This window comes from Notechis scutatus, chromosome Z, assembly GCF_049901735.1.
Source record: "Notechis scutatus isolate UNSWTSFEM ecotype Mainland chromosome Z, rNotScu1.2, whole genome shotgun sequence".
NCBI classification, from domain to species: Eukaryota; Metazoa; Chordata; class Lepidosauria; order Squamata; family Elapidae; genus Notechis; species Notechis scutatus.
Window position 1 is genome coordinate 138,194,154 of NC_142025.1, and position 121,896 is coordinate 138,316,049.

The 121,896-nt window shown below is 40.3% G+C and overlaps 2 protein-coding genes and 1 long non-coding RNA gene across 7 annotated transcripts; 1 reads left to right on the plus strand and 2 right to left on the minus strand.

Annotated features, from left to right (window-relative positions):
• Positions 1-17,051: 17,051 nt before the first annotated feature.
• Positions 17,052-66,798, minus strand: LOC113418616 (voltage-gated potassium channel KCNC1-like). Of its 5 annotated transcripts, XR_015745767.1 has the most exons (8): positions 66,190-66,798; positions 50,095-51,028; positions 38,984-39,178; positions 25,608-25,696; positions 25,389-25,479; positions 23,302-23,344; positions 22,051-22,107; positions 17,170-17,256 (listed from the first exon to the last, which is right to left on the minus strand). XR_015745767.1 is itself a non-coding variant. In XM_087946230.1 (7 exons), the coding sequence occupies exons 1-6, from the start codon at positions 66,703-66,705 to the stop codon at positions 23,307-23,309; spliced, it is 1,863 nt and encodes a 620-aa protein (XP_087802356.1). In that variant the 5' UTR covers positions 66,706-66,798; the 3' UTR covers positions 17,168-17,256; positions 23,302-23,306. The 5 variants fall into 5 exon arrangements, 4 of the variants coding, with proteins under 4 accessions (XP_026533387.2, XP_087802356.1, XP_087802355.1 ...); XM_087946230.1 differs by lacking the exon at positions 22,051-22,107 and having other exon boundaries at positions 17,168-17,256; XM_087946229.1 differs by lacking the exons at positions 17,170-17,256; positions 22,051-22,107; positions 23,302-23,344 and having other exon boundaries at positions 23,987-25,479.
• A 71-nt stretch (positions 66,799-66,869) lies between these two features.
• On the plus strand, positions 66,870-72,426 carry LOC148129329 (uncharacterized). Its single transcript, XR_015745768.1, has 2 exons — positions 66,870-67,005; positions 72,229-72,426. It is a non-coding gene; the product is annotated as an uncharacterized LOC148129329 (long non-coding RNA).
• Positions 72,427-80,250: 7,824 nt separating this feature from the next.
• LOC113418499 (cathepsin D-like) lies at positions 80,251-121,179 on the minus strand. Its single transcript, XM_087947534.1, has 9 exons — positions 121,006-121,179; positions 113,284-113,434; positions 106,860-106,983; positions 105,799-105,917; positions 104,699-104,898; positions 97,970-98,101; positions 95,282-95,480; positions 86,703-86,801; positions 80,251-83,041 (listed from the first exon to the last, which is right to left on the minus strand). The coding sequence occupies exons 1-9, from the start codon at positions 121,062-121,064 to the stop codon at positions 82,850-82,852; spliced, it is 1,275 nt and encodes a 424-aa protein (XP_087803660.1). The 5' UTR covers positions 121,065-121,179; the 3' UTR covers positions 80,251-82,849.
• Between the last annotated feature and the right edge of the window lie 717 nt (positions 121,180-121,896).

The following is a 121,896-nucleotide window of genomic DNA, read 5'->3' on the forward strand; positions in this document are numbered from 1 at the left end:
TGGAGAAGGCTCAAGAGCCTTCCTTCCAATAGCATTTGTTTCAAATGTACTCTTAATATCCAGCCTTTTCTTGGAAGTAGCCTGAACATCATCACTAAAGCAAGAAGATTTAATGATGACATTTGTTTTTTGCTCCTTTTTCTTAACCTCCTAGAGAATGCTCTCCAAGATAATGCCAGTGTTCCAGAGAAATGGCTGGATACAGTGATGCTAGAAGTGGGAGAAACAGATAGTTGGCGATTCCAGCTGCTTAAGATTCGTTCGTGAGTTGGAGAGTAGCTTCATTGTTCCATCAGGTGAGCCCAATGTCCCTCCCTCCCACCTTCAGCCAATGAATAACACTCTGAATGCATCTGGTGGTTGGTTTGTTTTTTTTTTTTTTTTTTGAAAGTTTTAAATGAAAAGGAAATAATTTAATTACATGCGGTAACCTCGGCATGTCAGCTCATGCACACACTACTATGTCCCAGAGATTGAAGACCAGAGGACATGGGAGACATGGGAGGAGAGGATGGTGTGCTAAGAGAGGAGAAAGCAGAGTGAGTGGAACAGAACAATGAGGAACATAACAAAGATCTTCGCAAATTTAACAAGAATCTGAACGGCACCTCCTTTTCAATGACCCTCAAGGGGAGATGCAAAGGAATGAGAGTAGGGCCAGATCTTCAGGAGTTTTCAGAAGAACCTAGCCCCAACCCTCATCCAGGAGTCCCTTGTAGCACCAGAGTTGAGTGGCAATGAAAAGATGGAAGGATCAGTGGCGGCGGTGAGCAGCTAAAACCAAGTGGCCCAATGGTTTCTTGTTTCAAGAGGTCTGGATTTTGCTGGTTAGTCTCTCCTTCCTCTCTGGGTAAACTGAAGTTCAAAACCAATTAGGCATCCAGGTGGGAAGGGACAGATGGTGATGAAAAATTAGAAAGGCTGTAAAAGAAGAATGGATCTTTTACACATTACACAGTGGATGGGTTATTGCTTCATGCTGGCGTCACAGGCTGATGAAGCAGGATGGAAAAGAACACAGCAGAAACATAAATAAATGTTGATCTGCCCTGCATGTCCACTGATATCTGGATTTGGAGAGCATAAACTGATAAGTCTTGGAGAATATTAGCATAGACGGATAGAAATCATGATCTGCATTTCTGAAATAATGTGGTAAATTATCAAACATTAGCTTTATGGCCTTCCTACTTAAATTAGTGATATCTGCATCTCTTGCTATTGCTTATCAGGTACATTTCATCTTAATATGCTGATGTTGGTTAACTAGAAGAGTTATGAAAAATAGAAGGTACTGATGGAGAATGAAATTTTAGACTGATTAGTCACCTAGATAGAGGGAAATGTGTTCGTTGGAATGAGAGGAAAGAAAAAAATAAGCAGATTTTAGAATGACTAGCTTTTCTGGCTTTGAATTACAATGGAGGGAGAGAAGTAGGAAAAGAGTTGGCTAAGGTAAAAGAGGATTATCTGGCTTTTGAAAGATTGGTGCCCCATGTGCCCTGTCACCACAAGGCAAAACATGTGAATTCACATTTGCGTTCCAGAAGCTTCTCTGTTATCTGGAGGGGCTGGTGATGGGGACTGATTTTATTGCTTTCTGTATGAGATTGACCTGGAGGTATTTCTCCTATTAAGAGAGCAAGTGCAGAGTTTGGTGAAGAAGAGGCTGTATAAATGTCTTTGAAAGAGGGCCAAAAGCAACTTCTTGAAGTGCAGCCCAAAATGGTTGCCTTCCTGTTCTTATAGCCCAGCTGCCAGAACATTAAATGGTTGATGACAATTGCAAAATAGGGAACTGATGGCCTGAATTGGATGAATATGCATCCCCTTATATAATTTACATTTTGAATTTGTGTGCTGTTAAGAAGCTCAGAGCACAATGATTGAGCACAACATTGTGATGCAGGAGAATCCATATTCACTTCCTACAGCTATAGGTTGGGTGAGAAAAGAACCGTTGCTGCAAATTCTGGGTTATCATTCAAGGTCAACACACTGATTGAGAATGATTAATGAATAAAGTCAATATAAGATAGCTTCCTATTCTCTTTGATTTTTACTCTGTGTACACATGCAGATACATATACATGTCTCTACCTCCATTTGGTTGTGTATGTGCAGAAACAAGGGCACTCTCAACATCAGAGAACTGAAGCCTGGTTCAACAGTCATTACTTTTCTTTAGAGAAATTGGAGAATAGTAGTCTATGAATTGAACATGTGAGACTTTAAACAAAGCTGTCTTAGCGTCCTTATAAAGCCGTAACTCCCAGAATTCTTCGAAAGATGCCATGACAGCAAGCTCTGTATAACACAGGTTAAGTTTAGAGTGTGAATAGGTCCTGATGATGTAATTCAATATTATGTGGGCAAATGTATGAGTCATCAGCCCAAGCTTTGCATAGATGTGTTGAACTGTACATAAATGCAAGGGCCATACATCTCTAGGTATTGCCCCAAGTTTCAGTAGTGATTATGGAACAATGACTGGGATAATTAATGTTACCTACATATGAATGCACCATAAACCAAGCCAGTAATATGTTAAGAGCCATGGCTTCTCCTAAAGAGCTCCAAGAAATTGAATTTGGCTGTTTTAGACTCTTTTTTTTCTATGCTTGATCTATAATTCTCAGCACTATTTTATACTGTTGGAAGCCATGAAGGCTGTTGATCTTATCTAGTTGGGTAATGAAATGTCTGCAAGTGAACAGCTAAGCTCAGAGAGCACCAAGAAGTTGTTATTAAGAGGTCTTTTGTAGGCAATGGTACTAAACGCATGGGGCAGATTCTTAGAAGGAGCTAAATTGACTCAGTTTGAATGTGACAGAAGATAGATATGTTCTTAGTCTGATGTCTTGCTTCTCTGATATATCTTCTGGAAAGTATATTCTCTGAAATGAATTGGAACTGAAATGGCTGCATAGTATCCCATCAACTCCTTTCTTTCTTTCTTTTTAAAGATATTCTGGCCATTCTTTTTTATCTTCAAGGCAGGCTGGAATATGCAGGAGAGAAAATATGTTGTACCTCTCTTTGGAACCTGGAATGATTTGAGAGTGTGTGAAATGAATATGGATAACATTTCAGTCCTTAGAAAGTCTCCTCAAGAAGCTGATAGAAGCTGAGAATAGATAGTAAGGACTTGTGTACAACAATGATGGAAATTGTTCACCTGACACCCTGAAGGTTAAATGGTTTTATTGAAGTGATAATCTACTATCCTTGAAAGCCACTGCTACAATAACATTATTTCCAAATCAGATATTTAAACAAGTTAAATATTTAGCGGGGAATTTGTAATCCTCTAAAAGGGAAACATACAATCTTCACCAAGCCATAATACATTTGGGGAAGGCGTCCTTCTAAATCACCATAAATATAACCAATATGAATTTGCAATTATCTTCATTTTAAATTATGGTATGATTTTAAAGGCATAAAAATGAGATTCTGTTAGGCGAAAAAATGAATATGGCTACTTCTCTAGGATGAAGAAGAATGGATACTGGGGTATGTTTAGGGATGGTGTTTCATGTGCGGGGTGAACGGATAATAGGAGGAGGGGAACAAAACAGAGGAGCCAATACATTAATACAAACTTGAATTTTGTTCTTTTGACTCGCCAAACCCCTCCCCAACATTTAATAATTTAACATTTAAGAATTCTAAACATTTTTGGCACATCAATTCTACGTGAAGGAAGAAAATACCATGGGATATCAAGCAGACATTTGCATCTCTAGAAGAAAAACATTAATTGTCCCAATTAACTATCCCTTTAACATATTTAATTTCCTCCCGCCCAATTTCTTTTTAAAATAATCAAATAAATTCTTTCTTTTTAAAAAGGTTGACATTTCTGGAAATTGAATGATTGGAACATGATTTATTTTAGAGATTCTGTATCACCTACATTGAATAAGGAAATAAAATGTACATTCAAGTTTCAAGGCATTAAAATAGAGCTTTCTGTATTAAAGCTTCTGATAAGGGAATGAAACATAGATAAGTGTTATTTAAGTTGTATATTTTCAGGGAGTAAAAGTTAATAGTTTCGTTTTTTTCTTGAATTAGAAAAACTATAAAACATTTTTGTCCTCTTGACCTGGTTTAATATTTTTGCTCATTGTGAGCAGAAGATATAATTTCATTTGGGAGAAAAACATCGCAAAAATCACAAATAAAACTTTCTTATATATATATATATTCTTCATGGTTCTCCTCCCCTTGACTGCCCCCATGGGAAATCCTTTTGCCTCCATTACAGGATAGGTTTTTAAAAACATTTCTCTAACAACTAGATGGGGGTGGGGGGAAGGGATTTATGAAAAATAGCATCAATTTCCATTTTTAAAAATTATAATCACTATAATACATCTGTTTTGAAAAAATAGTTCTGTGTCCCTCCCCCATCGTCCCTGAGCCCATCCATCATTAACAACTTTGGCACCAACATTTGCCAAACCTAAGCCTCCCCGCCCTACCAGCAGTGGGGCAAAAATCACATTTCCACTCCCCACCCACCCAAACCCAACCTTTCCTGAGTCAAAAATCACCCGTCTTTCCTCCACCTTTTTCCCACACTTGCTCCTAATTTCATACAACACTGGGGAGAAGCATTGCTGGAAAGACAGTGCTAGAATATAATAAATTTCTTCTAAACATATTCTCTATTCTTCCTTCTCCTTTTAAGACTTCACATTGCCCCTAAACATTGCAAGAGCAGGACATTCATCACTTAACATTTACCTCCCACTATTCGCTCTGTGGGAATGCATCTAAAGGCAGGTATCTAGCAAAGGTGAGAAGGAGATTGTCTTGTAGCAGACATAGCCAGTCAGTCATCTCCATAGACACACAATTACAGGGTTTTCCCTCCGTGTAGCAGGGGATTGACAGAGGTAAAGAAAACATTTGCTAAAAAAACAGCCCGACTTTTACACATACAGATTCTGATTGTGACTTTAATTTACTACAGTACTAAGCAAAATCAGGTAGAATGAAAGCTAGGGCTAATCTGGCAACAAAGAGATGGAATTTAGCAAAACCCTTCCATTCTCAGATGGCATATACATCTAAGACATTCATGGACAGATTTGTATGGAAAATTTAATCATTCATGGCTATTGCGCCCTAGAAGGCTTGATTTTACCTTACATGTTATGTTATCAGATAGCTGAAGCCCCCTTTTCTCTGGCTGCACATTCAAGCACACAATAAAGATCAGTACAATAGATTTCTTTTCTGCCTCAACACCAACAGATTTTGGGCTGGGTGGGAAATGGCTAGAAATGCATGGATTCAGAGGTATTGAGCCATAAAGTGCTAGCTGGAAAATGCAGACCTATGAAATATTCAAATATGCACAGACAGATCCATTACTACCCACCTTACACTATAACCCCATTTAACAGTTGCAATGCCATCCAAACGCTACATGTGAATGAAAGATTGTGCAAGAGGACCATGGGTTATATCAGTGACTCTAAGGGACATCTCTTGGTTTGAATATTATCCCTGGTGAAAATAAAAAGTGCAAGTGGAAAAAAATAAGTTTTGGATTGGACTGGTTCCTCTAGAAGTTTTCGATTGGAGGAAATATTGTTCAAAGATCAAAGTTCAACCGTTAGGCTGTTTGTAGACTGAGTATCTGATGATTTTGAGGACAAAAATGGAGAAAAGAATGTATACAACTCACATGGAGGCTTTCCTAGAGCTGACTGCTATTTTGCCTAAGTAGGTGATTTTCTATTTTTAAATCTGATTCTTTTTCTCTTGCAAGATCACTAGAATAAAGAATATTTCTGAATGTGTGTAGAATGAATTTCCCTTGCAAATTTCTGTTCTTGCAATCATAATTTGCAATAAGATAAATTTCTAGAAAATGATAGCTGCTTTCACTCTTGCTCAAACTTTAGCTACTTCCTCATTTATTTATCTGTCTATGTATAAAGAGGAAAATCTGCCGCTATCATTGTCTGTGTGTTCAGTATGACATACACTTTCTGTGTATTTATCTTAAATTGGAGTCTGGGAAGAAAAGTGACATTCTTCCAGACTTAAAGCATCTGCATATATCCAAACATAATTACTTTAGCCCAGATTGTCCAACCTTACAACTTACAGGTTCATCCTATCGGGCAGGGATGGGTAACTATAGCCCCTTCACAACCTGTGGATTTGTGAATTGAAATCCATGGCTTGTAAAGGGCCCATGGTTGCTTACCCGATATAGGATATACTTCCCTTTTTTATAAGAAAGGGGAGAATCAGGAAATTGGCAATTCTTATTAGTACAGGAAAGGCACTCTGTACTTACACCGAGGAATTATTTATGAGATTCTGAGGCAACAGCAATGAACTCTGATCAAAAAGAAGACTTATGCATAACCATTCATAAGTGAAAGGCAGTTCATAAACCTATTGCAGATATGTCAGTACTTACAAACACTTATGCAGATATCCAATTAGAAATTAAATTGCACAGGTTGAATGTTCACTCTTTTTCAAGGCACAATTAAAGCCATGATTTGGATATTGTGAACGTATAGCAGTATATTTCTCTGAAGATCCACTATAACTAGAACCCCTCCTGATTCAACCCCCTCCTGATTTATTCAAGTTTTCCTCATTTCCCCCCTTTACATCCTTTTTCCAAACCAAAGAGATAGAGAAAACGTTAGAAAGGCTTTCTTCAAATGAATGATTATATCTTTTATATTCTTAAATATCCAACCTTCCATTTGTAACTGCAAATTTTTATAACAGCAATGGGTCTCTTGCATATGGAAAATGGAAAAATTAGCATAATTTGGCAAGTTTAAAAATGGTTTATTAAAAATGCTGCCATAATTTAATTAACTGATTTTGTAAACACCTCAGAAAAAGCACTAACATAGTTCATTTTTTTTTACTTTGTGCTTATATTTGAATTCAAATATCCGTTTCTATTATAGTAGAGGATCAGCAGTGATAAACAGTATTTTATGTGTGGAAAATATTAATGATATTTAACATTACCAGATTATTTCCTTTGGAAAAGTTTCTATTTTCCCTCCCATGGTTTGGAATAGTTAAAAATTTTTCTCAAACCTGGCTTCATTTCTTGCAAATAGACATGATATAATTAGTTTTTTAAAATGAAAATTCTTTCTTCACTTGCATCAGTGATAGTGAATTAAGCAACCACAAGTGTCCTCATTTAAAATACATCTAAACAATATGAGAAGCTTAAAATGTTTCTATTGACATATAAATGACCAATAACTTCTCAAGAACAACAATAACAACAACAAAACACAAGTAAGAAAATTATTCCAATGACAATATCTGAAATGGAAAAGCAAGGCAATGTCTATTGCTAACATAATTTTTCATACAAAATGGGTATTTTTTCATCTTGTCAAGGAAGAAAATACTGCAAAGGAAGAGTGAAAAGAAATGACATAAGAGAAAGTGATATTGATCTTTAAATGGTACTATGATTCACCCATATCAATTCTACAAATATGTTATCTCAAGCTACTTATTCAGAGCCAATTATTTACTTGTAAAAGACAGATATTATGACTCTCCTGGGCCAGTCCCAGTTCTGAATGCAAAAAGGACTACAGGATTCTTGGCTGCAGTAAGAACTTTGTCTTTCCTTACCAATGTCAAGCTTATAGATTAGTTTATTTACCTGACTTGCTAGTTTTCTACAAACAATAGTTTATAATGTGGGCTTGAATTCAAATACACAGATCAAGTCCAGACAAGTTACTAAGCCCTAACAAATATTATTTAGCTAAGATTCTCATGCATATTACTAATATAATCAGGAAAAAAAATCACAGACCTATTTTAATCTATTTCCAAAATTCTCCTGTCCTGACTATGTTATTTAAGCCGGAGAGATTAGCAATTTACAAGCCTGGGGAACATTCTTTCCACCAGTTCATCTATTGAAATGGTACAATCCAGGAGAACTGGGTCACACAAACTGTCCTATGCAAACTCAATCAACGTCAATCAACTCTGACAAACCAGCCAAATCAAATTATACAAATGAAAGCAATTAAAATAAATGAAACTCTTGCTAAAGGAAGTTGCACTTTGACCCTGCTAAATGGGGTAGGAAGGGGACAGACAATATTTAAGATGCAACATAGCAGAAATGCTAAATGAGCCTGCCTCATTATCTTCTGCACCTACCTTTTAAAGGCAGAAGAACTCTTGGTAGAAAATCTACAATTAATACAAACATTATCTGTACATAAGCCTTTTGCTATTGGAATCTCTGATCTAGAAAGCCTACTGCCATGCCTTTTATTCTTAGTCGTTCAGAGCATCCAGATAATGAGAAGACAAAATGGTCATATTAATGGAAAAGGAAAAATAGACAATATACAATCCTATGAATGTTCACTTAGAAACAATTAATGTATTAATTTTACTGTACTTACTAGATAGTACTGTATCCCCCTAATCACAGCTTTTGTCAAGACCACACCTTTCTTAAATTTAAAGCCATCTCCAGTCTAACTACAATATACATACAAAATGACATATCCTTCAAAGAGATATATAGGTCAATATGACCAACTGAACAACTGTTCCCATTTTGGAAGCAGATTGTGGAATATGCACCACAAAAGGGAACTTTTTTTAAAAAAAATAGTCATCTGCATTAATTCATCCTTCCTATGTTTTTCCTATGCTCCCAACTGCCCTCCTCTAGCCATTTTTTAAATATTTTTATTTGTTTATTTTGCATAGAAATCATTGCATAAAGAGCTTCCATCCTTTGAACTGTGCAAGTCTGGGGAGGGGGTGAGCTCAAACAGGCACCCACAAAAATATTTGCATAGTATGTAAGATGGGTATGTTTGATTAGGTGTGGTGGGCTGCTGAAAGGTTTTTTCCCCCTTCTCTTTTTGTATGGGCACAGAAATCTTCAATGAAAAAGAAAAGTTTCAGAGAAAATTGTCTTATCATCTCTTATCATCAAATGCAACTTTGGGTGCTTTCACCAGCTATGATTCAATGCTACAGAATTACACTTTACAGGAGTAAACTTTTCAAATATTTCCCACTGCAAATAAAAAAGCTTAAGATGTGCAAAATGATAGTTGGCTAGGAATCCTGCTTTAGTTTTTTTTGGGCGCTAAACCTTCTTTGTTTTTTTCCTGTAGTCCTAAAGGGTCGAAAGTAGAATGCTACAGACATAGTTTATAGCCTCAATATAACCTAGGTTTTATATGTCACTGCTGGTATTTAATATTGTGAGAAAGCCTCCATTGATTTTAAGAGCAATTTTCATTGCCAGGACAATTTTTAGCCATACTGGAAGACACAAACCCTCTTTTTCTTCTAGAAGAAGAAACAACCCAGCTCCTTCAAACTCAAATTTTCCAGGTAAATAGAGGTGCAGACATAATTATCTGAACCTAGTTGCATTCTTTTGCGAACCAAATTCTAAATTCTCTGGAGCAGTGTTTCTCAACTTTGGCTGCTTGAAGATGTGTAGACTTCAGCTCTCAGAATTCTGGCTGGTTGGGAACTTCTGGGAGTTGAAATCCAAACATCTTTTCTGATATATATATATATATACATGTATGTATGTATGTATATATATATATATATATATATATATATATATATATATATATATATATATATATATATATATATATATATGTATATATGTATATATGTATGTATGTATGTATGTATGTATGTATGTATGTTTGTATGTTTGTATGTTTGTATGTATATATATATATATATATATATATATATATATATATATATATATATATATATATATATATATATATATATTTGTTTTCTTAAGTTTTCGCAGGTACTTACATGTATGGCATTCAGCTTTGTTCGGGTATTTTCCCACGTCATTGTAGTTGTGCTTTTAAAGTTGTAGCAACGTTTCGGCAGAATCTCATCTGCCATCATCAGGCTTCTGTATTGTGTTCGTCTGTGAGTCAGACTTTTACAGTTGTTTCAGTTTTAAATTTGGGGCTAGCCTACTGCTGTGCCAGAATGGTTTTTTCTTCATCCTGATTGGTTGGGAGTCTTGGTCTGTGTTTATTGGTCTTGGAGTTTGCTGTGTTCTGCTTGATTGGTGTTTCTGAGTCCCGAATTGATCCTACCTCTCCTTCTGTGGCTCAAATTCTAGAGTTCTTGCAAGAGGGACTTGACAAGGGGTTATCACCTTTGAAAAGACAGGTGGCGGCCTTGGCATCAGTTCTCACTTGTGAAGGCCTAATTTCTCTTTCCCATCATCCACACATACGGTCTTTTCTTCGAGGAGCCACAAATTTACGCCCTCCAGCGGTACACCGTTATCCCACCTGGGACCTCAACAAGGTCCTTGTCGCACTCACTACGGGTCCTTTCGAACCATTGAAATCGTCAAGTCTACAATTTCTGACATATAAAGTAGTCTTCCTCATAGTGATCACTTCTGTTCGTCGTATTTTGGAGATTGCAGCCTTGTCTATCAGACAAGATCTTTGTGTTTTCCATGCTGACTGGGTGGTCCTTCGCCCTGATCCTACATTTATACCCAAAATTAACTCTGCTTTTCATAGGGCATAGGAGCTGATACTTCCTAATTTTTGCCGCAGACCACCCCAAGGGATGGAACAGCAATGGCATAGGCTTGATGTGAGGTGAGCATTGCAAATATATATCAAATGCACAGTGCCTTTCAGAAAAATGGAGGCCTTATTCGTATCCTTTCAGCCCAACAAGGTCTCACCTTCTACGATAGGCCGTTGGCTACGGGCTGCAATAGCGAAAGTGTATCAGACTCAATCCCTGCAGGTGCCCAGGGGCATTACAGCTCGTTCAACAAGGAGTTCAACAAGGAGTGCTGCAACATCGGCAGCGTGGGCCACACAGGCACCAATAACTGAAATTTGTTGAGCCGCAACTTGGGCTTCCCTATCGCCATTCATTACACATTATAAAATTGATGTGTTTGCATCCGCTGAGGCTTCCTTTGGCAGAAGAGTTCTGCAACGGGTCCACAGGGACCAGGAGGAGATTCCAGGCCAGACGGAGTCCCTCCCGTAGGACAGGCCAAGCTTTGGTATGTCCCACTACTGGATGCTCTGAACAGCTCATGGGAGAAAGTTACCTGATACGCCCGTTCTCTTTGAGCTGTGAAGAGCACCCAGCCCCACCCCTTTTTCCGTCTAGTGGGATCCTGTTCCGGCCAATGAATTGTTAGGGTATTGAGGACGAGGGCGTTTATTTCTCTCGTCTTCGCCAAAACTAGGGAACACTGGGGAGGAGTCCTGTGGAGGAGGAGGAGCGTTCCACAAATTAAGCCCAGCCTACACATGCAGAGACTGAAGCACCTCCCCAAGACCAATAAACACAGACCAAGACTCCCAACCAATCAGAATGAAGAAAAATCCATTCTGGCACAGCAGTAGGCTAGCCCCAAATTTAAAACTGAAACAACTGTAAAAGTCTGACTCACAGACGAACACAATATAGAAGCCTGATGATGGCAGATGAGATTCTGCCGAAACGTTGCTACAACTTTAAAAGCACAACTATAATGACGTGGAAAAATACCCGAACAAAGCTGAATACCATACATGTAAGTACCCACGAAAACTTAGGAAAACACATATATATATATAGACTAGTTTACACCACAGACAATTTGCTTTATATATAAATTATGATAATCACAAGTTCCAAATGACATTGTCATGGAATTGTTGATCATCTCTAAAGTTCTTAACAAGCATCCTCGACTGCAAAAACAAGGAAATTGATTCTTTCATTGGTTATATCAGAATCAAAACTTTTAATTAAAATGTGCTTACTATTAGCATGACACTTTGGTGACATATATCATTTGCAGCCTTCAAATATAGAGGATTTGGAACTGACTTTTGATTGATTAAATCAAATTATGATTACATTATTAATTACTTTGGATTAATTCCGTGATATATTTTCCTATGAAATCATGTAATTTAGGGGGGGTGTAGCAGACAAATGAATACATGTGGCAAATTTTTTTGTTTTTTCATCAACATACTAACATGCTTTTCATCTTTATTGTTTTTCAGGAAAGTTTGTTTCATTTGGCCATATAGCTTTTTCTTAATTGAGAGATTTCAATATAGTATGATGGGCAATTGATTTGATTTGATTGTTTTATTATTTAATGATTTGATTATGCTGAGAAATAAATTATGTTGGGAGTTTAAAAATACAATAATAACTATTTCTACCAAAAATCTTAACTAATTTAATTATTATGCTATATTAATTGACATATACCAAGTCTAGGAATAATAACGTTATGGATGAGGAACAAATTGTAGAAACTCGATGGTTGTATTTAGTGTTTTCTTACGTAGAAACTACAGCCTTATCTATCTAAGCTATCAAAATACACTAAAAAGATTTATTTCAATAAAATCCTGTCTAGTTAAGTTGTAATGACAAAATATTTTGTGTACAATGAGATTTGTATCATTTCTCTTTCTCATTCTGTCTTGTATATTCTGGGAGCTCTGATCCTTTGTTTTTGAACAAACCACAATTTCCTATCACTTCTAAATTGATCTGATAGCTTTTAACAAAGTCTATCTAGAGCAACTGTGATTTCCAAGTTGAGATATAATGGGGAACCATAGTTAGTTTCTAAAAGTAGGTTACAGAGGTCCCCATGTGCAGGAAGAGGAAAGGAAATCAATGAACAAGCCTGAAGATTTTGCAACTATAAATTTGCAAAGCAAGGTGAAACAATTTTTATTCCATTTGAGTCTAATGGATGTTCATTCAATTGCCACTGCATCTCATGTATATAAAATTCTTTCATTACAAAATCAATACCAGATATTCTTCAGATCTATTAGGGACCAGTTTTATTGTTATAAAAACAACGTATACACACACACACACACACACACACACACACACAAATCTAGGAACCTTGACTTCATTATAAACCCTTCCATAATTTTGACCAGTCAAAAAATATTGTCAATGGGAACAATTTAAAAAATAGAATAAGAAAAGATGCTAGCTATTCTTTTCACTGATACAAACATAACTTAATAAGCCAAAATATACTTTTAGCCATTTCCATCTCTTTATTCTAATTTAAGAACTTTGCCCCATAGACACTAGAAAGTCTTAATTCAGAGAAAAAAAGGAAGGAAGGGAAGGAGGGAGGGAGGGAGGGAGGGAGGAAGGAAGATTAAAGACTTCCAAATTTGTATTATGGAATAATAAAAAAGGAGAGAGAAAAAAATCTACATGTTTGTTGTCTCACTTAGCAGAAATAGTATTATTCAAATACCCCTTTTGTCTCAATTTGTTTTCTATCCATAATATTTCAATCTCACCTCCTTTCCACTTTTAGTTTTTTTAGTAATCTTTGTTTTATTCAAAGATTTGCCACTCTGATAGTGAAAACTAGCACTTTTTTTTACAAGTGCAGATGTAGATTGGGCATTAGGTCAAGTATTTCAAGAAAACAAGGCCCTTTCAAGTGTCAGTTGAAATAATGACATATTAACGTAGACCTAGATCTATGAATTCTTTTGATCTGATGTCAGAAAAGTCTGTATCGTTTTATCTCAACTGTTCACAATGTTATTTCCTTTGATCTATCAATATGTGGTAGCCATTAGCTAGAGAGAAAAAATAGTTTAGATATCCACGGTCTTCTAAGCCAGTGTTTTCAAACTAGACATTTTACTATATATGGACTTCAACTCCCAGATTTGTTGATTAGGGAATTCTGGGAGTTGGAGTCCAAATATCTTAAAATGGCCAAATTTTAAAAAAATGCTGGTCTAAGCTAAACAATTTTTGTTTAATATGACTAACAAAAAAGGAAAGCAATTTAAGTTTTAATTTTTTTTACTACTGAATATTACAACTTGTACCATCACATTTTTGTAGGGTGTTTTGTAGGGTGAAATGCTATGGAAGAGAAGGAAAGGCAGAACATTAATATGACCAAACAAACAAACAAACAAATCTATATTAGAAGTGCTTCTAGAGGGTCCTTCAGATAATTTATTAGCTCTCTGAGAGTTGAACACACACTTACCATAATGATATATACTACTGGTGCTGGTTATTTTAACCATAAGATCATAAAAAAGGTTATTTAATGGAGATACCTATCCCTTTGCTAAGAAGCCATTCAGATGCTGAAGATGGTGTGATGCATTTAGTCATGTTCACAGACTTTACATGGACCAATAACAAATAATAGTCAGATCACTGTTGACTAACTGTGTTTTACAGAATAGCTTGGTTTGTGCCATTCGTTGCCTATATAGCCTGTCAATGAAAAGCCTGCCAACAAGAAGTATCAGAATAATGCATGATAGTGGGACAACTATTGCTTCAGCTACTTGTGATATTTGGCCTTAGAAAGCTACATTTTTAGACTGCCTATGGAATGAGCCATGTTGCTCCAGTTACAAATCTCTCCATATAATTCACACCCTGATAACATGCCAGATCTATTTTGCTGCCAAAGTAATCAACCTTCCTGTGACCTATGTTGTTGGTATAGTCAACTCCAGAACTATGCCCATAGGATGGGTAGACTTAAGAAATTCTTTTAAAAACTTCAAGAAACTAACATGCTGCTAACTATTCCCTCTTCGGTCCTGAGCATCTTGCAAAACATGATATTTTGCATTCCTCAAAAGTACATTCATTGGAAAACTTGAGCTGTGCAAATCTGCAAATCTTATCACTCATTTAAAAAAAAGAAAGGTAACCAGACTGGTTGTGTATATTTTTGAACCACGTTGAGGTGCTTAATTTTCTTCCTACAATTAATTGCTAGGAAAACAGGTTTTGAATGGAAGCTGAGGCACTGAAGATTGGTAGCCTCCAATAAGATAACATCTAGAAAAGGAACACACTGTTTGGAGTTTTACACCACTCTGATGAAACAGAATTCCTGTGCTAAAATATATGTCAGCTAAAGGTAACGCCTATATATACAAGGGATTGTAGTACAGCATTTCTCAATGTCGTATTCCCAGTTTGACCAAATTCTGCCTTTTATATTCCCGCCAAGCTACTTCCTCAATGTCCACATAATAAAATGCCAGCCTTGCTCCCCCACCCCCCTGCGCTGTCTTCTCCTCTGGAATTTACTATGTGAATTAGCAATGAGTATAAGCTATTCTTCCCCCTTGCATCATTTCAGATCATATGAACATTTTCTTAACAAACAAGAAGCTCTTGGATTTTGCTCAAGGACAAAGGGCTTGCTCTGCCAGCATCTTATCGCCATCCGTGATACGTGCCCAGGGAAGGAAAAAGCCCTTTAGGATACATCCATCTCCTACAATGTACAGTGCTTCTTACCCCCTTGCAGGATGGAAACAGATCAGGGGGAGGGGGTACTTGCTAAATTTGGTGATGTTTTTTGTTGCAGGGGATTTCAAGTCCTGAAGGAAAATATACCTCTTTTTGCTTTTTTGTACTTCTTTTTTGTCATTTTTTTTTCATTTGCTTTTGCATATAACATTAAATATTGTCGCTTACAGTATTACATGCAAATACATGCTGGCTTGAAAAATGCAGATTCTAAATAGTTTAGCTCGGTGGTGCTATTCCTTATGTGTTTTTTTTTGTCTGTATCAGCAGCATTGCTTTGAAAAAACCAGGTGTCCCATACTCAAGTGCTCAGTGACATGTCCTATATTTTCTTGTTCCAGAAGAAACATAGGGAAGATATCTTTCCCTGTGCAGTTGCCAATAAATTTTCTGATCCTGTGGTTATTCTTTTTCGGTTGAAAAATAGATTTCTTTTTCCTGCGTTCTCTTGGTTGTTGTTCTCATATCTCTTTGTTTTCCACACTCTTGTGGGTTTGTTTGTTTGGGTTTTTTTTTTTGCAATCAGATCAAACAAGCATCCCATCTCAACTTTGGATGGAAAGAGGAAAAAAAATCACAGTGAAAGCACCCACCTCAACAAGTAGTGCTCCGTTGTCCTTTTCTGTGTGTGGAAAAAGAAACAAACAAAAGAGAAGAAAGGAGAGAGAGGCAAAAGGAAGAGGCGGGTTCTCTAGCTTCTCCTTCAAACCTAGTCAGATGCTGGAGTTGCCTTCTCCCAGACCCCATCCTGGTCTCTGCGCTTACCTTCAGCTCTTTCATCTGTGGGAACTTGGTTATTCTTGGATTATCTACATCATAGGAAAGTCGTTATCATGCATCCAGGCAGAAGGGAGAGTCTGACCTTATTGCTTGTGATTGATGGAAGATCCATGCACAGAACAGAAGAACAATTCCAAGGAACGACAGAAGACCCAAGGCAGATGAGTGGATGGCCTTCTTCAGAGAAACGGTGGAGGGTTCATGTGTTTAAAGAATGAGAACCGCTCATTAAGGAAATAAGGAAAGTTAAGAGAGAGACAGGTAGAAAGACTGGAAACATGTTATTTGTGAGGGAAGATTTAACATAGAGATAGATTTTACTATGGGAAAAGTTCAGAGATAGATAGGAAGGACAGAGAAACAAACGTAGATAACAAGGTGCAGACCGAGAGACACAAAACAGAAGGAAAGGAAGGAAGGAAGGCTCTATGGCTCATTACAGTCCTGAGTAAGATGATGAAAAGGGAAAGAGCATTAAACAGAGAGAGAAAAACTGCAAAGCCAGGGTCAGAGAAATACTGTGCAGTCTGATAAGGTGGATGAAGGGAAGGATGCAGAGAATCCAGAAAGGAGGGCCTTGGGCTCTTTCCTGCAATGTTTGTCCTTGACACATCTCCTCTCCTGCTTTTGGAGTGTTTGGATTTTCAGAGCAAACCATCCCTCACCCTTCCTCCTGCAGTAGATGCTTAAGCTGTACTCCTGATTCAAAGCTACAGGGATCGAAGGCTTCAGGCCTCAGAATTCTCATGGATGCTCCAGAAAGTGCAAATTTAGTGCAACACCACCTGTATGGGTGTCTCCCGCATTTTGTGTGTTCCAATGCATTTGGCAGAGAGTGTTTTCTTTGCCTTTAACTCTGCCCCCCCTATCTTTTGGCATTACCTTTTCCTTCTTCTTGTCTTTAAAGAAACAAACATACAAGCTAACCCCAAGCATTCCTGGTGTGTCTCTAGAGTATGGAAGGGATGGGCGAGCGAGGACGTCGGACGGAACCAGGTGAGCCAAAGGAAAGGGGTGCTGGAGATGGAGGTAGACCAGCAATGCTGTTCAGGCTGTGGGACTTCTCATAGCCTGTGGGGAGTGCTGTCAGGAAGAAAAGAGAGAGATGAGAGAAGTGAGTGAATGCACAAAACACAAGTCTGGTTAAGACTTAATGGAACTCTGTCAGGCAATCTCAATAGTGTACAGAGGGGAAAAAGCTACTTTCTGCTATGTTTCACTGATAACTTTACACTGATTCAGATCTGCTCCATTTACCCCAATGTTGGCTGCATTTAAAAATCTGTGGTTTCATAATCATGATTTCTGAAACAGCAACTTTTTCTCCTCCATTCCCAATTCTTCATCAGCTGCAGAGATGCTCGCTGTACGGTCCAAACTGGGATACTTGGTTTTATTTTGTTTTAATTAAAGCAGCATTTCACTAATATTAAGTCACACTTTATGAAGGTTTAGAACAGTCTTCTCACAATTTGGTACTCTTTAGAAATTTGCATTCTCAACACAATTGGACAATTGGGACGTTCAAAAACCAAACTGTGTTATTTCAGTACTTCCATACTGCTATCTAGACAGCTATAGGGCAGTTCCTAGATCATCAGAGTTCGCTAAATACAACAGCTAACTAGCTGTATAAAACTGCTAAATCTGGTTGAAGGTATTGCCAGTGGAGTGACCTACTAAAGCCAGTCAAAAGCATTAGTGCAACAATTCCATCTTCTCTTTCATTCTTTTTTCAGTGTTTTTTTTAAAGTGGATAGAAAACAGGCTCATCTGGATTTCTGCTCCTTTAAAATGCTATGAATAAGGCAGAATAATTGTCCACTGAAAACATTGTCTGGAAATGCCCCGATTCCTTCACTTTAGACTTTAGCCTGCATCTTTACTAGCATCTCAAACCACCAACCATGACAAACCCATGTCATATTCTATATCAAAGCTCAACTTTGAACTGTATAATAATTGATTCCAAAAAAACTTAATAATTATTTAAATCAAAACAATATCTAATGATTAGGCTGGTATGTATTGTTCCATCCGGACTTCAAATGAATTCTTGCTTACTTCCCAGTAGTACCATAAATTCTTCCAACCTCACAGGCCTTTCAGAACACAGATTAGCAAAGCAGGTGATGTGTGGGTATGAGAATCCTACTAGGCCTAGATTATTTGGTTGCTATTATTACAATCAAGGGGACAATTCTGGGATAACAAATTTGGAAATGGGCTGCCCCTTTCCACCTGAATTGAAAACTATTGTCTATTTTTATTTCCTTTTTTCTTATGTGATTATTCCATCTTTTCTTGATGGAACCATATTTTGGTTGAAATAGGCCTTTCCCTCTTTTGTTTTAATGGTATCACTCTCTAAGCAGCAAACTGAGTTCTGATTTTCTATGGCTATGGTCCAGCACTTCAGAAATTACACCCTATAGTAGCATTTCTCAACTCTGGTTGTTTTCAAGATGTGTGGACTTCAATTTCAGAATTCCTTGTTGGCTGGGGAATTCTGGGAGTTGAAGTTCATGCATCTTAAAATGGCTAAGCTTGAAAAGACTGCCCTACAGGCTCTCACAGCACTGTTAAGAGCGATGAGCAGCAGAGATTGTCATTTCCTTTTAGCTTTTCCTATTTACAAAGGACAATCTGTTCTGAGAAGCAGAATTTAGGAGTACAAGGCCCTCTCTTTTCTTTTATCAATCTGTGGTGTCCTCAGAGGGGTTGTCAAAAAGTCAATATGGTGGCCACAAACACGTGAATTGAAACCCCGCCCCTTTTAAGTTTGTTTCAGCATATGTGAAAAAAGGATGAAGCTTCAATCATACAGTTCTGGCTACTATCTTAATTTTTTTTAACTTCCCTCCTCTGGATACCTCTGGAATGGAGTTGTTACTGTTCCAGATGGGAACTGTTCCCCCAAATAAGATTCATCTCCATTCAAAAGTAGAATGCCAGAAAAAAAGCTAATTAAAAATACTCCTAGACACCGATTTGCCCTAATTCAATTTATAGTGGCTAAACTTTATAATTCTGTTTGGCATCTATATAACACCCTCCCAACCCCAACCATTCCAAAATATATAAAATGCAGGCAGAAAAAAATAAAGGGCATATCCTGCATAAGAGAAGGAAAAAAAGTTTGCCGGTTTAAAAAAATGCACTTATCCTAAAGAAAGAAAGACTGATAATTATAGGGATCACAGATTGTATAGAGGAGGAGAAATTTAATCTGAAAAACCCTTTTGCTGCCAAAGCAATTCCCACCATGACCTTCCATTCTGTCCCCTCTCCTAAAAACCTGTTTTTCCCCTTATTTTACACTTATTTATGTAGATGATCCTCACTGTCACCATTTACATGTTTGCTACACAACTCACAGCCGATTGTGCAATACAGACAAAACCATGCAGGCCAAACTTGCTTCATACAACAATATACCTGTTGAGGAGATGCATGGGAATAGAACATGTTATGACTTAAATGTTTTGTGTATCTCATAGAGGAAAGTAACAACCAGCAAACTAAAGCCTACTTTGGTAGGCAGCTTGTCATTACACATTTGGTTTTTATTTATAAAATTTATTGGCCACCCAAAGGACCTGTGGGAAGGGCAGAGGCACAATGGGGGAGGTAGGATCGATTGTTACTCGATCAACCCCTTCCATTGTGCTATTCACAGATTGGGGCCACAGGCCAACTGGAAGAGCCATGTCCTTAGGCCCTTACAGGTAGCCCTTGACACACAACTTTAATGGAGTCTGGCCATTATGGTTGAAAGTTGTAATGGTCATTAAGCGAGGCAATTGCATGATCATTCTGCTTAACAACCTCCACCCCTTTTTCTGATGTGGTCATTAAATGGAGGCTGAGTGCAAGCCCAGGCCTGCAGTGTAGTACTTCCCTAGCTCACATGCGGCCTACTCTGGGCCTCTCCCATCTCCTGCTTTGCTTCCCGCCCCATAGGCCTTGGGGCCCGCATCCTACCCTACAGGGCCCCATACCTTTGTCTCCACACACCTCCTCCCAATGGAAGAAACATTTCTTGTGCTCATCACATTGGGAAAGAGCCATGATTCATTGTAGCTGCTCTGAAAATGGTGTTGGTTCTGGGACGGAGTGAGGCAGCCTAAGAATGTTGAAAGATGGAAAGGCCCCAATGCAAACTTTGAAGCTCTTCCAAAGGTAAATGCACAGTTGGTTGTAAGATTCAGTAGTATAACACTTGGTAAGACTCTTGGTAGCGTGATCTGTATTAAATGGGAGTTTATTCCAGATGGTGCATGTGAGGGTCAAACCATTATAAGTATATTCATAATATTAATGTAATGCATGTAATTAATATGCTGTTTGAAGAAGGGATATATGAAACATACTTTAAATATACCGGTATGTTCCAGGTTAAACATGGCTGACACATGAGTCATATAACTGAGGGTAGGAGGGTGGGTGTTCAATTTTTTTCAGGCTATAGAACCTGTTAAAAAATTGGAATTCCTGATCAAAAGGCAAAACTAGGGATAAATATTACTAATAAAACGAAGTTTGTGCATATAATTTAACTTTATATATTCAAGTTAGTTAAGGTTTTTTTGTCTCTTAGTTTCTCAGGGAACCCCATCAAATTCAAAGAGAATTCAGTTTGAAAAACCCTGTATAATGTATATGCTACTGTTAATATGCATGGAATTTGTTTTATTTTTTAATATTTGTTTTATTAAAAACACTTTTTTCCATTAAAAGAAAGTAGTTGAGAACATACACCACAGATGCTATTCTGAGATGTTTATGGTATATTATGAAAATATAGTGTATGTTTATTGGATATTGATATGTTAGTCTGGCTATCATTCTGTCCAGCCACCTATCCATCTCCAACCTGATATTCTCCAGCTAAATTATTCATGCTATCTGGGAATTATGGAAGTTTTAATCTTATACATCTGAAGACCACCAAATAGTAGAAGGCTGATCTAGACCAATACAAATGAATATCAGGAGATCCATTGTTGTGCTTGTGTACCCTATCTGCAGCACTTCAGTATACATACTGCCGACTGTTTTGAATTGGAACCTGATGATTCAAGGTATAGTACAATATACATGTAAAGTATACCACTCCATATATCAGTGTGCACTCTGCAGACGTATAATGGCATGGTATACAGTATGTAATGCTTTTGTATGTTTGCATGCAGGTAGTAAGTCATTACATGTCATCCCACGGACACTCTACAAAGCATGCTCCTATTATCAGATGATCATGCTTTTACATATTCACAGTGTGTAACAGAGAGGCATTAGCTTTCTGATCAGAATATTACACTAAATCTATTACAAATCTGGTGCAATTCCTTAGCTTATGGAAGCCAAACTCCCTCCCTCCCTCCCTCCCCCTCCCTCTCTCTCATAACTCAGTACAGATAGCAGGTGTAGTACAACGGTCATATCAGTACATCTTTTTGAGTCCATCATAACTATTAACGAAAGGTTGTAAATTGAGAACTACCTGTACTTTCATGCAAAAAGTGTTATTCTGTATCAGAGATGGCTGTTGTTCAGCCCTGCTACACATATGTGTTCACATGACACAATAAACAGAAACAAGATCACAATGATTTAGCCTAACAATGATGTGCTAACCTAGCTAATTTGATTAGTTTATGATTCCATAACTGACAATAAGTTAACCAGAGGAGTCATGCAAACATATCCAAATAGACCTGGTGTGATACCCCAACTCAGTCCTGAGCAGGAGAGAGAAACCTGACTAAAGACAGAGGACCATGTCCTAAGGCCTCCTTATTTATTTGCCAGCAGCCCCCAACACCACACAAAAAGCAACAAGTGAGATTGGAGTGAAAGCAGAGCAGGGCTGACCTCCTCCAGGGAGCGCTGGAGTTCACATGCCCAGCCAGTCTCAGGCGGTAATCAGAGCTGGGAACAAAGAAAGACACAAATACCTGATCACACGGGCTGGAAGTGCTAAGCAGGATAGCTTGTGCAAGCAAACATTCACTCCTTTATGTGCAAAAGAAGGAGAGTTTTGCAAATAATCAGCATGTGCTCGCCCTTTCTTTTGACACGCAGCATGGAGCAAAAGGAATAACAGCACGTGCAAAGTGCAGATTTCCTGTGCTCATCGGTTCATTTTTACCTACACAGGAACAACTTGCACATTCTAAGGTTCGCTCACACCAAGCAAACTTTTACTTTTTACTGTACAATTCTCTAAAATTGTCCAGAATTACTTGAATGAAGCAAAACTTAAGAAGCAAGGAGGCTATCCAGTTTATTTTCACGTGCAACTTTTTAATTAAATGCAACTAAGCAGCAGATTGCACGCTTATCCTTTAGGTTCACCTGCAGCTTGAACGAGGTATGCATGCAAATACATTGTATTGTTTCTGTCCCATTAGCACTAGTTTTGAATGTGCAAATGGGAAGCCAAGCTTCCTTGGCATGCAACGATATCCAAACATTTCACCAGCCACTCCGTTTGACACTTACCTGTTTTTGCACACACTGTTGTTGTCTACACCCAGAATTCAATTTTGCAACCAGGGCTAGCCACTCCTTTATTTCCTTGGCCATGATTTGGGGTTTTGCATATGTTCATAACACAGATGCTTAGGTAAACATATGCAAAACAATGGGCACATGGAAAAAAGAGAGGAGCACTGATTTGCACACACAGGAAAATTAAAAAGTGTGAATGGCAAGAATTGTACCAAGAATTTGGATGGACAAAATTGTTTGAATCTGTCCAATGGAAAGCATAAAGCGAGAACCATGGTACTGCCGGGCAATTAAACTGTGCAACCAACCCTAGATTCCCCTAAGAATTGCATCTAATGCACAGAATCGTCACGATTTAATTTTTTCAATCCTTTGGGGCTACAAATATTGGCATAAGCAATTAGTCCATGACAAGAAGTCTAAAGGCTGTTTGATGGAATTGTTTTGGATTTTTGTCCTTCTCCGCCCAATCCCTGAATCAAAGGCTGGCATGAAGCCTCAGCTTCATCCAGACATCTCTAACCAGTTGCCTGTGAAAAATGGAAAATTTTCCCCATTAACCCCCCAGGTGTGTAAATAAGCAGGCTGAGGTGTATGGCACAAGATACGTACCTGGCTCACGCAGTCGGGGCGTTACGAGAATACAGAGTAGACCCTACAAGACGTATGAAATGGGGCATTAATTGGAATCAAATATTGATGCAGCCCACCATTGGGAAGAACACGAGGGAAGCCCCATCTCTGCCAGGAAGAATAAGCTTTGCTCACGATGGATGGTATTGAGATGTTACCTATCTCTGTGACTCAGTGAAGCCATGGATTGTGTTGTCTGTTGTTTTTTTTTACCCTTTCAACAATTCAGCTCCTCCCAATTTCACCTCAACTCTGTACCCATAACCCCATACTCCATCAATTTGTTCCCCTAATGGTGTCCATCTTCAATGTCCCTTTAAAAAGGATGTCTTTCAAACTTGGCAATTTTAAGAGGTATGGACTTTAACTCCCAGAATTCCCAGCCAGCATGGCTGACTGAGGAATTCTGGCAATTGAAGTGCACACATCTTAAAGTTGGCAGGTTTGAAAAATGCTGCTTTTTAAAACACTCTCTTTTTTTCCCTCCACTCTATGCTTTAAGGACAGGTACTGTTGGACACCCCAACTCTCAGTTCTAGGGCTATGGGACTCCCCATCGTTCTCTTCCATGGACAGGCGCAATATTTGCCCTGAAAATGAAAACAGATAATAATGAAATAAAGCCAAAGCACATAGGACATGGGAGCGGGGGAGGAGGGGGAATTAGGAAGGTAAGTATGAATCTGTGTCTATATATATGATAGCTGCAAAGAATAGAAATGAAGATATTGGCACTCTACCCAAACCAGCAAAATTTTGAGCGACTTGCTGCTGTCTCTTTTGAATTTTAATCCTGATTGTAAAAAAAAGGGGGGGGACTGCAACTTGTCTGCATGCGTACTAAAGAAGCTTTTCCCGAACATGGTACCCTTTCCATGGCGCTAAACTTTGACTCCTGTAATTCCCAACCCAGCCTCTGGAGGGCCTCACAAATCCGGAGCACCACTGGTTGGAGAAATCTATGTATGGAATATACTACCTTGAGCTCTGAGACTGAAATTAACATCATGCCTAAAAATAACATCCTTACAATATGTTCACATCTGCTCATGCTTGGTCACTTTCCTTTCCTTGTTGATTCCCTTACTGTATGACTCCCTGGGTTTGAGGCTTTTTGTAGGTCTTCTATTAAACACTAATAAACTTTTATAATTAATTTTAAAGTAAAGAAGAAGGATCTGGCAAGGGACTAACATGATAAGTTATGGCTTGTGATTAACCTGAAGTAGTTAATTGTTATTTTATCTGTACCATAAAAGAGAAGAGAAGACAAGAATGAAGAGATAGCCTGATACATCCTTTTTGTACGATTTGCCTTTCAGAAATTGGAGAGGAAAAAAACTCCTTTGGTAACCTGTGCATATGTACATGTATGCCCGTGTCCCAGAGTTATATAAAATGGGGGTGCAGTTAAGTGAACTGCCTGATACTAATACATTGCCTGATTGTATGGATCTAAGTTCTTTGACAGAGATTTACAGTGACAGTATAAATACTTCACTGTAAGCATCACTTCAATAATAGAAAAGCATTGCTTAAAAATAGGATTTAAAAATCTGCTGGTTTGCATATTTGCATATACTGCTGTATATTAGTGTTTCTCAAGTTCAGCAACTTTAAGATGTACAGAGTTCAACTCCCAGAGTTCCCCAGCCTGTTCCACACATTTTAAATTTGCTGAGGTTAGAAACCCTGCTCTCTATATAAATACACACATGGAAATCACTGCAGGTAGTCCTTGACTTATGAGCACAGTTGATCCCCAAATTTCTGTTGTGAGATATTTGTTAAGTGATTCCTCCCCATTTTACAACCTTTCTTGCAACAGCTGTTAAGTGAATCACTACAGTTATTAAGTTAGTAACACAATTGTTAAGAGAATCTAGCTTCCCCATTGATTTTGATTGTCAGAAGGTTGCAAAAGATGATCACATAACCCCAGGACACAGCAACTGTGATAAATATGAACCAATTGCTAAGCATCTGGATTTTGATCACACAATCATGGGGATGGTTGCAATGGTTGTAAGTGTGAAAAACAGCCACAAAGTCACATTTTTCAGTACCATAGTAACTTCGAACGCTCACTAAAGGAACTGTTGTAAGTCGAGGACTACTTGTACTGTGAGGTTTCTCAAACTTTGTGGTATCTTGATCCTAGATAAAAAAGGAGACAGGATTTCAAACCCATTGTTGTGGCTGCCATTTTGGACTAAATTTTTACCACTTCCCTGTAGACACCCCAGCACAATCTCTTACAGTGATAAATGGATATGTGTAAATACCCTTTCTGCCTGAATAAAACCAATGAGCTTGTCTTCCATAGTAATGAACATGCCAGTTATCAATTCAGCACTGAACAGGTCCTGGTTTACTGTAAAAGAAAAAGAGTTGGTCAAGTATCCTGTGTATCCATCCTACATCCTAACTATTGATTGGCAAAGTTATTGTCTTGCCCTTCTTAGTTGGACACCATTTTTAGATCAGTAAGTTTTTCCAATGAAAGGTTTGGGAAGTTTCTGAGTTTTCTCTAGTCCTAACTATAGCAGACCCTGCTTGACTTCCAAGCTCAAACAAGGTTGTCCTGATGCAATATTCCCTGTTAATATTCCAACAGAAGGTAGCCTCTGCAACTAATTCATTGTTTCTGAGACTTGGCAACTTTGTTTTGGCTAGGGAATTCTGGGAACTGGAGTGCATCTATTTGAAAGTTGCCAACTCTGAGAAACACAGCTAATTAAAAGAAAATGTGGATTGTTCTTTCACAGCTCTCCAAATACAATTTAACCTTTATTTGTGATATATTTGGCATATTAAAAGTCTGTCATAAATTGTCAGCCCAACTTAGTCCAAAATATATTACAGCTCAGTACAGCATATACTTTCTTAAAAGAAATAATAAACTCATTAAGTGGATATTTACGCTACAAATTCTATGAAATGTACAAAAATGATTAGTCCAGGGAAAAAAAAAACCTGGATGGGGAGGGTGGGGGGGTTTCTTCATCTGAACAAGCAGGTTTTCTAATCTAAAATTAAAAGTGGTAAAATGAGAATGGCGTACAATTGATTACACAAAGGTTTTTCCTCTTTCCTATAATACTAGAAGGTCTCTTATTCAGGAGAACTATTTTTATAGTCATAAATAGGTTGACAGAGATAATATTAGGCTGTTAGCGGTACAAAAGATGATCACTGCCAATTTAAATGGCTTTAATGAGGATAAGGAATAACCTCATGGAAGTAACATTTTAATAGCTTTCGGCCATTGCAACGGAATATAAATTCTATGTCCAATACAGTAGCAGCATATATTTAATTAGCATTACTAAGGGGCAACAGGGTCAATGATCTAGAAAATGGCATTTGAGGGAAAAAGGCTACAGGATAAGAATAAGAATAATAATTACTCTTCTAATCAGGCAGCATACATGTAAAATAAAAAAATGATCTAATTTACAGGTAGTCCTCGACTTACAACAGTTCATTTAGTGACTGTTCAAAGTTACAAGGGCAATGAAAAAAAATGATTTCTGACTGTTTTTCACAATTGCAGCATCCCCACGATCATGTAATCAAAATTCAGATGGTTCACACTTATGACTGTGGCTGTGTCCCAACATCATGTGATTGCCCTTTGTAACCTTCTGACAAGCAAATTAAGTGGGGAAGCCAGATTCACTTAACAAGCCTCTGTGGCGCAGTGGTTAGAGTGCAGTACTGCAGGCTACTTCTGCAGCCAGCTGCCTACAATTTGGCAGTTCAAATCCCACCAAGGCTCAAGGTTGACTCAGCCTTCTATCCTTCCGAGGTGGATAAAAGGAGGACTCAAATTGTTGGGGGCAATGTGCTGACTCTGTAAACCCCTTAGAGAGGGGCTATAAAGCACTGTAAATCAGTATATAAGTCTAAGTGCTATTGCTATTATCAACTGCAGTGATTCAGTTAACAATTCTGGCAAGAAAGGACATAAAATGGGGCAAAACTCACTTAACAACTGCCTCACTTAACAACAAATTTGGCTTAATTGTGATAATAAATCGAGGACTACCTGTATTAGAAATCTTCTGTAAGGATAGCAGATATGGGTTTCAAATCAATCAGTCAATCAATCAATCAATCCCCTATTCAACCACCGGAGGGAAGCAAGAAACAGATTTTCTGTACTGTATCTCTTTGCTGCCATCCTCTGCAGAGCTTTGCAATCCAGATCATGCAGGCCCCCTACTTCAGTCATAGTTAGTCATATTTTTAAATTATTCCTAAAATTAACTCACTTTTCCATGAAATCATAACTTGCACTAAGTAGAAGGTTTTATTAATGACTTACGAGGCACCTTCATTAAAGTTCTGTGATCCCCTAAACATTACTCCAAGATTTAATGTTATATGTGGTCTGCTGTGCTAAAAAAAAAAAGGAATATGATTCGGTCCCATTTTAGTTCACACAGAGGAACATCCGAAGGCTGGCTGAAACATGAAACAAGAATGAGATGCCAATGAGTTGAAAAGCTGATAGCATTGTATTAGACTCCTGTTCAGATAGTCCTTGACTTACAACCATTTGTTTAGTAATCATTGAAAGTTACAGCAACTAAAAAATGTGATTTATGGCCAGTTTTCACCCTTATTACCATTGCAATATCTCTATCGTCATGTGATAAAAATTTGGAGGCATGGCAACCAGTATGCATTTATAACAATTGTAGTGTTCTGGGTTCATGGGATCACTATTTGTAACCTTCAGCCAGCTTTTAACAAGCGAAGTCAATGTGGGGAGGGCAGATTTTCTTAATGACTACACAATTCCCTTAACAACTGCAGTGATTCACTTAGCAACGGTGGCAAAAACAGTCGAAAAATGAAGCAGAATGCACTTTACAACTGCCTCATTTTGCAACAGAATTGTAGACTAAATTGTGGTCGTAAGTCGAAGACTACCTGTACAAAGAGGTGATTACATTTGTAATGCTTTCAAATGTCAAAAACTTTTTGCAAAAAGAAAACCAGCAAAAAAATTAAAAACAGTGTTTGTGCGGGACAATCTAGCCTAGCCTGTTGTTGCTTTTTGTTTCTCCTCAGATGGCTTCCCTGCCAACAATGCAGTTCTTATGGCCCCTTTTTGCTGTTGTTCTACCACCAGAGAAGCCTAAATGAAATCAAGAACCTGAGTTGGAGGAAGAGGAGGAACCTTCAAAGTTATGTCCAATGTTCTTTTGGAGGGGGTTGCAAGGTGCAAGTAGACCAAACTGAAAGTGTGAGTCAAGGGGATGGAGAGCAATGGGGAAAGCCTACTCACCAAGTCCCTGTTTTCCAGGCCTCTTACTCATGCTTCCAAGGAGCTGCGTTGGCATTGTAGTCATGCAGGTACCAGGAGGTGGCAGAGGAGTCAAATGCTGTCGGTGGCAGGCGGCGGGCGCCTGTGGGGCCCAGATTTGGTGGGCAGTGGAATAAAGGGAGGGGTAGGGATAGGAGCAATGGATGGAGATGAAAAGGGGGTCAGGGTGGGAAAAACAGACAGAGGTGGTGTGAGGAGGAGGAGGCACTGAAAATGAGCATGTGATGAAGTCAAGGGAGGCATGGCTGTCGAAAACCACCTACCCGCTTACCTGCTCTGCTCCCAGACTGTTGCTTGACTCACCTGTTCTATCATATTATACCAATCCTTCTTAACCTGACAGCCCTTCAGAATGGTAATTTCCAAGGTCTCTAGCAAAACTCTTGGCTAGAAAATTTGGGAGTTGCTGTTCCAGAAAATCTGGAAGGTGCCAAGTCAGAGAAAGCTGTTATTATTTTCCCAATTAATTTTAATTTTTAACCTTCTCTTTCCTCCTGTTTAAATGGAATGATGCTATGGTCAGGAATGCTAGCTTTGATTCAGAGGGATCTGAGTTCAGATCCATTCTTGGCCCTAAAAGCTACTGGGGCAATATCCATTAAGTGGATTATGATTTTCCTCTGCTGCTTATGGAAGAAATGAATATATATTCTATAATATATAATATTTAAAATAAAAATATTATTTTTCTGTCCAGAAAAATCCACTCTCTCTCTTCTGAACTCCCAGGGGTTCCAATATCAAATCATCATTAATATTTTCTTTCTTTCAGAGAATATCCAGCAGGCATGGTTTTGAGGAAGATTCATGAAAGTTTGAATTTAAATTATGCTAACCATTCCTTTTAAATATATTGTAATAGAGTATTGTGATCTTAACAGGAACACGACTGCTTGATAGTTCTTGAATTTCTTAATTTTGTCTAATAAATCTTTTCCTTTACATTTTTTAATGAAATCTAAAATGATCTCAGCATCGTTTATTTATTGCTGTTTGCAACTTATCAAATGCGTTATCATATCATGCCACACTAGTCTGAGGCAGCAGTTCACCCTCACTTGCTTGGGTCTAAATCTTCATTCATCTGAATGAACCAGCAAACTTTCTATTAATTGCTTGCTAGGGAATTCTGGGAATTGAAGGCCATACATTTTAACATCACCAAAATTGAGAAACGCTGTCCTAGAGTAATGGAGCCTATCTTGATACAGCTGCTACTGTTCAACCCAAAATATTCTTTATGATGCTGGTAAAAATAAAAACAATAAAAATAATGTGGGCAGTTTTTTCATTCTACCTTGGCCACCTTCGAAGATGGGCAGACTATAGTTTTGACAGGCCAAAACTGGGGATATCTCTGCCTTTTCTCCCAGCATTTTATAAAGCTATTAAAAGAAAACTATCCCATTATGCTTTTAATTATGCTTTTTAATGTTTAATGTAGCTATCTGGGGGAGAGGAGGAAGGAATCTCTCTTTTAATTTTTATTCTATGTTTTTTTCTTCTGTGGCACTCTGGAGAGAATCCGCAGCTTGGGACAAGTTACAAATACTGTGAAATAGATAATTTTTTTTTTTTAAAAAAGCAAGCAAACAAAGAAAGAAATATATAAATGCAAAATACAGACTAAGTCCTTGACTCTTGGTGGTTTCCTCTGAAAAGTCAATCTGGCTGGTGAAAAATTAAACCTTTAAACATTTTTAAAGAAATGAAAATACAGATAGCCTCTCACCCCCTAATATAAGATTTAACCTATCAGCCCTTGCCTTAAGCTATATCTAAATTTTGTCTGCATACTCTTAGCCTTGGTGCCAAGCAGTATGGAATTTTCTTTTGCGCATGTAGATTAATCACCATATGCAAATCAACAATGATCTACTTTTCATTTTATTTTGGATTAAGATCCATAAGTAATTTCTAAGTTGGGCTACAACTGAGGTCCATTTGAATTCCCCTATTTTTAAATCATGTTTGTTAATCATAAAAATGTAGTACAAGCAATTTCTTTGGTGCTATTTAAAACGTGTTCTCTTATGCTCATATACCTCTTCTTATTGTCTTGTCACCTTTTTCAGGAACAATTCCTTGAATTTTATAGCTATCTTTTGCCAAATGACAGTTGGCCTTATTTTCAATACGTTTTAAAATATGCACACGTACAAATAGGAAAATTAATAATGATTTTTCCCTCAGCTGTACATGCTTTCATTTGCTCTGAAGAGCATAGGCAAATGCCTGGGTCTGACTTAAAACACGTTTCCATGTAGATTAAAATTTAAGAGAAGAAACTGAAAACTTTAGCAGCAAGCCTATGAAAGATATTGTTGGTTTCCTGCACTTATCTAACTGCACGATTTATTTTATTTTGCTAAAAGATATTCAGCCTTCTTCATGTTACTCAAACTACGGTCTTAGTTTGGCTGGCTTCTTCAGAAGCCGATGAGAAGCTCTTCAGTGAAAATATCAGAATTATGGGATAAGCCTTCTTCCAAAAGCAATTTACAGGATATCTTTGACATGACCACTATTGGCACCAGAATTTCTGTTGCAAAGCAAGGCAATTGTTACATGTTGTGCCCAATTTTGCAACCATTTTTGCCATAGTTAACAGATAACAGATAATCAGAGTTGGAAGGGACCTTGTAGGTCATCTAGTCCAACCCCCTACCTAAGCGGGAGACCCTACACCATTTCTGACAAATGGCAGTCCAATCTCTTCTTGAAAGTCTCAAGTGATGGCGCTCCCACAACTTCCGAGGGCAAGCTGTTCCATTGGTTGATTGTTCTCACTGTCAGAAAGTTATTAAGCAAATTACTGCAAGGTCCTCAGCGCTCCCTGAGCTTGGTTTTTTTCTTGCAGACTGTAGGTATTAGAAACATTTTTCACTGAAAGCAACTCACCAATCTAGACTTCAATTTGAATTGTATGTGTGGCTACATATGTTAAGAGCTCCACTGGTGCTGCAGAAGTATGATGCTACTTCACTCATTTTGACGAAAATATTGGATTTTGCCAATGACTCTAAGGAGAAGCTATAATAGTTTTTATGTTTTACTTGGAGAAGATATAGGATCTCTGGTAAAAGTTACAATATTTTTGTTTCCTGATTCCTTCCTTGTAAGGCAGAAGAGAAATAGATTAAGAAAGAAAGTCTCCTCAAAGTCCCTCCCACCAATTTTGATTGTACTTTGCTTCTGCTCCACCTGATTTTAGCCTATAAAGAAGCTCCAGAACCGATGGTGTCTGCAGTGAAAAAAGGTTGCAAATCAAGGAGACAACACTGGATAGTAATAGGCTACCATATCTCACTGTTTACATTGGGTTCCCCATCTTGACAACTTTATGACTTATGGTCTTCAATTCCCAGAATTCTTCAGCCAGCCTGGGTGGCCTGGGAATTCTGTGAATTGAAATCCCCAGGTCTTAACGTTGCCAAGATCGGACACTCCTTATTTACATAGTGCCACATACAGCAAATTATTTATATTCATGTTCACTGGTGACAGTATAGATTTACCACCAGTGCAGTGCATAAATATCCCTTCAAGGAAAGAAGGCAGCCTCTGAAAAAAGTCAACATATGGAATGCATACCACAAGCAATAACTTACATACTTCCTCATAGCCACTAATATTGCATTAGTGTTCATCGAACACAACTATTTATTTGTTCATTTAGCAGTTGATCAAATTTATACGGCCATCCAACTCGCACCACGGTGACTAACCACAAATAGGGATGCTCCTTGGGAAAGAGGAACCCATGTGACATAAATACTCATGCATTCATTGCAGCTGAGTTTATGGCAAACATGGAAGCCATGTTGGTGGGGAGAAGGTTTCTTGATTGCAAGAAGGCTACCAGGAAGCTTCATTAAATTCATTTAATCAGCATAAGCCAGTGGTGCACTAGCTAATAGTCTGTCCGGTGTCAAATTAGATTTTGTACTTCAATTAATAAAAACCAGCATCTGAACAATACTTTATCCCCCTTTCAAGGTACAATCTGCATACATTTGGATTAATTAGCCATCGCATGTGAGCAGTTACCATGTTTTCTCCACTGCTAGTCAATTAACTAAAGTATGTAGGAAGCACATCACAATAGTAATGGAGGACTTTAACTATCCTGATATCAACTGAGAGACAAACTCTGTACCAAGTGGAAGATCAAACAGGTTCCTGACAAACCTAGCAGTTGTCTCCCCCTGCCCACCTCCTCCCAAAAAAGAAGGGAACTGGGGAATCAGCCATATTGGACAATTCTCATTAACAGAGATGAAATGATAGAAGATGTTGAGGCTAAAGGAACCCTGGGGGGGGGAGTGATCATGCAATATTGGAATTCAACATTATGCAAGCGCGAGTCATAGAACAAAGTCAAAGTAGAATCTTGAACTTTAAGAGAACTAATTTCAGTAAACTTAGATAGAGCTTGGGAAGGATTCCATGGATGAGTATCCTCAAAGTGAAAACAGCTCAAGAAGCTTGAGAAATTTTGAAAAGTGAGTCCAGTCTACCACAATACCAATGAAGAAGAAAATAACAGCTCTCAAATAAACCACCATGGCTGCATAAAGAACTCTCTGATAAATTGAAAGATCCTTTTGTTTCTTCTTCACTAGCAATATGTGTGCTTAAAAAGTATTCAAACAGGCAATCTGTCCATAGTGTATACTGAACAGACTTCAGTCTTAAAGCTGTTTTGTCATGAATTGAGGTCTATCCTTTGGTATTGAATGGTATTTCAATAACTGCATCACTTTTTTCATTCTTATCCAGACTTTTTTTTCAACAGGGTGGCAAATTTGCTATGGACAAACCGGTATTAAAGCACATATCCAACCAGTGCATTATATGTGTCCAACTTCCAACTAAAAAGGAGTATGGGTGATAGATAGTGATAAAGACAGGAAGATAGAGATAGATGTAGTAGATAGAGAGATAGAAAGAGAAATCAATACAGTAGATAGATGATAGATAGATAGGTAGAAAGTGATCAACACAGAAAGAGAGATAAATAAATACAGTTGATAGATAGGCAGAGATTATGCCAGACTAATCTTATTGCATTCTTTGGCAAAGTGACAAAATCAATGGACCAGAGGAATATTGTCAATATAATTTACTTGGACTACAGTAAGGCGTTTGATAAAGTAGACCATAACCTACTATTTGATAAAATAGAAAAATGTGGGTTAGACAGCATCTCCACCAGATGGATTCATAACTGGCTGATTAACCGCACTCAACATGTAGTCCTCAATGGAACTGCATCTACATAGAGGGAAGTATACAGTGAGGTACCTCAAGGCTCTGTTTTAGGCCCAGTTCTCTTCAACAACTTTATCAATGATTTGGACAAGGGGATAGAAGGGTAACTCATCAAATTCACAGATGACACCAAGCTAACAGGAATGACCAACACTCCAGAAGATAAGGTTAAGGTACAGAAGAATCTTGACAGACTTGAACATTGGGTGCTACCTAACAAAATGAAATTCAATGATGAAAAAAATAAGGTTCTACATTTAGGCAAGAAAAACAAAATGCACAGGAACAGTATATGTGGTACCTTGATCAATAGTAGTAACTGTGAGAAGGATCTTGGAGTCCTAGTGGACAATCACTTAAATAAGAGCCAGCAGTGTGCTGCAACTGCCAAAAAAGCCAACATAGTTCTAGGCTGCATAAACAGAGGGATAGAATCAAGATCACGTGAAGTGTTAATACCACTTCATAATGCCTTGGAAAGCTACACTTGGAATACTGCATCCAGTTTTGGTTGCCATGATGTAAAAAAGATGTTGAGACTCCTGAAAGAGTACAGAGAAGAGCAACAAAGATGATTAGGGGACTGGAGAAAACATATGAAGAAAGGTTACGGGAACTGGGTATGTCTAGTCTGATGAAAGAAAGTTCATGATAGCAGTGTTCCGATATCTCAGGGGCTGCCACAAAGAAGAGGGAGTTGTTATTCTCCAAAGCACCAGAATCTCGGACAAGAAGCAATGGATGGAAACTAATCAAGGAGAGAAGCAACTTAGAATTAAGGATAAATTTCTAGATAATTAGAACAATTAATCAGTGAACAACTTGCCTCCAGAAGCTGCCAATGCTCCAATGGATCATTTGTCTGAAGTGGTGTAAAAAAGTTCCCTGCCTAAGCAGCGGGTTGAATTAGGAAACCTCCAGGGTCCAACTCTGTTATTCTGTTAAATGTTAAAGCATTTCCAATACTCCTTTTTAGCTGGATATTGGGCTCATAGAATACAGTGGTTGGATTTACTCATCAATATTGGTTTGAGTATTAGACTACATTCCTTCAGGAAGAAGAGACTGTCTGCATCCTGTGCAGTTGTACTGGATATGCACATCCCACCTAAAATAAAAGGGAATCGGTTTTTTGCCTTCAGAACTTTTATCTCTGTTTTAACTGAGCTGATTGAAAACTGATTTGATTAACCCTGTCTTCTTCCTTTATATGGAGGACTGCCTTCATTCCACTCGATGAACTTAAAATCCTGCTTACCCTTAATAAGGTCAATGAAAATATTTTGTAATCTACTTAATCCGGCGTTGAATGACTATGTCTCTGGCACAGAAAGGCAATTGTCAGAATTTGGACTTTGTGATGATTGTTTCACTTCTGTGCTTGTTCCTTGCCCATGGCTTGCTGATCTTCTCTACTGTGCAATACCATGAAAGCTCTTGCTTCCTTGGTGGAATTAAAGTCATCATCAGTTTTCATTTGTTGTCACCTCCTGTTTGCCTGCTGTGACAGGGGCAACCTTGTCTCTGTTTGAAAGTTTGCCTGCTGCTAAGATCAGTTTCTGACAGATGCTAGATCAGAACTTACATAGCACACAAACATGCTGACAATGACTCCTGGATAGAGGGATCACAATCTCTTATTCTTTTTCACACAGAGAGATGAACACAATTAGGGTCAGGTCTCACCTAATGTAGAATGAAGGACTGCAAAGAATTGATGCAGTTCCATAAAAATGACCAATGTCATTTCTAGCAATATTAATTTCAGATATCATTGATAGTCTAAAGTTAATTATCACTATATCCAGAGTTCACAACAGCAACAACCTAATATCTTCTTAACCATTTATTTGGTCATGCAGTTAGCATGAGTGATTTAAAAAAAAGCAGTGTGGACTCTGAGAATGTTTGAATAGAATAATAGAATTAATAAAGATTATGAAAAAAATTGCTGATTTATCCATAAACACTGATTTGGAGGTCAATCTTGAATACATGTAGTCCTTGTCCATTGTCCCAAAGGTGCTTTTCAAGAGGCAACTAATTTTTCTTTCAAGATGTCTCGCTACTATTCCAAGAAGCTTCTTCAGCTCAGGATGAGCTTTTTGGATGAGAAGCAAAACATCTTCAAAGAAAAACCAGAAAGTCTAGTTGCCTCTTGAAAAAGCACTTCTGGGACAACCATGACCTGGATGACTGAGAAGCTCCATAGCCATTTTCCTTGTTCATTGGTTTAGCAACTATTCAAAGTTACAACAGCACTAAAAAAGTGACTTATAACTACATTTACAAGCATTGCAATATTCCCATAGTCTTGTGATCCAAATTTGGGTGATTGGCAACTGGCATGTATTTATGATAGTTACAGTGTCCCTGGCTCATATGATTGCCATTTGTGACCACCTCAGCCAGTTTCGACAAGCAAAGTTAATGGGGGAAGCCGGATTTAACAACTGCACCATTCATTTAACATCTATGGCAAGAAAGGTTGCAAACTCAGGCATGACTCACTTTACACCTTGCTTAGCAACATCAATTCAAGGACTTCCTGTACTGCAGAGACTGTATCTAAGCTTGTAAAACTTTGGATGATGCCTAGATGGCAGCCATAGAGTTAGAATTTCTTGCCATGTAATGTTTATCCAGCCAGAGTTTTGCAAGCAGGATATTGTAGCCCTAATCCTAAAAGATGCAAGATCTTGGTTTTTAGCCTTCTTGTTGTAAAGATCCAAGTTGCTTGTCCAGCATGATACACAGTTCCTGGATAAGCACTAATTATGCAGCTTCCTGATTGTAAATTAGCAGTCTGGACTCTCCTGACACATGTCTCCTGAGACTTACCTGTGTCTAAAATCCAATAGTGGATTTGACAGGAAAACTCTTTGAAGGAAACAGAGAGGGAGAAACTGCGAAAGGAGCATTGTATGGGTATTGGTAGCAATTTCCTATCCAATTATATCAGTGCTGAATTTGTGACCCATCCCTGTTGAACTCAAGAGAGTTGGAGTCTGCAGAGTTTTTGAACAGGAAAGGGGCAGGATACAGGTAGTCCTCAATGACTCACAATTGGACTCACAATTGAGCCCAAAATTTATATTGCTAAACAAGGCAGTTGTTAGGTATTGTATGCCACATTTTACAACCTTTTTTGCTATAGTTGTTAAGTGAATCATGCAGTCATTATCTAGCTTACCCATTGACTGCTTGTCAGAAGCTCCCTACAAAAGTTGCAAATGACAATCCCAGGAGCTCAGGACACTACAACCATTCTAAATACACATTGATTGCCAATGATTATGTGACTATGAGATACTGAAATGGTCATCAGTGTGAGAACCGGTCATAAGTCATTTTTGTTAGTGTGGTTTTAATTCTGAGCATCCATTAAACAATTAGTTATAAGTCGAGGATTACCTGCAAGCAAGCTGAGTAGAAAGAACATGGTTCTCTTTTATATGGAAATTTATTTGTTTTACACAACAGTCAGCTATGGTTGGCTAATACAGGAGTTGCCAAATTCCATCTTAACCTCAGATTCTTCATTTGAACCCCCCCCAATTTATTATATGGTAATGATTTAATATTTTTGTTGTTGTTCAGTCTTCAGTTGTATCCAACTTTTTGTGGCCCCATGGACCATAGCATGCCCGTTTCCCCTGTTCTCCACATTGCCTCCTGGAGTGTGCCCAGATTCATGTTCATTGCATGCGTGGATGACATTATCTAACCATCTTATCCTCTGCCTTCCCCTTCTCCTTTGGCCTTCAGTCTTTCCCAGCATCAACAACATCAAGCCCTTGGATGTTCCCCTCAATCCCTCAGGGTTGATAATGATTATTTTGGGAAACTTCAGGCTAGCAGTTCTTCAGTTAGGCCAGTAGTCTTCAATTAAGCTTACAGTCTAAAACAATGTTTCTCAAACTTGGCCACTTTAAGATGGGTGGACTTCAACTCCCAGAATTCCCCAACCAGCTAAGGCTGTCTGGGGAATTCTGAGAGTTGAAGTCCATTCATCTTAAAGTGGCCAAAGCTGAGAAATAATGGTCTAAAACTAGACCAAGGTTTACAATGGGGAAAATCTTTCTTTACAAGATCTCTGACTAGAGACTTATTATTTCTATGTTTCAGATGAAAATGTTGCAGGAATTTGATGCAAGTCAATTAATCCCAAGCTTTACTTTTTTTTCTATTTATACATATTTGGAGAATGGGAAATAACTTCAAACACTTGATGGCCACTTCCACGTCCTTCCAATAAAACCCTGTAAAATAACTAGTTGTCATTTTGTGCAACCTCCCTTAAAAGAACAACCTGAAACAACGAAAGAGCAACTGCAGCCAAATATCGTGAGACAGAATGATAGCTATGGGGAGAAAACATGGCGGGGTGGAGGATACTGATGAAAAAGCAAAAGGGAAACATAACTTTCTTGTGGGGGGGTGAGGTAATGAAGCTGGGGAAGCGTGCACATAATGTAACAGTTTTGAAAAGAATGGACTGGTGATGTTGGTGGAGAATCCAGCTTCTCTCCAAAATCTCAACTGCTCAAAATCAGCTGTGTTCATGGATTGTCTTCTGGAAGGAGGTATTGTGGCAGGTTTTCTCAATCTGGGAAAGGCTGATCTAGATAGACTGGACTACAGCTCTCAGAATTCCCAATCAGTTTGGCCAATGGGTATTCTGGGTTATGGTCCAACAGATCTGGAAGCATCAGGTTGGGAAAGGTAATACGAGATAATGCTGTCCCGCAAACAATGCATACTATTATTAAGGTACTAGAGTGGAACAAATGGATATCTTGGCAGTTGCTAGGACATTGTCTGTCCATTTTGATCTCAGGATTAGGCTGTTATTTAGGTCAGTTACATATTTGCAACTGTCTTATTTATCCCCCAAAAGTGGCAGCTCTACGTTTTACTAAGACAAAGGTTATGGTGGTATTAGTGATAAGGGTGAAAAATAATGTATTTGGATATAAGCTTAGAGGACAGAATGCAAGCTTTGCAGAAATAGACAGGGGAAAATGATGTTGATGTATGTATACATACCTTTTCGGATATTTCCATCAGGTGACTGCCCAAAATCACCTGTGGAGAGGAGGAAACAGGCTCGGTCACGATTATAGCGCTCTCGGCCACCAGGTGTGACAGGTGACTTCTCCTCAGGTGACAGGGCCTGATCAATTGTGGGGCAGTCTTCATTAGCCAGGGCTGCATTTGCTGCATCACCATTCTGCTTAGAATCTGTAAAGGAAAAGGGGAAGGGAAGGGAAAGATAAAATGTAGAGCAGATTTAAGAAGATCACTGAAATACCTTCCAAATCTAAATATCAACCAGTAGGGAATTCAAACCAAATTTGATGCTCACGTTTTACAAATGTCTCAGAAGCTTCTGATAGTCTTTGAAGAAATGAATGCTTTTGGTACCTAATTCAGGAGAACTCTGGCTCTTCTTATGTTTTTAAAAGTACATTATATGTTTTGAAAATCTAGGGGAAAATTTAAACTGTTTCTCAGATTGCTTTGTGAAAATTCCAGTGAATAGTCTCCTAGCCCAAATACCTTAAAACCTTTTTAAGGTAGTACATATTACTGGGAAGCGACACATTTAATTTTATTTCTTACAAAAACAAGATGTAAATGATTCCTTATAATTATAAGTGACAAGCAATTAACAGTCAAGTTTCAGAAGATTTTGGTCAAACATAACCTATGTTCAAAAATTAATGTTGCCTATATTTCACTCACAGAAAAAGGGGGAGTTTTATGTTTAATTGATTTGCTGTTATAGTTTGGTCTAGGCAGTACTCAGTTCAGTTGATGTACATTAAATACCAATTTAGCCATCATTTTGCAACCTAGTCTGTGGCTCAAGAACACTAAAATGAAGGTATTTATCATTTCTTTCAATAGGATTTGTGTTGAGAATGGGTTCCCATCCATATTCTACTAAAACTCTTGTGTCTGTGACTGGGAGAATTGGTGCAAAGCCTTTTCAACCAAAGTACCTCAAATGGATTAATTTACAGCATGCCATCCCCAAAACCAGTACCCATGTCACCCATGGAATAGAAATTTGACCAACTTTATAAAATGTTTATGACATAAGCATGATCACAATGCAGTTTCTGACATCATAGAAAATGTCATAAAACATTTCCTGTGCTGATGTTTGACTGTGCTAAATGGTTCAACATGGGCTACCTTTAAGGTAGATATATCCATGAATATTTCCCTGAATTTTAAAGAAATTTTTAAGTATATTTAGAAACTGCAATTGTTGAAAACATAGAGGAATCTCATAAGCAAATACTGCTGAAGCAATCATGTAATAGGTCACAGCTCTTCTAACAGTTATTTTAAAATAATGATTAGGTTTCTAAGGAATCTATCTCAGGAACTACAGTCTAATGTTACATTCTGTAGTGGAAATTATGACAGATAGACTTCTGTTCAGCTGTCTAATCAATTAAAATCTGTACTGGAGAAGGTTCCCTGAAAACAAGCAAGCCCCAAAGAGCATTTTTAGTATAATTCACTAATCAATTTCAAAAGAGACAAAACAATCTGCCTGAAATTGTTAGGGCTACCAAATTTTAAAAGTGTACAAATAAAAGTATCCAAGTAGGATGCAAATAAAACATGTATAATGATGTCATTATACAAATGCTGCAACTTATGTACTTGAACCAGACATTATGACTCAAGTGAGTCACATTTGTGTGATGACATCATCACATACACAGTGTCACTGCAGTTTGCTGCATAGCATATATATAAGAGATTTTGGGTTTCCTCAGGAATTATCAAAGTGTGAAATAGAAAATTTATTTTAAGATGCATTTTCGTATCTTGTCCTGATCTTTAATATAAGCTATGTATAATCAGGCCCTTAGGTATGATCATACAATCCTGTGGAGGAATTTATTGCTGGTTTTATTTTTAACCAGATAATATCACTTGACATTTGAATGGATGAGGCTATCAGAGGTTACTTGTCATATATCATTATGTTGTATCTTGTGAGGGAATTATTATAGAAAGCTCCAAGGTTGATAGGACAATTTTTCTTAGGGAAGGGGGTAAAGTTTGTTGAAATGTTGAGACACTGTTGAAGTAGAAGGGCACTGCTTGGTACAGAATTAGGAACTAGGTGACGTGCCCTTGTTCAACTGGTACAGTCTCTGATTTTGATGGACATAATGGGGTACGGCCTATGACCCTTACGCAATCACATTTTACACAACAATTGAAATAGCAACTGAAATGCTAGCTAAAGTTCCAATTTACCCAGTGACAAAATACATGCTTGAGCATTGGCGAGCTCTCCGTGCTGAAAGAGATACGCTTCTTTGAGCAAAGATCTCTGGAAGGCTTTCGGGCCCCAATAAACAATTGTATGTATTCTGCACTTTCATCCACACTGACATGAAACCTCTGTCATTCCTAAATTTAATCGTATTACCTCTTTCCTGGCTCTTTTAGCAGATAGGATGAATAACTTTTTCATTCTTCCTACATGAACAATTGTCTCATCTATGCTTCTCCTCCAGGCTTTCCCCCCAAACTAAAGTAATGGATTTCATAGTTCTTGCCCTCCAGAAATCTTTCTGCTGCCTGCATTGATTTGTCAGCTGACTAAATATTGCACATCTCCATGGAATTCCCTTATGCCAAAGAAAAGGCCCTGGAACAGTTTGAAAACTGCAAGGAGCCCTAAAGATATCTTGTTCTCAACTTTTTCTCATATATTTGTCTTTTTGACCCTTTTAGCATCTGTATAGCTATTCTTAGAATTTCTTGTCAACAACCTTCTTATGCACTTGTGCCCAAAGCTAAATAAGCTATCCCAACTGAACGGTAACTAAGCCAAAATGAAATACATTATCTTTCTCTGTAACAAGATGTACATTAATCTCTCTTTAACAAGATGTGGAAAGCGGCAAGATATCCAGGTCATATTCAACTCTTTGTATATCTTTGAAATCAATTCCATTCAATCTGAAATAGAAGAATGGTTTAATTATGGTACCACAATGGCATAATCATCAATTTTAATACATGGCAAACTAGAGTGGTTTGGTCTCTTTGCAACTTTAAACAATGGATTGGATTGTACTATAAAACACTGTATCTGTTTTTTTGTGGGGACGGGGAGAGAGGGCTGGAGTGAGGAGGATTTGCTAACCTTGTGAAATGTTTTGATGAAGATATTCTAGCCCTGAGGTAAAGTTTGAAAAGATGGCTGCCATTTGAGAATCATTTATAAGCCATCTGTACAATTGTTTTACTTATTTGTTTGTTCATTTATTTATTAAATTGATGTGTAGAGTCTGTAAAGACTCATAGATCAAATTATGCCCCCACTGTATAGGTATTATGTTTTAACTGCATTCAAAGAGCCACATGTGTATTCAGTTACTATCTCCATTGCTATTCAGATTATTGTGTTCCACAGAAGACTGTATTAAGGCTACCAGAACTGGGATGCCAAATCCGGTCTGTAGTGGAGAGATGCAGAAAGCTCTCTGGTAATTGTCTAGTAGCCATAGGCAATATGGACTCAAAGGAACTCATTAAATAAATCTTTGATATCTTCTGGAACCATTTTTACTATTGTTTTCCAAGTTCTTTTTACATTTTAATTCCCCCTTTCTTTTCAGATCCTTCCAAATAAGCACTCATTCGCTAAATGTTCATAGATTGTTTTTTTTTAAATGACCATTCCAAATAGTAATATTTCCAAAATAAGTCCTGGCAGTTCTGTATTTATTTAGAATAACTTTCCCTTACAGAATTGGAGTGAATATCTTTTTTTTGTTTGTTTCAAATATAATTAAATAGATTGCATTAATTCACAACCTCAAGATTGCCCAATTTTATGATTATTGCTGACCCTGTGAATAGCAGCCTGACATGCAGAGTTAGGGCTAGTCAAGGAAAATCTGTTGCCAAAGAAAATAAAAATTCCCATATATAAGCACTCTGCTACATTTAATGGCTGCCCCTCAGAATACCAAAGGAGGCAAGACCCTCAGATTACTACATCTTTGATCAATTTTGATCCACAAAATTAGCATGTATAATAATAATAAATAATGCTTGAAGGAAAGGCCTTCTGAGGTAATCCCACCACTGATATTAATCATTTCATATATTGAAGTGAGAGCATAAATTGAGTTGAAGGAGTTGCAGGCAACTTGTTGCCATGGGAACCGAAAAGCATTGGGTTATCAGGCAACTCAAGTGGAAAATGTAAGGCTGTTAGTGAAGTAAAAAAGAGACTAAGGTAAAATTAAGCTGGGCATAAAGACTGAGGTTGCAGTTGTCAGATGCTGTTTGTGCCGTGCCCTGACAGCAATAGCTCCAGCAACCACATCCCCTTTGGCCTCCCCTGCTATGCAGTGCATAGCCAAGAACCTGTTAAATTAAGTGAATCCTTGCTTCTCCGCTGTATTTGCTGCAAATGGGCTTCCTGGCCCAAAGGACTTGGAGCAGATGGAAAGCAAGCTAGGAACTGATTGCAGACACTGCAGGCCTCTTATCACATAGTCTTCTCTTCCTGCCACTTCTGCCTTGTGGTCTGTCTTGAGGATCCGTTTAATGAGTGAATCCCAAAGAGATGTGTGGGTAAGGATGCGTAGTGGTTGTAGCGATTGCTTTGGTTCAGGTTGCTCCTCCACTGCAAACCAAATTTCTTCTGGGTCCGGAATGTTCCAGAGCTATTAAGTTTCCTGTCTACCCAACGCTGTTCTGCTTGAAAGAATTATCCCTCTTTATTTATATATATTTTTTTCTATTAAGGCAGTCCTGTTTTAATCTTGAACTCAAAAGGCCTTGCTAATCAACCGTAACTAACCCTCTTTCCAAATAACAAACTATTGCTGAAAAACAGTGGTATAATGGTTAAGGGATTGACACTGAGGAAACCCATGTTCAAATCCATCTTCAACTACAGAAGCTCACTGGATAACTTCAGGTCAGTCACTGCCAACCCAAGTACAACAGAATTATTGTTGTTATTTGGGGAAAAGTAGGAGAGGAGTACTGTGCAGCTCCTATTTAAGGTAGGATATAAATCTAAGAAATAAAGTGAATTGGTTACCTCTTGATCTTTTCCTCTTCTGTTGTTATGGAACCCAAACCATCATATCAGTGTTTCTCAACCTTAGTGACTTGAAGATGTGTGGACTTCAATTCTCAGAATTGCTGTCCGTGGAATTCTGGGAGATGAAGTCTACACATCTTCAAGCAGCCAAGGTTGAGAAACACTGTTTCAACTGTCAGTGTTTACTAAGGATGTGCATTATACTTCCCTTCTGGGGTTTTATTAGTAAATTTTCTGTTCTTGCTAGCACATAACATACTGGTCCAACCTTGAACACGCTGGTTATTTGGGATATTCTTTCCCAAGACAAGATTGTAGGCAAGATGCATTCTCTTGACTTTCTCAGATCAGCAATCTTTTTTTATCTACTGAAAGGAAAGAAGAGGCATTAAGAAGCACTGCATGTTTTGGCAAATGCTTTCCCATTTAAACTCAATACCTTTCTCAACAAATCAGAACAACAGAGTTGGAAGAGACCTTGGAGGTCTTCTGGTCTCATCTTCTGCTCAGGCAAGAAATCCTGTACCACTTCAGACAAATAATTGTCCAATCTCTTCTTTAAAATCTCTAGTGTTGAAGCCTCTACAACTTCTGGAGGCAGGTTGTTCCACTGATTAATTGTTCTCCCTGTCAGAAAATTTCTCCTTAGTTCTAGATTGCTTCTCTCCTTGATTAGTTTCCACCCATTGCTTCTTGGCCTGCCCTCAGGTGCTTTGGAGAATATCTTGACTCCCTCTTTTGCAGCAGCCCCTTAGATATCAGAACAAGGCTATCATGTTACTCCCTTGTCCTTCTTTTCATTAAACGAGACATACCCAATTCCTGCAACCATTCTTGATATTTTAGCTCTATCACTAATGATTCCATTGTAGCTAAAATATTCCCATGAATCTAAGTCACCTATAATTGCCAATATCATCCCCTTTTCTCCACGGAAGAAAAAGAATAATCATTCTCAATCAAAAATGGCTTGAATTGCCAAAACGGGTTCTTTGATTTTTAAGTATGAGTCATTTTGGAAGGACAAATCCTTCCAAACCCATAGCCAAGATGGGATAACCTAAACTGTTTTCTAGAACAACACGTAGGTCTTTTTTTATGCAGCAGTAGTTTTTATGCCACCTCCAAGAGTCAGCAGTTCAAAATATAAAGAGAGAACATGGCTGGAGAGAAGGACACCCTACCAAGCAAATCCATAAATGTCTTAAGAAATACAACACCATTTTAAAGACCTGGGTTTGGTTATCATGCTACCAATGGACAGAGGCTATCAGTTAAGAAGGTTTTCATAATGCACCTTCTCTTACATAGTCTCTGCCAAAGTGAGAAGACCCAAATTCATCTATTACAAAGTGAACCCAGACTTAATAATGCCAAAGGTCTATGGAGATTCTGAGTCATCCAGGTCAGGGTTGTCCCAAAGGTGCTTTTTCAAAAGGCAACTGGACTTTCTTTGTTTTTCCTTGAAGATGTTTCACTTCTCCTCCAAGAAGCTTCTTCACTTCTGAATGAAAGAAGCTTCTTGGATGAGAAGCAAAATGTCTTCAAGCAAAACAAAGATAGTCTAGTTGCCTTTTGAAAAAGATACATTTTATTGTCATTTTTTCCTGCGAAAAAACCACCCTTGAGACAATAATGCCAAAGATGATTTTTTTTGCCTAACTTTTATCACCTTCCTATATTAGCATTAATTTTGGTCTACTGCAGCCCAAATATTTTTTTTTAATAGGAGAAAGGCTTTTTTAGCTGCCTTAGGGCTTTTGACAAGCTTGGCCCAAGACAGTTTGGAATCAGGGGTGGGATTCTACCAGTTCGCACCTATTCGCTAGAACCGGTTGTTAACATTCTAAGCAGTTCAGAGAACCGGTTGTTGGAAGAAATTATTGGCCTAATCCTGTAAGGAAGGCAGGAAGGAAACATTCTGGTGTTGCTTACAGAAACTGCCTCTCCATTAACCCTTATTACATTCTTGGCAGGACTAGACTTCCTGCCTCTGGAACTTCTCTGGAGTTTTTTTCCCCACTCCTTTGCTGGAACTTTGCTTGTGTGGAGTGACCATTCAAAGTTCCAATGGCTCTGAAAAAAGTGACTTATGACCATTTTTCATACTTACAACTGTTGCAGCATCCCCACAGTCATGAGAGGCCAGGTGAGGAGATGCGTGCCTCGATGTGAGTGATATTGAGTTGGCTACACCCAGCCAATAACATGACCACCAAGCCATGTCCACCCAGTCATATGACTACCAAGTCATGCCCACCATCTAAGCCACACCCACAGAACCGGTTGTTAAAATTTTTGAACCCCACCCGTTTGGAATCCATTCTGATATTTCACCTACAGGAATTGAGTGAATTGCTGGTTGAGCATTACTTCACTCCTATCACCTGGGATGCAGGCCAAGATCCTGAGCCAATGCATTTGTCTTGCAACAGAAGGGAACAGCTGTAGCCTTAAATGCCATTGCTGTTCCACAGTATGTGCTGTCTACCTGTTTGCCTTATTCTATCACATGGGTGTCAAACTCTCAGCATCACATTGCCATCACATGATGTATCACGTTTATCCCCTTTGTGGAACTGGGGTTGGCATGGCCTATGCATGATGCATCAAATAATAGGTCAGACCTGTCTTTGGTCAACCTTAATATAGCTATCCCTCCAATCCAAATTCTATTAAATAAATAAATCTAGGAAGCATTTCTAATTCAAATATCTTCATCATCCCTTCTTTTTCACTGGGATGATATGATAAAATCTGTGGAATGTATTAAAGTTATCAGCCTAGGAAAAGTTTCTAATCCAAATACAGTCTTAATCATTCCCCCCCCTTTTTTTTTCCTGAAGAGATAAAATGTAATTTGTGGACTTTATTATACAACCATGGGGTGTTAATAATAAAGATAAGAAAGGAGCCTCAAGACCACTGTTTCTTAACTATGGCAACTTTAAATTGGGTGGATTTCAACTGGAGAATTCTGGGAGTTGAAGTCCACCTATCTTAATGTTGCCAAGGTTGAGAAATGCTGCTCAAGATAATATATTTTAGTGCCATTAAGTATGTCAGTATGGAAAACAGCCAGCTCTTGTATAATCCATGAAGAGGGCTTTGGTACTCAATATGTTTTGGTTTCTAGAAGGTTTTTGCTTCAAAATGCTTCATATTTCCAGTATTTGCCTCATAGCTAATGAGTAAAGAAATCTATTGTCTTGCATTTGGGAGAACTCCAGTCTACCATGGGAAAGTAATGGGTGAGTTTTAAAGCTAAACATTTGGATTTTGAGGAAAGGATCAAATATTGGCCTTGGCACTCTCTTGTCTCTGCTGTCCTCCAAGTAAGGGTTATCCAAGCTTGTGAGTTGGTTTCCAAATGTTTTGCTACCAAGCTAGGTAACATCTTCAGCAGAATTTAAGGGATGTCCATGTTCTTCTGTTTATAAGAGCTTCAGGTGTGGCTGTGCCAAGTGAGGGTCTTGTGAAGGGTCAGCTGTGAGTCATCAGAACTGGCCCATCACAAGACCCTCGCTTGACACAGCCACACCTGAAGCCGTTATAAACAGAATAACACTGACAACCCCTAAACTCTGCTGAAGATGTTACCTAGTCTGGTAATGAACCATTCAGAAACCAACCCACAAGTTCAGAGAATGAGCCCCCACCCTTATCCTACATCTGAGCTACAGTTATTCGCCACTATTGCAATCCTCCAAGTAAGCCACAGTCAGGCTGGTACGCCTAAAACAGTGTCCTGCAAAACAGGAGTAAAAGAGTTCCATTTTATGAACCAGTTGTAAAATATTTGGTGTTACAACTAACTTCTATGTCAATGATTAATAACTGGGCTAGATTTAACACGGATTATGAGGTCTCATATTACTTATTGAATATTACTTATTGAATAAGAATCCATCTTTAATTTCCTGTAAAAACAATTATGATTAACAGAAAAACAGAAGCTACAAATGGTTCCTCTTTAATGCCTTGAAAAGGGCAAAGTTACTTCCATATGTAAGGGCTGCACCAATCCAATATTGCAGTCAATTTTCTTTGTCTGCATATTGTTGTGGCTCTTGGAGATCTTCTCACATGAGATGATCAGCAGATACTCCAAAAGATTACTGGGAGGAATAGTTTGGAAGTATTTTGAAGTGCTGCAGGTCAAGTAGCTTTCCATTGCCAGTAGATCCCAACTTGTCTGGCCCCTTATTTTTCATATTTCCCAACTTCCTCAAGGGTACATGACAATATAGAGGGTTTCCCTCCATCGTTCGCAGTCCAAAGGAACTGCTCAAGTGGCTGGTAGTTGGTTGCTTTCTTTGCTACAAATAAATAAATGTGCAAGAGTAGAATGAGAAATAGAATTCTGAGGGCATTTATGTCACTATTTGAAAATGCTGTCAAGAGTAGGAAGGATAAAGGAATTGTCCTTGGAAGCAAGGTGAACTAAAAAACTAAAAATTCATCCTTGGGTCATGGAAAATTTTATTCTGTGTCTCTTTTATTCGGCAAGATCTTTCCACCTATGCATACTTCATGATCTTAAATAGATATGGTCTCCAGATGTTTCTGAATTAAAACAACAGCTCTCAACATCAGTCACTATTGCCTAGGTTGGTGAATTTTAGCAAATCTGGAAGAGGCATGGATTCACTTAATGATGAGTAAAGGCTAATAATTACCTTTTAAAAAATTAAACAGTTTCTCTCAGAAGAAACTCTATGCAGACTGCATTTTCAACTTTTGCACTTGAGATACAAATAGGAGCTTATAATATATATGCTCATATACATAGGACATTATCTTTTTGCTCTTAATTATTGTTTCATTTTTATGATTAGCAACCTAATGCATTATATAACTCCATTCCGAAGCTGATTGAATAATACCATCTTTGTTTGGAAGAAAGCAGCATTATCTTTGATTGTTTCTTTTAAAAATCCAGTTATTTTAGAAATAGTGATACAAAGCTGTAAGTTCTTTTGGCACTCTCATACATGATTTTATGAGTGTAGTATTCTTAGGGAAATCATACTTAAATCTTGCCAAATTTTTATAATCTCACAAATTTTCAGCCATTAGAAAAAAAAAACCTAATGTAATTTGAGGGATTTCACAATAACTTTCTGAGGATGAAAATTGTGGTCCTTGCAAGCACATGGTAGTTGATTTTTGACTTTAAATTTTATCACACATTTACCAAGATGTTTTCAATAAGAAGGATCAGTGCTAATGGTAAACTCACCTGGCAAACTTTCCCTATTAATCTTTCTTGTGATACATAGCCCCAAACTAGCATATGCACCTGTGGGCAATCTTGGTATCTCAGACACTGTTGAACTGCAACTCTCTTCACCTCCAGCCAGCTTGAGAAAGGCTGGAAACAGGAATAATTCTTGGATGTGCTCCACTGTTTCCAAGAGGTACAAAAGTGAAATTCAACATTTTAAAAGCCCACATGAACCAAAAACACGTTTCTTTAAGATTCTCAGGAATCCGCAATCTACCTGGCTCTGTGCACAGGTAGTCCTCAACTTAACACCATTCATTTAACAACTATTTAAGCTTACGATTCAGAAAAAAAAATGACGACAGATCCTCACGCTTACAACCATTGCAGCTTCCCCATAGTCAAATGATCAAAATTCAAGAGTTTGGTAACTGACATATATTTTCAATGGTTGCAACTTCTTGGGATCATGTGATTGCCAATTGTGACTTTCCCAGCCAGCTTCTGACAAGCAAAGTCAAGGGGGTACAGGACTGAATTTGCTTAACAACTGCTGATTCACTTAACCACAGCGATTTGTAGGCAAAGAAGGTTGTAAAATTGGACACGACTCGTTTATAAACCACCTTGCTTAGCCACGGAAATCCTGGTCACAATTGTGGTTGTGAGCTGAGGACTACCTGTGCCTCCTTCCCTATAGTATTAATTTCTTAGCAGGAAGAGAATTGTTAGATACCAAAATATTTGAAAATCACAAAGAGTATATAGATCTGACTCACACAGATGTAATTTTTAACTATTTCTGCCATTCTGTCTGCCCCTTACCTGCCCGATTAATCTCGATTATCTCCTCTTGAGCCAAGGGGCATGAGTCACCCTGGTTGCTGCGATGTGGGGACTGCATGTCCGGTTTGCAGTAGTTGGGTGAGCCAGGTTGAGGGGCCCGTGGGATGTGCTTGTTCTTTTTCTTTGGTAGTTTCTGCTTGGCCATAGCCAGCGAATAATACATGCCGAAGTTGTTGACGATGACTGGTACAGGCATGGCAATGGTCAACACACCAGCCAAGGCACACAGTGCTCCCACCAACATGCCTGACCAAGTCTCAGGATACATGTCACCATAGCCCAAAGTCGTCATGGTCACTACAGCCCACCAAAACCCAATGGGGATGTTCTTGAAGACGGTGTGCTTGCTGCCCGTTATGTCATCTGGGTCAGCACCGATCCTTTCAGCATAATAGATCATGGTGGCAAAGATCAAGACCCCTAGGGCCAAGAAGATGATAAGGAGCAAGAACTCATTGGTGCTGGCCCTCAGTGTGTGACCTAGGACTCTCAGCCCTACGAAATGCCGGGTCAGCTTGAAGATCCTTAGGATCCGGACAAATCTTACCACCCTCAGGAAGCCCAACACATCCTTGGCTGCTTTGGATGAGAGGCCACTGAGACCCACTTCCAGGTAGAAGGGCAGGATGGCCACAAAGTCAATGATGTTGAGGGTGCTCTTGATGAATTCCATTTTGTCTGGGCAAAAGATGACCCGGATGAGGAACTCAAAGGTGAACCAGATGACGCACATCCCTTCCACGTAGGTGAGGAAGGGTTCTGTTTCCATTTCATAGTCCACCTTTATGCTGGTACTGTTCCCCGTCTTTATGATTTCTGTCTTGTTTTTGAAGTGGTTGAAAGCCTCATGGGTCTCTAAGCAGAAAGTGGTGATGGAGATGAGGATGAAGAAGAGGGAGGCAAAGGCCACATACTGGAGAGATGCAGAAGGACAAATGTACAGGGAAGAAGCAGACAAAGAGGAATAGCAGGGAGGCGAGGATGTTAAACAGGAAAGGATAGGGAAGGAAAACATTAGTGCTAACTCATAATTATAAAAGAAGAAACTTCCAGAAAAGGAACAATCTACCCTACAAAAATTAGTCCCTTCCCAATCACTGCCCTCTCCTCAATAAATAGCTGTTAAGTATATCCCAAGAGACAACAAATACCCCACTTATTCCAATGTTAGTGAGGGAAAACTGAGGTATGGGATAAGAGGAAAAGACATATTTCATTTTTTAAAATGTGGCCCACTTAAAAAAAAACAGCCAAACCTCATACTGCTAGACAATTAGATTAGATACTGATGTGTTAGCCTAGTTTTCTTCTTATGTAAAAAGGTTTTGGTTTTTTTAAGCAAATGGAGGGATCTGCATTTAAAAATGGTATCCTATCCCCTGCAGTCATTTCTGCCATCTTAATATACAGTATCTGTCAGGTCTAATAACCTTTGGGAGAAAAAAAAACACACCAAATGACATAGTGATGAGTAATTATTATTTTTTTCTATCGTTTCTCTATTATTGTATATCAACCCCTACGTTACAGAGGTCTATTCTATTTTAAGTAGTATCCTGAGATGGTGGCTTATCTGCTTATTGTACTCCATTCATTACACTCTACCATCTATTAAACGGATTGATCTGCATCTGATTTATTATGGATTGGAGTGCTAACCATGTTTGTGTATGTATGTTGCATACTTATGCTTTTTTGTTGCTGTCCTAAAAGTCAAAAACTCTTACTGATCTATTGCATGTCTATAAAGATCTACCAATAAATCCAGATTGTTTTCCAACACCAGTTCTAGCTTGTTAGTGTCTGTCCTTTATTTTGGATCATGGTTGCTTGGTGGGGCCTGTTTCCCAATGTTTTCTTTCCATTTGACTGGACCCGGAGTTTTTGTCAAATCTCTACTCAAAACAATGCCTCCTCCTTGAATTTGCAATAGCTGGTCATCATGTTTAATAGCCATCAATTGAATGTTTGGCCAGCTTCTAAAGGAGCCTTCTTCATTAGGGTACCCTTCAACTAATGTAGCATGGAATTCCCACAAGTCTGGCTAGCATGGCTGAAGCATTTAGGGGCCATAATTTGAGTTAAAGCCATCAGAGACCAGGGGAATCACAACATCTTGTAGGGGTAGCCAGGCTTGTCTCTGTATGCCTCATGAGAAAGGATGGACAATTTTGTCTTCCTTGAAGAAAGCTTTTCTTGGAACTATAGTATGACCATTGCCCAATATCCTCATTTTTTTTTTTTTACATTTTTGTCTTATCTTTACTCCACAGAAACTGAGATGAGTTGCTATTCTTCTATGCTTTATGTACAATAGTTTTTGAGAAACTCTGAAATTATAAATCCAAGATCACCCAGGGAATTTATAACAAACATAAGTATGTTTCTCCAGTCATAGCATGATGCTCTAGCTCAGAGGCATCCAACCTCCAGAACTTTAAGACTTATGGACTTCAACTCCCAGAATTCCCCAGCCATGGCTGAGTGGGGAATTCTGGGATTTGAAGTCTACAAGTCTTAAAGTTGCCAAATTTGGACGCCGCTGGGCTAGCCATTCATTCTGTATTAATTCTCAGCTGATGGTGGAGTAGAGAAAAAATGGATTCCATTAGCTGCTCAGTTATGAAATTCATTCCATGATTTTGGGCAATTACTCTTTTTTCAGTCCAACCTACCTTGTAAAACTGATGCAATAAATGACTGTATAGGGGAGAACCGAAAAGAACCTGCTTTATTCCTTAGAGGAACTGGAATCTATTATTACAATATAACACCTATTTAGCATTCACCCACTGACAGTTGTATTATGCAGGTACATAATTTGCTTAGGTGACACAAAAGTCAACATTTTGATTTAAGACTCTGAGCCTTGAATTAAAAAAAAAACAACCAAGGAAGTTTCTCACCCTTATGACTGTATTTGCTCTTTTATCTGCATAGTGAATGCAGGTCGCAGATATCTTCCCTTGGTGTGAATTTTGGTTTATTTTGGGGCACAATTGCAGTGATTCTGTCACGGCTTTTTTGAGGTCAACTTTGCTCCATTTTTGGTTTCATTTTTAACCAGGTATTCTAGATTGTAAAAGAACAGGAACTAAGCAACTTGCTCATAAACCATTGTGCCATTTTGGGAACAAGCTAGGATTTAAAACCCCATTACAAGAAAATTTTGAGATGGTAAAACTTTTCCTTCCTCCTTCTTGAATTTCTGCTCTTTTTCAGCAGAATTTTGAATGTTTTAACTATCCTAACATCACTAATTTAGATGAATGAATAAAGAGCCCAGAACAGAAAGGATTCTGCTGAAATTTCAGGCTCGGCATTCACGTGCCTTCTATTATACCGTTCTCCTATTTTAGTCCCTTGAGAAAACAGTGAAAGCGAGCAATGACGCAAAAGTCACGTGCTCCCTTGCACATATACTGAGCACTTCACATTCATTCACATTCCTCTATTGGTATACACACAATTCACACAAGCTCTATTGTCCAGGAGTTTTAGCTGCTAAATCATTACCAAACGTTTTGTTCATGGCATCTGACAGTGTCCGCTGAGGTATGTCCCATGTGCAATCATGTACAAGTAAATATTGGCGTATAATTTTCAACTTACTTTTCCACAGGCTTTGAAACAATGCTTATGTGCACAAGTGTACAGAAATCATTTTCTCATTTGAACTTCATCTGCATGCATACACCCCCCAATCCCCTCCCTCCACAAATTGGTTTCTCCTAGCCATAGCCAGCCTACCACTAACACATTCATCTCAGTATGCAATTTTATAGCCCCTATATGGGCTCTGTGGAGATTATACCTATTTATGCATTCCTTCCACAACTCACTTTGAAAATTACAGAATATGTTGCCTGTCCATATCTCTGTGGTTCTACACACGCACTACCATGCCAATCTACCTTATAGTACAAATAAGGTCATTGTTGAATGGAATTGTATTTACCAATTTCAATTAAATTTAAGTTGGTTTAACTGCAGACGGAGGTGCAAACAAAGTTTCCCATATATCTACACTTAAATACAACTGCACACTCCTTTCATAAATATTAGCACATTCTATATAAAATATTTGTTGATACACTCGAACTTTTTCTGGGGGTATGTTTATATTAATGTGTGTGTGTGCATGCACACACACATAGATATACATACTATATTTCATACAAAGATGAATTTATATGATATCCACGTATACTGTTTGCTCTAATGCACCCAAAAAAGCTCTAGGCTATGCACCAAATATGCCTTTATACATTCATAGAACAAAATCTTCTTTGGCAGCACAATTCTGCCCGAGGCTACGCATATACTTGAGCTTGCTACACACACACACACAGATGCATGCGTGTCATAACACAATGCAAGCATGATTGCCTTTGCTTATACAACTATGTGCATAGATTCCCTATTCGTGTTTACACTTGTGTGCAAAACTCTCACTCTCTACTCTCAGCTCCTTTCTTGCAGGGCAAAATCTTGCTGCTTGCTTTCTGCACTGCATAGAATTCCCGTCCCGTCAGCACTTTCTACAAACAAATCCTAGAATCCTTTTTGAAGCGCAGTGCGGTGCCCGGGAACTGGAGGGGGGTGAGAGCAGGAGGAGGAAAAGATGAAGGGGAAAGCCAAGGAATTCAAGGGAAGGGAGGGAGTTGAGGAGAATGAGAAAAGCGAGGATTAGATTGATGCTTTTACTGTAGAGAAACTATTTGGGTACAACCTTGTTTTTAAGAATGGCATTCTCCATGGAAGGGAAACAAGGACAGATATTTTGAAGTCCCAAAGGAACGTGCTTTTCCCAGAAACCATCTAGTGGTTCTGACCCATTTCCAGAACTGTGTATATCACACACAGCTTTTCCAGCTGCTTGAGGTTTGGGGAAGCAGGCTGAATGGTGCCATCATCCCTTAATGCTACACACTGTATTCTACATTCATTGCCCTTGCAAAAAGTAATGAGGAATAGTCTATATGGGACCTCCTCCAGGCAGCGCTGGGAGTCCCAAATCATTCAGATGGAAATAATTATTTCTGTCTCCTGAGAACCATGGCATGGTTGGGGACAGAGTACGTGGGAAAGACAATAGATACGACTGATGTAACTGTTCCTGGAAGGTGTTTGTGAGGCAGGAAGGAGACCAGCACAATGTCATACAGCAAAGGCATAAAATGCTCAAAAAGACATGGTCAACTCACCACCATCTTTTTAACTTCTCTTCTTCCAGAGAACTCCCCAATTTTTGGCCTTATGCATTCCCTCCATCCCATTAGGACCTTATTAGGGAACTCAGGATTCCTGTCACATGTGACTGTCACTGGCCCCGCTGCCTTGGCTAGCCAACCCCCGCCTTCTATCTTTTCCCAGGGCTACGACTGTCCTTCTGTCAGTGCAGGAATAGTCCTCTGTTTTTGAAATAAATGAAGGAACATATTGCAGTAGCAGATGGAAGATCCAGCAGGGGTGGAAACAAGAAAAGGAAAAAAATAAACGTACATGTATATGCATTTGGTATAGGGCACAAGGTCAAAAAAAAAAAAAAATAGAACTTTATTCTGACATCTCTGAAAAAAGCCTGACTTAGCCAGCATTATTCCCTGACATGACCTTATCTTTAATTTAGCTGTTCAAAGCTTCCGTTTTACAATTTGTGTGGAGAGGAAGGAAAAAAACCTAACCATAAATCCAATGAATGTGGTGAGATATTCTTTGTGAATTAGGCAAAGTGTAAGCTAATCAGTTATTTTTATATGAGAACCAAAATGGAAACTCTTTTAGACACCTCTTTTCCATCTTTCTGTTTCTTGCCAAGTGGATGCGGAGTGTGGAGCTTGAAATAGATACGTATTATTTTGTGTGCGCACGCACAATTATTTGGTTTCTAGGAAAGAGAAAATAATGAGAAAGAATAAGGCCAAATGGCCCCGTTGGCCTTTAAATGGGATGTGGAATAGATGTGTGTTCCAAAAAAACAATGGCCAGGACCAAAAGATATATTTGCCTTGATGTCACTTACATTTAAATTAACCATATTTGGAAGTCCATGAATGTACCTAAGGCTTTTTAGGCAACTTATGGTCTTAGATTGTTCTCCTTGGGATTAAAATATGAGTTAACTGGAGGAAAAGGGTTGAAATAGTCTAAGTAGGAAATGAATATTCCTAAATATTCAGCAAAAAGCTGGGGCCTGTCTCATTAAAAGACAGGTAGCAGGCCTCAGGCTTTGCAGGAATCATTTTGCTAGAATCCTCCAAATTAACCAAAGAAATCTCTGAGCCCAAGTTCAATTCAGAATTTGTTTTTATCCCCAAATCATCAGACTTTCAACTCAAGCACTCTCCAGTTTCAGAATTAAGATGGAGGAGCCTTCTTATTATCATTGGGAATCAGAAACTTTAAATTACCACTCATTTTAGCTTTCTCTCTGTTTACTGGAGATTAACCGAGGGTTGAGAAGTGTTGTAGACCAGTGATCCCCAACCTTTTTGATGCCGCGGCCCGGTACCGGCATCAGCTGGGCGCTGCAGCCCGGTATCGGCATCAACTGGGCGCCGCCATCTTTTTGACGAAAAAGATGGCGGCGTAGCGCCCGGTGAGCTTTTTCAGGTAGAAATGGCTTTCTACCCGGAAAAGCTCATCGGAGCGTAGCGCCGCCATCTTTTTGATGAAAGTGCTTCCCGTGAGCTTTCTACCCGAAAAGCTCACCGGAAGCACTTTTTACCAAAAAGATGGCGGCGCCCAGCAACCAGCGGCCCGGTAAGACTTGTTCGCTGGATCGTACGTCCGCTGGACCGGCGGTTGGAGACCCCTGTTGTAGACTGCTTGATAAGAATATACTTGGGTCATTAAACTTGGATGCCTGGATGTATGAGTACCTGAACTGATGTTGGTTGAACAAGACAGATTTGGAAAGACCAGCAACTTATACAGATGGATAGATCATATTGGAAGGCTTGTAGGTGTCTTCCCTTGAAACAGGGAAATAAGGCAGAGACCTGTCAGAGATGAGCAGGTAATATTGCTTGGAAAGACAGTCTCTCCCCCTAGCCAGTTTGAGGTAAATTTGGATAATAGCTTATGACCGGAAATAATATAACGAAATAGTGTTATGGCTTTAAATCTCTACTGTAGACAATGGTTGATCCTGAAAGTTGTACTTTCCATTCTTCAAGAAGATCTATTTTAATGGGGAGATAGGAAGCAAAGTAAGTAGATGAATAAAAAGAGGGGGAAGATAGTGAAATATGTAAACATCAAGTGCAGTGCAGATGAAGGATATTGATGGCAATTAAACTACAATCCTCTCCAATGATTTGTTTGCAATGCCTCTATTTCCCCCCCCCCCCAGAGGAATAGTCTTTGGCTGTAAAAACAAAACCCATCCAGAGCCTTGTGTCACCTAATCAATTTATTATGGCCTGATAAGAAGATCAATGTTGCAAAAGAAGAAGTGAAAGGTAGCAAACAAAGCTTTGGAAACATAGTTTCCATCTAGGTCAGAGGTGGGTAATGATGGCTCTTTTATGGACTTCAACTCCCAGAATTCCTGAACCAGCCATGCATGTCCACAAGTCATAAAAGGGCCAGTTCCCCCAATCTGGATCTAAGGGACCACTTTGTCCAAATGCTCTAGGACATTCCCACTCTTTCCACAAAGTTTGTTTTACAGGTATTCCTTGACTTACAACAGCTCGTTTAGTGATCATCCAAAGTTACAAACGCACTGTAAAAAGTGACTTATGACCATTTTTCACATTCATGACCATTGTAGCATCCCCATGGTCACGTGATCAGAATCCAAATGCTTGGCAACTGGTTCATACTAAATGACAATTGCAATGCCCTGGGGTCATGTGATCCTTTTTTGCACTCTTCTGACAAGCAAAGTCAATGGGGAAGCCAGATTAACTTAACAAATGTGGCAAGGAAAGCCATAAAATGGAGCAAAGCTTACTTAACAAATTTCTCACTGAGCAACGTAAGTGTTGGGCTCAGTTGTGGTCGTAAATTGAGGACTACCTGTACATCCTTCCTTTTGTCACATCAAAAGAAAGAGCTCAGGAGTTTGAAAACTGGGATAAGAATGAGGTCAGTTTCTTCTTCTTCTTCTTCTTCTTCTTCTTCTTCTTCTTCTTCTTCTTCTTCTCCTTCTCCTTCTCCTTCTTCTCCTCCTCCTCCTCCTCCTCCTCCTCCTCTTCTTCTTCTTCTTCGTCTTCTTCTTCTTCTTTTCCTTTTTTGGTGTGCCATCATCCAGTTTGATTTCACTCTATTGTCCTATCTTTGTTCTTCTTTAACCAATGTTTTTATTTGTAGACTCGTATCAAAAAAAGTAATTATACTGAAGTTACGATGTCCCCTGATTCCTACACACATTTTTCAACAGTAGTTTAAATACACGCACGCACACACACACAACATATGCACAAAACACACACACAAACAAATATTACTTTCCAGAACCTCACTGGCCTTATTTCTTTTTTGCTCTTCTTCTCTGTAATAGCTGATTGGGATATTGCATTTATCATCCTCATATGGCACATTATACTAAATCATTAATATTATCTTATTTTTAATGCAAAGCACGATAGAGTAACCTCAGTCAGCAAGGTCTGAAAGTAGGAGAACGTTTCTGCTTCTGTTCGTGTTCCCGTGTATTCTTTCTATCAGCTGCTACTGCTGGATGCAATACTGCAGTTCAGTATCATGGAGAGCCACACAGAAAAGCCTGGATTAAAACCGCAATAGCCCAATTTTAGCTCCACAAAAAGGGTCGTTTTTCTATATTCAGCAGTGGGAGAGATGGAAAAGAAAATATTTGCTTGGTATGGAAAATCTCAGAGTAAAGGGATCAGAAACTAGTTATTAAGTCCTTCAAAAGAATTTGGAACAAAAGACAATCAAATTTTATTTAAAGAGGGGAGCGGTACAAAGTTCTTGAAACATCTGTGAAAGCCATCTAGGGGTCAAGCAAGTTTCTTGATGGCTGGAATCACATACCATACCTGTCTCTAAACCCAGATTAGAGAGTTTAACGTGGTTTAACATTATGCAGTGGTTCCTACAATATGTTAAAGTAATAACTGGATTTGTGCAACAATGAAAGCTTTTAGCCTGATCTAGGGTATTGTGAAAAGGTAGTTGGTTGTACTGGGGATGAAAGATATCAAAGGAGTGATGCAAAATTACAACTTCTGAACTTTCAGAAATGAGAGGTTACATCTAGTCTTCTGGGAAAGTGAAGAACCTAATGAGATATGTTAAGGGTCTCAAGCAAGACAAGACAGAAATATCTGTAATGGAATACATCATCTTAGTGGAATCTAAATTATTCTGCATATTTGTTGATTTAAAGCAGAAAGAAATGAGTTGCAGGGTTCTGAATTTAAGGAAGGTAGCTCTTTCTGAGTCTTAAATGAAGTAGCAAAGAAGATAGGATCAAAACAAAGAAAAAGAATGACATATACTGTGCCATGGAATTGGAATTTGGGGAGAAAGGACTAGGAGAAGTGAATTAATATGAATAGCTTTTAAACTGGGGAAGTGGGATAAAATGGTCTGAGGGATGAATTAAAATTGCTAAAATCCTGATAGATTCTTTTGGAAAGTTTTTGAATAGTAGGACAATAAAATATGGAGAGCTTGCAGTGAGGACTGGGAAGGACGCCAGTCTTGCAGGTCAGAATGGTGGTCAGGAACTGAATTCAGAAAGTCGTGGAAGTAAAATGGAGACTGCTAAATTCTGACAAAAGCTGTTGGATGTCAAGACTTGTGGGTTCACTGAATGAAGAAGTGTATAGCTAATGTGCTGGGAGAAACAAAATGCCTCTTGAGCCCTTCCCTGTAATAAATAAGAATAACTGGTTCTTGCCAATGTTTGGAATCTATTATCTTTCTGCAGTCATTATTCACAAGCATCATTAAAAGCCTTTTTAAAACCCTCTTATTTATCTCCTTTCACATCCTTCCTCCTTTACATTTCCCAAGAAGTTGAACCAGAAATTCTGCACCTCTGTTTAATCATGCAAGGAAGATTACAATAGAAAAATTAATATAAAAGGGAATGCAGTTGGGTTGTTCAGGATTTGTGAAACAGAGAAAAGGAAGATATACGCTGTCATGGGATTTGGGGCATTCCATGGGCCCCAAGGATTTGCTTTTTTTTTTTTCAGAGTTGAGAATTTTTTTTTTAAAAAAAAAACATATGATATTGTGAATGAGCAGGAGACAGAGAAGCAGAAATAAATTTAGTTAAAAATACATAATTTTAGCTCCAGTAGATCTTATTCTGCTGGTCAAGCACTAGTATTGTGAGTGCCTCAATTACTCGTAGACTGAAGTGCAACTTCAGATTTAAATATATGGGTGGAATATATCAGGTATGAATTCTGACTGCAGGGCTATGTTAAAGGGAAAGACAGCCCTGAGTCAAGCTAGTTAGCAATGCTTTGGATATAGTTTTCTATCACTATCTTCCTAATTTGTTTTTGAACTTTCCAGTACAAACTGCAGCTCTGGAATTTCTTAGTGATCTCCCACCCAAATAGTATAACTAGGTGACTCTTTATTTTCTTTTAGATCAGCCAAGGTCAGCTAGGTACTGCAGAGGGGAAAATAACTAAGTTTTTTTTTATGATGCTAAAATTAGTGCTGGCTTCCTTATTTTAGTCAAAAGTGCAGATCTACTGTAAAAAAAGAACCCCACTATTCAACAGTTGTAATATTAGGAAAGATAACTGTCTGCATTTGTTTTCCATCATGCAAATTTCTTGGCATATTGGATGACCTTCTTTTTTTTTTTTTTTTAGTAAGTCCTCCATTTAACAGGAAACAGATTTGTTCTGAGATTTGTTCTGACTTTTCATCCTCCATTTCTGTCCTCCCCCTCCCCACTTTCTCTTGCATATATTTCCAATAAAGTTTAAAAATGGCACATACCCTATCCTGGAAAAAAACACCTCAAAGAATTTCTTAAAGATAATCACTGTAAATTGAGTTAATTAAAGATATTAAAGGGGGACTTAAGGATATTGAATTTGTGTTGTTTTCTTCATTCACTGTTTTCTTACTGTCATTATATTCAAAACTGATCTGTTAAGGTGTGACTAGCTTCTGATTTTTTACCACCATCAACTAACTAACTCTTCTTCTTTAATGTCTTCAGGGTACCCCAAAAAGTTTTTGTTGCTGAACTGATACAGATGACTGTAGGCATGTTTTGATGGTGAACTGAACTCCCGAATTGCCTATCATCCATAACTAAAATGTTATGGTTCTGCTGTATAAAAGCAGTTAACAATTTTTGAGCACCCAGCAGCTATACTTAATGGATATGCGGAAAGGTACAAGATCATTATAGAAGTAAAAGTATATACAACCCTGTAAATAACTGAGATCGGGTGGGATACACATTTAATGTATCATTATTATAGTTGGTAGCATAGCCAGCCAGATGTTTAGACTGCATTTGGCATTTTTGCCCATCTATTCAGTCTTTCCCAAAAATCTGGGACAGGCAGATGTTGTTAAAGATATTGTCACAGGATGTAATAAACTGATGATGATTTTTGTCAATTTCGATGGTATTCAAGTGGTGCTCCAGATGTTTTGAAATTGCACCCCAAGGGACTTATTACTGTTGGTGGTATCTTTGTTTTCTTTTGCCACAGTTGCTTTATTATTATTATTTGGATTACACCTGACTTTTCCTGATTATTTTAAAGGGTATGCTACATTTTCTATACATTCTTCACCTCAAAAGGGAGGTAAATTAAACTGGAACCTGCAAGGAAATAAACTTGAGAGGTCTATGCAATCCTGTACTGAGTTGTCCATCCACAGTGTGGAGGAAATGCAATTTCTGGAGCCGTGAGATTTTTTCCCCCCTGTATATGCCTCCATTTTATGAAAACAAACATTTATATTCTGGAGAAGAAAACTGTGACGATAGCCCAAACCAATTTCTACTGAGAAGAAAATCCTACTGTGTATGATGGGATTTCTTTTCCAATAACATCCTTATATTTGCAATACACAGTCTGTGAATTAATTGGCGTAATATGGCATAATATGTTCTATTCCCTTACCCACATTATTGGAAGGATATATTTACTGAAATAATTCTGGGATGAACATGATATAAAAAACAACTTGTCTATATTCTTTAAAGGAATTTTAAAAGTTTGAAAATTGAACACTGCCAGGAAGGAAGGAAGGAAGGAAGGAAGGAAGGAAGGAAGGAAGGGAGGGAGGGAGGGAGGGAGGGAGGGAGGGAGGGAGGGGGAGGAAGGAAGGAAGGAAGGAAGGAAGGAAAAGAAAAAGAAGGAAAGAAAGAAAGAAAGAAAGAAAGAAAGAAAGAAAGAAAGAAAGAAAGAAACTACAAAAACAGATGAAAAACCTGATAACTGGAGGGGATGAAAGATCTATCTACAGATATGCTGTCTTTATGAGCTGCCTAAGAATTATCTCTATCTACACACTCAACTTTTCAGTATTCCAGTTGTTAGATACAGCTATCTGATAAGCATCATCAAATATACAGTTTTGAAATTCCATCCTGCCTGTGCAGTGCTGTAAAATATCTATCATGGTTTTTAGATGGAAACTCGGCTAATGTGGCTTTGGATAGACCTTTACAGAAGAGTTTGGTCTATCTGTCTTAACCTATATTCTGCTCCTTTAGCTAGTTGTCTACCTGTTCTTTCTAAGCCCACCTTTCTTCCTTTTCTTTTTACCATGTCAAAAAGTTGGTGCCGCGGGCGGGGTGGTGGCGGTGTTGAGAAAGACAGAAGAAAGCTAAAATTGGGCTACTTAAAGAATCTCTGCAGCCTTTTCTGTAGGCTTTTCGTGCTGTATATCTCAGGAACCGCGGGCTAGGCAGAAGTCTCCTCGCACAGTCTTCAGTAGGTATTAATTCACATTATTTTTTTCGTTGAGTGAGTTGGGGGTGGGGGTGGTCCAAAACTGTAACTCAAATCTTTTTAAAATGCAATGAGAGGTGGGGGGGCAGTATTGTACAAAAGAGGGTGATCTCTAGTCCCTCAAATTGTTCTCCTTCATTTATGGAGATTCCTGACCCGATGCCCACCCAATGCAGCACCAGCTCATAATCTCGGCTCCTATCATCCACATCCGTGCCCCCCCACCCCCACCCCACTCCCTGGTACTAAAATTCCTGCTTTCTCTCTTCATCTTCCTTCCCACTGCAACTTTTCCTGGCTGCGCTCCCAACTGTGTGGGGGAAGAAGGACGGAGGGAGGGAGGGAGGGGGGGAATCAATGAGGATATCTGACAGTGTTTGCAGCTTTGAGATCCACTGCCTAGGAGGGAGGGGAGGAGGGAGGGGAGGGAGGGGAGCTGCCACAGGCTGCCAAATGCCTGCTTTGCACTGCAAACTCTGGGGTTTCCACACTGCACTGCGGTGCCCCCTCCCCCCCCCCTCAACCTGCTGTCTCTGCAGTTCCAAAGACAGCAAAGCTTTAAAATACAGTCCTAGAAATAATACGAAAGGGGAGACCAGGAAAGTGGGGGTCCTTGTCAGCAGCAGCCACTGAGTTCCTGTACAAAACTGTTTGATTGGGGGGGAGGAGGGTGTCCACTGCATAGAGAGAGGAAGCAAGGAAGCCAGCCAGCAGGCAAGCAGAGAAAGGAGTTCTTAAACTGCAGTGTTCGGAAATGGAGGGGCGGGGGGGTCACTTTGAGGAGCATTGTTTCAGCTGGGGGGGCGGGGGGAGCGGTGAATCCAGAACTGCAATGCTGAAGAATGCTCGAGTTTCTCCCCGGCTGTGTGAGGATTTTCATGTCGTCCAGAGACGTAAAGATCTTAAGAGACTGGCCTTGGGGCAATGGGTATGTGAGAGCAAAGGGGCCCAAACTTTTTGTGTGGGACAGGCAGGATTTTAAGAAGGGAAGATATATCTGACCGCAACCATGAGGGAAGAAGGCAAAGAGAACACGAATGAGGACAGGAAATCTCAGTGTGGGGAACAAGGAGAAAAGAGTTTGCAACGGGCTAGCAGCACCTCCTGCCGGGAACCAAGACATTCTCTCTTAACGCTGGAGCATGCGTATTAGGGCCCTCCTGCCGCTACACATTACTACTTTCATTCACACATTTTATGTACTGTGGCGCTCAACTTAGGGTCTTTGCTCCCCACCATATATTTGGCAACCTATTTTTGCTAACTCACACAATCCTCATATTATTTCTGTGCTTCTCCGTGCTTCCCACCATCACCACCACACATACACACACTTCTCCATTTCCTACTCTTGGCCTTTTGCATACTTTCCCCTGAAACTCATACAACCTTCTCTCTCTCCACTCTAGGGCACACAACCATCCAGCTCCAAGCTCCAACCTTACTTCCTTGAGACAAGGAGCTTGGCTTAATCTTCGCTGCCAACTCCATTTCTTCTTCTCTGCCATGTGGGGTAGATGTCTGCTGGGTTCCCAATTCAATATCAGATATTACCCTAACCTGAAACCCTCCAAATGTGTTCAGATCACAGTTCCCCCCATTGTCCCAGGCATCCTGTTCATGAAGCTGCATTGGGGGGGCAGGGGGCATGAGAATTGTGGACCAACTTCTTTAAAGGCTTCCAGATTGAAAAAGGGTGCCCTGAGCATCTTGTCCTGATCCATTGTTCACTTTCTGGGCAGGTCCTTTCCACATTATTTTTCCAAATTTGTGCATGAAATACAGCTGGTGCATCCTCCCCCTCCTAGAATGATTTCACTCCCTCCCCCCACCATTCAGCGCCACTCACACCTCCAAACTGGCACATCCTTTCATCCATATCAAGTGCTTCATGTTTGGATTATACCTTTAGGATCTTGTTTTGTCTGTTACTGCTCAATCAGCCTTTGAAAGAAATTAGCAAATCACTGCATGCATACCTACATCCCAAGTAGCCCTTCTGTCTTTTTCACCTTTTTTGACACACCACCCCTCCCATCCACCCAAACACACACACACACACACACACACACACATACTTTCTTCTAAGAGTGCAATTTCAAGGTTCAAGGACAAGTGCATATGATGCTATGGAACGGATGTGAGATTTGCAAGGTGAAAGGCCCGCTTGTGGAGGGAATCAAGATTCAATTTACAAAATCAAACAACAGTTGTTGCTTTTTTTTGCCTGGGCCATTTCTCCAGCTCACTTTGTAACCTGAGATAGTTGCAGAGTGTATACTTTACTTGGCAGTGCCAAATTATGAACACGGGACTTGAATTTGGTGCTTGCTCACATGAAAATTCTACAGCACCTACCCTCTACAGCTTGGTATCCTCCAACTCTGTTAGGCCTGCAACCTAAGAATACCTCTGGGGTTGATTTTGTGGTGTCAACACATCAGTACAATTCTGCCACCTGCAGTCTTAAGATCTTAGCACAGCCAGAGAGTACCAGGTTGGGAAAGACTGTCCTACAGAACTATTATTACTCTATGGACATTTTGGGGCTACATGGAGCTAGGACTATATTTGAGTTAAGACTCTATCTGGAGAAGGGAATAGGATTTCCACCCATTTACCCGTTACACAACTTAAGCTTGGCAGTATTCCCATATCCCTCTTTGTGACATTAGCCCTATAGAATGTGCTACATTTTCTTCTAGAATGTGCTACGCCAAAGATAAACCAACACATCCGTCTCCTCCACCCCCCCCCCATCCTCTCTTCCAAGTGGTTGTCTCTTCTAAGGTCTACGTTTATAACTGCAACATCCTAGGGGCTTCATTTACTTTGCCAACAAATTGACAGAATCACAGAAGAATCAGGCTTATAGCAACAGTCTCATGGACTGTCTATGTCTATTTCCCCTTAAACTATACTAAAGGGGGTGGGTGGGGGTGGAATCTTAGGAAAGACCAATGGGAAAGACCACACATGTGGAAGGAGGATACTTTCCTAGCAGGACATTCTCCAGATGTGCTGGAATTCAGCTCCCCTTCCACCCCCAAAGCAGGTATGCTAGATGTGGTGGTGAGGAGGAGAGGACCTCTAAAGAGTCCTGTCTGGAGGGGACCCCCACCCCGCCCGCCTCCTTCGGACTCACCCGGGCCATCTTGGAGGAGTAGGGGTCTTCGAAGAGCGCCCAGACCTTGGGCTGCCAGCTGGACCACCAGCCCAGCTTGCGCCCGTCCTCTTGCAGGCAGAGGCGCTTGAGATCGCCGCTCTCCTCATCCTCCTGGCTCTCGGGGGCCTCGAAGCTGTCCAGGGCTTCCTCGGCATCGCGGTGCTGCCGGTAGTTCATCCAGCAGCAGGCTTCCACGTCTGTCTCGTCGATGCCCCAGAAAGCCAGCTCTTCCTCGAAGAGCGGTCCGCAGACGTCGGCGGGGCAGTGGAGCTTCCCGGTGCGGTAGTAATTGAGCACATAGGCGAAGACCTGCGGGTGCCGGTCGAAGAAGAATTCGTCGGCTTTGGGGTCGTAGTCGAAGTTGCTGCAAGCGTCCGGCTCGGTGAGCCAGGACAACCGCGTGCCCGGCAGGGTCTTGAGGGTGCTGCGGTAAGTTTCATGCCGGATGCCGCCCACGTTGATGACGATCTTGTCGTTGTCTTCGTTCCGGCCCATCTCCCCTTTCAAACATGACTTGGACGGCGGCTTGTTCCCAGATCTTGCGCCCGCGGAAAGAGGAGACGCACACTGAGCTCAGCATCGGGGGCGCGGGCCCGGCCGGGCCGGGGGGGAGCCGCCCCCGAGGCTGGGCAGGTGTCAAATCAGGGGACGAGGCGTCATCGCGGCGCCTCCTCCTCCTCCTCCTCCCGGTCCCGGTCCCGCTCTTTCTAGACGGGGCGGGCGGGCAAGCGAGAGGAGGGAGTCCGCGGCTCAGCGCCCGGCTCTGCAAAAGAGAGAAAGGAAGGGACAGGGAAGGTGAGTGCGGACGCTGCTCCGCCACCCTAACTCCCCCTCCTCACCATCCGCGACTCGGGATTTCTCCCCCTTCATCCCTCCATCCAACCACTCCGAGCGCGCCACCTGCACCCCTCGCTTTCGGCCGCCGCCGCCCCGTCTTTTTGGGCGGCCAGTCTGGTTCCCCTCTGCTCTGCTGTGCACCTTTCCAGAATCCGCGGTCCCCCACCCCGTCCCTATGCCACTCAGGATCTCCTCTGCTGAAAACTGGTGACCTCGACGGGGACCCTCGCAGCCTCCTTGCGCGCTATCCTGCCAACACGCTGCTGGCGCAGCTCTGTCCCTTTGCAGGTCTGCCTTCATCTCTCCTCTCTCTCACTTCGGCCGTCTTCCTGCAGTCTCCTCCTTTACTTTCCTTCCTTCCCATTCTTCCTTCTTTCCATTCAATCTTTTCACTAATTTCTTACCTTCTTCATTTCTTCTTTTCCATTCAGTCTTTTCATTCATTTCTTCCCTCCCTCTTTTCTTCTTTTCCATTCAATCTTTAACTTCCTTCCTTCCTTCCTTCCTTCCTTCCTTCCTTCCTTCCTTCCTTCCTTCCTTCCTTCCACCTTGTCATTCATTCATTTACTTTCTTCTTTCCTTCCTCCCTCCTCCTCCCTCCTTTTACTTCTTGGTTTTTCATTTTTCCACTCTCTGCCTCTTTTCCTCCCCCACCCACCCCAATCTTCTAAACATTTTCTCCTTTGCCTCTGAAGGAGCTACTGGTTTCCTCTTCCGCCTGTTTCTCCCCTTCCTGGTTCCTACCCTAGATTTCCCAGCCCCCTTGCCTGGTTCCCCCATTTCCCACAATCACACTACTTCCTCTGCCTCCTGTCTCCTTTCTGTTCATCTTTCACTCTTTCTTAGCTCTATCCAGTATTCATTCTGGGTGGTGGGAATCACATCAGGGTATGCTTTCCTGGAGGGAAGAGAGGAACTGCTGGGGTCTTCCTCCTAACAGGCAGGTAGGTGGAGGAGCAACCGAATGCCCAAGGCAAAAGAGACCCTTTGCCTGGGCAAATCTTCCCTTCTCCCCACTTTTCTTTCCATTCCCTGCTTCACTCAGCCCTCCAGGCATCAAACTTTCTACTCCTCTCCTTTATTTCCATTTTTTCTCCCTCTCTTTCCTTCTTTCTTTTGGCTTCCCCTTGAATATATCTTTTTGGGGCCTCTTCTTCTTTTCCTTTTTCCATCTCTTCCCCACTTTAGAATGTGCTGCTTAGCCTGCACTGCCCTTCTGCTGCCTTTGTCCATTTCCCCATTCATCTCTCAGCTTCCCTCTCTTCCCCCTCCACTTCCCTCCCCCCCCCTCCTCTCCAACATCTTCCCCTCGTTGAGCCACTTTTTTAGGATTCCTTTTCTGCTTCTTCTTCAATTCTTCTCCCTCTCCCAAGAGTTGCCAGTTGTTTTTTTACTGTGCCCTTTCCCTGCATTGCTCTCTGGTTGGTGCTGTAATAGCACTGCCCTGGCTCACACTATTTGCTGATTGAGCTGCCTTTGGTGCTGCCTTAAGCAAACACTCTGCTTTTGCTTCCAGGCAGCCATCCGCAGCAGGGCCTGCTACTCTACCTCTGCCCAAATTCTAGATCCCTCTGTGACCCACCCACCCTATTCCCACTGCCTTGTTTCTCCTATGCTTGACCAGATTTTCCTTGAAGCTCCTAGAATGGAGTTTTCCATATAATCCTCACTTTCTGGGTATACCAAACATGCCTAAACAGTTAAAAACTGTACAGCATGCTAAGCATAATCCAAGAAATCTTAGTTGGTTTTTTTTTTTTTTTAATATGTTACGAAAACTCAGCTTGCTTAGTTCGTTTATGATCTGGTGAATTGTGCAAATCCAGAAAATGGATTAATTCAGTAATCAAGTTGTGGGTTATAGTCCTATATATATTATAGCAGTCGGTGTGAGCTTAAATGGACTCCAGATGATGGTAGAGGACAGGAAGGCCTGGAGGAACGTTGTCCATGGGGTCGCAATGGGTTGGATACAACTTCGCAACTAACAACAAGAAATAGTCCTTTCAGCCTTCCTTCAGTGGCCTTTCTGCAATTGTTCTTTTGTCTTGATAGTTTTTTTCCCCCTGTACTTTCCCTATAGAAGTCTTACAGATCTCTTCTCTTATTGATGAATGCTGGCTCTTACTGTTCTTCATGATGGGACAAACTGCAACCCCGAATTCTTCTTGGATCCTCATTCTATCCAAGGCCCATATATCCTTGCTCTTCACCCCTTCCTTTGACCTCTCTCATGACCTCTGCTTCTATTTCAAATCCCACTGCCTCAGAGATCCTCAATCTCTAATCTTTAGCTCTTCCCTACTTCCCTTCCTCTATATAGTAATTTTGACTGGTTTTTCAAAAATTCCCTCCAACGTGTACCTCAACAATCCTCAAATCAGAGCCCTGCAAGGTTCACCATGTTAGTGTCCTAGTCTTTTGTATTCCATCCTTGCATTCCAACACATCTCAGAACTGCCAGGGTGGGAAAAAACACTTTCTCCCTATTTTTCTTCCTGTACGTGTCTGTGTATTTTTGTGTGTGATGTCCCTCAGGACCAGAAGAGAGTTGGCATGGCTAAGAATGAGGACTTCATTATACTTACTGGATTAAAGAAGTCGGAATAGCAAGTTGGGGTGAAAAGGGAGGAGGGACAATGGAAAGTTTGAATGAATATATAAGGGAGATTTATCACTTTGAGATCAAGCTGTATTCTTAGACAATTTCTCTTGGCCTGAATTGGCTTTTGTGCCCCCCCCCTGCAAGTTTATATAACATTTCCTTTTATTTTATATTATTCTCTATACTGAGTCTAAAGCAATGCTTCTCAACGTCAGCATGCTGTCTGGGGAATTCTGGGAGTTGAAGTCCACACATCTTAAAGTTATCAAGGTTGAGAAGCATTGCTCTAAAAGCATTGCTCTAAAAGCACGTAATGTAAACCCCATAATGCAAGCTTGAGAAGTTTTGGTCTAAAGCAAGGGTCTTTAAACTTGGTAGGACTTGTGGACTTCAACTCCCAGAATTTCTGAGCTAACGTGACTGGAGGAGGAATTCTGGGAGTTGAAGTCCACAAGTCTTAAAGCTGTCAAGTTTGAAGACCCTTGGTCTAAAGGCACATAATGCAGAGCTGGGCACACCTAAGAAAGGAGAATGCAGGATTCTAGAAATCAGGTCCATATTCACCTGAAGACTATTGTTTGGATTTTGGAGTCTTTGAAGATCAGTTGGGAGGAAATGAGGAATTTTAGCCAATGAATATTTAACCTGACTGTATTAAACCTACATCTACAAGATTTCAGCAATTAGATGTTTGCAAAGTGTCTCTGAGACATGATCCTGCATGTATTTGCTCAGAAGTGAATTCTGTGTTTAATCAAGTTGTTCCATATCGGTTCATAAGGCTGAAGTTCTGTTATTTTGAGAATTAGGGAAAGGGTTTCCTAACAGAGGTTTTTACCCAAAGGGCTATACAACCTTTAGGAATGTTTTTTTTTAATGTATGCTTATATATTGCTTGATGTCTCAGCACCAGCAAGACAGTAACCTCAATGTGTGAATAAGCCATAACAAATATAACACCACAGATGAAATTTCCGAATATTTGAAATGCAATGTCACCCCATGAACAGTTCACACATTCAGCTGCTAAGCATCAAGTTTCTCTCTCATCAAGTGACCTATACCTAGGGGAGACCCGGTCTGACTAGTGACAATAAGGGAAAGCATGACAATGCAATTAAATGGGTACATGTATATTGTCAATAACATTTGTGCTGAGATTATTTTTGTTCAAAAACCAGATGGGGAATATTGGTTGGGTGAATACCAAAGAGGAGAAGAAAAAAAAAGCCTGGAGTTTCAGTAATTGCTGTTCCTTTTCTCATGGAGTGAGTAATTGTCCACGTACACTCAAATGCATGTTCATATGTACCTGAAACGGAGTTTAGGTATTTGTAAATGGAATGTAGCGTTTGTGTCTGTGAATTAGGTCTCAAGTGTTCCTAAATCAAAATGGCATGTAAGGTTGTGCAAGGAATAAAGATGCACAGATTATGGGAACATATCTATAAAAACAACATGCAGGAAAGTAAATGGCTATCCCAATTTTGAGTCTGTCGCTTAGGAAAATTGGCACAACTGAATTCCTAATGAACAGTCCTCACCAAGAGCCCGAGTTTTAGATGTTAGATTCTATCTTTTAAAATCCAAAATCCTGCACTTTCCAATGTCAAAGTTAGCATTTTTTATAGTATGCATATGTTTGAAATATATTTGCCATTTCAAATACAGTGAAAACTATAATCTACTCCCTGGTATATTTCCAAAATCAAAATATATAAATGTTTTAGGAAGGATAACTGAGAAAGAATAAAGGTATAAGGTGAAGCATTTAGATTAATTGCCCTTCCAGTTATGCTCATCATTTCCAACCATTATGGTTACTGAAGTTGTGCAAGAGGTTGGAAGTATTCCACTGGGGTAAAACTGTCTTGAAGGATATGGGAATGGAAGGAGCCAGCTTCTAAACCCCTCCATACAGAAACACCTTCAGAATTTTATTATTCAGATCTGCAACCTGTTCAGCCTGATGTAGACAGCAATTCCTGATGAATCTAACTGGGACTCCTTCTGAGTAAATTCAGATAGGATTCGTCTGCCAATTTACTCAATGGCAAATTCTTACAATTTGCCTTCATCATAAGCTTTATTGGGAAAGACTGACTGAAAATTAATTTTTTTATTATTTTAAAATATAGTTAATTAACACATTAGCAATATCCTGGATTGCTTTTCTATATGTCTATTCAAAGCTGAAATTTTCTGTTTTGGGATGCAATTTAATTTTTCATAATTACACATGAAGGCAAAATGCAAGGAAGTTAGCAACAACCTCATGTGAATTTGGAATGAATGTTCCCAAGCAGAAATATAGATTATAAATTGAAATAATACTAATATTAATAAAGCACATGTAGCTAGCAATGGTGCAAGACTGTTTTCAAGGGCAGGAGCCAATCTGTTATTTTTACAGGCTTCCATGCCCTAATATTTGTGGGACCATCTGGTTCTTACAGCTTTCTTTTTATGCTTTCCTGTGAGGAAGTATGTCAATGTGTTTGGCTTTTTCTTACAGAAATAATCTCATTCTAACTTTCTTTTTTTCTCTCCCCACATTTTCTGTTCTACCAAAACAGCAGAGCAATGGATAGCACACAAAACAAAAGCTGAGGACATCATCAACACAATCACCATACAGAAATGCAATGACACCACCAAATTGTTGCCTATTTTTCATGTGCTGCTATGCATGCAAACATTTCTCAATTGCTGACCATATTTTGGCGTGGTAGTTTCTCTTATGTGCCCATTTCAAAAAAACATACCTTGTTTCCCTTTGGAGTCATAATCCTAGAGACACACTTTCATACATGCTGACCATTCAGTCATATTAATACCTCTCTTTTTGCACATCCTTGAACTGATTACTCCTCTGCTTTCATATTCCTCTAAACCAACCTTCCTTCCTTCCTTCCTTCCTTCCTTCCTTCCTTCCTTCCTTCCTTCCTTCCTTCCTTCCTTCCTTCCTTCCTTCCTTCCTTCCTTCCTTCCTTCCTTCCTTCCTTGAAATGGAATTGACTATGACTTCCATACTTTCCAGACAGCAAATGTTCTCCTAAGCTGATGGGACTTGTAGTCCAGCATGTCTGGAGGGCCTGAAATTGGGGGTGATTGAGCTATCCTTGAAACCATGGCCCATGAATTCACACACTGCAGTGCATAGATTAGACAAATCAAGATCTCTCTCTCCCTCTCCCTCCCTCCCTCCCTCCCTCCCTCCGTCTCTCCCTCTCTCTCTGTCACACACAAAACACACACAAAACACACACAAAACGCACACACACACACACACACACAAAAGATGTGAGCAGTCAAATAATCACCAAACTGAAAATCAGACCTGTATCCTCCAGAAGATGGTAAAGCGGTAAGTATCAATAGAGCACAAGCCATCCTTGCGTTCTGTCTATTTTTAACATGCTGCTGTCCAGTCACAGGTGCTGAAACTCTCACTCCTCCCCCACCTTCGTCTCTGGCCCGATATGCTCTCTATGAGCTCCTTTTTCGGGTGGGGGGAAACAACCTGCGCATATGTTGCCCCCCATTCAGATTTTTGACTATAGTCACCCCCCTTCCTCTGCCACCCAACAGAGAAAACAAACACACACTGACACACACCAATAGAGCCACTAAAGGCCCATACTTACCTGCTAAATCAACCCTTTTGGCTTAGTGTTATTTTTGAGAGAGGGAGACAGAGACAGAAGGAAAGCCTGTGATGGAGGGAATTACCCCTGCCTCTCCGCCAAAAAAATAAATAAAAATAAAATAAAAATCAGGGAGCAGGAGAGAGGTTATGGAATGCTTCCCAACCAACACCTTCTGGGGACTGTGATTTCTCTGTAGCAGCGCAGAAGGATGTAGTCGATAATTGATGGTGAGGTGGAGGGGGGGAGAAGGAGACGCAGGATGTTGCTGAATAGAGTCACTCTGTCTGCTTCTTCCCCCCACACACCTTGTGTGTTACTGCTTTCTACCCCCCCCTCCACCCTTGGTCTCCGGATGCAGGGCTGCGCCTTCTGGTACTGCAGACCCTGTGATGACATCACTACCTCTTAAGGTGGAATTTTGGGGCATCTCTTAGGCTGTCTTTGGATTGGATTGGGTTGGGTTGGAATGGATTGGATTGGATTGGAGGTGGGGAATGTTTCGTTTTCTGTGATTGGAGAGAGCTAAGAGTCAGAGAAGCACAACACAATTTGGCTCACAGGGAATTGCAAAAGAAATAAAAAAACACCCCCGTCCCAGCTTTTCCACTTGTGGCTGCCACCAGAGATAAACAAGTGATTACTGGATGGGGAATAAATTTGGGACTACGGCCTGAAGTGCTATGTTCCCTGGGGATGCCATATAAACATCCATCCCTCCATCCATGCTTTTTCTGAACCAGGGTATCTAAAGTTATGATGCCTAGGAGATAACTTATTCTACTCTAAAAACAATATAACCTTTTGAGAGAGTAAAAGTACACACGGAGAAGGTAGCCACCTTAAAGAGAAAGAGGGCTTAAATACTGGGGTGAGTTGGTGAGATTGTTCCTGAACTGCTGAGCTGATGGTTGTGGGGACATCCACAGACCAGGATATGATAGGGTTTGCTATAGGAACAGGTTGACTTTTATTTGAGGTGTGCACTACCTTGCAGGAAACACAAAAGAAGCTAACATGAAAGGGCCACAATACTCCCTCCCTACATACTACTCTTAAGAATATTGTTGCTGTTTTGAAACTGAGGCACTTTTCCTACATCCTGTATGATCAGGCATACTGTATGATCAGAAAACTCAACTTTCCTTCTGGTGGGCTAGGTTGCACTCAGATGTTTGAGGTTCAGTTGACTCTCTTTCTTCTCCCCACATCTCAGTCCAGACAATACTGAGAGGATATTTTTTTAAAATCAATTCCAATCATCCAGATTCATTGAGAAAAGACGGTATTAATCTATGGGGCATTAAAAAGCCACCCTTCTGGCTTACATCCTATTTCTGTCATCATAACTAAAGTCTGTTCTAAAATCCATTGCCACTAACTGCTGAACATGCAAAATAAGCAGTCATGGGAATTTTGCCCAGTGTGTCACAGGCTCTCCCAGCCCAGAAGTTCAACAATTTAGCAGGTAACCTATTGAATACAAGGCTGAATCTGGTTTCTTATTCCCAAATCTGAATATGACATCAAGGGTAGCTTCAAGGAAACACGAAGTTGGATGGGGTATTGATTAGGGGATTGGACCAATCCCAGAGGATGGAGGTTGAAATTCACATCTAATTATTATTCTCAGTGGGTGAAATTTAGTCAATTGCTATTTATCAACCTAATCAACCGCAGCAGAAAAGAGGGAAGACAATCTTCACTTATGTTCCTTGAAGGAAAGACAGTATTTAAACTAATTAAGGAGGGAAGCAACCTAGAACTAAGAAGAAATTTCCTGACAGAACAATGAATAAATGGAACAACTTGCCTCCAGAAGTTGTAAATGCCCCAACTCTGGAAGTTTTAAAGAAGAGATTGGATAACCATTTGTCTGAAATGGTATTGTTTCCTGCCTTAGCAGGGGACCTCCAAGGTCCCTTCCAACTCTATTATTCTATTCCATTCCATCCAATTCCATATAAAGCTCTCCTTGAATCCTGATGACCTTAGGGATAAAAACAACCATGAAGTTCTAATAGCAATAATTTAAAACAGTTGCCTTCTTCCAAAAGATGATTTGGGCTTTTAATCTAGCCTTCACTTCTGATGCTCCCTTGTAGTCTCCCATCCCTGTTTTAAGAATATCAGGTCCTGCTTCATTTTCAAGATTAGCTAAGGGCTGCCACCTACTGTAAAGAGCAACGCATAAACAACCAACAACCAAGTATTGGAAGAAAGAAAGTAAATGTAAGAATCAATGCTAGGACCTACTCATGTTGTGGCCAATTGGAATTAAAATGGCAGAAGTTCTTATTGCTTTCCAGAAAGTGCCTTTAAAAATGCTGTTTAAAAATTTAAAGTAGCATTTAATATATTGGAGGGCAATGGGGCAGGCAGACATCTGTCTGCATGGCTTTGGCAAAGAAAACGCCCGAGCCTCTTGTGCTTACAATCTAAAGTGGAATGGAAGAGAAACAATTGAGGAAGGGCAGGAAAACTTTGTCCATCCTGGTTCCCTTTAAATCTCTCTTCTTTGGGATTTCATGTCAGTAGCTGATGTGCCCAGAGCCATTGCCCATTTTTGTCCAGTAACAGCCTACCTCCTATCCTTGGTCAGCATTCATGCTCACACAAAGATGCAAACATTGATTGCAATCTATGCCTTCCTCCCCCCCCTCCCTGCTTCTCCCCATTCCCTCCTCTCCCTTCTCCTCTCCTCGCTCCTCCTCTTCTCTTCTCCTCCCTTCCCCTCCCCTCCTCTCCTTTTTCCTCTTTCTCCTTTCTTTCCCTTGTTCTCTTTCTCCTGCCTTTTTTTTTTGTTGCTCCCTACTAAAGCATAGCACACAATAACACATCTACTTTCTTTTAGGAGACGTCCCGCCCTTAACCTTTCCCCAGTGTTCTGTGCAACAGACAGTTTCATTTCACTCTATGCTTCAGAAAACAGCGGTCAGATGAAAAACATCTGCTCTAGTTTTCTTCTTACAATATATTTCTCCAAGTTGCACTGACTATGCCCTTCCATCTTCACAAAAAAAAAGAAAGAAAGAAATAGGATAGGAATCCACAAGTCCCCCTCTCCCCCTTCACAACCCACCCATTCTCCTTTGAAATCCCATGAACTCAGCAATTATTTGGCCAGTATCTCAAAGAAGTGTCAACTACTGTAATTAAATTTATAGTCCTGAGCAATGTGAGTAAAATGATTGGTGAAACTCTATGGAAAAATGTGTCACATACTGCTGACAGCCATTGCAAGGACCCACCTACGGTTACAAGACAGCAGCAAATAAATGTTTTCTGATGATCAAACAGAAATTCATAGAACAAACAAAACTTACTGTACTTACAAAAACATTGTCATGCATGGAAATCTGAGCAACCCAGTTTGACTTTCTATTGTTCCATTGCCTCTTTCCCTGTTGCCTTTTGGATGGTGCTCTTTTTGTCCAAGAAAAAATATATGATTTTTTTTTTTCACATGCAACTTAAAGCAGTAAACATACTTGTCCCAAAGGTGCTTTTTCAAAAGGCAGTTGAAGTTTGTTTTTCCTTGAAGACGTTTTAGTTCTTCTGAAGAAATGAAGAAGCTTCTTGAATGACAAGACACCTTTGGGACACCCATAACCTGATCACTGAGAATTTCCAAAGACATATCTAATACTTCTCCCTCCTACTTTCCCCAAGCAACAATCCTGTGAGGTACATTGGACTATGAGAGAGTAACTGGCCAGGGGTGACCATACCAGTTTTCATGCCTAAAATGGGATTAGAACTCAGTCTCCTGGTTTCTAGGCCAACACCTTAACCACAAGGATTGTATTGTAAGCAGGGTGTCCTGAGACATTAAAGGGAATAAAAATAAATGCATCTCCTCCAACTTAGATTGTCAGATTGACTTTGACATAATGATATTCATCTTCCTACAAAATATATGCAAATAGAGTAGAATACAGATAGTCCTTGAGTTACAATCAGTCACTTAGCAACTATTTAAAGTTATGATGGACCTCACCCAAATTAGGACCCAATTTTGAAGTTATGTCATTGCTCCCCTTTGATCACATGAATTGGTTGTTAAGTAAGTCACACTCAATTTTAAGATCTTTGTTAAGTGAATCACTGCAGTGAAGGGCATCATTCAGTCAGTAAGCGGATCTGACTTTTCCTATTGATTTTGCTTGTGGAAAGCTGTCTAGGAAGGTTGCAAATGGCGATCACATGACCTATAGGACTCTGCATGCCAACTGGCCAAATTTTGATCATGTGACCATGGGGTTGCTGTGAAGGTTGTACATGGATTTATCAAAAGTCATTTTTTTCGAGCCCTTTGTTAGGCATGAAAGTCAGTTGGATGATTTTGGGCCATTCACTTTTTTTTCATCTCAATGTATCACACAGGGTTGTTGTGCTGTCCCAGCCAGTCTATGGGAATTGGATAGTTACTTAGGAATTATGAGCTGTCCCCTTAAGGGAATGCATCGTGGTAAATGTAGTTTAGGCTAGGGCCACAGTCTGCCAACATACCTAGGGCACTTTTGGCATCCCACTTAGATGACCCAGCCACTGGCCTACAGTTATCATGGAAAAGGCTTGACGAACTGTATGGCGCTTCCAAGGATGTAGAAGCAACACTCTTGGATAGCCTCAACAGATTTCCTAAAATTTGTGTCGACCAGCATCGCCGAATCATAGACCTCACTAACATACTTGTCCAGCTGAGAACAACACAACGGGATCCCAACTTACCGGGACTTACCTGTCTCGATCATGTCGACATGCAGAACAAAATTGTTCAAAAACTTCTGCAGGTACTAATTGAAAAGTGGCTCCAGTTGACTGACACCTTCATGGCCAAGGGTCGCCACCGCTTTTTACCCTTCACACTTCTTGAAGAATTTGTTCCACCAGGCGACAGTGTGCAACACACACTGGGCCTGTGGACTCAGAGCTGTTAGTCCTCCTAATGACAGAAGATACAACGGCAACCATATATCGCCCTCAGGCCCTATGCACACAACCAGGGAAAGACCTTTCATGGTTGTCCATAACACCGAAATAGATTCCTCATCCACACACAGTTGGGGAGAGAACTCATCTGATACAACCCAATTTAGATCTCCGAACACAAGGAGAATACAGTTTTGTCCTATGCACAACACTCGTTACTTGCTGAATAGCTGCACTGGGTTTGCAGAGAAATCACTGACCCAATGAAAAGAGTTGCTAAGGGAGTACGAACACTGCTACAAGTGTTGCGAATCCAAACATCTGTTCAAGTACTGCACAGCCAAGGTGCAATGCGACTTTTGCAATAGTGACCAACACCCGACTGCGCTGCATCCAGACTCCGAGCCGCCACCGCAGATATCTCTCTCATAGCCCTCCTTCGGACAAGGAGACTCAACGTAACACAGAAGCATGCAGGGTTCCTCTTTTATATGAACAGAGTTGGAAAGATACAAAAATTCTCATAACTGAAGAGTGGATCGTGACGCTAATGGAACTGGCACAGACAGCAAAATTGACTCCTTTGATGAAAGACAAAAGTTTCTCTAGATTTGTTTCTAGTGGGAGATCATATTGAACATCTTGGTTGAGGGAGATAAAAATGAAGTTTTGGTTTTAGAATTTGATGATTAGATCTGTTACAACTATATAAATATTGGGCATTTTTATTATAATTACTAAATGTATATTTTTAATGGTTATGTTTAAACAGAAATTGTTATTTTTATATTTGTAATTTTTATGTTTTGGTGATTATTTGGTTTGTATATTGTTTATATGATATTTTTATTTTAATTTAGAGTAAGGTTATTTTGTTATATATTTGTATCTGTATTGAAGTCAAAAGTAATCTTTTTATCTCCCCCTTTTTTCTTCTTTTTAACTTTTTTCTTTGATCCCTTTCTCTTTTTTTAATCTTTTAGTATTTGTTATTTTGTATTTCATTTCTTTGAAAATGAATAAAGTTTATTAAAAAAAAAAACACAAATAAAGCATTGAGCAACAATATAATCTAATAGTATCACATCAATTTCACTTCCACACAAAGAACAAAATAGCTTTGTCATGTCCCAATGACAATTGTGAAGGTCCATGGGAATCTGAGTTATGGAATTCATCTAAGGCAGGAATCCTTTAAACCAGTGTTTTTCAACCTTAGGAACTTTAAGTGATCTGGAATTCAAATCCCAGAATTCCCTCACCAATATGCTGGGAGCTCAAGTTCACACATCTTGCCAAAGTTGAGAAACACTGCTTTAAACATTGCAATATTCTTTATTACCTATATTAATATCTATTAATATTAATAGATAGTAAGCAAATCATAGAAGCAACAGAGGTTGCCGTTTGTTAAAGTTATTGAATAAAAATTGATTATATATCTGATCAGTGTTATTATACTCTGTGATTGCAAACTCTACAAGACTGTTGTGGTTAGCCGGCAGCAGGTGCAGACAGTGGAAGAGAGGGAGGAATCAAATGAGGGGCCAGGACCATTAGGGAGTGGACTGCTGCCTTCTGAGATTGTGGGGATTGCAGCAGTGATGAGGAGGTTCCCAAGGAGCCTGTGCCAAAATCATGTGCATGCAGGATTAATTGTAGGAGAGAGCAGTTATAGCAGCACAGGCGACTCGGGAGTAACCCTTCCCTCAAGAGGATAAAAGCCAGGTTTGAAAAAGCGTTCTTTGCAGAAGGCAGAGAAGCTCTGAAGCTCACCCTGGTGGACATCATAGTTCGTGTTTGGAATATCTTGTAAATTAGTTCTTATCTCTGGGTTTTTGGCAGCTTTGATAAACAACTTGCAAGGCTCTTTCTTGTCAGAGCTAATTAGTAGGAAGCAGCTTTTATCTGTAAAGGAACAGAATTTGTGATTAAACCTTAAAAGATGGGGGCTGCTGCCTTTGTCTGTGTTTGCTCTCTTGGAACCCGGTTGGGTCAGAACAAAGACACCAGTAAAAGGATTAAGTGTTTTATTCCACATGATAGAAGACATAAAAGTAAATATCAGGACAGTAAATATCCTAGGACTTCATTCAAATGCAGCTGGATTTGGTGAATAATTCAGTTTCCTGTGAATGCACATTATTTCATTTTAAAGCAAACATTTATGTCACTCAGGGGTGGAAAAACAAACTATACATAATCCCCAAGGAAATATTAGAAATTTGACACAGAATTAGATTTCTATTGGACAGGAAGGGGGAAATGGTTTTGTGGGATTATGTAATTCCTTATCTTTTGATGCAATTAATGGAATCAGAAAAAATGAAGCATTAGATGCTCATTTATTTGCATAAACTAACGAAGAATGTAGAACAGTGTATTATTAGTACAGGAGTAGTAGAAAACATGCCTCTTTAGTAGAATATAATGCAAGTAAGATGTGACACCTGATCCACTCCTTATTGCTGGAGGGTCACCAACAGAAAGCTATCCATTTGATCACGAAAGCATCAAGTAAGAAAAATCTTTGATTGTCAGTCAGAATAGTCAAAAATCTATGACAGAGAAAAGTGAATTGACCCTGTTGTGAAAATATCTGGCCTTTTCCTTGAAGTGCTCAGTTGGTTATTGAATTATTGTTTTTTTAAAGACATGTCTCAAAGACCTTTAACTTAAGTACATGTAAGTAATGTTATGAAGATGCAATTTGTTCCTTCCTTGGAAACAAATGAGCTCTGTCTTTTAATCGTTTGGCCAACAGGGCCCAAACCACTGGAATAACAACTGATTATGCTGAAATTTACTCTAAGACAATGAGAAAACATCAGACATATTATGGATAAGCATACAAAGCTATTATTTTGACTTCAGCTGTTCTCTCATTATTCTTCCACCCTGCCTCACAGCATTGTTTATATTATTTTATTTATTAAATGTATATGCCACCCATCTCACTATCCAAAGCAACTCTGGATGGTTGTTTCTAGTTATTATCCTGGTGACCAAATAGGAAGGAAGCTAAAGATGGTTGACTTGACAACATTTGTACATGTTGGGAAGCTGCCATCAAATATTGGTTTTGTAGCTCAGCAGCAGAGTGGGAGAGGCCTGAATCTTCCAACCGTCTCTGAAGATATTAGGAGGTTGTACCTGGAAGCTTTTGCATGCCAAGGTCATAACTCTTCCACTGAGCTATGCTCCCAGCTAAATGAGCACAGCTGCCTAATGAACAGTCTATTTCATTATTGACTTTTCTCGGGGGAAAAGGGACTTTTTCTGCTCTGCTACGGAGGTTTTTCTTAAAGGGAGGGTTAGGTTGAAACAAATGCCACCCATATGCAAAAAAGGTTTTCTCTAAACTTGTCACTTGGAGGAGTTACATCATTTCTAATACATAAAATCATAAGGATGGAAAAGACCTTGGAGATCTGTTAGTTTAAACTCCTCCCCAAGGCAAGATCCTTATACAGGTAGTTCTCAACTTACAACTGTACTCTTAATGACCATTCAAAGTTACAACTTTGAAAAGTGACTAAATGACAAGTTTTCACACTTACAATCATTGCAGCATCCTCATGGTCACATGATCAAATTTTGGACACTTGGCAACTGGTTCATATTTATGATGGTTGCAGTGTCTTGGGATCATGAGACCATCTTTTGTGACCTTCTGACAACCAAAGTCAATGGGGAAGCCAGATTCACTTTACAACTGTATTACTAACAACTGCAGTGATTTATCTAACAACTATGGCAAGAAAGGGGCACAAATCACTTAACAAATGCTTTTCTTAGCAACCAAATTTTTGAGCTCAATTTTGGTTGTAAGTTGAGGAATATCTGTAAACATCTTAAAAATAGTTGTGAGTTATCTGGCTTTTTTGACATTAGGGCTGTTACCCAGAAACCTAGACTTCAAGAAATGGGGCAACCCTGCTTTCTGTCTCCTTCCTTTCTAACCCACTCCCCTTTTCTTTCTTTCTTTTGCTTTAATTCTCTGATATTTAGTGTAGGGCATGGGTGTCAAACTTGCCGCGTCACGTTGCTGTCACGCAATGTTTTATTTTCCCCCTTTACGTAACTGGGATGGGTGTGGCCTGCATGTAATGCAACTGCCCCACGGGCCGCCAATTTGACACCCCTAGTATAGGAAGAAGGACTCTATAGGCTGAAATCCTATGATTGCTTACTTGAGGGTAAGACTATGCAGAATTACTATTGAACTGGCATGTGTAACATCAGGTTGTCCAAGATACAAAAAGCAGGAGGTCAGGAAGAAAGAAGTGGAGGAGGAGAAGACAGGCAAAGGGAGTGGCAGCTAATTTCTGGACTCAGAAACACATTAGAAATTATTAGGAGAATTTCCAGGTTGGAGCCTGGAAACATAATGGTTCTTCTTCATCATCATCATCTTCATGACTGGAAACTTGTTTTTGTGTTTTAAAAGTGGAGTTATTCCATAAAGTATGGTAAATGCAGACACCATGCTTATACTGGTAAGAAAATAAATCATTGCAGAGCTTCTTAAGTTCTTAATGCCAGGAAACAAACGATAGCTTTTATTTTCGGACCACTCTTCAGGAAGTGGAATTTTCTGCTGCAGCCGTGATGTTTAATCTTTTCCATCAGAACCACATGAAAATTGTTTAGAAAGAGCTAAGCCAACTTGGTCATGATCTCGGTCAAAGACTGAGTAGTATCGTCGGAGGAAAACATCTCCCAGGATCCAGAGTGGTCCTGTGGGCTTTGGGATGTCAAGGGTCATGAATCCACTGATGCAAGCAGTCACCTTTGCCTGTCTTACCTGTGGAAGAAAGGAGACACCTGAATGATCTTATGAACCACAAGGTTTCACATTTTCATCATTGCACAACTTTCCCCTGAGCATAACAAGGGCTCCTGCTGATCCATGACAGCTGAAGAACAGAGAATCCTTTTTTCCTCCTAACATAATATGGGTTATTCTGTCTGACAGAAATTTAGAGATTTTTCCACTCCTCAATTTCTTGCACAATTTCTTGCACAACTGAACTTTCAACTGTTTGGGCAGATGGCCACATCCAGTGAGGTCACAATGACAAACTTTGGCCCCATGATTGGGGTCCAATCCAACTGGAGCATTCCAGACTGGAGAAGTTGTGCTGAGGTAAATTTTTCTTGGAAACATGTATGTATCTCAGCTCTTTATTGTATATGTTGATCAACAACAACAAAACCCTAACCCTAACTCAGTATGATCCAGTGATATTTTATTATTTTAATTTAGACTCTGGATTGGAAGGATTTAGAGAAAACATGACCTGCTTTTGAGCACCTGTTCCTGTTGTGAAGCCTTCAAAGTAACCTCAGATTTTGATTTGATAGAATTATTTTTTATTTTGTTTTATATTTTATGTCATCAAACCTCCCCATTTTTTTTTTAAAAGGGCCAAGTTGGATGTGGGGAATAATGACATTATCATGTTGTATCTGGTTTCATTTATTTTTTTTAATTTATAAAATGAAATATGTTCTCTGGAGGAACAAATTCTCTGCCCTTGATTTTATAGGACCTTCCTTTAGGTATTAATGATATTATAAGATCAGGATTCCACTGGTTCCAGATTTCCATGGGGTACAGTAATAAAATTCAAGATGGAGTCGTGTGACAGTGTGATTGATTTTATATACATTGAGCCACCATCTTGACATTTTTCTTCATATTGTGGACATCCTTGGTTCAAAATATGCTCAGCCAGCACTGCTGTATTTGGGGACCTTTTTTGAGTAGGCCCTTAGCCTTATGCTCTGATCATGATCTGGTTCCATCATCAAAACATTCTAATCCAGAGAACTGCATCACAATTTCAATTTTAAAATCTTGGAAAAATTCTTCATTGACTGAAGGCTCATTTCTAGCACCAGCAAAATGGTAACTTTCTACTTTCATCTTAACAACAAAGTTGCATATGAAGCCCCAAAAGTCTACTTAAACAACAGTTTACTCCCCTATAATCCCCATCCAAAAACCATTGGACTGGACTCTCTCCTATAAGATATACTTAGAGCGGGTGGTGGTGGTCAAACTCGATTTCATTGAGGGCCACATCAGGGTTGTGTTTGACCTTGGGGAGGCTGAGGGGTGTGTGGCCAGAGTGGGCCTGGCCAGCTTGATGTCACTGATGTCGGGGCGGGGGGGCACCTGTAATGGTCCGAGAGCTTTGCCAGTGAAAACGGGCACCATAGCTCCATTTTTGGCTATGCTGGCTTCCTGCAACCCACTGCTAGCAAAAATGGAGCTTGGGGTGCAGTGCGCGTGGCCCTCACGAGCTCTGTTTTCAATTGGGTCGGCCTCCTGCAAGCCTCTGTCACTGAAAATGGAGCTTGGGAGGGCCGCATGTAACTCTCCAGAGCTCCATTTTCATTGGCAGAGGCACCACGGGCCGGTCCTTCGCTATTTTCAGGGCGGCCTGACAGACCCAGATTTAAGCACCCGTGGGCTGAATCTGGCCCCTGAGCCTTAAATTTATCAGACCTGACCTAGAGAATATGGTGGCAAAAATCAATACTAGGAACAACCTACTCCAGAAATTATATGGAACTAAACCGGGAGCTTCAGCTTCCACCCTCAGGACATCAACACTAGGGTTGGTCTATTCTGCAGCAGAACACTGTCCCCAGGTATGGCTTAACAGCTGCCATAGTAGTAAGCTAAACACCAGACTGAATGACATCATGAGCATTATAAGCGGATGTATTATAATCACTCCAACTTGCTGGCTTCCTCTTTTGAGCCTATAGCATCATCTCAGGGGTGGGATTCTACCAGTTCGCACCTATTCACCAGAACCGGTTGTTAACATTCTAAGCAGTTCAGAGAACCGGTTGTTAGAAGAAATTACTGGCCTAATCCTGTAAGGAAGGCAGGAAGGAAACATTCTGGTGTTGCTTACAGAAACTGCCTCTCCTTTAATTCTTATTACATTCTTGGCAGGACTAGACTTCCTGTCTCAGGCACTTCTCTGGAGTTTTTTCCCCCTCCTTTGCTGGTACTTTGCTTGTGTGAGGTGACCATTCAAAGTTACAATGGCACTGAAAAAAGTGACTTATGACCATTTTTCACACTTACAACTGTTGCAGCATCCCCACAGTCACGAGAGGGCAGGCAAGGAGATGCGTGCCTCGATGTGAGTGATGTTGAGTTGGCCACACCCAGCCAATAACATGACCACCAAGCCACGTCCACCCAGTCACATGACCACCAAGCCACGCCCACCAACTAAGCCATGCCCACAGAACCGGTTGTTAAAAAATTTGAACCCCACCCCTGCATCGTCTGCTTTAAAAGGCAAGATACACTAGTGAGGGAATACAGACAAATAATGAACAATGCACTCCTACCAGTAGAAAATGAGAAAATGACCTTTCTCATTTATCAGCTGGAAGACACAAATACAGAAAGCCCCCATTGGCACTTGTACAACATCTGCCAAAAAACTTTAACATAAATTCCCAATGGAAAGCCAAATGGGCTGCTGAACGCCCAGACATAGGAAGACATATAACTGACCCCACAAAAAAAGATGCCAGCTAGCTTTGAATTACCATGTCAGCAATGGACAATCTTGAATAGGATTCGCACCTCACACGGTGTCTGCTGGGACTCTCCGTATAAATGGGGTATAGTATTCTCTCCTCAGTGGGACTGCGGAGTCCCATGTCAAACTGTAGATCACATTGTGACCGGTTGTAAGTTGAGGGCATACAGATAGTCCTTGATTTACCACAGTTCTTTTAGTGACTGTTCAAAGTTGCAATGTCACTGAAAAATGTGGCTTATGACCATTTTTTACACTTACGACCTTTGTAGCAGCTCCATGATCATGTGATCAAAACTCAGATGTTTGGCAACTGGTTCATACTTATGACTGTTGCTATGTCCCAAGGTCATGTGATCACCTTTTGCGACCCACTGACGAGCAAAGTCAAGGGGGAAGCCAGATTCTCTTAACAACTGGCTTACTAATTTATCAGCTGCAATGATTCACTTAACAACTGTGGCAAGAAAGGTCATAAAAAAGGTGGAAAACTCGCTTAATAAAAGTCTCACTTAACAACAGAAATTTGGGGCTCGATGGTGGTCGTAAGTGGAGTACTACCTATATACTGGTCCAGTATTGGATTTTTTTTAAATAGAAATGATGCTGCACTTCCATGGTTGGATGGCCTAGAGATTGGGATTTGAACACAGATCTTTTTAATATTCATATTTTATTGTGTTTTATTAATCTTGGTGTAATGTTAATATATATTTCTGGTCCATGTATGACATGCATGCGTTAAATAAATAATAAATTTCAGCATAAATTGATCATCTTGCGTTGAGATCCGAAAAACAAACCCAAGAAAACATGATTTTCCAGCTGTGTATTAAGAATCCCACCCCTCCCCATTCTCTCTTTGTGGGTTTCATTGGCTTATCTCACCTGAAGAGTATATTCTTCGGGGGTCAGGGTGTAGGGTTTGCCATCCAGATGAAAAGTGATACTGGGCATCTCAGGTATTTTCTCGCAATCTATTATGTACTGGGAGAAGGAAAGGAAGACAGGCATAAATAAGAAAAGGTTTGATATCACTCTTATGCTTACACAAAAGTGCTGGTTTTCTTCTTCTTCTTCTCCTGGGCCAATCGCCTGCTGATTCCCATCACATTCGCTGTCTGAGACAGGTGGAAAAAAACTGTCACCATTGAACATGAAAATCTTGTTTCTTGGTTCTTTCCTTCCCTCTAAGGTCCAGCACAATTCAGCAGGTGACATAATGCCATCATGCAGTGACTTTGCTGCCGGCAGGAGAGGGAACATCAAAAATCAATGACTTCAGGCAACCAAGTCCATTTCAATACCTCTTGTAGACTTCTTTGCAACCTAAGGGAAATTCCTCTGAAAGGAAAACCTGACAGGTATCTTGTCCGCAATGAATATTTTTGTTGGAAATTGGAACCTCGCACCAGTTTCTAGCAAAAAAAGTAATAAATCACAGTCATGTGACCTTGGGCTGCTGCAAACACACGCCAGTTCCCAAGCACCCAAAATGCAACCATATGACCGCAGAAGAGGTGGGCAGCTATCAGGATTTCGAATCCAGGCCACAACTATCTTGTACTATTGTAATTGTGAACAGTCGCTAAGCGACTATTCATAAGTCGAGGACTACCTGTATAGAGTCTATGAAGTGCCATTTCTGCATTTTTTCCAATATATTTTCTATATCTATTTTTTCTATAACCTCCTCCATCACTTCATCTTGAAGAGTAACCTTCCACTCAGAACTTGAGTATTGAAAATAGAGGCAAACAGTACTAAATTGATGGTATTGGAGCTTCATGGAGGAGAGGAAGGAAGACCCCGGTGGTATCTTGGTACTCAACTGCTTTGAATTGGACGATTGAATTGGACAATCTCTCAAACACAAGCCGGCAGTGTGTGGCAGCAGCCGAAAAATAATAATACAATCTTTGGTTTGTCTATATTGTCAAAATAACGTGGAGTATTAGTACCAATTTGTAAATCAGCCTTAGTAAGACCACTAAGACCTGGAATATGCAATACAAAAAAAGATGTTGAGATTTTGGAAAAAAAAAATTGAGAGAAGAGCAACTAAGATGTTTAAAGGCCTGGAGATTAAAACATATGAAGAATGGTTGCAGGATTTGGTTTTGGCTAGTCTAGAAAAAAAGGAGTATGTTGTGAATCAATAAAAGTTACTAGCATAAATGCAAATCAGGGTTTGGAAACCTGCACACCTGATTGGCCCTTATACAACAACTAGGGATTGGTCCATAAGTAGTCCCTGATTGGCCACTATTTTGACACTTCTCATTGGTTATAAGTTTGAACTTATTGCACATGTCATTGGTTAACAAGGTAGCAGATAACCCTATAAAAGGGTTGCTGTTGCCCATAGCCTTGCTCTGTTCTGTTCTATTACGATTATTAAAGAGTTGAAGTCACTGGTCAGATGTCTGGTCTCCATTATTCCCCAACCTAACACTGGCGACGAGGATGGGATACGGAGACCGAAGAGCTGACTGAGTTACAGAGCAACCAACAGAGCACGTGGTCGAACACACACCATCAACGGCAACATGGCCAGCGGTGCCGTACCACCCGCTCCATTCAACCCAGAAACCGAAGACTGGGAGTCATACATGGATCGGTTCCAGATGTTTCTGGAGACCAACAATTTGAAAGATGCAACAACCGGCAAAAAAAGAACTATCTTTCTAACTCACTGCGGGCCTACCGTGTTTAAAATGGCAAAATCACTTGCCAAGCCAGCCGAGGTAAAAGAGATGGACTGGGACGTCCTCAAGCCTTTACTCACGGGCTCACTCACGCGCCCACCGTGCCAACCTTAGTCAGAAGACACAAATATTACCAGAGGGACCAACGGAAGGGCGAAAGCCTTGCCAATTACATCGTGGACCTCCGCAACCTTGGAGGCCTCTGGATTCACCGACTTAGAAGAAGCCCTCTGGGACCGCCTGGTTCTGGGCCTAGAAGACGGCACGATCCAGAGCAAAATTATGGCTAAGGGGGACATCAGCCTCACCGATGCCCTTAAAGAAGCCTCGGCAGCGGAGGCGACCAAGAAGTCGGCAGCCCGAATGCGCCGCACCAATGCACCGCTACATCAACTCGCCAATGATACCTCGCCTCGCTCAGAGAGACACCCGGTATCGACTCACCACGAAGACCTAGAATCCCCATTAGAAAGCGATGAGGAAGAGGTCAACTGACTCCGAATGGAACGAGACCCGTTCACACAACCCTCATCCCGACCGTGTGCAGGATGTGGGGCGAATCACCCACGATCCAGCTGCAAATTCCTCGACGCACTCTGCCGCAATTGTGGGAGACGAGGTCACATCGCAAAGGTTTGCAGAAGCAAACAAAACTCCAAACCCCGACAGGCCGAATGCCAATCTTCAGGATTCTTCGGCACACATCGAGAAAAACTGAACCACCAATGGGGAAACCACTCCTACAGAAACAAGCCGTCCACCACTTCCACCAGGCGTGAAGAAACCAGGCGGGAAGAGACCCACCAAACAATCACCATAGGCCACGCTACATCCCTTGATGCCGGGAAAATCCGAGTAAAGGTCGCCATCGAAAACAAACCTTGCATGATGGAGGTAGACTCGGGATCTTCCCTCTCGATGGTGTCGTGGAAAACGCTCCAACAGCTCATTCCAACGATTCGCCGCCAAGACCTTAACCCTCAAAGGGTTATACTCAAAGACTATCAGGGCAACGCAATTCCCGTCGCCGGGTCCCGCAGATTCCAGATCTCTTTCAAGGACCGTACCATCGCTCTACCACTGACTGTCGTGGACCGCGACAGGCCTAGTCTTTAGGCCTTCAATGGTTCAGGCCGCTCGGAATCACTGTAGCGGAGTCCACCGAGCCGAGAGCAGCGATTGGGAGGAGGCACTCGTGCAAGAATTCCAAGACATTTTCGCAAACGGACTAGGCAAGTACAAGGGGACCCCGATCTCGTTTAACTTGAACCCTGAGATAGCACCCATCCGCCTTAAGCCGCGTCGGGTGCCATTCGCCTTGAAGCCTAAAATCGACGAACAACTCGATAAGCTAATAGCGCAGGGCGTGCTGGAACCCACCGACCACGCCCGCTGGGAAACCCCTATAGTGGCGCCTATCAAGCCTGATGGGTCACTAAGAATTTGCGGAGACTACCGGGCCACCTTAAACCACGCACTACAGCAAAGTGCATATCCAGTGCCGGTAGTGCAACGCTTGCTCCATTCCCTGGGTGGCAGGAAAGTTTTTGCTAAACTAGATCTAGCCCAGGCGTATCAGCAATTGCCTGTAGATCCGACCACGGCAGAGGCGCAAACTATCGTAACGCATAGGGGTGCATTTAAATGCAACGGCTCCAGTTCGGGAAGCGTTGCCCCGGAATCTTTCAGAGCTTAATGGAAAGGTTGTTACAAGGGATCAGAGGGTCATACCATATTTCGACGATGTACTCATCGCCGCCCTAACAAAGACATCCTAGAAAAACGACTCAGAGAGGTTTTACGAAGATTCCAAAACGCAGGCCTCAGAGTTAAAAAAGATAAATGCCAGTTATGTACCGAAAAAGTAGAATTTTGGGATACCTCCTGGACAGCCAAGGAATCCATCCCACCGAAGACAAATTAAGGGCGATTAAAAGGCCCCACTCCAAGGAACAAGGCAGACCTACAGGCGTTCCTTGGACTTATCAATTTCTATAATGTCTTTTTACCCCACAAAGCAACGGTAGCAGAACCATTGCATAGACTATTAGACAAAAAAGCAACGTTGGTTTGGGGACAACGGGAACAATGTGCTTTCCAACAAGTAAAGAAATTGCTAACTTCTGATTCTGTACTTATGCAGTACAACGAGACTCTTCCGCTCACTATCACGTGTGACGCATCACCTTTTGGGGTTGGGGCAATTCTGGCCCACATATTACCAAATGGAGCAGAAGCCCCCATCGCGTTTTTTTCGCGAACCTTAGCTAAAGCTGAAAGAAATTATAGTCAGCTGGACAAAGAAGCTTTAGCTATTGTGGCTGCAGTTAAAAGATTTCATGAATATGTTTATGGCCGTGCGTTTACGATAATTACTGATCATAAACCGCTACTGGGGATCATTGCGGGTAATAAACCAACCCCGTATATATTGTCCCCCAGAATGACCCGTTGGTCTGAATTCTTGGCGGCCTACAACTACACCTTGCAACATCGCCGGGAAATCAATTCTCCACGCTGATGCATTGAGCAGAACACCGCTCCCAGACTCTGTTGTAGATCCAGCCCCAACCATCTCAACACTACAGATCGAAGCTCTACATGCACCACCCTTGACGGCTAGAGACATTGCCTTTGAAACGAAACATGACCCAGTTCTGCAACACATCCTACGCTGGGTTGAACGGGGTGGCCGACGGACCAAATAGCACCGGAATGGGCGCCTTTCAAAGCCCGCCAAACCGAACTGTTTTCCCAAAAAGGCTGTATCTTGTGGGGCGATCGGTCGTAATCCCTGGCAAATTGCAACAAACTGTTTTGGCGGTATTGCATGAAGGACATCCGGGTATCGTGCGGATGAAAGCACTCGCATGCAGCTACGCTTGGTGGCCGGGAATCGACAAAAGAATCGAGGCCTGGGTCGCTACTTGTCAACGTTGCCAGGACGTCAGCAACGCCCCACCGAAAGCAAGCCCAACCGAATGGGAAACTCCGAGGGGACCTTGGTCCCGTATTCATATTGACTTTGCGGGGCCTACCAAAGGACACACTTTCCTTATTACTGTTGACACCTATTCAAACTGGCTCGAGATCCATCGAATGAACACAACTACAACGGACTCAGTTATCAATAAATTAAACAGACTATTTGCCACACATGGGTTTCCGGACGTGTTGGTCTCGGACAACGGCCCACAGTTTACTGCATTACCCTTTGAACAATATCTTGCTGATCGTGGCATCCGCCATGCGCTAACCTCGCCCGCGCACCCTGCGGTGAATGGACGTGCAGAACGCATGGTACAATTTGTAAAAAAGACCCTTCACAAAATGGAATTTGGCAACATCGACGAGAAAATCAATCGAATTCTCTTGTTGCAGCACATCACACCCCACAGCGTGACCAACAAAACGCCCTCTGAGCTTCTTATGGGGCGGAAACTACGATCGCACCTTGACCGGCTCCACCCGCATTCGCACCGGAAAAGCCCTTCGGCTCCAGCAGCAAATGCCGGGAATTTAAGGTAGGCGATTTAATCTTTGCCAAAAACTTTTCCGGCGACCGTTATGGATACCCGCAACCGTTACCCACCTTACCGGGCCTAGATCTTACCGCCTGCTAACGGACGATGGGAGGGTGTGGAAACGCCACATAGACCAACTCCGATCGAGATTACCACCCAGCACCCATGACTCCCGGGTTCACCAACTCAAGGGGAGGAAATATCGAGGACATTGACTTTGATATGACAAATAGCAGGCCAACGGAAACCCTACGGCCCAGCGAAACACCGGAACGTGAAGCGGGGAGGGAGTTGAATTTTTCAGGGAACTTTAATATGGGGGAAACCGAACTGCAAAACCCCGAAGAAACACGGAGTAGCAGAGACAACCACAGTGGAAGCAGCACGGAATCACCGTGCAGCGAAACTGAATTTAATAAAGATCATCCAAATGCTCCACCGGAACCGGACCTTAGACCAAACCGGTGGAGCCACGGAAATCATCCAGACAGACCAAACGGCCTGTCTATCTTGAGGATTTTATTACAGCTCCCTCAAACGGAACCCAAGGGGAGGGGTGTTGTGAATCAATAAAAGTTACTAGCATAAATGCAAATCAGGGTTTGGAAACCTGCACACCTGATTGGCCCTTATACAACAACTAGGGATTGGTCCATAAGTAGTCCCTGATTGGCCACTATTTTGACACTTCTCATTGGTTATAAGTTTGAACTTGTTGCACATGTCATTGGTTAATAAGGTAGCAGATAACCCTATAAAAGGGTTGCTGTTGCCCATAGCCCTGTTCTATTTACGATTATTAAAGAGTTGAAGTCACTGGTCAGATGTCTGGTCTCCATTATTCCCCAACCTAACAGAGTAGTGGGGACATGATAGCAGCATTCCAGTGTTTGAGAGCTGCTATAAAGAGGAGGGGGTCAACCTGTTCTCCAGAGCACCAGAAGGCAAGACAAGAAGCAATGGATGGAAACTAATCAAGGAGAGAAGCAACTTGGAATTAAGGAGAACGTTCCCGAATTAACCAGAGGACCAGCTTGCCTTCCGAAGTTGTAGGGGCTTCATTTCTGGAGGGTTTTAAAAGACTGGACAGCCACTTGTCTGAAATGTATAGAATCTCCTGTTTAAGTGGGAGATTGGACTGGAAGACCTCCAAGGTCCCTTCCAGCTCCATTCTGAATTGAATTGTACTGAAATGATACAATGTATTTTGACATTAAAATTATGTCCCGGTACTCATTGTTTGTTGGGTACTCAATGCACAAACTAAAACTTGTCAGTGACAACTGCCTTGTGACTCACTATATTATTCCTTATGGGAAAATTTATTTGATACTCCTTGTTTTTGATACTTATCATGCCTCCTGCAACTAAGTAACAATGGGTACCAAGGTACCACTGTAGAAGGAAAGAGACAGTGAACACTTCCCCCAGCCCCAAGATTCCTATCAGCAGCACTTTAAGGGTTAGTGTTTGACTACTATTAGACTGCACAGATGCATTTGCACAGTGATCCCCAACCTTTTTTACGCCGCGGCCCGGTATCCCCAACCTTTTTTATGGCGCGCCCGGTACCAACATCAGCTTGGCGCCGCCATCTTGTTTTGATGAAAAAGTGCTTCTGGTGAGCTTTCTACCCGGAAAAGCTCACCGGAAGCACTTTTTCATCAAAACAAGATGGCGGCATCAGCAAGCCAACGGCCCGGTAGGACTTGTTCCACGGATCGTACCGGTCCATGGACCGGTGGTTGGGGACCCCTGCATTTGCAGACTCACTAAGTTTGGATAAAAGATTAGTTTGGCATCAGCTCCTGAAAATGGGGCTTACTCTGATTGTTCCTTTCTGAGTCATGTTTCTTGTTTGTTCTAAAATGAGGAGGAATGTCAGTCTGCCATTGGCAGGTCATCTGGAGAGCAAAAGGCAAAGTTTACGATGGGCAAATGTGCTACTCTTGGGTGTCATGCCCCTGTTGGAGTCTGACTCCAAGGGAGAGATGGAACAGCTGACAGGGAGTGGAAGTGTGGCTCTGGTGGTTGTGGAGGAAACTGGGGAAGGGCACAGGCCGGATGGGCATTCAGAGGAAGACCCAGGCCCATCCTCTCTTCATCCTAGGGTATGCAGGGAGGAGTGGATAAGGGAGAAACGTGAGTAGCGTGGTCTATGGGGGAGGAAGAGGCCCTGATCCCCTTCATGGGCTACAGCAGGGAGGACTGGTAAAATTTAAAAGGACAAACTGCGCATGGCAAAGTTGCTGGAAGCAAAACATGCTTTATTCTTGTTGGAGCTTATCGGTGTTTTGGCTTCCTCCCAATTGTGGTTGCTGCATTATCTGGCAGAAGTCTGCAATTAATCATCCTTGCCTGCCGTAGTAATTCCTTCAATGTGGTGTGTTGGGTTTTTTATTTCGAATTAACTTTACTTTGGCTGCGGACTGCATTTACTCCCTCCATAAACTGTTTTCTTTAAGAGTTTGATATCCAGCCGAGGATAATTGGACATTGGGGCCAAGTTGGAGGCATTAAAGGGACTTTCTTCTATTTTTGTGACTTGGTTATTTTTGTGTCACACCCCGGGTCATCACACTTGGGCCTCACCAACCTTTGCTGGGAAGAGCTTTCCATCCATCTGATTTTCATTTTTAAATATTCTTTTAATGGAATTATATAATCCAGGAGCAGACATACTGTGAAGAAAGAACACCAGCCTCCAGCACACTGTTTCTCAGTCATGTCAACTTTAAGATGTGTGTACTTCATCTCCCAGAATTCCCCAGCCAGCATGGAGAGCTAAAGTCCACACATCTTACAGCTTTCAAGGTTGAGATATATTGCTAGAATCATCATTATTTCCAAGAAACCTTTTGGGCAATAGTTGGGGCATTGTTTGCCAGCACACGGTTCCAAAATGAGCTGTGAAATTGGGTTTTAGAACCCTAAAAAGGGTGGCAAGAGGGCAGCCTTCTGCAATAATGCCATTTAGGGAATAGCCAAGGTGCAACAACTATTTTGAGACATTGTCCATATGTACTTATTGGTCCCCAAAAGTTGCCTGCTAAAATAATGAAATCAAGGCTAAGGTTATCAGATCTGAGTTACAAACATCTGAAAGACCACCAGGTGACAGCAAAGAGTTGGTGCCTGGGACACTCACTTGCTGGTGTCTAGTGGTCATCTGGAGTTTTGCAGCCCAGATGTGGTCATTCTAGGATGCATCCGCAAAGGAACATCTCTCCCTTACCTGTCCACCGAAAGCATGTTGAGCACCAATAACTTCATGCAGAGCCTTTATGTCTGCGCTTGGCCCCGTAATGAGAGAGGTCCCAGTGTCCACAATGCCTTGACAACTGTCCTTGCAGAGGGTGGATGAATTGGTTGTTTCAAGCACGTTCCATGGCCAACATGTCTTCTCCTTGGGTTGTTGTTTCTTTATGGTTATCCTAAACAGAGTGTTTGGAAAAGGACAGGGATTTGGAAGTTGGCTTAGATTGGAAAGAAGGCTCAGTGGCAGGTGAGAAAAAGTGCCAGAACATTAGAGGCAGAGAGGCTATACAGTTTGAAGGGCTTGCGCCCAGCAATGTCTTCCAGATCCCTTGCTATAGCAAACCTTTGACTTACAATCTCAATTGGGATTGGTCGTTATATGAATTGTACCTCATTTTATGGCCTTTTGCTACGGTCATTAAGCAAATCACTGTGTTTGTTAAGCAATATCGACTGTTGGAACTCCCTGGAAAGGTCACCAATGGCAACCTTTGTAAATACACGATGGTTGCAAAGTGCCCCTATTTTGATCATGTGTAACAGTTGTAATTGTGAGGACTGGTTGCACATCCCTTTTTTCAGTGTCATAATTTTGAAGGGTTGTTAAATGAATGGTCATAGTTCTTGGAGCATCTGTATCTGGACTGTGCCACTTTTAAAGTCTGGTGGGAACGTTGTCTGACTGTCTGCTGCTTAATTCCAAAACCAACACGACTTTAATCCTGCACGCATCTCTGCATTAGGGAAGAGGATGTAGCCTCATCTTCTTGTTGAGGTGGTACATTTTTATGTCCTGGAATCACATCAGATTAACCCTCAGCTAAATCCAAATACAAACAGACCACATTATCTGCAATTTGAAAAGGCATTCATAGATTCATGGCCTTTTAAAGCCTGGAGCTGGGTCATTGCAAACTGGCCTTTTTTAAAATTAAAGTTTGACTGTTCAAATTAAGTGATTAACATAAACATGAAGCGAGCCAGCCAAGAAAGATCAATGGCAGCAATTTCCTTTCATTAACATGGTTAATATTTGGGGAGAAGGAACAGAGGACAGGACTGGTAGTTGCCTTGGGGAGACAAAATAATTGTGTCCAATGTAGGCCAGATGATTGACATCCCTGGCCTCTGTTAGTAAGGATGACCAAAGCACTTTGGAAGAAAAAAAAAGTATATCAAGTGAGATGAAACAGAAAAAGTGAGTCTGTCTTTTCTATATATGGGCTATAAAAGAGTCAGTTGGATCCAATGGTTAAGGCACCAGGCTAGAAACCAGGATACTGTGAATTCTAGTCTCATCTTAGGTATGAAAACTGGCTGGGTGACTGAGCCAGTAACTTTCCCTCTCAGCCCAATGCATCTCACAGGGTTGTTGTGAACAAAATAGGAGGAAGAAGGACTATTATGCATGTTATTGCCTTGAGTTAATTTTAAAGTAATAAAGGCAGGATAAAAATCTAATAATGGTTTCTACACAGAGTTCCCAATGAATCTCTTATACATCTGCTACAGGTGAAATAGGGATTGTGCTAACGCAGGATGTACAATCCTGGCTAAAAAAAATTATCTTTCATACATCCTCTTGACATTTTCACCCAACTTTGGTGTCCTTCAGGAAGGTGAAATATGTTATCCAGAATATACCTCTGAGGGACAGTTATGCTGTGGAAAGCCGCTCTACCTAGTCTGCCTTTTTCTAAACTGCCATTATCAATCGGGTGCTTTCCAGGTCTATTAGACTACAATACCCATTGCCTCAGATTGCTCATGCAGTTCACCAGATCTGGAGAGAACACTAGGTTGGGGGAAATTGTGCTTAGTGATCAGAGAAGAGAGTTGGAGGGGACTGCTTGTTTCTTTCTGATGCCTTTGTTTAAGCTCTTGCAGGAATATCACGTCGTAGGACAAGAAAAGAAAAAAAAATGAAGAAAATAGCACAATGAAGGATAGCAGATCTCAATGTCATTTTTAAAAATACTACAGCATTGCCCTCTAGTGTTGAGGGGTGTCACTGCATGCAGCTAAACTCAGCTGGTACCAGTAACTATGTACTTACAAGTAGTCCTCAACTTACAACCATTCGTTTATTAGTGATGTTTTGAAGTTTCAATGGTATTTAAAAAAATGACTTATGACCAGTTCTCATATTTATGACTGTTGCAACATTTCCATAGTAATGTGATAAAAATTTGGGCATTTGTCAAACAGCCTGTATTTATGATGGTTGCAGCATTTATTTATTTTATTTATTTATTTTGATTTATTTTGATTTGTCAATCGCTTACAAGATAATAGGTATAAGTATATACATAGTTATGAATACATGAAATGGGTACATATAAGAAAAATAAAAGAAACAATAGGACAGGGACGGTAGGCACGTTGGTGCGCTTATGCACCAACATTCTGAGAGTATCATTCAGTTCATTGCAGTGATTTGCTTAGCAACTGAATGAGTAAAAAAGCTGATACAATGGAGTATGACTCACTTAATAGTTGTCTTGCTTAGCAATGGAACTTTTGGGTTCACTTGTGATCGTAAGTGGAGGATACCTCTCATTTTTTCAAAGAGGAAGTCCTCTGAAGTTTTTATGAGTGTGTCTACAAAATCATAATTTCTTGCATGTGTGGCAATCCAGTGTGGGGGATGTAAAAGTGTACTTACTTGTCCATCTTGATCTGCCAGTAGGCTTTGCGTGACACTGGGATGTAGTGAAGTTTTCCCACATAGGCGTTGTGGTTGATGCCTCCGAAAATAACTTCACCTCCATTGTCTTGTTGTGAGGTCTTGTTGGTACTAAGAGAAATGTTGCAAAAATTAAAACAGCTGTCTTAAGCCCCAGTGTCATTTACTGCAGGAAAGTTCACTTTTCCAAGATGGCTTTTCCAAGATTTTCTTGAGGTTTCAAGGAATGCAGAAAGGAGTGATTATGGTACATGGAGCATGTTAACTTATCTCAACTATTTTCCTTATTGTATTATAAGTTGCATCCAGGATCAGTTTTAAGTGTGTCTAGTGCCTAGGGGATAGGAACAGAAACCAGAAGAACATCAAAATGTTTTGGGTAATTAAAAACCCAATCCAACAATTGCATTTCCTGGTCTTTTTGTTTACCCTTACTAAGGCTTTAGGTGCCTGTGCTAGTCCTATTATGGCTATCGAGCCACCCATCCAATATTCCATTATTCTATTCCAATGTTTTTTCTAACTTGGGTATTTTAAGCATTCTGCTGCAGTGGTGGGATTCAATTTTTTTTACTACCAGTTCTGTGGCCATGGCTTGGTAGGTGTGGCAGGTGGGCATGGCAGGGTAATGCCCAGTCAGAGGTGGTATTTGCCAGTTCTCCAAACTACTCAAAATTTCCACTACCGGTTCTCCAGAACTGGTCAGAACCTGCCGAATACCACCTCTGTTCTGCTGGAGAAATTCTGGAAGCCACATATCTTCAAGTGACTTAATTTTGAAAAACACTGTTCTTCCCATCAATATTCTAGTTAGAACCACCATACCTGAGCTGAACAAAATCACACAACCACTAGATGGTGTACTAAAGAGGTAATTTTTCACCTGAGCATTGTGAAAAAAATTCAGTGGGAGTGTCATATCTTTCCCCACAAGATCAATTGTCCCATTAGTTGAAAAGAGACATTTTCATTAGGGAAGGGAAGCATTAATACCACCCTCCCTGCATTCTTTGACAATTCCAAAGAAAATTGTCTTCCAGTTTAAAAATTAAAAATTAAAAACAGGCAAAAAAGTACTAACCATTTGATCAAACCATTCAATCAAGGTAACATTTAGCAAAGGTTGGGAGCATGCTTAATTTTGCCACGAAAAACCAGGTGTTCACAAAGAACTCTATCTTGAATACTCTTTCTTCCATCCAAAAACGTATATACTATTATTTTGGCAGAGGAACAGGCCCATAGCCAATCAGGACAACACTATTGATTCTTATATGATAGATTTCAAGATTAAATCCAGATACTGAACACAGCCCTTGATCAATACTATCAAGTGAGATGATGAGAAGAAACAGGATCAGGCTGCATAATAAGCCAAAACAGGTGCCTGTTGATTTGGCACTATTCCTATTTCTGAGAAAGTTTGGTTTTGTTGTACTACAAGGGAATTTTCTTTTCTTTTGTTCGGTCCTTTTTTACTCTATTCCTTTTTCATACCATAAACTTCAAGTTCTAGGGCAGTGTTTCTCAATCTTGGCAACTTTAATCTGTGTAGACTTCTAGTCCCAGAATTCCCCAGTGATCATGCTGGCTGAGGAATTCTGGAATTTGAAGTCCAGGTACCAATGTTCATAGACACTGATCTAGTACTCCCAAAAGGCTCTTTTTGAACCTTGATAAGAGACAGAGCTTCTTATCTACATTGCATTGTGATATCTAGGGGTCAAAAGCAGAACAAGAATCATATGGGGAGGGATATAGTTTTTTTAAAAAAGATTTTCTGTTAATTTTTCTTTAAGTATAAGCTATGTGTTCTCTAGTGGTAACCAACTAAACCCATCACAAAGACTCATGGGAAATGGAGCTTTTATCATGTGTCAAGAATAATGTTGTAAGCCACTGTTTCTTAACTTGGCAACTTTAAGATGTGTGCACTTTGACCACCTAGCATGTTGGCTGAGGAATTCTGGAAGTCAAAGCCCACCCATTTTAGAGTTGCCAAGGTTGAGAAACACCGTTGTAAGTGATCCCTAGCCAACTTTTCAATACTGGAAAGGAATAGAATGATTAAATTAATTGATGAGATCAAGAACCCAGAAACCAAATATGAAAAAGTAATAGGGCATTGGAGAATTGGCTCGATGAACCACCTTGTTCCTCAATTTTATTTTATTTTTTGAGAATATGGCTATACTTCAGGAAGCCAAATAGAAAACATAAGCCTGATCAGTTTATATAGGCTATTAACCCTTAATTATAATGCAATTCCATATTTGTGATATCTATTTTTTATTGAATAGATTGGTTTATTTATTCCTAGTAAGTGTAACCCAGGAAATGGCACCAAAGTTTAAGAAAATGAGTGTAATTGTTGCAAACAGATAGGAGATTGCCAAAGAAATAACTGGATGCTAAGAATGTGGTTATCAAGTGTTAAGATATTTAATTTAATAGCTGGAACAGTAAAATGGATAATGGGCCAGAACACACTGTGGTAGTTGATTGGTTGGAGAGTGTGGGCTCCTGCATGAGGCAATCTATGTTATGATTGGTTGTTGGTTATCAAGAGTGTGTTTCCCTTCCCCCGCCATCTTTTTTTTCTTTATGCTCTGTGTGGTCTGTATTTATGTGGTGATGTGCCTGACTATCTTGTCTGCTATAAATGTAAATTATATTTATTTATATAAAAACTACAACTTCGTATCAGCATCACTAACTCCATTTGGACACCGGCTGTGCAATTCCGTGATACTCAGGGTTTATAACTGGTTGGATCCAGAAGAGAAAAAAAAAAAAAGAGGATGCAGAAGTAAACAGGAGCAAAAATCCAAGTGAATCATAAGAGGAGAAAAAAGAGGTTCTCCTCAGGCAAAGTAAAGTCTGCAAGGACAATCCAACAGGAGGGGAAAGTCACAGGAAAACATGGAAATGTAGACTTTGAAAAGCATATAAAAAATGTGGAGTTGTGAGTGCAAAGAGGGCACCTTTGTGTGCGAGTCTAAGACCTGGGCTGGAGAAATGGAGTCTTGAAGAGAAGGCAGAGGGAAAAAATACAAAGGAAATGATTAAGCAGTGAAACAACCTGAAGCAATAAGAAGGAATCAGAGATAAAATCGATACTTTCTTCAGTCAAAAATGTATGGACCCTGAACTTGTGGGAAAACACTAGAATGGGGGAAAAAAATCAAGTATGGGTAGTCCTTGACTTTATGACCACAATTCAGTGGTGGGATTCTACCAGTTCACACCTATTCGCTAGAATCAGTTGTTAACATTCTAAGCAGTTCGGAGAACCAGTTGTTAGAAGAAATTACTGGCCTAATCCTGTAAGGAAGGCAGGAAGGAAACATTCTGGTGTTGCTTACAGAAACTGCCTCTCCGTTAACTCTTATTACATTCTTGGCAGGACTAGACTTCCTGTCTCAGAAACGTCTCTGGAGTATTTTTCCCCTCCTTTGCTGGTAGTTTGCTTGTGTGGGGTGACCATTCAAAGTTACAATGGCACTGAAAAAAGTGACTTATGACCATTTTTCACACTTACAACTGTTGCAGCATCCCCACAGTCATGAGAGGGCAGGCAAGGAGATGTGTGCCTCGATGTGAGTGATGTTGAGTTGGCCACGCCCAGCCAATAACATGACCACCAAGCCATGTCCACCCAGTCACATGACCACCAAGCCACGCCCACCACCTAAGCCATGCCCACAGAACTGATTGTTAAAAAATTTGAATCCCACCCCTGCCACAATTGGAACCAGAATTTCCATTACTAAGCAAGAGAGTTGTTAAATGAGTCACACCTGAATTTACTACCTTTTTTGCCATGATTAAGTGAATCATTGCAGTTGTTAAGTGAATCATGCCATCATTAAGTGAAACCAGCTACCCCATTGCCTTTGCTTGACAGAAGCCAGCTGGAAAGGTCACAATCTGAGCCCAGAATGCTGCATCTGTTATAAATACATGCCAGCTGCTGCAATTGTTGTAAACTGAAGAACTAATGGCTAGTCTAGTAAAGAGGAGGACCAGGGGAGACATGATAGCAGTCTTCCAATATTTGAGGGGCTGCCACAGAGAGGAGGGGGTCAAACTATTTTCTAAAGCTCCTGTAGGCCAGACAAGGAATAATGGGTGGAAACTGAACAAGGAGAGATTTAACCTGGAAATAAGGAGAAACTTTCTGACAGTGAGAACAATCAACCGATGGAACAGCTTGCCCTCGGAAGTTGTGGGAGCACCATCGCTTGAGACCTTCAAGAAGAGATTGGAGTGCCATTTGTCAGAAATGGTGTAGGGCCTCCTGCTTGGGTGGGGGGTTGGACTAGATGACCTACAAGGTCCCTTCCAACTCTGATTATCTGTTAATGGTAAGCTGCTTTTTTCAGTGCCAAAAGTGCTTTTTCAAGAGGCAGCTGATTTTGTTTCTCATCCAAGAAGCTGCTTCAGCTCTGAAGAAGCTTCATGGATGTGAAATGAAACATCTTCAAAAGAAAAAAGAAAAACAAGAAAGTCCAGCTGAAAAAGCACCTTTGGGACAACCAGGATGACTGAAAATCTCCAGAGACTTTTTTTCAGTGCCACTGAAATTTCGAACGGTTGCTAAATGAATGGTTGTAATTCTACCTGTAATCAGAAAGATTACTCTCAGTTCTGTCAGAAGAGTAAAAAAAAAAAAGTCAGGATGGTATCCAGGACCTCACAATGAAGCCTCGCTCTTTTAATTTGCATTGCACAAACAACAGGTAATTAAAAGGGAGGAGCTCTGGCTACACACTGACAGTCTCTATCTTGACATTTTTGACCCCTGTCCCTCGATATCCTGGGAAAGCACAAGAGTGTGTCCCTGCTGTGGATCCAGCACCAGAGTGGTGGATCAGGGAAGAAATCAACCTGACTGGCCAGTTGGAGAGAGGACTTGGGCCAAGAAACATGAGAAGCCGTCCTCCAGGGCTGATGGCTGAGAGAATGGCTGCTGGAAGGCAGGTGATAATATTTTCTTGCCTGGACTACAGTTCCCACTACACATAGTCCTCAACTAATAATCAATTGCTTAATGACTGTTCAGTTATATGACAGATTCCCCAGTGCCCCAAATGGTACTTACAACCTAGCACTGAAGTTCCAATAGCTGGGCTTTCCCCTATAGTCACATGACTACATGTCAACTGTTTGGCAACCACTTGGTATTTATGGCCATTTGCAACATCTGGTGGTTACATGACTGCATTTTCCAATGTTTTCGCTGAAAACTGGCTTCCAGTTTTTGGCAAAAATGGCCCATAATGAACAATGGGCTTTCTTTATAATTGAAGTGTTTACTTTATGACCATGGCATTTGCTTTACCATATCAGCTTAGGGACTCCTACAAAAAAAAGATTAAAGAAACAGGCCTGGTTACATGATGACCTGTTTTACAACCATCATGATGTAATGTTGTAATGGGAAGGTTCCATTACTGTTATAAGTCAAGAAATACCTTTCTCACATCCACATACAGCCTGGCTCCTGACCAGGGTGGGGTTAATCTGGAAACTAAAAAAAATCCATTGCAAAAGGAGAGTCTCAGTGGCAGAAGACTTCATAAGGCGAAGCTGAGAGACTAAAGGAATGACCCAACATTTGAAGAGAGACAGTTAAGAATGAATGGAGATGCTGAACACTCCATACTTATATAAAATATATTGTCTGCTACTCTATATAATGTGGTAATGCTCACAGCATATTCAACAGCTGATAATTGTGTATGGTGAGATGTTTTGATATCCTGAATTGCTCCTGGTCAGTCAGTTGGAAGTAGACTATTAAACCAATTATAAAACAAACTATCCTCCTGAATAGTAGGGATAGGTGGTGTATTCTAGCACATCTGGAAGGCAGTAGGTCAGGACCTTGGTCTTTATCTTTATGCAGGAAGGAAGGGAGGAGGGAAGGGAGAGAGGGAGGGAAGAGGGGAGGGAAAGGGGAGAGGAGGGAAAGGAAGGAAGGAAAGAGGAAGGGAGAGAAGGGAGAAGAAGGAGAAGGGGAGGGGAAAGAAGGAAGGAGGGAGGGGAGGGGAGATGGAGGGAGAGGGAGAAAGAGAGAACCAGTTCTAAGCTACTAGTTTGATGTGACTTTACTTTATCCTAATCATTTTACACCCTACTGAACTAAGGCTGAGGTTGTTCAGAAAGAAAAGAACGTTTCCTATAGTACAGGGCTATATAGGTTGGATGCTAATTTCTGAGGATGAGGAAGGGATTCCCCCCTCTCCCCAAACTCTCATAAAAAATGAAACCCAGAGGATGGGACTTGGGAAGTCTTCTGCTTTGGACAATATCAGGGAGGAGCAGGGGTGGATTTCTACCGGTTCTGTCCACCTCTGTAGAACCGGTAGCTCTGAAGAGCAGCAGACATAGAACAGGTTCTATGTCTGCTGATGTTTTTGCCCACCTGCCCACCCGGGCTCTTACCTGATCTTTATTTCCTGATTTTTTTTCAACTTCAACTGCCGTGCGAGGCACAGCTGCAGTTAAAAAATCAGGAAAAAGGGCTTTATGAAAGGCTGCTTCTCTGCCCGCAGTGTGCTGATGATGATTTACAGGCAGGCGCCCTCATGCAGGGAAGCACATCATAAATCACCGAACCTCGTAAACCACTGAACTGGTAGTTAACCCTGTCGTATCCCACCCCTGGGGAGGAGATAATGTTGATAATAGAGAGGTCCATACCTGCAAAGATGGAATGAGAAGACATTATTTTTCAGAAGTTTCGCCTTCATCATGTTATCAAAGGGTGGGGTGATGTTGTTTACTGAGATAGAGGGATAACCCAATCCCATGATACCATCAAATTTGGCAGCCACAAAAACCAAGCCTGGCAAATCAGTAGCCTCAGCAAAGGTCTGGTTCTTAACGGTGAGGTTGCCAATCTGAAGAGAGAAAAAAAATACACAGCATTTTGTCTTTTGTTTCATCTATCAAGGGGTGTCCATAAGATACGAACCACAACAAGTGTAATGAAAACTGCCTGATTTTTATGTTTATCCTATGATCAGTCAACCCAGGTATATGATTTGTTAAAGTTTACTGCAATGCATAAAAAAGTGGGCAAAGCCGCAATCAAGTCTTCATGACCACCAATTTGACTTATTTTCACCACACATGATAGACATCCCTTCCTTTTATTATATATATATAATTATATTATTATTTCTTAAGTATAACCAATTTGATCCTTCACCAATTAGGAGTTATGGTTTTCAGTGTTATAGAAAATAAGCAGGGATATCCACAGGGAGTGGTCAAAAAGTCAAAATGGCAGAGATGACATGAGATTAAAAAACAGTGCTATTGTGGTTGCCATCTTTTTTTTTTTTTTTTTACCACACCTTCTTATGGTTCCCTCAAAATGATGCTGGAGTCCACATTTTGGCCAAACACCAGTGTCTCACAATAGCTGGTATCTTAAGAATACATGAACTTGTAGGCTGATGATATTAATTTAACATAATGAAAAAATCCTGCAAATATTTCAAAACTGCTTCTTTGTACTGATCACAAGCTTCATAAATCTTTAGTAAAAGTTAAAAGTTATCTAAGAATTGCAGAGAAACCACTTCCTTCTGTCTTAGGTTGCATGTTATAGATCTGAGACTTGGAACGGGAAAGAGAATATAGAATAAATGGTATAAAAATCTTGTTCAAAAGAAAACTGAGTTTTATCTTCAGGGAAGGAAAAATATGCCCTTGTATTTCTTCTTAAACTCTCCCCTCCAACATTAAACCTATTTATTTCTGAGAACCAGATTCTGTCAGCTTCTAATACTCACTCTGAGGACATCCTGGCTTAAGAACCCTTTAAGACTACCGCTTCCATAATGAATTTCAAATTTACTTTTATCGGCCTTGTGGGTGCAGGAAAACAGGGAACGGTAATGTTTGTGTACCCCTGATGGAGAAAAGGCAGTTAATTGTGTACAGGTCACAATATGATCACATTTTTTTTTTCAAAAAAATAACTCAGTCAGTTTGGATGTAAAAGATTTCATTTGCACAAACGTTTTCCCTAACCGGAGCATAAGACCAAACCTAGCATGTGATTAACAATATGCTTCACAGTCCTAACACTCAACACTCACTGGGAAAAGCTGCAGTTTTCATGGCTGCTATGAATTCCCAGGCTATAAGAGACAAGCAAGTCCCAGAGATTACTCAGTATCAAAAACCTATGTGACTTTCAACAGCAGTTATATTGACTCAACTGGGCAAGCAATTACATAGTGGGGTGGATGGTATGCTAACTCCTATCTACCTGAGAGCTCCCAATTTTATATATTCAGTATAAGTTTTTTTCATAGGCATCTTGATGAAGTCTGTAATTGTTATGGGCCACAACAAGGCCACCCATATCTAACCTTGTCTGTTCCACCAGAGAGAACCGTGATGGGAGAAATGGAACCCACACAGTGACGCTAGTCTTTCTTCCTTGGATTTCAGTTTTGACACCAGGTACATGGTTTTGCTCTGATTTCAAGCTGATCTATCTTTCCAGGAGAGAAAGGCATTTGGCCCTTCTAAATTTTCCCTGGTGTTGGATTCATACATTACTGTGGCTTCTTTGTTTGATGTTGCCTGTGAACCAAGCCATAAGGAAACTGTTCTCTTACCATTGTTGACAACTGAAGAGAATTTGGTTGACCAAGTAATCCTTCTACTTCTCTAAGAGAGAAATGGATTACTGTAACAATTCTACTGTCATATCAGTTTGTGATTTTAAGAAAAGCCTGCATAACATTTTGGATGCATTAGCATGCACATTTCCCTCGAGCAACTCCTCCCCATGCACCTCCACTCCATTCCCGAAAAATCAGTTGAGGGTATGATGTCTTACAGCATGCCAAATGTATCAGGCAACATTTGGAAGAAGGCACCCACAGGTTGGACGAGCCAGTATCAAAGACAACGTTGAAGCATTGTTTGGGGGTTCCAAGACAGATTTCCCCATAGTATTGGGCCTGGGATATAGCAAGAAAAGGAGAAAACAAAAGGGTCAGCATTTTAGAATGATCCAATGTCTTTATTATTTTATGCAGTTATTGTCTTTATCTATTTGTTTATCATTCTTAAATAGAGAGAACCAATTTGGTGCTGAAACAGAATTGGGGGATTCAAGTTCAGATATTTGTTGGATGATTTTAGAGTAGACATTCTCTCCTAGCCCAACCCATCTCACAAAGTCCCCCCTCCCCCCATTGCCATGTAGGTTACCTTGTTTGTCTAATGCAGTATTACTCAACCTTGGTAACTTTAAGATGTGTGGACTTCAACTCATGGTGAAGTCTACATATGCTAGTTGAGGCATTCTGAGAGTTGCAGTCCACATGTGCTAGGTGGGGCATTCTGGGAGTTCAAGTCCACACATCTTAAAATTGTCAAGGGTGAGAAATAATGGTCTACAGAAAAACAAAATAAAAATGTATTTGTAAATTAAATAAATACGCCAATATCAAATTCATTCTGAGTTCCAATCTTTTTGTATCCAACATGGCAGTCGCCAAAGGCAAAACAGAGATATAGCAGCAGACACAGAAAAACTGACATTTGCAGAAGAATTCAAGCACTTCAGAAATATTAATCTTAAAGAAGAGGAAAAGGAGAAGAACAGCAAATGAGGAACAAGCATGCCAGAGGTGGTATTCAGCAAGTTCTGACCTGTTCTGAAGAACCAGTAGCAGAAATTTTGAGTAGTTCAGAGAACTGGCAAATACCACCTCTGCCTGGAGATTTTACAGTATCCTTCCCCTGCCATGCCCACCAAACCATGCCCACAGAACCAGTAGTAAAAAAATTTGAATCCCACCACTGAAGCACGCTCAGTAATTACTTGATAAGGTCAACTTTAAAAAAGCATGAGGAGAAAGAAGAAATAAATACAGAATTCTTGAGGAGAACAGAGCGCAGCTGACTCTCCCATACTGTAACATTTAATTGACAGCTTTTTTAGCATATTGATCTTTGTTTTTTCAGATGGCAATCAAAGTGAGAGTTAAAGGCTTTTCATCTGAATTTGCTTGATTGGCAGGGTGGAATATTAAGGTCATGTAGAAGTTATCTAGAATCAAGTTACCCTCATTCTAATAGTAGATATCCTTGAATCCTGCCTCATTGTGGCAGGGTAAGTGGCGTTCTTTGGAGGGAATGTATGCCAAGTGTATTCCTTCATTAAGGTCACTTAAGGTCACTCCAGCTACTCAACTAAAGAGAGCAGGCACCTAAATTCAGCAGCAGTGATACAGGAAGATGCAGAAGATGGATGATCATCTTAACCACAACAGGAAGAGCATCCTTTGAAGCTGTGTTAGAGAAGGCAGCGGTTAGCCACTACTGTATTTTACTAGGAAAAACTTACATGGATAAATAAGATAGAAGTGATTGATGACATAGTGCCTAGATGATGAGCACTCTGGTCAAATTGTACTTGACATACTAGTGAGGATGTTTCTGAACACTAATGATGTTTATGATTGGGTTAGATTAGAAGTGGCCTTCCAGATGTCTAGTTGCTGATGTTGATGCAGAAAAAAAATCTGAAGCTGCAAAGAATTGACCATGGGAATATGGAATGCACGAATCATTAACATGGAAAAATTCAATACAGTGATATGAAATAAACTGCATATAAATAATATATTAGATATCAGTAAATTGAAATGGATTTGAGAATCATATGATCATACTATTAACTATTCAGGATATGAAGAGCAAAGAAGGAATGCCCTTGCTTTCATAGAAAGGAATAGTACAGGCAGTCCTCCAATTATGACTGAAGAAGGGTCCTGACTGTTGGAATCTTGAATCTGGATTGTAAGTACTCCCAGACAGATCTGTCAGAGCTTTGAATGGTCATTAGGTGACCGGTTGTAAGTTGAGGACTACTGTACTTTGGAACAATATAATCAATAACCAAATAAATTTAATAGGACATCATGGAAGACACTTTAATATTGTTATTATTATTATTTAAGTTCATTCTCTAATCATTGATGCTGAAGAAGAAGGCAAGTTTTATGGTTAAGTTTAATTTGAAATTTATAGAATATAGCTAGATGTGCTGATTGTGTTTTGGAAGCTGCAGATAGTAGAAAAAAACCACTGTTGGTTTGTACAATCAAGGGAACAAAAATTAAGCAGGAAAGTGACTTATCTCAATCTGCAAATAGTATTATATCTTCACTGCTAATACAGTCTTCAACCAAACAATATTGTGCAAATTCCAAGTCAAAAACGTTAGAAAAATAAAATCAGCCACTTTCCATAATATAATCTTGAAAACATCCTTACCCCTTAAAGAGAACATTGGAAATCCTGAATCTCATTGATAAAGTAGCTAGAGAAATTATGGAGTAAACAAAGGAGGATTATATAAAAAGAGATTGCCAAAGATAAAGAAATAGAAGAAAACAAGTTGGATTTCAGAACAAAGGATGGAAATCATCAAGAAGCAAAGCCAAGAAAGATAGGAAGGAACATAACAAAGATATTCCAAGAACTGTTAAAGAGACAAGAAACAGTATTTGTCATTACAGCTAATCTTCGAGTTACAAGAATTCATTTAGTGCCCGTTCAAAGTTATGAGATAAGTGCCCCCTAATGTTTACGAGCAGGTACCAAAATTACGAATATTGCAGCACCACAGCAGTTGTTCACCCTTACAAATGATTGCAGAGATCTACAAATTCCCCCTATTCCCCATTCTCCCCACTCCGCAACTGCTTCACCCTCCCATCCTGCCACACCAGATTCACTTATCTTACAAGATCTGTCTCCTCTTTGCTGCGGGAGAGGAGAGTTGATGGAATTTCCTGGGTGCCATAATATTGCACGGGTTCAGGCACCCATCCTCTTTTGCAGAGACTGGGTGCTCAAACTCTTGTGAGATCATGGGCCCCAGAAACGTTCATTCGGTGTTTGTGGTGCCTGTCTCCTATTCCTCCCCAGCAACTCCTTTTCGACGCCACTGGGACACTTTTTGCCGAGATGGAGATCTGACAGAGACTGGAAGCTTCATCTGTGTGCAAATGGGGTCTTTGAAAATGGGGGGATTCGTTCCATTTTTAAACACCCATAGGCACCTATGAGGCCTTTGAAAATGGAGCAAATCCCTCAGTTTTCAAAGGGCCAATTTGTATGCAGTTGAAGCTTCCAATCTCTGTCAGGTCTCCGTCTGAGTGTATCCCAGTGATGGTGGAAAGGAGTTGGGGGAAGTGGGAGGAATAGGAGGAATAGGAGACAGGCACAGCAAACACTTTTTGTGCCCAGGAGCTTCCATCGACTCTCCTTTCCCTCAAGGGGAAAGAAAACATGGCAGAGAGGAGATAGATATTTGCAAGGTAAGTGAATCCAGAGTGGCAGAGAGGGGGAAGTATGAGGTATCTTAGTGGGTTGGGGAGGCCTTGGAGGCCTGTTCCATCACTTGGCCCCCCGATGGTCTTCCCTACCCTGAGATACCTCATGTGCACATAACGAACTATGTGTTTACCCACGCATTAAATTAGCAAATGCATGGGCGAAAGCAGGGAGTTGTTCAAGGAATGAGATTCACTCCCACGAATCCTCGAGGTACAAATGGCAGTCTTCATTACATTTGTAACTCGGGGACTACTATATATCTGCAAAGACATTGAAGATAGAAACTGATACAGAAATCCAAAGAAAGTCTTTCAAAATATTTCCAAACTCAGAAGGAGGTTTAAATTAATATAGTAAAGGATGTCAATGTACATACAGTAACTGATTCGAAGAAGATCAAACAAAGGTGAGAGGAATTTTGGGGTCTCAAAAATGAATACATTTTTCAAGGTATTTCCAAGAATCTCTAGTACTAAAATTTGCAGTTAAATCAACGCTTTGAATATTATCAAGTGGAAAGGCTACAAGAATTGATAGAATATCCACATAAAAACAGCAATCAAGAGGAGAAGAATCTGTAAAGATTCTGACCAAATCATGCCAGCAAATCTGGAGGAAGATTTGATTGGGCTCAAGTTATCATATTTTGGACACATTATGCAAAGACCTAGTTCTCACAGGAAGCCTTCTACCAAAAGTGGGAGAAAAAAGAAAAAGTGACCAAGAACAAGAAGGATGGACTCCGTTACAATGGCACTAGATGCACCATTGGGAGACCTGAAGGGTCATGTTGGGGACAGACCATCCTAGAGAAATTCTATTTATGTGGTCATTAAGAGTGAAGGTTAGGGTTAGGGTTTGGAATGGATACTTTATGGCAGTAAAGCACTTCCAGCCATTGTAAAATACCTCCTCCTCACTCTGGTTCTGCATTTTGAGTGCTTAGCAACTGGCTCACCTTTATGACCAATCACAGCATCCCATGATCACATAACCACGTTTGCAACATTTTGCTGGAGTTGCTTTAATATTAACTGGTGATTTTTTTGAGGTCCACTATAGATACCAAAAAATGGGTCAGGTCACCTGGGTACTTGACTTACAAGTGTAATGATTTATGTTTGGATTTCTAGTCCCAACTGAAGTCGTAAGTTGAGAACTACCTGTAAGGTGTCTTTGTTTAATCCGGCAATACTTATATTTGGTTAGTTAGTTTTAGTTTATTTTACTTTATTGACATTGCACCTCGTGCAACGAAATCAAACACCATCTTCAGTGCACATCATGACTATGACCATGAAAATAAACACAAACACACATCCCTCACCCTTCACACATTGAACTGAAACCCCCCGACACCACACCAATACTGCACTATACAGCAGAATTCCAAAGAGCTACTGCCCTGGGATGGAAGCTGTTTTTCAGCCTATTTGTCCTTGTTTTTACTATTCTGTACTGTCTGCCAGATGGTAATAGTTAAAAAAAAAAAGGGTTCCCAGGATGAAATGGATCTTTGAGAATGTTTTGAACTTTCTTAAGGCAGCAGGAGCTATAAAGCTCTTCCAAAGAGGGGAGAGGACAACCAATGATCTTCTGGGCAATGACATTAACCCTCTAGAGTGCTTTCCTATCTGCCACTGTGCACTTGGCAAACCATACAGAGGTGCAGTATGTTAAAATGCTCTCTATGGTGCAGCAGTAGAAGGTCACCAGCAGTTTTTCATTCAGTTGTTGTTTTCTGAGAAATCTCAGGTAGTATAATCTCTGCTGGGCCCTTTTGAAAAGGGCTGCAATGTGGGCACCCCAGGTCAGGTCCTTTTTTAGGGTAACACCCAGAGACTTGCTCCACTCGGTCTCCATTGATAAGCAAAGGCTGGATGTCTGATCTGTTCCTTCTATAATCCACTATAAGCTCCTTGGTCTTATTGGTGTTGAGGACCAAGTTATTGTCTCCACACCATGAAAGCAACTAGTCCACCGCATCTCGGTAGGCAGACTCATCCCCCCCGGAGATAAGTGCCACCACTGTTGTGTCATCTGCAAATTTAGCAATAGTATTACTAGCATGAGTGGGAATGCAGTCATGCACATAAAGAGTACAGAGTAAGGGACTCAACACACATCCCTGTGGTGTACCAGTGTTAAGAATAAGGGCTGAAGAAGTATGATTACCTAATCTGACCCACTGTGAGTGGCCAGACAGGAAATCCATAATCCAAAAGCAGATTGAATTAGAAAGCCCAAGGTCCAGAAGTTTAGACACTAGTCTATGTGGAAGAATTGTGTTAAACGCAGTACTAAAATCCACAAAAAGCATCCTCACATAGCACCCTCCCCACTGTTCTAGATGAGTCAAAGCAGTGTGAAGAGTGATGGCTATAGCGTCCTCTGTAGATCTATTTTTTATGTGTGCAAAGTTGGTTGGTTTATATAGTACATCTCACAACATTACTATTTGTTGAAGTGTCATCTACTGAGTATTACAAGGGGCAAAAACAAGCCAAGTCATTCACTAACTACAGTGACTGAATTCCCACAGCACATCTAACCAAAATCAAAGAAATCACTGTGGGTTATCTCTATGGTTTGAACAAAGGCACAGTCCTTGAGACTCTACCCAGCAGTTAAGTTTCCTTCGCTCATAGACCCATCAATTTATTTGGTGGATTTGTAACTTGCTTTTCCTCCAGAACTACAGAAGACATAGGGTCTTTCTTCAATTTAACCCACAACAATAGTCCACAGAGTAGATTGGGCTTAAAGAGATTAACTTTCCAAATTTATCCAATGATTTGACCCCCCTATTTTGGCCTCATCATACCTGGGTTCAGAGACCCTTCAGTTACCCCTGCAACACTCTGAAGTTTAATCACAAACTTATGCCCTCTATTAAGAAAACATACATCCATGTAGTTGTGGAGACGCTGATGAGTGACAGAAGCTGTAGCTGGTGGCTTTCCAGTCCTTAATCCACCTCGCCGTAATACTTCAGCGATGGGAAGTCCTGACTGGCCAAACCGGTTTCGGACAGATGGAAATTTCTGCAGAGGGATCCTGCCAGGGAACAGAAAGCAGATAGAAGAGAGGGGAGTTAAAAGTAATGGAAGGTGTGATATTCTTGCCATCAGGCACCACCATTATAATAAGTCAGTGGGCCTGATGTTTGACAGAAATGAAAAATATAAATCCTAGTAGGTTCACATGATTTCCCAGAGCCCCCAAGATTAGATACAACTAAAGATATGGATTCTTTCCTTATGAGGGATGGGTGGGATTTAAAGTATCCCTTTTACCCTTTAGCATTCTTCCTCACTTTAAACTGGATTATTTGCAGCCTCTCCCCTCATGAAATACAGTTCTCTGGATGATGGAAGTTATACAGGCCTGATTGATGGCATACTATCTACAAACTGAAATTATTTTATTCAGTCAAATGATCCTACAGGGTGGGATTTATTAAAAAAAAAACCATAATTGAGCAGATTCATACTACCTGCTGAGCTATGAAAAATGAAACAATATTCTGGTTTAGGATCAGTGGTGGTATTCATCAGAATCGGTAGTAAAAATCACTAGCGGTTCTAGTCAGCTGAGAGGAGAGGGGAAAAAAGCCTCCGGCAATTAGCTGAGAGGATAAAAAACCAAAAAGCACATGGGAGGGTTGCTTCTAGCTTTTTGGTTCTTCATCCTCTCAAACTGATTGGCTTGTTAGGTGCATGCACTTTAGGGCCACGCGCATGCGATCACCCACCAAACTGGTAGCAACTAAGATAGGATCCCACTACTGTTTAGGATGAAGTAAATTCAAGCAAGGTTTGCTTTCTTGTAGTGTATGTTGTTTGGACAGATGTTAAAGATACAAGAATATTTCAAAAGTACAATGGGCAAACTGTAGAGTTTATTACTTCCTTGGATTGGGATTTAAAATCATCGCATTAGAGTCATAAATTTCTTGTCTATCTGGCGTTACTGTGCTCGGAACTCTGTAGAGTTGGCTTGACATTTTTCATCCAACATTCCTCAACCCTCTCTCACCCACCTACATGAGAGAATATTAGCATTGAGGAAGAGAGATAAATCCTTACACATGTAGTGAGAGATTTTTTAATTAACACTGATACTTGGGCATCACCCACCTGTAGGCAGCAACAGGGCTGGGCAGGCGAACTAATTGTAGCTATCTAGTATCCCTATTCAGTGCTGAGTAAGTCATTGACTGGTATGCTCCGGCACCAGGTTGACACTTTATAAGACACCAGGTGTCTTCTCATAACTGCCTGGGAGGAGCCAAATACTAGTCAATCTCTTATTTTGTATCAGATGTATCTAATTTTTAGAGAGAAAGATGAGTCAGAACTGGTGGATGCAAATGGGGTTATTCTGGAGGAATTAAGTTGCGTTATCAACTGGATAACTTATCTCTTCAACATACAGGAAAATGTATTGAACTGGTACCCTCTGTTTTGCTCACATATGCACCAGGCTGACTGCCAGATCTAGATTGCTGCCTCACCTTATGTCTACACCATCCTTGAATCATAGATCTCAGCAATATTTGATTCTTATTATTTTAGAGCTGGAGGGGGAATCTTGAATCGGTGAGTCAGATATATCCCATACTTAGTGCCATCCAGCTTGGGCAAATCCATGGTACTTGTTTCCCAAAAGGGAATGCCCCCCAAAAGAGACATATTGATTGGATGATGACCCTGAAAGTATTCTACTTACAAGTACAAGTAGTCCTTGATTTACGACCACAATTGACATCAGAATTTCTGTTATTAAACAAAATGGTTGTTTACTGAGTCACACCCAATTTTACAGTCTTTTTTGCCACAGTTGTTAAGCAAATCACTGCAGTTGTTATGTGAGTGCAGCTTCTCCTATTGATTTTGCATGCTAGAAGCCAGCTGGGGAAGTTGCAAATAGTGACAAGTAACCATTGTAAATACATGAGTTGTCAAGTACCCAAAATTTGATCACATGACTGTGGGAATGCTGTGATGGTGAAAAGTTAAAAAAGTGAAAACCAGTCATACGTTACTTCAGTGTCATTGTTGCTTTCAGTTATCACTAAAGGACTGTATTGGAATTCATCGTTGGAATGTATTTCTATGCAACAACTACAATAGTATTCAGTCAGTAGATGGAAGTATTTACAAGTTTGGATTGTTGGTATATATTCTATTTAAGTAGAGTTTCCTGTTTCCTGTTACAGTTAAATAGTTGAACAGTAAAGTACATGGTGACTATACTCTTTGTTTGTTCTGTGGTGCTTTTTATATAAACAGAATTTCTAACACTTACCATGTTTCCTCAGAAATAAGACTGATAAATTGAAAAGAAGAAATAATATTTTTGAGGAAATACGATACTAAATGCATCCACCTGGCTGACAATCTTAACTGGGGCTTATTTTTGGGCTAGGGCTTATATTACGAGCATCCTGAAAAATCATGCTAGGGCTTATTTTCCAGTTGGGTCTTATTTTGGGGAAAACATGCTAGTTGTCATACCCAAGCAGCACCCCACATCTTTCCTATTCCTGAAGAAAAACAGCAGATGAGTTTCTTTAGCTTCCTCCCATTCCAGGGATAGTTGTAGGTTGGCTTCACAACCTACATTAAGCCATAAGATGACTTTTTTGGTTTAGTATGTTGTGTGAACCCTGTCTTAGTAGATAAGCCATGGATAAGACAAAGAGTATTTATGCAGTTATAGGTATCTTAAGCCCCCCAACACTAATAAAGCTACCAGATTTGATTGCAACTTCCAAAAATCTGAGTATAACTTAAAAAAAAGTTGTTTTACAGTGACTGGCTTTTTGAGGTAGGAAACTCACAGGACAAGTATTGTAAACCCTAACATTTAAAATTAAACTTAAAAAGTCTCCCTTGAAGTGAACACATCTTCATGAACGTGTTTGTAAACTTATCTTGGCAACAGTGCAAAAATGGTATTGTCTTATTTTGGGATTTTTTTTTAGTGATTCACCCTCTAAATATTAACTTGGTTTGATCCTACATATTTTTTTTTCACATTGAGCAAAGGCCAGCTAGCTGCTTGTCACTGCTGTAGCAAACCTTAAAAGAGGGTTAACTGCATTCTGAAAAAAGCCTATCCCACCCCACCTCCCAAATTTCAAATATTCACTTCCCAAACCGAAAAGGCCACACACCAGTTCTGGACACACACACACCCTTGATATATGTGTCATGAGCTCACTGACTTTACATCCTCCATCTGCCTGTATTCAAATGTCAGGTGTAGCATCCAGTCTACAAAAGATTTTCCATTCATTATCACTAGATAAATCCACTCTAATGGCTACTCAGTTCATCATTGTTTAAGCATATACGGTAGCGATAAATGTAGTTTTCAACTTACAAATGTTGATTTAGTGACAATTCGAAGTTACAACAAAAGTAACTTACACCTGGTCCTTGCACTTCTGACTGTCACAGAATCCCCACAGACACATGATCAAACTTTGAATGCTTGGCAACCTCTTTTCTTGTCCCTCACCTAACAATAAGACTTTATTGATTTGATTATGTATCATCTAGTCAGTATCAATCTTAGTGACCACATAGGAATTCTCAAGGAGAATATGTCCTCAACTTTGTCCTTCAGATTTTCCAACAAATGACACCTACCTTACAAATAACTAATATAATTAGATAATAAATTGGTCAATTGTTGTGCATCTTTGTTTTCCTCCTGTAATTTTTTGAGAGGAAAAAATTATTTCCTACTCCTGTTCTAGTACAACAGTGAGTAGATTTCAAATACAGTTGGTTGGATTTAATGCTTTTGATTAGGCCCTTAATATGAACCAGGTATGGCTATCATGCAAATGAGGACAAGCCCTGCAAAGTATGATCATCATAAAAATCGAACACTGTTCCTGGTTTTCCTCAAATGTCCTTAGGAGTTAGGGTTGATAGATAAATGTTTTGTTCCTTTTTTTATTTTAAGGCATTTCTGGATGTATTATTCTCATACTCAAGACAACATGAAAATTCTACGTAGCATTTGCAAATCGCACCGAAATTTCTGGCTAATCATGATATTCTAGCTGACAGCTGAATTTTAAAGCTGACATGCTAGATCTGTTTCTAAATAAATCAATTGGAGAGAAAATGTCTCGGAGGGATCGATATCATGGATGCTTTTTGGATGCCTAACACTAGCTTTTACTCACCAGAAACACTTTACAGTATTTGCCAACTAGTCTTTGGGTATTCTATGTAGAGTAGAACCTCAGGTGACGACCATAATCTGTTCTGAGAATTCGGTCATCACACGATTTGGTAGTCACCGGAAGCGCATGTGCATAACAAAAAATGGCATGGTGCGGAAGGGCAAATTGGTGAGGAAGGGCAAATTTCCGCAGCTGTGCTTGGTTACCACCTGAGGACCTGTTCGCGACCAGAGGTGAAAATTTTTGGTCGTCACCCAATTTGGTTGTGAACAGAAGTGTTCGCAACCAGAAGTTCTACCTGTATTTGTTTCATTCCATAAAGCTTCTTTGTTTTTGTTTAGGTTAAAGAACAAAATATATTTAACTATTTTTTTCCAGAGTTGATACTACAGTGGATTTCTGTTAATTGTTACTACAGAGCTTTTCCCCCAAATTTGTCTGATGGATGGATGCATGGAAAAGTGCACAAATTTCACCAATTCAAACAACAACATCAACAACACGCTAGTATTTCTCTTTCTATTCCTAATCTCCAGTAATGTATTGTTGATATCCAAGAGACTTCAGACCTGTCCTAAGTGAGATCATGAGGATTTTCAATATCCTCTAAAGCAGGGTTGTCAAACTCAATTTCATTGAGGGCCACATCAGGGTTGTGTTTGACTTCAAGGGTCTGGGTGGCGTGGCTGGAGTGGGCATGGCCAGCTCAATGTGTCGGGGGTGCCTGTGGTGAGCTAGGCGGGGCTGGAGGGATCCATTGGAGGAAGGTGAGACCAGGGAGAGCACCAAACCCTTGTCCTTCAGAGGAGCCTCACCATCCCTCTCAAGCCACGTGGAGAATCCCTGGATGGTGGTGCAAGCTGTCCAGATCCCTAGGCAGCAGAGGGCAAGCACCCAGCCAAGCCCTCAAGCTCCCAGGGCACCGGGACCCCGTAGCCCAGCTCAGCCCTGCTTCCCCAAGTGTGTGCCCAGTGGTGCTTACCTCCTCCTCGAGGCGGCTGCTGCTGTTCTCACTCTCCTTGGCCAGGTTTCTCATGGTGTGTACGGGACGGCAAAGTGTGTGGGTCAGAGGGAGGCCCACTCCCTCTCCACGCAAGTAGACCTGGCTTTGTAACCAAAGCATCCTCAACGATAGGATGGGAGACCACCAGGAGAGGTCAGGAGAAGGAGACATGGGAATGGCAAAAGGGCAGCAGGGCTGCTGGTGGCCAAGTGCTAAGGCAGGGCTTCCCTTCCTTCCTTCCTTCCTTCCTTCCTTCCTTCCTTCCTTCCTTCCTTCCTTCCTTCCTTCCTTCCTTCCTTCCTTCCTTCCTTCCTTCCTTTCTTTTTTATTTCCCTCTTCCTTCTCCTTTCTTTTTCCTCTTTCCTTCTTTTTCCTTCCTTGCTCTCTTCCCATCTTTCTTTCTTTTTCTATGTCTTTCTTCTTTCCTTTTCTCCTTTCATGTCTCTTCTTGGATGCTCAAATGCAAAATGGAAAACATTTCTCCTTTTGTTTTGTTTTGCTTTTAGTTTGTTTTGCTAGCCCTCTGCCAGCAAAAATGGAACTCCGTGTGAGGGTGGGGGTAGAGGGCTGCAGGATGCCATCACAACCAAAAACAGAGCCTGGGGGGGTCACATGCACCAGTACCAAGTTCTGTTTTTGCTGACAGAGGCACTGTGGGCCAGTCCGCTGTTTCCAGAGGTACCTTACAGTAGCAACACATTTATTTACATCCTTTTGGGAGTTGCAACACCTCTTTTGAGTCAAGATCAACTCTTGTTTATTTTGTAATCATGCTAATGCAGTGTTTCTCAACCTTGGCAATTTTAAACTGTGTGGACTTCAACTTCAAGAATTCTAACCCTAATCCTATGGATTCTGAAATTTCATACCTCTATCAAAAGTGGGAGAAATCTACATTAAACCTAAGGAAAACTCTTACCTATCATCAAAAAAGATGAAGGACAAACCTGAAAGAGGACAAATGTATATTTGTGTAAATTTGGACTTGCAAATTGGCCTGTACAATAATTTAAGTAAAAATGTAATCCATCTCAGCTATGTTTGGAAAAGAATAACCATGTTTCTGCTTGGCTACTCAGCTGCTTAATATGGATGGGAAATTTCAAGGCCATTGTATTACCTTGAAACTGGACACATGCTAGAGGGATTTTCTGTTAAGAGGGGACTCTCAGTTGGGTCCATTAGCATCCTAATCTAGCAATTTGTTTTCTGGCCAACTGCAAGCCTAAAATTCAATTTAACGCCCCCCTTGTTCTTTTACAGAAAAAAAGAGTTCTGGTTTGCCCAAGTTTTGTTCTTTTTACAGACTTCAGAAATGTAAAGAATTTATATTTTTAAACCCAGTCCTATAGCTAATTTTTTCTCTCTTCTAACCCATTTAATTTCACTTCTTTTCAAGTGCTTGAGACATCCCAATTTTTAAAGTCTTTGTTAAGGCAGGGTGTGCTTTTACTACCAACTGGTTAGTCAGTATATCACTGTTTCTCAACCTTGGCAGCTGGAAGATGGACTTCAACTCCCAGAATTTCCTGGCCAGCTTAGCTGAAATCCACTCTATTCCAGCTGCCAAGGTTGAGAAACACTGCAATATATACTTTTTATTTTTATCTGGACTCTCTGCATTTTTATTTATCCTACTTCCTTTGAGGACACTTTCCTGCATATGATGGAAAGTCCCTTTTTTTTCTACCTTACATCTGAAATTTCAAATATGGCTTTTCCAGATATTACTAATGTACAACTCCCAACATGCTGGTTAAAGCTATTGGGAGTTAGAGTCCAACTACATATGGACAGCCACACATGTTAAGCTGATAGAGAGAGAAGAGTCCTGATCATAATATTATCTGTTGATTTGACTGACTATTGTTTTAATCTAAATTTCCATAATCAGGTGATGTCCAGATTTATAGAAACTACAGATTCCACAATTTCTAGCCAAGACCACCCTCTGTAGCCCAGCACAAAGAAAAGGAAAAAGTAGAAGATCATTATATTAATTTCACAGACCTCTTTTCTAATCACTAGACCTCTTTATTTTTCAATTTACCTCTAGCTATCCCAGATCCCATATTCTGTGTTCACAGTTGGTGGTTTGCACTGTTTGCACTCTTCCTTGAAATGCAAGCTGTGTGCCCCATAGCTTGATTCTTCAAATTCTCTGCAATCATATTCTTCTTTCTTGATCAAGGGTCCCTCAAGCCACAAACTTCTAAATCCCCCCTAAGCTAACCTCCAAAGGATGAGGACTACAGCTTAAAGAATTCACCAGGCTAGGAAGTTGGGAACTACTGTAACTGGTCCAACCCAGCCAGAGCATCTGAAATTAAAAGAGGCTATCCTATCTTCTATGAGGATCTAAATTCCTAGATACTCCTCTGCAGCCCCGAGTTCAATAATCATCTTGCATTATCTCACCGGATTTGCCCTTCAATCCCAATTGCCAGCAGCATTATGATCCAGATTCTGCCTCCCATCTTCTGTTGGTTCAGTCCTTCAGTTTCCTTCAGTTCAGTTTCCAGCAGGAATTCCTTCTGTGTGTCCTTACTGCACCCGGATTATTCTTGGGGATGGAGGAGTTGTGTATTTGCACTGGCTGGGGAGTAGCATTATTGCCTCGCCCACAGGGCCCAGGAATGTGGGTTGTAGATCCTGACTGGTTAGGACTGCTGTGTTTACCTCCTCTATTCTGTGTAATTATTGGGGTTCATGTTTCAATTGGCTAAGAGCACCTGAGCAAAAATGCTTTGCCGCTCTGATTAATGAGAGGTGAACTTTGATAGCTCTCAATCTATTTGGTCACCAGGTGAGCTCAATCAGAAAGAAGATATTGTTTGGCTAGCACTTGTAGGGTTCCATGTTTATGACATGCAAAACTTTAGGGTTCAGAAACAAAATGATTTTCCTTGAAGCCCTTAAACAGCCATCGTAGGTGCGATAATATGTCTCTTGCCCTCAAGACAGAGAGATTAATTTGACAGCAGAAAATATTATGAGTCAGTAGAGAAGAGCTGGAAATCCCCCTCTGTTTTCTGTTTTTACTTTCTTAAAAAACAACAGGTAACTACACTTACACAAATCCAAGATACAAAGACAAAAATTCTCTGTCTGTCTGTCTCTCTCTCTCTGCCTCTCACCAGACTAATGTAGCCATTGAGATAAACCATAAAACCCATCCAAGTTTGATAAAATAATTATAATTGAGACGGAATTCTGATGTCTCCTTACTTATGATGTCTCCTTAATTTAATTTTTTTCTATTGTAACAATTGACAAGGCCTTATTAATCCACCCCCTCTTTTTTTCTAT

Excerpts from the sequence above, each read along its gene's own strand:
- LOC113418616 (XM_087946229.1), bottom strand. The coding sequence starts at position 66,705 with ATGGGCCGGAACGAAGACAACGACAAGATCGTCATCAACGTGGGCGGC. Across the intron at positions 51,029-66,189 it reads ACTCCTCCAAGATGGCCCGG|TATGTGGCCTTTGCCTCCCT; the intron begins GTGAGTCCGAAG and ends GCATCTCTCCAG. Across the intron at positions 25,480-25,607 it reads GTTTTATTCAGGCAGAAAGG|GATCAAGATACCACAAAGTT; the intron begins GTATTTACACAT and ends TTTTTTATCTAG.
- LOC113418499 (XM_087947534.1), bottom strand. The coding sequence starts at position 121,064 with ATGGGAGGCAGAATCTGGATCATAATGCTGCTGGCAATTGGGATTGAA. Across the intron at positions 106,984-113,283 it reads GTCTCCACAACTACATGGAT|GCCCAATACTATGGGGAAAT; the intron begins GTATGTTTTCTT and ends GCTATATCCCAG. Across the intron at positions 95,481-97,969 it reads TGGCAGATCAAGATGGACAA|GATAACCATAAAGAAACAAC; the intron begins GTAAGTACACTT and ends CACTCTGTTTAG.